This window comes from Silurus meridionalis, chromosome 5 (genome assembly GCF_014805685.1).
Source record: "Silurus meridionalis isolate SWU-2019-XX chromosome 5, ASM1480568v1, whole genome shotgun sequence".
Lineage (NCBI taxonomy): Eukaryota > Metazoa > Chordata > Actinopteri > Siluriformes > Siluridae > Silurus > Silurus meridionalis.
This window is the reverse complement of record NC_060888.1, coordinates 26,876,503-27,020,681: the sequence shown is the minus strand read 5'-3', so window position 1 is coordinate 27,020,681 and position 144,179 is coordinate 26,876,503. Positions and strand designations below refer to the sequence as shown.

The window sequence follows — 144,179 nt, the reverse complement described above, 5'->3', positions numbered from 1 at the left end:
TTGCCAAAATGCCTTAATGTGAAGGATTGTAACGGGGAAAATATGATGCTTTTATAACTTTTTTTATAGTGTATAAAAATGATCTCAGGAGAAGTCCTTTTCTATGGGGAGGTGGGAGCTCAGTGGTTAAGATATTCGACTCTTGATCAGAAGGTCACAAGTTTAAATAACAGCACCACCACCCTGTTCCTGCTGGGCCCTTGAGCAAGGCCCTTAACCCTCAACTGCTCAGTTGTAAGGCGCTCTATATAAGGGCATCTGCCAAATCCTGCAAATGTATAGTTTCAGTAAACACCTTCAAGTGTCAAGGTTTTCTTAGGAAACACTTGAGAAGATGTTCGGACATGTCTGATATCCTGCCCGGTCCCTCAGTGGAAAATTTATGTCAACAGCATGACAGCATCCCCCTGCAACCATTTTCCAGCATCAATCACACACAGCAGCTGTCTCTGAGTCATTCCGATTTCGGATTCGGATCTCCTCGTTCTAGAAAGATTCGGATTTGCCACCATGGAGCGTTTATTCAAAATTAAAAAAACAGAATGAGCCTTTTTGCTGATGTCACAATGATGCGATTCACCAGTTACGTCAAATGAACCACCAACCATTTGAGTGCCATGATATCCGGAGCTATTTGGAATGGCGAGACTCATGCAGACTATGTTTTTTTTTAAAGATCTACACCGATCAGCCATAACATTGTGACCACCTGCTGAATATTGTGTTGGTCCCCTTTTGATGCTAAAACAGCCGTGACCCATCGAGCATCAACAGCATGAACTTCTTCAGCAGTTTGAGCTACAGGAGCTCGTCTGTTGGACCGGACCACACAGACCAGCCTTCGCTCCTCACATACATCAATGATCCTCGTCCCCCACGACCCTGTCGCCGGTTCACCACTGTTCCTTCCTTAGAGCACTTTTGAGAGATTCTGACCACTGCAGACCAGGAACATCCCACAACAGCTAGACGTCTAGACGTCACAATTTGACCCACGTCAAATCCTTACGCTCGCCCCTTTTTCCTGCTTCTAACAACTTTGAGGACAAAATGTTCACCTGCTGCCTAATAAATAAATCCACCCACTAACAGGTGCCATGATGAAGAGATCATCAGTGCACACAATTGTATAGTATTAAATGTGGTAACATGAAATTCTCTCTTCACTTGAATTAGGAGACCAAAACCTGTTCTAGTTCCATTAAGATGTTCTTAGCATGGGTTGGAGTATAAGATCTTCTGCTATAAATATTTAACCCTATTAAACACCTTTGGGATGAATTAAATCTGCCTCCCAGGCCTCCTCACCTCACCTCTAACAATACCTGACTTTACTAACACACATCCTTGTGGCTGAATGAATTCCACACAAAATTCAGTGAAACACCTTCTCGAAAGAGTGGAGGTCATTATACAAGCAAATGGGTGCCAAATGTGGAATGGGATGTTCAAAAAGAAGGACATACAGAACAGACCAAAAGTTTGGACACACAATCTTTTGACCAGGTGTCTGAAAATACCTTTTTGCTGCGAATATATTTTTGCTGCGTAGATGAAAACTCCACTTAAAAATCAATCTTCTTCTTTATTCGACTGCTCCCATTAGGGGTCAGTAAAGAAGATCCTCTGTCTCCATACCCCCCTGTCCTCTACATCTGCCTCTTTCAAACCAACTACCTGCATGTCTTCCCTCACCACATCCATAAACCTCCTCATTGGCTTCCTCTTTTCCTCCTTCCTGGTGGCCTTCACCATTTTCTTCACGCTCTTTTTTCACTGTTGACCCCAGGTACCTGAACTCCTCCACCTTCTCCACCTCTTCTCCCTGCAACCGCACCCCTCCACTGCCCTCCCTCACATGCCCTCCGTCACACATATGCACTCTAACTTATTCCTACTGACTTCCCCTTCTCTCCAGCACGTATCTCCACCTCTCCAGGTTCTTCTCCACCTGCTCCCTACTCTCCCCACAAATCGGAATATCATCCACAAACATCATAGTCCACGGAGACTCCTGTCTGACCTCGTCCGTCAACCTGTCCATCACCACTGCAAACAGGAAAGAGTTCAGCGTCGATCCCTGATGCAGTCCAACCTCCACCTTGAACCAGTCTGTCGTTCCTACTGCACACTTCACTGCTGTCCTCACTGTCCTCATACATGTCCTGCACCACCTCCACATACTTCTCTGACACACCAGACTTCCTCATACAATATCACAACTCCTCTCTTGGCACCCTGTTGTACGCTTTCTCTAAATCCACAAACACACAATGCAACTCCTTCTGATCTTCTCTATACTTCTCCATCAACATTCTCAAAGCAAATAATGCATCTGTGGTGCTCTTCCTCGGCATGAAACCATACTGTTGCTCACAGATGGTCACCTGTTCTCTCAGCCTGGCTTCCACTACTCTTTCCAAGATTTTCATGGTGTGACTGATCAACTTAATTCCCCTGTAGTTACTGCAGGTCTGCACATCTCCCTTATGCTTAAAGATCGGTACCAGCAAACTCCTTCTCCATTCCTCAGGCATCTTCTCACCTTCCAACATAATGTCGAACAACATGGTTAAAAGCTCCACTGCATCTCTTCTAAACATCTCTGCTCAGAATGATATTTCACCTTTGTGTCAATGTTCTAACACAAAAGAATGGAAAAGCAGCAGGTGAAAAGAGATAATTATAGTTTTTTCTCAGAATGTAACAGCGAGCCAAATGGAGTAAAGAGGAATCCAGTGCTACAAGTAATGACAGCTTCGGTATGTACAACCTCACAGTTCTACTAACACAAACACAATCTCATGCCTTTTTCCCCCCATAAAAGTAGCAGTAGGCGAACTGACAGATTGATTGGCATGAAGATTGTTTTTTTCCACAGGAAATAGTATTTCTAATGTTTCCTGAAGTACAGCAAAATAAAAGATCATACAAAGAGCTGAGGATTACGTTATTAAAGAAAGCCCAGTGTCAAGGATGACGACATTGTTCTTATTAATAACATCCTGGGGAGAAAGAAAATCAATGCAATCTAAACCGTGTACAATGGATTGCATAAGTATTCACCCCCCTTCCAAGTTTCCATATTTTTTTATTATAAAACGTGGAAAAAACTTGGAACGTAATGATGAAATAACCTCGGATGAGGAGAACATTTTATGACTAATGTTAGCAAAATGATTTGCAATTAAATATGGTACAAAAAGTTCACTTCACTGATCATCAATTTACTTAAGCGCCTCAATTAACACGCCTTTGTAGTGCAAAACAAAATAAAACCAGATGTCTTTTCCTGTTCTGTCTGCAGGAAGTTACAGCTCTACCTCTGCCATGTTAATCTGACCTCTATGTGCTGAGAGAACGCGCTTGAGAAGCAGTTTAGCGACAAGAAATCGTTCTACATATCAAATATTGATCACAAAATTTTTCATTTTTTAAATAATAAAAGTAAAGAACATCTACTAATAATTATATATAAATATATAGTTTTTATAGGTGCAAATATGTAAAAAAAAAAGAAAAAAAAGACGCATCGTGATTCAAATTCCCTCTTTAACTTTCCGTTAACTTTTATGTGAATCGCTGAATCTTACAGATGAACTTGTAATGTGATGTCAATGTAAACACACACGTCAGGTTTAAGCCTAGAAACTCCATCCAACCCAACATCTATTGCACTTCCTTGTTTGTCACATGTCACTGATAATTCACACCTGTTCCTCATCACCTTGATTAGCATTTATTTAAATGCCTTCACCTTTCACAGTACTGACTGTGGGTCTTCCATGGTGGTTCCTCAGATTCTTGTGCTGGTTATTGGTTACAGTTCCTTCGTTCTTCGTATGCCTGATGTTTTACCAGTGACGGGTGGTCAGGGCCAGCAAAGCCTTCTCTGCTGGCCTAAACACTATCAGAAGCACTGCCCTACATTTACAACCTAAATTCTAATATTTGTTCCATAATATTGTATGAGTCTGCATCTCTGGTGAGTAGGTGGGATTTTATTTTACTTTTTATGGTTTTATCATGGTATTAGACAAATATTGATTCTGAACTGCTCCAGATGTTGTAGGTGCACAGTTGTGGTTGTAGTGTAGAGGTTTGGAGTCTTAACTGTTGTTATATTGCGTGTTTGTATTGTATTGATGGTTTCTATAATTGTGACGTGATATTGGTGGTATTTAGAGGTGGATTAAGTCGGGTACGTCCCCACTGAAGGCCCAGGTGCCAAATGCATGGCCCGCCATTGTGTTTCACACTTATGAAAATAAAGACATTGACCATTTTTTTGTTATCTCTGTGTACGTTATGTTTGCTCGTGTTTTTGTTTTAAAAATAAATAAGAAAAATTCATAAAAATAATAAAAAAAATTTTTGCTCAAAATGTAAATTTTTTATTTCAAATTCACCTCATTTATAGTTTCTCGTTATCTTATTGTTTGACTTTAAGTTATTTGGGTTTGTGGGTCTCTTGAACAAACCGGATTTAAAAGAACTGCCATCAGAGCAGAGTCCATCGACGTCTTCATCCAACATTCTGGTTTCACTTTGAGAAGTTCATAGCCATCAATATGTGCTTTTTTAATGCAAGAGAGGGAGAGGAAATGTACTCGGTTACTAAACTTAAGTAATTTTTGCCTACTTTCTAGTTTTACTGAGTATCTAAAGTATATAAAGATATAAGCAACTTCTACTCTCCACTCAACTACATTTATGGTTTAATAGATGTACTTTTACTCCACTGTATTTGAATAGATAATGATTACATGCTGCACCTGTTGAAGATGTCATTAACACTCCCCTACACACATGTGCTGCCTGTGAGTGACTTTTTTATTCCAGCTTGCCACATTTTCACTTCAAAAAGTCTCGAATAAATTCAGAAAACTTTGAGAACCAGTTTTTGTTGAAAAATATCGTCTCTGAGACTGAAGGCTGCACCTCTGAATATTTGGTTTTACTTTATCTACAATTATTTACTTTCACTTGTGTTGTACATTAAATACTAACGTTTTTTTTCCACTGTGTGACATCATACTGTCCTTTTCTTGGTTAATGCTATTTTGTCTTTTTTTGTTTTGTTTGTGTTGAAGATGCTGTTGTTTTACGAAGAGGTTGTTAATGGGGTTGTGGTGGAGAATTTGATTTGTATTCAAAGAAGTCAATCCTCATAAATCAGCTGTTTCAGGCTTTTTACTAACACGTGTCCTGGTGTTGAGGACTTGTGCATATTAGAGCCTACGTTCAATACGAATCAAATGCTGTGGTCAAATCAGATAATTGAAGACTTTTACTCATCATATTGGAATTGGTGACTTTTTTGGAGTTTTTGGAGAAGCAGTATACTATATAGCAGTAAACAAGTATGATTTTCAGGCTCCTTACAATGTTATGGTGAGCACATAGAATAGAAAAATGTATAAATAAAAGCCATTTTTTTGCCTTTTTTTACTTTCAATATTATATCAAACTGATAAATGTAGTGTACACTGACCTTTAAAAAAAAGACCTTTCCGTTATATATTATGGGGGTGAATATTTATTGACGACACTGTTATTATTCTATGTTAAAAAGAAAGAAAAAAAAGTGTCCCTGTTTCACCTTTCCCCTTCTGCTCTCTGTAATCGGTGTGAGATTAAGCAGAAGATGATAGAGTGGTTTCAACATTGCCGCAGAGAAAGCAATAGCACAGATAAGCCATGTGTGAGGAAAAGGCGACGTAACCCACAGTGACCCTGAGCCCGAGCCAAAGCAGCTGGAATGTCTGCTCTCTGTTCCGCTGGCTGAGTGAAATATTTACTAGGAGAAACTTTCACTCAGTGCCACGGCTGCCATGGTGCGGTCACTGGTGTGTGTGGACATCAGAGCTGAGGTTTATTTAAAGGTGCAGTAGCTGGTTTTCTTCTTCATCCTTAATTATACCTTACGCTCACCATCCGCTTGATGAGGAACAGCTGGACAACTGCTCATTTATAGATCATCATTTCTCCAATTGGCCGATTATACAGTATGGAATTAGCAAGATGCGTTTAAACATAAGAATACAGGTCTTCGGTTTAAATGGATGTGGGTGCTGGAAGGACCAGGATCAAAATGCTGACCTTCCACAGAGATTTTTACAGATGGTGCGAAAAACAAAAAACATCGTGCGAGAGACACCATGGCTGGAAACGCCTGATATGAAAGGTGAAAGAAAAACAGAATTTAATGAAGACTGAGTTGTACAGGATGTTTTTAGATGCTCTATGATAAAATATTGCATTCGCTTAAACTTGGAAACCCAAAATCTGTTCCAGCATGGACAAAATGAGCTCATTGAAGATCTGGTTTACATGCTTTGGAGAGGAAGATCTTGCTGCTATAGAGCTCTGATCTCATCCCTACTGAACACCTTCTTGATGAATGTGAACGCTGAACGCTGCACCCCAGGTCTCCTCACCTACATCAGTACCTGACTTTCATAACACCCTTGTGGCTGATGAGCACAAATATCCATAAACACACTCCAAAATCTAGTGGAACATCATCTCCAACCCCATGTACAATAGTGTTCCACCTCCACGTGGAAAGGATGAGACAGTTTGTGAACGCTGACTCGGATTCTGCCTCTTAAATCTTCATCTCATCGTAACTCCATAATAATTACTTCACCCTGCTGTCGATTTTCACGTTTTTGGGTCTCCAAATTTCATGCTGCAGCATCTGAAGACGTCTTATCCAACTGTTAACTGTTCCCAGTTTGGGAAAGTACCATATCTGGCTTGAATGTCAGGTGTCTTGATAGTTTTGTACTCAAACAAACCATCTCTCTGTGATTCCCTACTTGGCCTTGTCACATGGAATCCCACGCTAGCTAAATTTTGCCTTTAATTAAGCACAACCGCTCTCTCCTTCTCTCTCTCTCTCTCTCTCTCTCTCTCTCTCTCTCTCTCTCTCTCCTCCCTCTTTCCTTCCCTCCATTTCCCCTCCTTCTCTTTCTGCTCAAACCACTCTACCATCCACACACACAGCTCTTCTTTAACCCGGTCCTGTTCAGGATATTTTTAGACATCTCGCTCCCCTTCCACTTCTCCATTCATTTTCCTCCGCAAACATCGAATCTTCACGATTCCCGTCGTCCTTCTACTGAAGCTTTGGTGTGGGGCGTGAGCTCCTAATTCAGAAGGCTGTCTGGAGACTCCTTCGAAACCAGTGACGTGCTGTGAAACTATGTAGAGAACTATTATTAGGGAGCGCGCTCTGTTTAGCGTTCAGGTCTTTTTGACAGTCTTGTGCTTTCTTCATGCTGAGGCTGAAACTTCTCATTGATTCCAGGGACACTGTGGAGAATGAAACACTATAGGTTGTGCTTGGATTGCTGATCAGAAGGTTGTGAGTTCAACAACATCAAGCATTTACACTTGGGCCCTCGAGCAAGGCCCTTAAACCTCAACTGCTCAGCTGTGAGAATGAGATAATTGTAAGTGGCTCTGGATAAAAGCGTCTGCCAATGAAATGTAAACGTGCTGGTGGAGGACATCGACAGCAGGGTGAAGTAATTCCATGGAGAAACGATGAGATGAGGGATTTCCTACAACAGAACGTTTTCAATGCTAGTGGCATTTCACTGATTGTGAAACGACACTAACTACAGTTGTGTCCATTTTAAAGTGATTGAATGTTCCATTGAAACAAATCGGTTCTGGTTATCGTTTATCTTTACAAAAAAAAAAAAAAAACATAACCTCCTCTGTCCTGGAGACTTTAGATGGTGAAGATCTTAAAACTGACAATGGAGACTCCTTCCAAAAACGTCGCACGCACCAGTTGACAAAAGTGTTGTGAGACCTGACTTTTCCAGCCAGATGTGCTTCTTCAACATACTGTTACTATAAAGTTGGAGGCACACAATTGTGTAGAACATCTTTGGATGCATGACATTTTCCCATCACATGAACTAGGAGACCCAAACCTGTTCCTATGCACAAAGACAGCACCATAAACATCTGCTCTACAGGAGTTGGATGTGTGTGGAAGATCTCCTGACCCTATTAAACACCTTTGGGATGAATTTAAATGGAACCTCAGGCCTCCTCACCTCATCTACATCAGAACCTGACTTTACTTACACAACCTGTAGCTGAATGAGCACATATCTCCACAAAAACTAGAGGAAACATCTTCCCAGAAGAGTGGAGATTAAACTCGTGGTGGTACCGGCGGTTCTCATGGTCGTTTGTCCGCAAACGTATATAAATAGTGTATGAAGGGAAATTACATGCTCATGAATATTGTACATTCTTCTCAAAGTATCTCAACTCTGATCTTCTTGATTTCAAAACTTCAGAATACGTTCCTTTACGTTTAGCCTGTCCATATCTAATTTGCTCCGGATGACCACGTTTTTCCAAGCCGGAGCACTGAGACGTGTTTAGGCGAATTAGGAAAAGATCGGACCCACTTGATCAGAACACGCTGAAATTCCTGAAATGGGAGCGTTTCATACACAATACAGGAGACTCCTGTTTTCACTCCACGACTCCATTCAGAATGGTTAATATGTAATGTTTGGAGAGGGAAATTTCTGCTTTTTTGATGTAACAGGAATTTCTGGCATTTTCTTAGTAGATTTAAGGAGTGAAGTTACTCAAACTCTTACACACACTGACTTGTCCCTGATACACATTAGAATATTTATGGAATTTGTCAGATGCTCATATCCAGAGTGATTTAAACTTATCTTAATTATACAGCTAATGAAAGAAGTTGATCAGTTAATGCTCTGGGTTAAAGCATCAAACTTGCACTCTTGGGGCCCTTGAGAAAGGCCCTTAACCATCTGTACTGCAGGGCCAATGTATAATGTACTGTAGCTGCACTCTGACTCCAGCTTCCTAACATCACTGGGATATGCAAAGAAAGAATTTCACTGTAAATACACGTGACAAGTATAACTCTTTTCTTTTCTTTTCTTTTCTTTTCTTTTCTTTTCTTTTCTTTTTAAGGACGTTGCTGCAGTGGCAGTCTCGGTGGTGCTGGGATTTTAACTCATGACCTTCTGATCAGAAGTCCACACAGTAGTACAAATAATTTCTTTTTTTTAATTATTTCTTCATCTCCTTCTTCAATAAATTAAAAGAACAGTATCCATGTAAACACTACATTTAATCAGAAACATGAATTTCTATGTTAAATATGAGGATAAACACTGGTAAAACACGCAGCGAATCAGGGTCGAGCGCTCGTTTCGTTTTACACGTGTTTTGATCGGCGCTTGGTGTATCTACTGATTACCAACATACAGTTCAGCATCAGTTTGTTTGGGAAATTATTTGATCATTTGAACTAATTAATATCATTCTATTAATAGATCAGTGTGCTGAGAGTCACATTCGAGTCTTTTCATATAAACTGAGTTGAGTAACTTAAGTACATTTGAAGGCAAAAACTTTTGTACTTTTACTCGAGAAAATTTAAAAGGACTTTTTTACGTTTACTGGAGTCACATTTTACATGCTTTGTGTATCTCATCCACTATTGAGCTCCATATTAAAAGAAAGTTGCCACAGCTGATGTCTAAAACAAGACGTCCTGTAGCCAGACAGGAAGTGATGAACTCTGGGAAAATAAGGCCTGTTTGGAAAAATGTTTTTTGGAATATACATATTACAGTTTTGAAAAAAACCTGTATATAAATCTATCTAAAGCTCATGTTTGGTGAGTCATTTAGGGCGAGTCGGTAACTAAAAGCTCCCGCTGCTTTGTGTGTGCAGCATCACAGGGATGGTATTTGTAAATGCAGATGATTCTAGGGTGCGTTTTGCTTACACTTTTGTTCCGACACTGGAGAATCCTTCCATTACTGTTCAATAAACCGCTAGGAATAAACCACAAAAAAGATCATGCAGTAGATCTCCGACTTCAATCCTATTGAACATCTTTGGGATGAATGTGAACGTGACTGCACCCCAGGCCTCCTTACCTTCTCACCTACATCACCTGACTTCACTAATACTACCATGGGTAATTAAATTTCACACAAATCTGCACAACATCTGGCGGATCTTATGGTCAGGTGTCTACAAAGTGTAGCAAAAGTTTGTTCAAGGTGATTTGTTTTTTAATCTCAAACAAGATGGAGGTGACCATTTAAATAAAGCCCTTAAAGGCATGTTCACTCTCCTACATGCTCAGGATGGGAGTGTATAGTGTCTGTCTAGTGGTTTTAATTTTTTTTTTTTTTAGTACTCATAGAAAAATTCACTGCTGGACCACACATTTTCCTGCCTTTTTTATGAATTTGGCCTGGATAAATGAGTGTTTGTGTGAGTGTCTAAGAAGTTCCTCTAGTTAGAGTAGAATACTAGGAATCCCCACTAGCACCAATGGTTGATTGCAGATAATTATGTGAGAATCGATCAGTGTTGCTCCTTTCCACCTCCATCTCCACCTCTATTTCCATAAAAAACAAGAAGATCATGGAAAAGGACAAAGCAGGAGGTGTGTCTCTTTCAGGAAGCTAACGTTTCCAGCAGTGGCCCTGCAGGAATGTGGCCTTTGTAAGAAACAGGAGTCTTTTGTTTTCTGGAACACCTTCGAGCTTTAAGTGTAATATCTGTGCATAAAGACGGCTCTGTTGTTGATCGTTATGAAAGCTCAGGTTTAAGAGTAATTTAGGGCGATTTTCCAGAGACCGAAAACTCTCAGCGCTTCGGGTTTGTAGCCTCACAGGGCTGGTATTTGTAAATTACGAGGATTTCACAGTGCATTTTGCTTACAATTTGATTTTACCATGTGGTGTTTTATAGGTGCAGGCAGAGATTCAGGCACAAAGTTAAACGTTCTGGAAAAAAATACTTTACAAACGATGTATTTTTGTGCACACCAACTGTAAGATTTACATTCTCCTTGTACACCTCCATCTCCTTATTTTACAAAAATTACCCTATGCAAATATATACTGTGTGTGTGTGTGTGTGTGTGTGTGTGTGTGTGTGTGTGTGTATATATATATATATATAGCGCACCAGTCATAGCTCGCAAACTGTAAAAAACTTCACAACCTTAAATCTATTCATATACTGTTGACTGAAAATCTTTTTTTTTTTTTCCATTCCACAATAACTGACGGAGGAGAAATAATCGATTTGGTCGTAGAAACACTTACGAGGACATTTACAAGACAGACTTTTCAAGAAAAGTTTGACATCCTGAGGAAAGATTGTCCAAAACAGTTCAAAACAGTTGTTAATCTTTTTCATGAAGTGTTTATATTTTTGTGTTTTCTTTCCTGTAGAATTTTCAACCAAAAAAACCCAATTTGCCTTTATTTCCAGAGGTGAGCGGTCAGGACTAGTAAATCCTTCTCTTCTGGACTAAACACTATCAGAAGCACTGACCTACATTTACAACCTAAATTCTAATATTTGTTCTATAAAACTGTATTAATTTATTCCCAACAGTTTATTCTCTTCATTTTGTAGCGTTTTTCTTGGCTGCACTACTTCCAGTACGTGTATGTGGATGGTAGATTTTTTTGTCCAATCAGATTTCAGCTGAAGTGCTGCCATATCAATCTAATCTGCTCAGGGCCTTCAGAGTCAGTACTGCTGGCATTTTTACCATAGTCTTCTTAATAAATAGCTCTGTTTCTTCAACCAATCAGATTTCAGATTCGCCTTACAGGGCAGCTCGCTTGCCAAGAATAGTGTCAGCATTTTTCATTCCTCTGATTGGTTGGTCAGAGGGAAACTGTTCCAGCAAAGTTCGACTAGTAAAACACATGTAGCTCTGCAAACATTAATACATCTGAGTTTAGACATGGTGAGGAGGTCGGACAACCCTGAAGCTAGCTAGAGTGTCTCAGCCTGAGAAAGGGTTTGTTCTCCACTTCCAGACCAGTGAATACGAGCGGTACTACTGGATTACAGCCTCTGAGGGGCGCTGCACATTATGAGTCTGCGTCTCTGATGAGTAGGTTGGATTTTATTTAAATGTTTAATGTTTTTGTCATGTTATTAGACAAATATTGATTGTAAACTGCTCCAGATGTTGTAGGTGCACAGTTGTGGTTGTAGATTAGATGTTTGGAGTCTTAACTGGGTTTGTTGCTTTAGTAAAATGGTTTTCACCTCCATATGCGAAATGTCTCTCTGTAATGTCACGTGTTGTTATATTGTGTGTTTGAGTTGTATTGATGGTTTCTATAATTGTGACGTGATAGCGGTGGTATTAAGAGGTGGATTAAGTCGGGTACGTCCCCACTGAAGGCCCAGGTACCAAATGCACGGCCCGCCATTGTTTATTTCAAATCCCCAGAAAAACCGTAATGCACAAAAAAAATGTAGGAAAAAATCCACATTTTGTGAGGTGAATATCGATGCTGCTGCTGGAGATGATGTATGTGGAGGTGCAGTTGTGGCTCCAGTGAAAGGAGACGTGTTGAATTGTGTTCATTGGGTTTCTTGCTTTAGTGATCTGTATGAGATCCTGTGTGTGATGCAGCGCTCTGTTCTACTGCACATGGATTGATTCAGAAAGGACATCACTGAAGGTATGAAAGGCATGGAATGCCACTGCAATGATCCGATAGACGTGCACAGGAAGAAGACAAGCAAGCAAGTACACGTCCTTCTTTCCTATTAAAGCTAAAATTACACCGGAACGATTTCAGCAAAACGAAACGGGACGAGTACAATGGCATCCTGTGAGTAATCTCACCCTCGAATCTCTTATGCAGGCTTTCCTCATACATCCTAATCAAGACCGACAGCCGTTTTATTGGCGTGTTTACAACGAGCCTCTTTACCTCGGTTCAACTTTTTAAATGGGCTCTTCATGGAGCTCTACGTTTGACGAGTTACACATGGAGTCAAGTATTTAAACACAGGGGGACGAAATTGCTGTATTTTTAGCTTGGAAGTATTTTTGCATACACACACACACTCACACACACTCACAAACATACATGTACTCCTTTTCAATTAAGTCGAATGTTGAAGCCAGAGAGCAAGAAAAGAAGCTCCGTAGGGATTTCTCCGTGGAATTATAAACAGCCAGTCCAGAAGGTTTTTTTTTTTTTAGTTTAACTCTGATGCTCTCCGGGCCAGTTGTGTGGTTCTCCTAAAACCATGTAAGGAAATTTCAGGATCCTCGAGAGCCACAGGAACCTGGCAAAGCATCTGCAAGAAGAAGGACAAGAGCAAAAGTAAGCTCGGTGGATTTATCGAAAGAACAACATCTACGTGCGCTTCTTAGTCCAAGTCGAGCACAAACCTTTTGTGAAATATGTGAAATCTGCACAACTATAATGTGTTGTCTATTTTTCCAAACTCCTGAAAATTTTACCACCTGAAAAGTTTTTACGTTTGATTTTTTAATTAAATAATACATTTAAGATAAAAGAAAAATAGTAAACAAACATTTTTACAGGAAATTATAAATTAATAAATACAAATACAAAATAATTCAATGAAATAAATCAATTCCAATTTTATTGGTCACAATAAATGTAGTGAAATGCTTTTTACGACTGTCCAACGTGTGAATAGAAATAGAATATAGCAATAAATAAAATTAAATATAAAGTATAAAAAGTATAAACGTAGTAAAAGTATAAAAATTATATACTGTGTATATATATATATAAATCCTGCAAAATATTAAACAAGCAAACGTATTAAAAAACAATTATTACATTAAAAAAACAGCAAATAGCAGCTAATATATTTTGTAATTTATTGTTAATATATTTTAATAACTAAATTTTCTCGATGCTTAAACTAACAGGTTTTGAAATGTTTTATAAGTTTGTACCTAATGTCAGACTATAAAGTCTCAAATAATGCATGAGGCTGCAGTATAATTGTATTAAATAATAAATTAAATTCGATTAAAAAGTCTAAGAAACTCGAGGCCCATGATGTCATAGTCCTGTGTTTGATAAACCGTGCGTTGGCGAGGTTTCATCTGCGTGGTTGATGTGATTGGCTGACGTACAGATCCAGACGAACCACACGGGGCACAGAGAGGAGCAGGAGCACGGATGGTTTGTATGAAAGGTTGCTATGGAGACGTAACATACGGGTAAAACATGGCACAGCTCTGCGTGTATTGACCTCCGAGTGCTCGGGCGTGTAGGTTCGTCCATCGCTGAGGGAGACTCGGAGCTCGGGAGCATTGAGGGATCATTTCTCAGATGGAACCCATTTCTTAGCTGTAAACTGAAGTGAATTTTTTTTTTTCCAGAAACCTTCTGCCCTTCCTAGAAGACTAACACAATGCCATTATTTGTGTTTGGATCTGTTTTGTTCCTCGCTGTTTTTGTTTCATGATTAAAAGTGGAAGTGGGCGTGGCTTACGGCAGACATTTTCTCTGAGAACACTGAGGAAAAAGACACACATGGGAAGTGGTAGCTTAATGGCTAAAGTGTTGGACCATGAAGGTTGGGTTTTTAAGGCTCATAAGATTGTGAGTTTAAATCCTAGTAGCTCCAAACTGATGCATTTGGGCCCTTTAGCAAGGCCCTTAACTCTTAATCTCTCAATTGTGAAAAATAAAATAGTTGTAAGTCGATCAGGATGAGGACATCTGCCAAACCAAGTGAAAAACAGAAGTGAATGGAAATAAATAAATATCAGGAAGTATTGATTCATTGTCCATTGCAGCAGCAAATCACCAGTTCACTCGTTCTTAAATACCTTGTTGTTTCCACAGTATTTATTTGACATTTTTGAAGGAGTCTCCAGTTTCAGGGAAGTTGTAAATGTTGTTTTGTTCGACATATTCAGGACAGACGAGATTTACATGGATGAGAAGTTCTTTACAAAACAAAACAATGTAATCATTGTGCATGTTATGCAGATCGTTTTCGAATATGTAGATCATATTGGGACATCTGACTTTTCCATCCGTATGTGGTTCTTTCCCAAACTGTTACCACAACGTTGGAGACACACAATTGTATAGGATGATGCTGGATGTGGTAACAGGAAATTTTCCCTTTACTTCACCTAGGAGACCCGAATTCTGTTTCTGCATGACAATGCTTCATGAAGATTTGCTTTACTGGAAGATGATCTGCTATAGAGCTCCAACCCTTATTGAACACCTTTGGGATGAATGTGAATGCTGACTGAACTTCAGGCCTCCTCACCTTCTCACCTACCTCAGTATAAAACCCTTTGGCTGAATGAGCACAAATCTCCAAAATCTGGTAGAACATCTTCCCAGAAGAGTGGAGGTTATTATGACAGGATATGTTGAATGGGATGCGCAAAAAGAAGATAGATCAAATTTGTAGTTTGGATCTAGGAAGAGCCTTAAAGAATAAACAAATATGTGTATATATATATTCTGTATATATTCGCTGGCCATCACACTGCTGTCTGGTCCTATCTTTGAGTAATTGCTGCAACATAAAGGAGAAACAAAAGCGAAAAAAAAATTTGCGATATCTCTCATCACTCGAAGAGTAAGCCATGTTAAGTGCTCACTCAGGAAGTTATGCATGCTAGATAACAGAGTGAAACAGGGGTGGGGTTTGAGAGAACTCTTGAAGTCAAACCCAAGCAGGGTTAGTAATTAATAAAAGGCGGGAAATGGCCGGGATATCCCATCCGTGCATGAAATTAGGGCTTTATCTGCAGTCTCCAGACGCTCGGGCCCCTCGGGGACAAACTTACGGACACAAATATTAGAAAACAAAGAACCTGCACAACAGAGGCTCTGGCTAATCACCTTTCCATCCTTTACCCCATTGTACTGATGAACAATACGAGCGTGCCAGGACCCCAAGCGTCGACTGATCACAGGTGGATTGTAAGTCCCACATTTTTAAATCTTCCTTCCGTGCAAATCCTATTTTTGCTTTAAACTACACTTCCTGCATAGGTATCCACGTTCTGGCCTTGGGCTCGTCTGTCGCACACAAAAGATGTCGTCCCAAGTAACCGTGCGATTGAATAAAGTCCTGCGCCGAAGAACTCCCTCGGCTCTCTGCCCCTCAGTCTTCCCACAGCCCAGCTGCCAAGCCGACACACATTTTCCTGGCGGGCTTCCAGGAAAGTGCTGCTCCAAGCCGAAAGATGGAAACTTCGGGGCTGCGTTTGCCTGGATACAATAAAACACACACAAACACAGTGGCGAGTGATTCAGAGCGAATCGCACAGGGTCTCCTTTATCGCTCGGGGCTTACCTTCTGGGTACTTTTATTCATCATTCCTCGGTACTCAAAAAGCACCAGTTCTAGGTGATTAAATACACACACAGCCCGAAGTTTACGCTTCAAGGCTCCGGCATGTATAAACCCATAGCTAAAATTGCCCCCTGGCACACTAGGCCACTTTCATCCAGTTCTCCACAAGGAAACACGTCGACTCTGTTACTCGTTTTTTTTTCTTTCTTTGGGCTAAGTGAGTCATTCCTGCTGTGGAAAACAGAATTCCCTTCTCCACACACAGAAATGCTCTGAAGTTTTTTTTCGACTGTTTACTGGAGAGGAGAAGAGAATGTCAGGAACTTGCAAAGCCGAAGCAATCATAAACAGCTCATGCGGAAGCTTTATATACGAGCTATCGGATCCTAGAAGACCAGACGGAAAACGTCTCAACGTGTCAATAAATTCCCATGTCTGAAAGGAAGTGCGAGGATCCAACAAATCGAATGTGCCGTAGTTGGTGGAGATACAGGCCGGATCCATTAAACACAAAGTTTTTGACCCTGACCTCAGGAAGTCTTATTCTTATTTGCCATGTTGTTGTAGTTGAATTCTTTGATCATTTGGTTGAAATTCACCACAAGCAAATGAAGTCAGGGTTTTTTCAAGGTCATATTGCCTGTAGGATTCTGGCCTTCAATCGACCAGAAGTTTTTAGTTTATTTTCTATAGCAGGAAAGGAATCTGGAGCTTCAAGTTTTCAGAACCATGAAGTGTGAGGTTTGTAGTAAAGTGATAAGCTGTTCTATCGTAAGAGAGAAGTTGAATTGGCACGTTTCTATTCGGCACACAACTATTTACAGAACCGTATTGTATAACCTTTACAGTATATACACTGATCAGGCGTAACATTGTGACCACCTGCATAATATTGTGTCAGTCCCCCATTTGCTGCTAAAACAATCGTGACCTGTCGAGCATCAACAACATGAATTTCTTCAGCAGTTTGAGTTTGAGCTCGTCTGTTGGATCGGACCACATGGACCAGCCTTGGCTCCTCACGTGCATCAATGAGCCTCGCCTTGTGTGAGAGAGAAAGAAAGAGACTAAGAGTGAGACAGGCAGAGAAAAAGAGATGTGTCTGTGTTTGATTTGCGTCTACATCCAGGATCCTGAGCGATAAAGCACTTTTTTGTCAACACTACGACTGCCACCTCCAACTCTCTCCAAACACACACCGCTTTTGGCGGTACCACGTTGCCATGACAGCACTGGATCCAATACATCATGCTGCTTTGGCGGTCCGCTCTTTCCTGCTGAGGTTTTTCTGTGCTGTACTGTTTAGAGACACGGTAGAACACGGTGCACATGTGGAACCACAGTGTTTAGAGGTACTGAGGTACTAATACTCCACTTTTTCCACCAAGAGAAACCAAAAGAACTGGAACAAGCACTGATGACAGGAAGAAGGACCAGCCAGGGGCATAGCTGAGGTTAGATTGCTTAGACCAAATTGAGGAGGTAACACCTGGGTGCTATAATACAACCACATATCCCCATCTCTGTAGATATGAAGGAAGCTATTGATAAACTAATTATGAAATGATGAAATCCAATTTTACGTCAAATAATCACTAACCTGCTGAAAAAGTTAGCTTTGCTTGACCATCTTTCAATGATGCCTGATAATGCCACATTCTAGACAGGTTGTGATAAGAAACTGGCAGAACCTTCCAGGTCATGAGTCTGGGCTGGTGGCCATCTTGGTGCTCAAGCTTCTGTCAGATTATCTCCTCAGTTTTTCTCAGTATTCCCTGAGATATATCCTTCTGCCGTCCCTCTGAGTTCCTGTCTGCAGGTAAGCCACGATACAGCTCCCTTGGCGTAGAGAGTTAAGGGCCTTGCTCAAGGGCCCAAGAGTGACATTAGGGCCCAAGAGATACCGGGGCTTCCGGTATCCCCAAACCCCAACCTTCCAATCAGTAACTCAGCACCTTAACCGCTGAGCAAACACTCCCCTTTTTAAACTGCTTTCTGTTTCCTGCATCTTCATGTCCTGCATTTTACTCCAGTTAACATGTGGGTCCTACTGGCTACACCAAAGGGTGGAGAAAATAAACTATATTGCTAGAATTTTGCAGACACATGGTCCTAAGTATGGTATGTGCTTTTCCCACTTTGTTCCACAGTTTTGGGTCTCAGCATGTAGCAACAAAACACATTACTTGCTGTTTGTTTGTTAAGTCTGTTAACAAGATGCAGTAGATTTACCTCGCTTAACACTGACCGTGAACCAGAACATTTTGATGGAAAAGAGGTACAAATGTGTAAATTTGGGTGTGATGGTCTGGCTTTACCATTCAAGCTACCTCATACTCAGTGTTCTTCAGAGAGACTAATGGTCCATCTCAATCCTGACCAGGATAAAGTTCTTAATAAAGATGAAACAGAAAACCAATATTTCAACAAGAACAAAATGATCTGATTGTGCTCAGCAAAACATCAGTTTTTCTAAAAAAGGATCTGCCCTGAAATACCATCAACTACACTGCACTTGCACCTGCCGTTCTTTTCTGCAAATATCCTGACAGCTGCCAGCCTTTCTCATAAGTACCATTAGATCCTGTTGGTACTAAAGATGAACAGCTTGAACATTTGGTGGATAGTAGAAGGAGCAAAGTCCTAATATTGTCCAGTGGTGGACAGTAAGGAAGTAAATGTAATTCGTTAATATATTTAAGTATCTTTTTTACGTATCTGTACTTTACTGAAGTGTTTCCATTTGGGAAAACTTCACTACAATTCACAGTCAAATAACTTTTTACTCAAAATCAGTCTATCCTTTTTTATTAACGGGGATAAAAACGTAACTGGTGAAACACGCAGCGAGTCACCAATCAGGATCGAGCGCACGCTCTGTTTTACACGTGTTCTGATCTGCGCTTGGTGTATCTACTGATCACCAACATACAGTTCAGCATCAGTTCAACATCAAGCAGAACATTTAGAGAGGAATAAATGATGAAGAAACTCCAGACTCGAACTCACCACAACACACGTGACTTTATTTACGCAATTTTTTTAAGTAGTTAAAGTTGAAAAGAAGGTATTGGGTTAATGATAAATTTGAATAGATATCAATCAGTGTTTGGCTCATTAATATCATTTTATTAATACAATACATTAAAGAGTTTTTGCATAAACTGAGTTGATTAAACAAAGAATCTTGTGACAAAAATGATAATAGGAACATTATAGTTATAATAAATCAGATAATAAATACTTTGAATACTTAAGTCAATTTGAAGACAAAAACCTTTTTACTTTTACTCAAGTGAAAGTTTAAAGGGACACTTTTACGTTTACTGGAATCACATTTTACCTACTGTATCTCTACACGCTTTGTGTACTTCATCCACACCTCATTTTATGGTGTCAAAACTTTTAAAGCCCTTTAGAAATACAATAAGTTTTTATATACACATCTCATTGTGTTCAATTGTTGGCAAGATTGAAAACAGAGTGTCTTTGTTTAATAAATCTTGAGGATACACATCCGATCTGGTCACCATGTGTGACTTTCCAAATCTTTAATGAATACCTCAACACCACAGCTTTCTGAAGAACCGGAGAACTGCTGAGTCAAAAGTTATGTCTCATGAATCTACAGTAATTAGCTGGATACCAGCGTTTAAGCAGCATTAGCAGGAATTAGCCGTGCAACGGCAGCTTTGGCTCTTCAGGATTCCTCGCCCGTGTGTAAGCCTGCAGCTGTCTCCGTTCCCTCAGAAGCTGTATGTTTGATCTCAGATACTTGAGGCTTTTCTGTGATGTGTGTCTGCTGTAAACGAAAAGCAGAAACAGATGTTGTGTGGGAATATAAAATGATGTCACAGAGCTAAAATAAGCAGAGGACACCCCTGAGCTTCAGTGAGGAAATTACTCCTCCTGTACGTAGACGAGTGCTACACAATTGAAATGATGTGAGTAAATCGTTCCTCCAAGGTCCTGTTTGGGGCGCACCCACTTCCTCTGGCTCTCGGTGTCCTCGCAGACATGACAGCTGGCGTTTTTTTTGGATGAAGCGAAGTAGAAATTAGGTTGCAGCCTGACACCATGCTAACTCATAAACTCATCACCGTTCAGAGACTGAGATGGCAAAGAAACGCTTAAGGAATTCCAATGAGGCCTGGCGAACTTGCTGAAGGAACATTAATCTTCAGCAATGAGGCACAGAGATGTAGAAGTGCAAAGCAGAATAGGGCTAATGCAGTGGCCCAAGGTGTCAAAAGACCAAGAAATATGGCTGAGAGGAAAAGCCACATGACTGACAGGCATGTTTAGATCAATGTGGCAGAAGCTTAAGATAACTTTGATCACACAACAACACAAATAGTATTTAAGCATCACCACAATCTGCTTCATAGAATGAAACACACAACATCTAGCTAACTGCTGATTGTGCTAATGCTAGAATAGAATAGAATAGAATAGAATAGAATAGAATAGAATAGAATAGAATAGAATAGAATAGAATAGCCTTTATTTGTCACATATACATAACAGCATAGTGAAATTCTCCTCTTCGTATACCACAGCGCAGGTTCAGCCATGCTACAGCTGAGCTCAACCCCTAAAAATGGCAAAACCATTCAGCAACTCGTGCATGATGATCGTCGAAAAAAAAAAATCCACAAGATCTCACTTCCACACCCACCCTACTCGCCAGATTCTGCAGACTTTGCCCCTCTTCCCAAAGATAAAGATCCACCATTGTGGAGATCCAGAACGAATCTCAGACAATGTTTGACGCACTTCGAAGAGAAGACTTTCAGAACACGTTCCAGAAGTGGCAGGAACGCTGGGAGCACTGTACTGCTGTGCAAGGAGACTATTTCGAAGGTGATTGTGTGTACACATGGATAAATAAAGTACTTTCTTGTCAACAGAACTCGTCTCAATACCTTTTTATACCACCATGTCCATTTATTTTTAGCTGTTTTATGTAAGTTATAAAGTGTGTTAATATTTGGCCAAAGGTGTGTACCAGGAAGTGGGAATACTAGGATGCTAGTTAACATTAACTAGCAGGATTTTCTTTGAGGTGAAACAAAAATCAGGAAATGAAAATCGATTCCTGGTGTGATTTTCGAGTGAATGTCAAATCCGGCTAATATTAGACCCCTAGCTAGTTCTGTGACAACTGACAAAAGTGATGCGAGGGAAATACCCAGACAAAACTCGACCCTTGACTGTCAATGATATAAAAATGAGCAACTGCGATACCTTGAATTAAATTGATTGCATTTGAATTGAAGTTTTTGTTCCATGTGGAGCAACATGATGAGCTGAAAAGTTTATTAGTGACATGAACAACAGCTCCAATAAAAATGAGACCCATTTAATGAAAGAAACCTAAAATTCGAATTTCTAAAAATGTTTTAAAATCAAATCTGTAAAGGAATTTCTGGACGTAAGTTAAATAGCTGAAATACTTTTAAACAGTAAATCATGCAGAAGTAATTTGGGATTTGAAGTCGAACCCAAAAGTTATTCTTAGAGGTCATTTTAATTATATGTAGTATTTTAACGAAAAGAGAATTTCTACATTTGTTGATTGAGTCCAAATTGGACTTCTTGGAGTGAAACTTGGTTAAATACTAATATTTATACAAATATGATTGATGTCTGTGGTTATATATGTTACAGGAAAGATGGATAGATTGCTGAGGGAGGTAAGGGAGTATTGGTTTATGTTCAAGATCTTTTTTTACGGTTCTGTGATATAACTGGAGACTTTTGGGTAACTTGCAGTGTAGTGTATCAGAGAGAATGGATTCGATTTTCATGGTGTTATATAACCCCATTCTCATAATGCCTCGTTTTACGATGATTTTGTTTAAATTGTTTTATTGTCGCACTGAAACAATTTTATTCGGAGATTTTAATATAAATCAGTTGATAATAGTAAAATAAAAAAAAAAAAAAAAGACAACCAGGCAACTGGTCAGTGTTTCCCAGTGGCTGCAGAATATTTACTTTAAACTGTATCAGTGTGTTTATCATTTACGAACAAAATCAAAACTGACCCAAAGAAAATCAAACGAGTGAGTGAATTCAAATATATAGGTGTCATTACAAACTCTAAGCTTGAGTTTGATGCTCACATTAAGATAAAAGCTAACTGTTTATGATACAATATTATCTCATATGACCAATTGTGCAGTTTGGGTCAGGCTTTCCAATCATATCAAATCAATCAAATCAAATTTTATTTGTCACATACACATACATACAGAGACATAAAAAATAAACCAAGAGAAAAAAAAGAAGGTAAAAAAATTAACATTTTAAGTATAAACTATATAAAATATATAAATGGAACGTTAGCTAAGTCAATAAAAGTATAAAATAAACATAAAATTACAACGCGTAGCTGGAGCAGTCGCGACGGCAGCCGACCTCACCGGCGCCAACTTCGCAATCAGTTGTTAAACCTGTAATATCATCATACAAACTTTAATGGATAATAAACCGATTAAATGGCATCGTTTCCAAATTCTTCAAAAGTATACCATTAAGTTTTGGTCATCTTTTTAAGTTTTCTTTTATTAAGACAGTATTTAAGTGTGCTATAAATCTGTCAGTTGATACAAAGATTGAGTGATGATGAAGCAAAGACCAGAGCAGTAAACGTGAAGTTTAGAGTCCAAAGACGTGACACTACTGTGGGTCAATCATCCTTTTCAGTAAAAGAGTCGTATCTCCAGAACGCTACGCCTGTTAATCTAAAGTTGCAACAGTTTTCTCTGCAGTGTTGAAACAGTGGCTGAAATCTGAAAATGTGAAAATGAAGTATAATTGAATTATTCTGACTGGTTAAGTTTACATTTTTTTTTAAGTTGATTTGTATGTTTTGCGTGTGACTTTTCATAATGTTAAATATGTGCTTATGTATCTGTGCTATTGTTAATTAGACACAACATATACATATATTTATATTTGTTATATTTGTAATATATATTATTGTACATGTTTATATTGTATATGTTATATTTATTTATATATGCATATTTATATTTGTATATTATTTATTTATTTGTATACAATTATTTGTATTTGTATATTCGCTCGTTTTGAACTTATGTAAAAGCGTAACCAGGGACACGAACTAGCTTTATGCTATATGCCCCGTGTACACAGCATCGGTTGCCAGTGTGTGTAATGTTGAGCGCATTGTACCTTTTAAATAAACAAACAAATAAACAAACAAAATAATCAGTTTTATTTACTTCACCGCTCATAATGTTACAATGTCATAATGTTACACCTGATCGCCGAATGTCGAAAATGCAAACGCGAGTTCTTTATTTCCCGCGAAATTGATTTGGAGAGTGTGTGTGTGTGTGTGTGTGTGTGTGTGTGTGTGTGTGTGTGTGTGTCCATAAAAGCCTTTCTTTAGATACCTCGTTTGAATTCCGCTGCCGGTTTTAATGTTTTTAATAAAAAAGAACCCCATGAGGATCTGTTTATTCTGCCGTTTCATAAATCTGCGCCGATCCTTTCAAAACGTTTTTTTTTTCCGCTCTCTCCGTGATTGATGCTGTTTGTTTCTAAGACGGGTTGGTCTCCTGGAATCTGTGGAATGTCTGCAGCAAACATTAAAAACAATATCCTCAGCTTCAGGGGGGTGGAGTGATATGAATCAGACCTTGTTTTCAGAGCAAGCACCTGCATCGTTTTTTTTTTTTATTCCATCTGGAAGATGTTTCTATTCATAGGGTGTGGCGTTATTCCGTTTTCTTCATCTTTTTTTCTTCTCATCCCCGACTAGACGGAATGAGGACACAGATGTTCGAAGGCTGCGTCCGCGACAGTAGCACGGTTCCGAATGGAACGCAGAAGTGCAGAAAGCAATACCATACCTCCTGGAGCTCCCTGGAGTTCTTTGTGAGGTCCTGAAATTTATTGCGGAGTAGGACAGTTAGAGAGGCGCCGTAGGCCTCGATGTGTCTGTGGGAAAGACGAGAAAAAGAATCTTTTGAATGATGTTGGAGGACTGTATGTTCTGCCTGCACTGAAAGGGAGCTAGTAGCGTTATTTATTTATTCATCATCACCCTGTTTGTGCACAATAATACCATTCTCCCAGTGCTATTATGCTCCATCTACAGCATATAATGTCGGATTATAAAATCAGAAACGATGAGTGTGTGTGTGTGTGTGTGTGTGTGTGTGTGTGTGTGTGTGTGTGTGTGTGTGTGTGTGTTCGAACCAGCATCCCCTCCCTAGCACGGGTGTCGGGGAGAGGAATTTTCCAGCTGAGCCCTGAAAGAGGTCGAGTGTGAACCTGACTGATTTCACCAGTGCAGCAGCAGCAGCAGCATGGGTGAAAAAAACAGAGCAAAGGGAGCAAGGGAGCGGCCAGACCTTCCTTCTGTCGAGTTAAGCTTATTGTGTAACAGAAGACTTGCTCAATAAAGAGTTCCATCAACGCAACTCGTAGCCAGAGGGCAGCAATTAGGGCAGGGTTCGGTCTCTGTGCCGGATGAGGCTGCGAGAAAACTGCAAGACAAGATATCATTTAACGCTAATCACATTCATTTCAGTGCATTAAGTGCACGGACTAGCATCGATGTTCAACACGCATTTTGTCATTTTTACAACCTTAAATCGTAGGCGTGGTGGGGTGAATACTTTGCACCGAAAATACCCCGGCTTGATTTTGAGTGTGTTTACAGACAGATCGTTCAGACGGAAGACGGTTGCCATGGTAATGAAGCTGTGGTGCTACAGGTGATGTCCTGTTCACGTCACACACACTCTCCGATCAGTGCTCCGATTAGATTAGGAGGAGATAGAAATCATTTATAAGGTTTATAAGGTGTGGTCCTGAATATAATAGTATAAACACTGTATATAATTTCTGCACAATTTTACATAATGTACATATTGTACTTTTTATACTCCTCATTCTCTACACATAACACATGCCTAATATTTTATATCTATGTATATTTTGTTTAGTGGATTTGTTTATTCAGCTTGCACATTTTTTTTCAATGCCAAAAACTTATCTTCTACTTATTCCTTTACAACAATTTCTGCACATTTATTCAATGCCACAGACTTATAACTATTTACTTGTACTTCTCAACAATGTCCACACGTCTCTGCACTGCTGTTGCCTTTATATTTATTTACTGTACATATGTTTACATACATATATAAATTACATGCTGTACATATACTTACATATTTATCTGCACTTGTCTATTTGCACTTCTGGTAGACGCCAAACTGCATTTCCTCCGTTTCTATTATTAATACCGTTGATCGTACTACTACTACTACTATTACTGGTGCTGTTGCTGGTCTCCTACTACATTACTGTTCCCGAGTTTGATCTTACGATGGCGCTCTGCCCTCCACTCGTGAACCGACACTAGTCCACGCGTCCGCCACATACATATATACTGTATAGTTTATACGGTATGTTACTGTAAATTGCTCTGTTTTGCTCAATTATGTGCTGTAATTTGTGTAATTATTGATAGTATCCCACAGCATACTGATTATCATGCTTTTAGACTGCTGGGGTTGGCCATGTCTCCACTTTCCATATTTTCAAGTTACGATAGGCTCATCGGAACACGTCTGCATCGTAAGTCAGGGTATTTTTATTGCTATTTCATTGACCGTTTTTATTCTTTATAATACTATACAACTTATTGTTCCGATCCGATCCGATAATAAAATTGTTGGGTTGCAGTCGCTCACGGTAAAATTAAAGTAAAATTAATAATGGTAGATATTAAGTAAAATGAATTGTGTAGCAGCAGTGAAACAGATGGCTACAATGATAGTTATACTACTGCATATACTATTCATTTATTAGTATTTAAAAAGGTAAAACTACTATTAACTGTGGATAGATAGCTTGGGACCATCCATGAAGGAGCACGAGATAAACGAAAATCAAAATGGCGGCAATATATTAACGTGCTTGAAATTTCTTTATGTACATGATGTGCGTTAATAAATGAGAATGTGCATGCACGTGTTTTTGGAGGGTTTTTACACAACAGCGTTGGCATGATTTGTTTGATGAAGGCATGCTATAAAAATACATACAGTACATGTTTGTTAACTGTCAGGAATCCACCTGCCATGCCCCCTTCGGCGCCCCCTTTGGCGTGGCAGGTGCTTTCTCTGCCGCTTTCTCTGAAGCTCCCGGCTTCAATCGCGCACATATGGTGCTCGTTTATCATCATCACCAGCTCCTATTTAAACTTCCACACTCTCACTGTCCGTTATTGTTGGTATATGTTGGTTCACGGGGGTCGTTGTTATCGCTCATGCGTATTCCGGTACGTGTCTTCCCACCGGCACTCTCTCACTCTCGCGGATTCCCCCCGATCCTGCCGGTGTTCATTCTATGCTTTTGCTGCTCATCCCACGTTCTCCCGTGTCCTGTTCATTGCCGCGCTTCTACTTTCGCCTCCCGTTCATCGCATAACATTTAACAACAAAAGGCATATGTGCACTAACTAACAGCAGAGATTCACCAGTATACAATACAACACCTGTAGCAGCTGTAAGACTTGAGTTTTCCGCCACTTCCGCGAGTTCTTCTGAGGCTGCACCAAGATAACTGACTTTAAATGGCAAATTTTTCCCCCCTTGTGCTCGAGATATCAGGGTTCGGCAACATAAAAAAGTCGACATAACCGATAAAAAAATGCTGAGACAAAGCGAGAATTTGGCGGTTCCACTTCAAAACACGTCAACTTAATAGGGTTGTCGAGTTAACCGAGGGCGAGATAAGTGGGTTCCACTGTATTAGTACTCTGAATACATCTACTATTATTATAACTTCTACAGCAGCTACAAGAGTTACTACAGGTGCTGCTACTGAAACTACTGAAAGTGATACTAGAACTTAAATTCTATAGTAATACACATTACTGCTACTCTCACTCTTATCACAATCTCACTACTATCACTACTAAAAACAACAAAAATGTTTCACTACTACTACTACTAATACTAATACTAATAAGTAAGAAAGAAAGAAAGAAAGAAAGAAAGAAAGAAAGAAAGAAAGAAAGAAAGAACCATGATATTGTATATTCTTTCGTGTATAAAGTGGAAAGGTTCTGTTGGAGTTGGAGTTTCATGGAGGGTACAGTGGGACAAAGGTGTATTGTTATGAGGACACTCAGACAGACAGTGACTGCAAAAACAGTGTTCTCAAATCCTATTGGTTAAAACAAGACTAGGCAGCTGCAGCAGAACCACATCGCAGTCCACAGGTAGGACGTCACCACAGCACCCTGAGCAAAACACTGGAACTCAAGAAACATCTCAGAAACATTAGCATTTATCTCACCTGTATCTGACACAATGTTTTAATAAGATATTTCCCCAGATTTAAGCACAGATTCATTACAATACACAACAAAAACATCTGCAGTAAGGCGACTCATGGATAAGGAAATGGTACAGTCTGTTGTAGGGGTGTTTGATGTTACACAGTAGTTTTCTGGTTTTCCAGGACCGACCGCAGAACCATTTTATGGTTTATTATTTAGATCATTAAGCCAAATGCTTTTCTAACTGGGTTTCTTTGGACGAGGAAGACTGATTTGTTAATGACCTTATTTTTTATGTAAAACACATGTTATGGTTATGGACCTCTGTATCTAAGATTTCAATTCTGAAAATGGTTTGCAGGATTGAAACATCTGTTGAAATTTAACCTGAAATATTAGCAGGAACATTAGCATATAAATTAGCATTATTTCAGTACCTTTTTAACCTAAAATTAGCATGGATTTCAATATTTTTCCACGGCTATTTCTGTACACTGTTATTTTTTCTGTTAAAAAAACGTAACAAATAGCAAGAAAATAAAACAAACTGCTTAGAAACAGTAAATGGAACAGAAATGTGATTGGCTGGTCAGAATACCCCGATCAAACCCCGCTTTTTGATGTTTAGCGATGAAAAAAGTGCCACTCGGGTAAAAGCAGCCCTGAAGTGCCACAGCCAAGAATCTGATACTCGAACAAATTGGAAAATCGTTATCTTTTATTGTTTAATCTGACATCAGTGATTAATCAGAGACGGAGATGTTTACACAGCGCGCTTGCGTTAGGTCATAAATTCAGAATGACAGAAATGTAAGAAGTGGCGTGTGATGAGCGCTCACTGACAGATGAAGATCGACAGGTTTTTCTCAATCGAACGAATGTCACCGTGCATCAGCTGAACCTCGTGAAAACGAACGCGATGGAAAAAAGGGCATGAAATGTAGAAATGTAGTGACATGTAGACGCACTGTAATCAGGTCTAGAACATTCCACAGATGTTTAGGGGACTTTTGTAAAAAGGAGAAGCGCCATAAAGGTTACATGAAGCTGCAAAGATCAGAGAGCATAACTAGCAGCTATTACTGCCTTCAAAATAAAATAAAACAATTTAAAATAAAATAAAAATAAAATAAAGTTAAATTAAATTAAATTGAATTTAATTAAATAGTTTTGAGGCTGGAGGTGAGACTTCAGCGTATTCACAAAGTATTCATACTTCTTCATTCTTTTACAAAATTAATCTACACTTCATGCTTAATAATGGCAAAGCATCTCAGGCATACAACTGAGCAGCTATGGGGTTAAGGGCCTTGCTCAGGGGCCCCAGGAGTGGCAGCTTGGTGTGGCTTAAATTTGAACTTATGGCCTCTAAATCCAAAGTCTAACACCTTAACCACTAAAAGACCCCTAACTATGTTCTGAATTCATATTTAATATAACGGTTTATTTCTGTTAAATTTCTGCTTCATTAAATGTTCTTAAGAGCACAATGAGTCCTCACTTCTTCAAGAATTTTGATAATTTTGATGAGAGCTGTTAATCATGTTGAAGGGCCTTAATAGAAAAAACTGACCAAGAACCTGATTCTCACTCTGTTGGAGCTCCAGAGATCAAGTGAAGACATATTTAAAAATACAGCGGTCCCCCGGAACTCACGGGGGTTACGTTCTAAGACCCCCCACGGGTGGCGAAAATCCACGAATTTTGGACGCAGCCCCTATGGTACCTTAGTGAATTCATCTAGACATTAATACAATAATGTGTTTTTAATAAATCTTATAAAATTCGTTAGTGAAAACTGTTTAAAATGTTATTCCTAATGATCCTGAACATTTGGTCCCGCTGCGGATTCCCGCGAATTTGAAGATAATTCGCAACTAGTCATGTTCCAAATGAGAACCCGCGAAAATTCTGATTAAACGGAGATTAATCTCACAGTTGTGAGTTGTGAGTATGTGTGACTTTTTATTTAAAGTAAAATAGAACTGTGAGAAACAACCAAAGATCAATGTCTCGTCTAAGATTCAACTAACTGTTACCATGTTCCAAATATCAGTAACAAATAAGAATTTGATTAGGGCTGAAAATGTATCTGGACATCTGACTTTTCCAGCCTCTCCAAACTAATAGCACAAAGTTGGAGGCAAACAATTTGTATTGGCCATCTTTGAATTTAGTAGCATGAAATGTATCGTTCATTTGAACTAAGAGACCCAAACCATGCTGATGCCCCTTTGCACAAAACCAGCTCCATGAAGATCTCCTGCTATAGAGCTCAAACCCTTTTAACACCTCTGGTGAACGATATGAATGTGAACGGTGTATGAAGTCTGTCATTAAATTTGTTAATGAGTAATTGACAATTATTTTGCTTATCGTGGTCAGGGTGGTTTGGGATCCAGTTCTGGAAAGACATCCTATCCATCACATGTTAAAATTTAAATAGAAATCCAGGATTTGAAGGAAACCAGAGAACCCCGAGGAAACCCATGTGGACACGGAAAGAGACAAAACGGCGACATGTTTAAAAAGCAGAACCTAAACCCTAATCGATCCCCTGTCGCTCATTTGAACCGTACGCAAAACATCAATATTCCAGATTTTTCGCTTTACTCTAAGGTGGCTGAGCCAAGCAGCATCCATCAAGCACACGCAGGACTTAAACATCAGTCCTCATCTTTATAATAAACACTTAAGTGCTTGAAGGCATAAAGAGGACAGAAAAAAAACCTAACAGTAGAAAACCTTACACACCTGCTTGAAAGAAGTGCAGAGGATCTGATTGTTCTCCAGACGTGGCTGGAAGGTGGAGAGAGACGAATTCCTCCAGCAAGCATGAACAGAGAGTGAAGTTGAGCTCTGCCAGGCCCAATCCTGCTCTCAGACTCATGCTTAAGAAATACAACCTGGATGCAAGTCAGATAAGTGCATCCATTAGAATGCATGATTAAAGGATCTGGCCTGGGTCTTGGTCTTGAAGTCCAGGATAAAAAGCACAGATGTCTTGGCATGTCCAATGCCTTCAGGTGTTTGGATTTAAAATTTATTTTCAGTCGTGCTATTCGAAGCATGTGAAGTTCCATGGAATTGGTAGCTTTGCCTCCTCACACAGCATCTTAGTATTATGTAGATGAATATAAAAAAATAGCTTTCAGGATATTCTAGTTTAGATTTTATACTTCCAGGAAGTATCATTTCTGTACTAGTTTTGGGTTCATCCAAGTGCATCCTCTCTAGAATGTACAGTATATATACAACATATGGACAAATGTGTGTGGTCTCCTGACTATAATATGGTACGTGCTTCTTTTCGAACATCCCATTCCACATTTAGTCTCTGTTAGCTCTTAAAAAAACCTCCACTCTTTTGGGAAGGTGTTTCACTAGATGTTGTGAGATTTGGTCTCATTCAGCTCAAAACAGGGGTGTTAGTAACCAGGTAAGTGAGGTGAGGAGGCCTGAGGTGTCATTTTTATTCATCCCAAAGTTGGTGGGTTTAATAGGGTTCAGAGCTCTATAGCAGGAGATCTCCTCACCATGGTACCTGTTAGTGGGTTGATTTATTTATTAAGCAGCAGGTGAACATTTTGTCCTCAAAGTTGATGTTCGAGCATAAGATTTGGAACAAGTTTGAGAAATTGTGCCGTGTAGATGTCTGGGGCAGAGTTTCTCCAAAACTGCAGCTGTTGTGGGATGTTCCTGGTCTGTAGTGGTTATAATCTATCAAAAGTGCTCCAAGGAAGGAACAGTGGTGAACCGGCGACATGGTCACGGGCGGCCGAGACTCATTGATGCACGTGAGGAGCGATGGCTGGTCCGTGTGGTCCGATCCAACAGACGAGCTCCTGTAACTCAAACTGCTGAAGACGTTCATGCTGTTAATTTTTAACGGGTCACGACTGTTTTAGCAGCAAAAGGGGACCAACACATTATTTTCAGGTGGTCATAATGTTATGCCTGATGGGTGTATCTTCATGGAGCTGGCTTTGTGCACAGGAGCAGTGTCATCCTGAAAATGTTTGGGTCTCTTAGTTCAAGTAAAGGGAAAATTTTATGCTACATTCAAAGACGTCCTGTACAATTGTGTGCCTCCAACTTTGTGGTAACAGTTTGGAGAAGAACCACATAAGGCTTGTTACCAGTGAATATGGGTTCTGTGTGTTTTTGGATGTTTGGAATTTTAATTCGGAAACGATTGAAGTTTAAAGTGAGTTCCATCAGTAAGATTAAATCATTTTATCTACAATGCAGATGTGGCAGATGTCAGTTCTCCATTGCAATTGGTAATTCCAGGACTTTGGCTCAAACATGTACAGGGTATAATTTACAATACCGTCCGGGTCAAAATAGTTGATGGAGACGGTGAGAAACTTCTCACAGTTCTTAAAAGAGTGTCTTTTTAGCTCTTGTTTATATTTAGCTCATTTGCTACGCGACCGTCCGGTTTGTTTGGATTCTCAGTTTCAGAATCGATAAACCGAATCAGTTCGCGCCTCTTTAAGCGTTTCATGGTTTCTTTTAATGGACTTCACTTTTAAACAGTGTCCTCGAGGTCTGATCCTGTTTCTGCGTTCTTAAAGTAAACAGTGAACGAGCAAGCGGATGATTTCAGCTCGATACACTCCGCTAGGTAGTCAGACAGTCTGTTAAAGGGAGCTGCTGATAAACCTCCTCCCTGGCATTCCTCTTTACAGTGTGGGAGGAATTGAGTTGTGCATTAGCGTTTCTCTGGAATGCAAAGTGTAAAAAACATGGATTCCACCGCGGATGCTCCTTTCTCCTGATGGTACTTCCTCGTTCTGTGGCCGTGCGTTATCACTTCTTTGTGAAGAAGCAAGTCCGTGAAGGTCAGGAGTTGCCTGAGTATAGTCCTGGCTCCGTTGTGGACGCTACACTTTCCCAGTCGTTTCTCACCTCGGTGTCCTTTTTTCCGCTCTTACTTCTTCAGAAGAGAAAATGAGTGTAATGTGTGAGTGTGAAACTGACAAACGTTCACATGCCGGATCTATGTCGCAGTTGGACTTGTGATGACCCTGCAGCCTTCATTAAACCCTCAATCAGGAGCGAAAATTAGATTTGCTTCTGTTACATATTCAACATCTACAACTGACACTGTCATGGTGCATTATGGGTCATAATCCAGTGAGCTCTGGAAGGAAGGAAGATCTGAATTCACACAAGTAGCTGAGATCCAAAATAGTCCACGACGTCGTAAAGAGTTGTGTGTGTTTTCTTTCTCAGATTCAACCTCTCCCAGGTGGGGGAATGCATGAGATCTCATTTAACTTCTCATTCAAGGACCTAAACGAGGAGAAAATCAGGACCGTAAAAGGAAGACACAAGCCAGTGTTCAGGACATTCATTTGCTTGTAAAAAGACACCATTATACCTCTAAATGTCTTGACTCAGAACCACATTATGTTATCTAGCACACTGTTTTAAGTTCTACCAGGGTCAGAGTGAATGGTGGATTGTGATTGGCTGGGAGGTCAGGTGTGGGTTTTAGAGCATTGAACATACATCGGATTGATCAGTTTTCTAAATGAATATGCTGCTTAAATAAATATATAAAACATGTAAATATAAATGACATAAATAATGGTAAAGATAGATTTTCTAATGTCCTTCCTGAGCTCCATCAATAAAATAATAACGGGAAAAAATGGCATAAGGAGTTAAAACCAACAGCTTCATCATTAGTGCTGAAAGAAATCCTGCTCTTCTTATTGATTCATCTTATCGGATTCAATTTTATTTGTCACGTGCACGTTAAAACAGAGTACGACGTAGCGAAATACTTTTACGACTGTCCAACATGTAAATAGAATATAAAACTAATAAATATATAAAGAATATAAAGTAGAACTATGAAGTATGAAATATAAAGATTGGATGGACATTGACAGAGATATTGACAGTAGTCCAGGTTGAAAGTGTCCAAGATAATCGACACTGGAAGGACAAAAGTATTAGAAGACACCTGACTTTTCCATCCTTATGTGATTCTTTCCCAAAACGTGTAGCACCAAAGTTGGAGTCACGCAAATGTATCTGACGTCTATCCTTCACTTGAACTAGCAGATCCAAACCTGTTCCAGCATGACAACCAGCTCCATGATGATATGAGTTGGAGTGGAACATTTCCTGCTATAGAGCTCAAACCCGATTGGAATCCTTTGGTATGGACTGGAACGTCACCCTGGGCCTACATCAGTAGCTAACGGGCTTGTAGCCGAACAAAAAGTGTTTCCACAAAATCTATCATCTTCCCAGAAGAGTGGAGCTTATTATAACAGCAAATGAGAAAATAATGTGGAATGGGATGTTCAAGAAGACGTACAGTGATTGACTCGAACAGACAAGGGAATTTTTCACGCTTAGTGAATTCAGATGTCGTAGTTGAAGAACATCAGAGCAAAAGAAACTACATAACGTCCTGCTCATTAGATACACGAATGAATGAGATGTGAAGGCTTTTCCTAATTAAGTGTATGAGATGAATAAAGCCACATGCTGCCTTCATATTTTCCTTTCAGTACTGTTTTACATCTGCTTCCAGTGGAAAAAACCTGGTCCTGGTAGTGCTCCACACACACACACACACACACACACACACCAGTACATATTATCCAGTATTGTATGTGTTACAGATTGCAGGATAACAGTTTCTCGATGACTGATGAGTGTGTTTCTTTCCACGTTGGAGAATTTTTCAAAGGTCCTGGACGTGGACGTGCCCCGAACCTTCCATGCAGGGGGAGATGGGAAACAGGAGCGTGTACAATGGCAGGAAGAGGAAACTGTTACACGGCCTTGTTTAACAGAGCAGGCAGAGCAGTGAAGCTGTAAGGAGTTCAAGTTCATGAAAATGAACTCATTAATTACATCTAGAGCTCATCATTTTTATATCATTATCATGTGGAACCAGCAGGTAGGAAGGACATCAGCAAAAACACATTTCTTCTTTTGAGATTGAATTAAAGGGATAGCAGCTCAGTTGTATAAATGTAAGTCACTTTAAATAAGGGCATCTGCCAAATGCTGTGAATGGAGCTGGAACTGTAATGAATTTGAAAGTCTGGTTCCTCTAGAGGTTCCTTCCCCATGCCATCTCACCACTGGCTCATTCATTATGGAGAAAGTTCGTTGAAAGCTTGAACACAAACCAAGTTAATGCTGTGTATTGTACTTGTGACTCCTCTCACAGCATTAAAGCTCCTGCAGAAGCTCCTCGTAGCTTCAGGGCCTCATTAACCAGCACTCAGCCTGACTCGTGTCCTTTTTAACATTCTTTCATGACTGTTATGAGAAGAAAACTCCTTTCTTCAAAATGAGATGTCAGTTTTGGTGTTTCAGTGCATTTTAAAGTCACTCCCAAACCCTGAGATGGTTCGAGGGATGTGGGAGTGGTGGCTCAGGGTTGAGACAATGACGAATCAGAAGGTCGTGAGCTCAAATCCCAGCGGTTTTAACCCTCAGTGGTGTAAATGAGATAAATATAAGTCACTCTGTAAAAAAGGAGTGTGTGCCAAATGCTGTAAATATAAAAAACAAGAGTTGCTTTTTCTGATTTGTATTGTTTGGTGGAGGATCTCTGTAGGATCTCTGTAGGATCTCTGTAGGATCATTTCATAGGTTTATTATGGGTTTAAGGCTCGTTTGCTCGTTTTCATTTGTGCTCTCTTTCTCTCTATAGATAGATAGATGTGATAATGTAAAGAAGGAGTGTAACAAATGAGTGTAATAATGGAAGTGTAGAAGAGGAGTTTAAAAGATGATTGTAAAGGGGTATGAGATGAGTGTGGAAGATGAGTGTGGAAGAGGAGTGTGGAAGAGGAGTGTAGGAGATGAGTGTAGGAGATGAGTGTGGAAGAGGAGTGTGGAAGAGGTGTGGAAGAGGAGTGTGGAAGAGGAGTGTGGAAGAGGAGTGTGGAAGAGGTGTGGAAGAGGTGTGGAAGAGGTGTGGAAGAGGAGTGTGGAGATGAGTGTGGAAGAGGAGTGTAGGAGATGAGTGTGTGTACAGGATGAGTGACTCATAAGAAAGAATGTGTAGTGATTATGCATGACTGTAGGAAATGACTGGAGAAGATGAGTGTAGAAGATTAATGAGGAAGTAGGAGCAGTAGATGAGTGTAGAATATGAAGAAAGAACTTTTAGTAGGAGTGTAGTAGAGAAGTGTGGATGATAGAATGTAGAAGATGAGTGTAGAAAAAGGAGCATGGAAGATGGAGTGTAGTGAAATTGAGGAGTGTCAGGAGTGTGGAATCAGAGTGTAGGAGATTCATTTAGATGAAGGAGTAGAAAAGATACATGTAGTATTGAAGGAGTATAGAAAATAAATGTAATGATTTATGGGGAAGATGAGTGTAGGAAATACATGTAGAAGATTCATGATAAAGATGAGTGTAGGAGATACATGTAGAAGATTAATGAAGAAAATGAGTGTAGGAGATACATGTGGAAGATTAATGAGGAAGATGTGTGTAGGAGATACATGTAGAAGATTCATGATAAAGATGAGTGTAGGAGATACATGTAGAAGATGGAGTATAGAGGATAAGTGTGTGGACTGGATGAGACTCAGAATAAAGAAGTTGTAGTGATTATGTAAGGAAGGTTGAGTCAGTGCCAGCTCTCCCCCAGGCCTCGGCTCTGATCTCGGCTCAGCAGTGAACATGCCCAGGCCATTAAACACAACCTCAGAGTGAGTCATTCCCTAAAAGCCTCCTATAAACCCTGAGCTTCTGATCGAGAGAAACACACGCAGCACACGGCACGTGTACAGACCCAACATAATATTCCAGTTACCTGCTTAATAAGAGGTGTGCATGAACCTAGACTTGATGAAGCCCCACAGACTTGTTTTTACTAATCGCACAAGAGACCACAGATATTCGCTCAGCCTCAGGGAGGTTTCCAGAAGATGAAATGTGAATGAAAAAGAATGCACAAGCATTCCTGAACTTTCAGTGTTTACCACACGTTCTTTCAAGGTCACACAGAGAAAACACAGAGCATGTTCCTAAACAAGTAGATAAAAAAGCAAGCAGGAACATGGAGGCGTGGAGACTCGGGTTCCTCTGATGTTTATTTCTCAGCCCACGTCACGCCATTTCCTCACCTGGTGCTCTCCATGGCGCTCTGCAGACGTTCCACTGTCTGTCCCGCACTATCTGGGCATGTCTTGAATGAAACAGCTGCTCCATCCAAAAACACTTCATCACTTCCTAACAAATGTTTAATCTTTGAGCTGATTTTAAAAAGAAAAGGAAAGTTCAGCTAGTTTAGCAGTATGGAAGGGCGCCCCCTGCTGGTAAAGTGTTCTCTGAAGGACCAAAAGAGTTCCTCATGGGTTCTTTCAACAGTTAAGGGTTCTTATTATCTTATATCTTATTATTAGATTAAACGTTGAGAATTATAATATGTACAAGGAAGATGTGGAGCTTCAGCAACTTGGTGAACAGGGTTCCTCAAGAATTCACCTGATGGTTAATGATTCTAGAGATTTAGAAAGAGTTTCACCTGCTCCTAAGAGGAAATCCACTTTTGTATGGATGATCATAAAACATTTTAGAGTTCTCCTAGAGGACAGGGGTTTTACAAGTACAATGTATTTTGGATACAATTCCAACAAGTTCAAAAGAAGGGTTCTCAGAATTTCTACAAATGGCTATATAGTGTAGCTTCATTAAGAGCTTCTGAATGGAGTGCTGGAGAGAATACTTCCAGACAGACCAACTTTAGGCTTTTAGATGTAACATTTTTAAGGGTTTGCTTGGGGCAAAAGAGACGAGTAAAGCAGGTGTTGAGAGGTTCTCCTGGGAACGCTGTTTAAAGTGAAGAACCTTAGAGAAAATACCTGTAAAACAGATGTCAATGAGATGCCCACCAGGAGGTTCTTTCTGGAACCTGGAACATCTGCCTGCCTGTCTGTCTGTAAAAAAGCACATATAATTAGTTTACTTTTTTGAACATCCAATACCACATTCAATCTCTGTTTCCTGTTATAATACCCTCAACTCTTCTGAGTAGATGTTCCACTAGATTTTGGAGTGTGTTTGTGGAGATGTGTGTGAGATTCATTCAGCCACAAGATTGTTAGTAAAGTCAGGTACTGATGAAGGTGAGGTGAGGAAGGCCTGGGGTGTCGTTCCAATTCACCCCCAAAGGTTTTCAGTAGGGTTGGAGCTCTATAGCAGGAGATCTTCCACACCAACCCAAAGAAAGCAGATCTTCATGGAGTTTGCTTTGTGCACAGGGGCATTGTCATGCAGGAACAGGTTTTGGATCTCCTGGTTCAAGTGAAGGGAACATTTCAATTGTGTGTCTTCAGCTTTGTGAGGGGAAGAACCACATGTAGGGGAACTTAGCAGAGGCTCTTTATTTGTTTGCAAACAGATTTCAGGTCAAGTTGAAGTTTCAGCAGATGGTGATTTGGTGTAAACCAAGCTAAGAGTATTTTTTTGAAAACACACACACACACACACACACACACACACACACACACACACACACACACACACACACACACACACACACACACTTGTGCTGGTGAATAATAAGGGAAAGTATGTGCTGGTAACAGAAGAGGGTGACGTTCTACCTTCCCGTCTTTGTTTCTGTACACCACTTATATGTGCATGCAGGAATCAGTTACACTGCTGGGGCAGATAGCGATCAGGGGTCAGAAGGTAAAGCCTGTTCCCTGTTCACATTATCCACAATATGTAGTAAACATTACAAGTCCCAAACTTTTCCTTGTACCAAGAAGATATCATGTACTTTTTATCCAAATATAGTTGCATGCCTGAGAATCTTTCCAGAATAGTTGTTGTGTGCAAAGTAACAACAGAGCATGAATTCCTCTCTCCTGAGTATGTCTCAAATCCTCTTACCCTGAAGAATCCTTTCGTAGAAACAATGCGAGAATGAGCGTAAACAAAATGTAAATCTGGACTGCAACAAGCTACCGCTCGAGAAAATGTAGCAACTCCATCTGACCAATCAGGATTCATTTCTGCAGCCACTTTATGCTAAGTGTCTTGAAACCAATCTATGTTTCGGATTATTATATTACAACCAGGTTTTTGGAACAGCGAGCAAATTTCTTCCCCATCATTTAGCTAAAAGTGTGTATTTGTGTTTGGGCCTTGACTAGCATTGCTACAGCGCTAGCACGGCGCTAAACGGCAGAAAGCTTTTGCACCTGGTTCTCGTCGCCCGAGAAGACCACAGGCAAATCAGCACATCATCTAATCTGAGAGCAAAGCAGCTGAAGCGGGAAGGTAAGTGAGTTCTGCTCTCTGTGTGTGTGTGTGTGTGTGTGTGTGTGTTATTGCGCCTGGCATGGAAAACACCATGCAAATCAGTGGGCGGATGACATCGAAGGAAAGAATTCCCTCCTGGAAAACTCCGCCCTGGAGTATATGGGGTGATCTGAGGGGACTGGGGCTGAAGGGCAAGCCTCGTAGTGTTCTCCACACACACACACACACACACACACACACACACACACACAGAGGTAAGGTGACAGGAAATGGCGTCACACTCCTCAGCCGGCTGCCCCTAAAAAACAATAGCAGCTTATAAGAAGCGGGCTTCCTAGAATTGTGCGGGTTTCCACATTCGTGGCCAAACACAAACATACCGTGCTTGCCTTTTATTTTTCCACGAGCGCCTGATGATGGGGTGAAAGCATCTCTGGAGTGTGTGACTCCAGTGTCAAGGGTTCTGCTAGAATTTACAATGCAGCACTGTACAACCATTTACCACCAATGTATCACCACTACAAGGACAGTTCTTACACTGAGGAAGACCATATATATATATATATATATATATAGTATATATTATTGTAATTATATTTTCTCATGAAATCAAGTTACCTTCTTAGAAACATCGGGAGAAACTTTTGGAGAGACCATGTAAGTTCTGAACATTACTTGAAGATGGAAGGCCTGTGGAAAGTTATGCTGCACTTGGTGTGTAAGCAAAAAAATTCCAGAGATTTATATGGAGAAATGTGCCATCTAGTGCCATCTAAAGGTACTGTAGTTAGTCTGATATTTGTAGATCCTCAGTGTGCCTGAAAGTTCTCTAAGTTGCAAGATGGAGATCTCTAAGGATCAGACTTGCTTGTTCAGCATGCCCCACAGACTCCTGATCAGACTGATATTTGGAGAATTTGGAGGTCCTTTTAACCCCTTGAACATTGTCATGTTCCACACACTCGACTATTCATATGATGGTCAAGAAAACATGATTCATTAAACCTTCTTCCACTGTAGAAACTTGAGGTGGAGTATAGGGTCCCAACATGTGCTCTCAAACGGCTCTGCAACCTCACAGCTCCATATGCAGAAAGCTGTGACATACTGTGTTGTGACTGCTGTCTATCAAAGCCTTTACCTTTTCCAGCTAGATCTTTGATGGGATCTCACCAGACAGGCTAGACTTCTGAATCAATGATCCAGGAGCACCCATCATCATCTGTTCTTCAGGTCTCCTTTTCAAGGAGCACTTTTTGTAGTGGGTACTAACCACTTCATACCAGTCTTACAATATCCATACACAACTCTCTGATCTCCCCCTCTGCCACTGCTCGCAACCTTGGGGTAACCATGGACAATCAACTGTCCTTTTCCTCACACGTGACAGGTTTTTGTCGGTTTCTTTTCTATAACATCAGAAGGATTTGGACATTTTTAGCCACACAGGTTGCTCAGGTACTTGTTCAGTCTCTTGTCATTTCAAGACCTAACTGCTGCACCCCACTGATTAGAGATCTACCTCTGAACCAGTCCTCAAATTGAGGGGGGCTGAGGGATCCAGGACCCACCATAAAGCATTATTTTAGTGAAAGATATATGAATTACACAACACCAACAACTGGGGACCCCCAATAAGACTTGACTCAATTCAAGCACTGCTCTGAACCCCATTTGTTTGGTTTTCCCACACCACCCCGGTGCTGCGCTCCCTCCACTGGCTTCTAGATCAAATTCAAACCTCAAAGCTTGCCTACAAAGCCATACATGGTCCAGCACCTTCTTCCGTCACTTTGAAGAGCGTTTTCAAAAAACTATGTTCTTCACTAAAACATCATCTCAGTGTGGACGCAGGGCAAAAAAAAACTAAAAACAAAATATATACAGTATATGCGTTTTCAAACGTATTAGTGTGGACATGGCTTCAGGGCAGGATGTAGGTATACATCAACACTCTTTTATCTTCTGGTACCAAGGTGGTGGAATGAACTTGTGTCCGAACAACTGAGTCACTGCTTTTCTTCAAACAATGAGTAAAAACCCACTTCTTCTTAAAACACTTGAACTAATTTTCCCTTTTTATTTTATTGTCTGTAACTCAATTCATTCCTGTCTCGGGGGTCTACGGACAATTCCTTGGACTTCATGGCTTGGTTTGTGCTCTGACATGCACTGTTAGCTGTGGGACCTTCTGTAGACAGGTGTGTGGCTTTTCACATTATGTCTAATCATCTGAAATTACCACAGGTGTTCTCCAATCAAGCTGTAGAAACATCCAAGGATGATCAGTGGAAACAGGATGCACATGAGCTAAATTTTGATTGTCATGGCGAAGGCTGTGAAAACGTATGTACATGTAATTTTTTTATTTGTAATAAATTTGCAACAACCTTAAACAAACTTTTTTCATCATTATGGGTTGTTGTTTTGCCCAACAGGATTACAGGCTGATGGTATCCTAATCATATCGTCATAATGATATTGTAAGTGAACTGGTGTCCATTTACTCATCGATAGAGACTTCAAAACAAGACTCTGCACAAGGTCGTCTGCTAAATACTGTAAATCTAAATGTTAGCCGTCTAAACACCAAAACTTGGCCATTGTCAGTCGCTCAGCTTCTTATACTCACCCATTTTTCCTGCTTCCAACACAAACTTTCTGAACTGATTATGAAATTTTTGTTCATGTTACCTGGCAGTGGGTTTAATGTTATGGCTGATTGATGTACACACTATTTGTGTACTAATATACAGTTCTGTTTCGCACCCAAGGAACCTGACAGCGTTTAAAATGATACAGTTCTTATTGTTTGCATTGTTTATCCCTGTTAGCAAACGAACGCTAGATTAGCAACATGCCAAATGAATAAAAAAAACGATTTCAATGCCAAAATAACAATAGGAATAATGGTATTTCCGGGACTTTCGATGCTACGTGATTAATTGGGTCGTTTCGCAGGAGCAGCCCAGATTCCCGACTTCCAAAGATCACTGATCTTTATTCCTACGCATGATCATGCTAAACTCACAGAGCACGCTAGGCTAGTTAGTTAAGCGTTTTAAACAGGAACATAAAAAAGGAAAGAAGGACCAACAAATTCTCTTGCATATTATTTATTTTGTTACAAAGCCAGAATTAGAAAAGAAATCGAAATAAAGTGCGATTTTGAGTGAAATAAAGACAAACATGTGGAAGGGTTGGACTTGGTGTAATACTGAGGAATTCTGTTCCCGATTGCGATCCGTCTCTTCTTCGCTGATTTACATTTACTGTCTCGCTGCCTACCTGCAGGCTCCTGTATGCAAAGCCACGGCTTTGAAGAATGCGTGAGAACGTTAACGTTCTTCAGCTACAGCAGAATGGAAATGAAAAATAATGAAGTGCTCGTTGTAAAGTATGAGGAAGACAGTGGTTTTAAAGTGGTTATGAAAGCAGAACTTCGTGGTTGTGGAGCTCTGGAGATGTTCTCTAAGACACCATGACCTTCTTCTTGCATTCGACGGAGCAGAGGAGTTTCCCCTGCAGGGCCATGAAGCGCTGACCCACGAGGCACTTGGAGCAGCCCGAGCACTGAAAACATTGAGGCCCGGCGTGCCAGTGGTGCTCGCCGTAGGACACGCGCTGAGCCTCGGGCTCGATCGGCTGCTTACACGACACGCAGTGCTGCAAATACACACACACACACACACACACACACACACACACACACACACACACACACACACACTTTACAACATGCCACTATTGAATCCTGCGTGATTCATAGGTTTACATGAACGCAATATGGTTTCTATGGCAACGGTTAATTCACAGGGACTTGTACCAGTGATGTATCAGAAAGATTAGATCTACGCTAAACCCTGATCAGAGCCACACTAAACCCAGATCAGATCTACACTAAACCCAGATCAGATCTACACTAAACCTGATCACATCCCAGGATAAAACGTTTCCTCATAAAAAACCAAATCAAATTCAGAAAGCACAAAGAGACGAATGATTTGCAAGTTAAATGTTTCACCACAATATGATTGTCAGTCAAATATCCGTACGCACACACACACACACACACACACACACACACAGGTAGGAGATGCAAATCAATAGAATTGTTAGACAAAAAAAAGGAAGAAAAATCTAAACTAAGTGCATGTATATGTGTGTGTGTGTGTGTGTGTGTAAAAGATAGAATAAGTGTGTGTATAAATGAGAATGTGTAAGAGTGTATGCATGTGTAAAAATAAAGGTGTGTGTGTGTGAGAAAGAAAGTATGTGTGGGTAAATGCGTGAAAGAGAGTAAGTGACCATGTGTGTGTGTGAAAGAGAGTAAGGGACCATGTGTGTGTGTGTGTATGTTTGTACATGTGTGTGTGAGTGTGTGTATATGCATTAGTGTGTAAATGAGCACAAGTGTCTAAGTGTGTGTATGAGGGTAAGTGTGTAAATGAGAGAAAGAGTGTGTGTGTTTGTGCATGTGTTCTTTACCACAGCATGGTTCTTCATGTAGCAGGGTTGGCACACCGGCTTGTCGTTCTCCATGACGTAGGTTTCTCCAGCCAGAACACAATCACAGTCAAAACAGCAGAAATGCTTCAGATGCCAGTTTTGTCCCTCAGCCTGAGTGTACTCATTACTGAAGATGAGCTGAAACACACACACACACACACACACACACACACACACACACACACACACACACACACACACACACACACACACACACACACACACACACACAAAAACTGTTACCATAAAGCTGGAGATATAGTTTTTGGGATGTCTTTGGATGTTAAGACCCAAATCCTGTTCCAGCATGACATCTCCATGAAGATCTGCTTTACATGGGTTGGAGTGGAAGATCCCCTGCTCTGAAACCAACTCTATCAAGGTGAATGAACCTCACCTACATTAGAACCAGACTTTAATAACACCCTTATGGTTGAATGAGCACGGATCTCCAAAGAATCTAGTGGAACATCTTCCCAGAAGAGTCGAACTTATTAGAAGGGCAAATGGGGACTAAATGTGGAATGGGATGTTCAGAAAGAAAATACAAATCTTATGCTTGGGTGTCCACAAACTTTTGGCCATATATTGTAGCTTGGCATAGAAAGGCACTGCAGCCAATAGTGTGTCCTAATACTTTTGCCCATATATATATATATATATATATATATATATATATATATATATATATATATATATATATATATATATATATACATACATACATCATTCATGCAAAATGATCCGAAGTTAGGATCAGCTCCTGGGTTTCCACACTGCCCCATATTTTACACTTCCTCCTCCTCATCATCATTCCTTTTTATCACTCTCTCTCTCACCTCGTCACAGCCGCCACATCGCGGTTTCTCGCTGTCTCCGTAATGTCGGCCGCAGTACAGATTGCCCTTCTTCAAGAAGTAGATCATGTCCACCAGCAGCTCGTTGCAGGTGCAGCACACGAAGCATCCCGGGTGCCAGAGCTTGTCGAACCCGGCGCGTTCTGCATAAACCGCCGGGTCTCCACGCTTCATCGCACCCTGGCAGTGATGACACGCCTGCGGGAACAACAGAGAGAAGTTTGGGGTGAGGGAACCGGATCTACCCCAGGTCTCAGAGCAACAGCAGGACAGAGCATCCTGCCCTTACACTGACGTTTGCTCCATCAGCTCCACAATGTGTGGAAAAGAAAAGCCCTGCACATGGTGGTGATAATCATCTAACACATCACTGTCCTGCCATCGAGCAGCTTCACCACAGTAGATGTCTGCATGTCTGTCTGCATCTCTGTCTGTCTGCACGTCTGTCTGTCTGCACATGTCTGTCTGTCTGCACATGTCTGTCTGTGTCATATGCAGAACCCTGAGTTAACTTCCCACGAGCAGAGAGAAAACAAGTGTTATCAGAAAATGCTCCATCCCATGGCTCCATCTGGTGGTTGAATTGAGGAAGCACCATTTGCTATACTTGACATCCATTAAAAACTATGAGAATGAAAAGACACGAGAAGAAAATAAACGTATGGCCACTTAAGCAACGAGAGCAACCATCTGGTGTTTTTTTTCTTTAAATTCACTTTCACCAATCCAAAGACTGCATTCGATACTAATAATACTTATAATTTAAACCTCTCCACCACCATTAGTGAGACCAAAGAGCTGTCAAAGGATGTCAGGGACGTGATTGTAGACCTGTCCAAACTCACAGGAGGTTCTGCAAGGAGCTCTCAAATGCTACAATCTATCTTACATGATATGTACCAAAATAACCGAATCCAGCTCCCGTATCACCTTTTTCCTCATGCCATACGTTACAAAAAAAGAAAAAAAAAAAAAACCCTTACGTAGTTGCCAGCAGGCCCAGTCCCGCTTACAGCCCCCGCTGCCCCCGGGATCCCAACCTTCCCCACAGCGGCTGTTCCCTGGTCCCCGGGTCCTCCAGGCTTGTTTGCGATTCCAGGGCTCTGAGGGGTTCCTGCAAGAGAACCTAACTCCTCCGGGAGGGTCAGGTCTCCGATGCCCAGAGCCTCGTCCTTGTACTTGCGCACATACTGCTGCATTTGTTTGACTTCAGCAGGCGTGAGCTCGTGGCAGAGTGCTGGATCCTGGTCGTGCTCGGGGAGCTGTTTGGCCATCTGCTTCTTGCGATAATCGGCACCCTGAGTGCCTGCTATAGGCCGCCGCTCCGGTGGCAGCAGCTCCATGTAAAGCAGAGCCTGGAACGGGAATAAGATCTTTAAGGCCAGGAAACATTTTCGAAGTGGAATCGATATATAATGCTATCAATGCTGCGGTTGCTCTTTTTTTTTTTTTTTTTTTTTTAATGTTTCAAAACATATAACAACCATATTGTTTCATAGATACACTTGAATACTGTGATTCACAAATTTGCTGAACAACAGATCTGGATAATTTATTCATGTCAGACTTCTGCAGAACTCTTTTCTGGCCTAGTTCTAATTGATCTAAATAAAAGCATGTCATTTGTACAGTAGTACTGGAATTCTTACCAATTTCTGGTCAACACCTGGAGGAGCCCACTCGTAGGTGACAGCCCTGACCACATCCTTTTTGGCTGCCACGGCAGCAGGATTGACAGCAGCTGCAATGGAAATAGCAGGGGTACCGTGGCCTGCAGCAGAGGGAGCAACCTGGCCAGGGACAAAGGGAGCCACGTGACCTGTAGCAGAGGGAGCTCCATGACTGGAGACTGATGGAGCTCCATGGCCGGGGACAGAGGGAGCCCTGTGACCTGCAGCAGAGGGAGCCCCGTGGCCTGCAGCAGAGGGAGCCCCATGGCCCGAAGCAGAGGGAGCCCCGTGGCCCGAAGCAGTCGGAGCCCCATGGCCCGAAGCAGAGGGAGCCCCATGGCCCAAGCAGAGGGAGCCCCGTGGCCGGGGACACCTTGGGAATAGGCAGGACTCACTATTCCTGCAGTACCGGCCAATGGAACTGGTACTGCTGTACCCACAGCAGGAGTGCTGATTGTTATGGTGAGCGCACTGCCTTGATACGAGGGCACTCCATCTTTCTTCAGCTTGGCAATGAGCCTCGTGTACTTGGTGTCCTCGAAAAGCCGCCCCACTTTCTGGTTCTCTTCCGACTGCAGTTGCACATCGTGATCCTCTATACCACACTTGCAGTTACGACAGATCTTTCTGTTAAAATGACAAAGAAGAATAATTTTCTTTAGTACTGTCAAAAGGTTGGATTTTTACATTGGAAACCAATGGAAACTGGACTTCATACAAAAAAAATTACAAGCTGCAAAACTTCAAATGAGATTTTGCAATATGATTACAGCATTGGTTTGGTGTCCTGGGTGTCTATTAACACATAAAAGGCAACCAGCAGTCAACGAAGGAAATTCAGTTTCACAACTTAAAGACATCAAGTGCATATAAAACATTTATCAAAAAACCAGTGCAGTGTTGAGTGTCTCATTACATTTATGGCAGATTGCTTTATACAGAAAGACTTACACAAGTGCTTTGTGAACAGACTTTTAGAAATCGTATACAAACCTCCAGAAGTGAAGCTCAAAGCCCTCGCACTTGTCTTTGCATTTCACGCATGCTGCTCCAGCTCCAATCTCATGGCCCAGGGTTACCTACCAACACAGTCGCTAAGTGTTAGACACTCTTCTTAATAAACAACTGTATTTGGGTTTGGGGAAATTACTGTGGAATTCGAGCCAATGAAAGAAAAAAAGACAAAAATGATCTATAACAAGTATAAAAGTTACATGTAATATTTTACAGCACAGTGAAATTCTTTCTTGCATATACCAGCAACATTAGGAAGCTCAGATCAGAGCCCATGGTCAGCCACAATACAGGGCCCCTGGAGCACCAAGGATAAGGGCCTTGCTCTGGGGCAGCTTAGCAATAACTGGGCTTGAACCCCAAACCTTTCGATCAGTAACCCGGAGCCTTTACTAATTTCCCATTGATAAGAAAGTGTAAAGTTTATTTGAAGTCATTCCTACTACACTGCTGTTGAATTTTTACAAATTACAAATCACATGTGTTCGTCCCTTTTCTACGGTAATAGCTGTTACAATGGGCACTCCAACCTACAAAAATCAGGCGGTGATGTTTTGTGTAATGTAGAGCTGAAACAACCAATCAAAAATATTTTATAAAATTTGCTGTCAACAAATGCCATTATCGATTAGTTGGGCTGCTCAAGTTACGGATTGGCGTGACTGTAAGATAACACGACCGCTTGCAAAATGGCAGATAATACAGGTTCAACCGGCAGCAGGAACAAGTGTGCGTCTCAAGTCATCCAAAGCAACGGGAGGATTTTATATTAAAAGCAACAAAGAAGACTGTAACCTATAAGTTATGCAAAGCGAAGTGTGTGTAGGATGGAAGTACTACAGTGATGCACAAGCACATGAAAGTTGAAGGTGAAACATCAGCATGGTGAGCAAAAACTGTAAAATCTTCATCATGTGAAAATGGTGGAGTTTAATGAAGTGCTATTGTGTAAATTGTTTGTAACTTCAGGAAAGTCGCACTGGATCTGTTTTGTCGTGACTCGCGAGCATCAGGTCAAGCAATCAGCTCGTTCGTGACATCGTGATGATTCAATTAAAAAGGTGCGAACAAACACAATCTAAAAGCAGCAAATAATACCATCAGTTTAAGCATTTTTAAGTACACTTTTATACATTGTGATGACGGGCCTCCACCTCAGGTGCCTAAAGGGGCAAGCGCTCCAAACATAACCATCAGCAGCGTGCGGAAGGAGCATGCTGAGGCGGCGCAGCGCAGCCCAGTGCATCAAACGAGGAGGCGTGGCGTCCTTACGAGACACGGCTGGAGCTCAATCAGAGTGGCGGATCATCACTGTCTTCAAAGCCGTCGAGGTGTATAAAAGGCAGCCGGAAGGACAGTGAGGCGGAGATGTCAGAAATGACTTTTTTCTTTTTATCTGTATTCGTTTGCATGTCAGCTTACGACCAAACAAAATGTTTGTATATGATACAGTTTATATACATTTCCCCAAATTTCTAATGAATTCCTATAAATTCCTGGAAAATTTCCAACTTGAAACATTTCCAAAAAAGTTTTCGCCCCTCTGTAACTCTAATCCACGACCAAATTCAAACTTTTCCAGATTTCCTACTTCTGCCCCAAACAACTCTTTGTTCTATCTCCATCTCTACACGCCGTCTCTTCATTTACATACTTATGTCCTGATGTCATCTTCTGCTCCCATGTTTTAATATTTCAGTCATTCTTACATGTACGTCTGCCAACAACCTACACACACACACACACACACACACACACACACACACACACACACACACACACACACACACGTTTCTTTTTCGTTCTTAACACAGATCATTCACAGCCTGCTCACCGAGCCGCCCCGACACGGCTATGCCTATATAAGGCCAAGTATTTAAAGATGTGCAGAAAGCCTGGAGGGCTCGAACACATTCTCGATATTCTCAGAGCAGATGACTTTGCTTGGAAAACATGAAGGAACCCAAAATCCTGGAGGAATTAGCAGAACATCTGGTTTTAACACCAGGTTCTATCTTTATGCTCTAAACCTTGTTAATAACTCTGAACCTTATTTTTCACACAAGCAATGTTATGCATACACTATATGTACAAGGTAGATAGTTTACCCGGGCTAAAGTGGAAGATCTCGCGCTATATGAATATGAACTTGATGAATGTGAACGCTGACTGCACCCCAGGCCTCCTCACCTGACCTGCATACGTACCTGACTTTACTAACATCCTTGTGGCTGAATGAATCTGCACAAATCTACAAAAATCTTCCCAGAAGTCTGGAGGTCATTATGACCGTACATGGAGACTAACTGCGGAATGAAATTTCCACAAACTTTAGGTCGTAGACTATGCTGCCAATTTGAAATCCTGTAAACTTTTCTATAAATAACGTGAAATAAAGACAAGCCTTTCAACTGGATCAAAAATAATGGCACCCTAAAAACTACAGTTAGACTAATTCTTTGGTTTTGCAGATTAATCTGCACCAAAAGTTGATTGCTGGAACCATTGGCAAAAAAACGATAGTTTTTCCGGGTTGTGTCTGTCACTGGAGCGGCCAAGAATCTGAAAGACCTCACATTAGTCATATTAGTTTTAAAGTTATTATTCGTTACTGAATTATTTTTTTCAAAGGTTTTCCATTTGCTACAAACAGCCAGCTTCAAAAAGGTGACTTTTAATATTTATACTCCAGCTCCATGATTATAAACCCGGATTAGAGTGATGTCAGCAGTAAAGAGGTTTAAGGCAACAACAAGGTGAATAAAAGAAATCAGAAATTATAACTCTGTCCTTTGCTATTAATCATTATATAATGGGATTATTTAATTAGCAATTTGAGTTTTTGGAAAACGCTAGGCTAGTCTGAGGCCAAGTTACAACAGATTTTTTTTGGGGACTAATATTCTAAATTCTAAAACGCTTAATATGGGGAAAAAAAATGCTTAGTGAAGCTCAATGCAACAAAACAGCGTTTCTAAAAGACCAAATTCAGTAAACACATTAATAATAAAGAATACTATGTGCAGGCAAACAGATAAGTACAGAATTTGAACAATACGTGTTTAATTAAACGTTACGTGTTTTTTCTCCCATAGAAAACAGTTATAGAAAAAGCTTAATGTGATAAGAACACAATTCTTTTACAAGACCAACCTCAGCCAGTCTGCCAGTCCAAGCACAGTATACTTTATTATTAATGTGTTTAATGGCGTATTATCGCGTTAAGCCACGTTAAGTGTTTTTCATGTTTTAAATTGTCGCTTTTATATTAAAATTAAGGCTTTGAAATTCCACAAATAGGCTTTGGGTAGAGTTTTCTTCTTCAGGTCACACCCCCAAAACAGGCTTCCACTTGTTTCCTAAACTCATGAATCCTCAGAAGCAAGATTATACCCCAGGGATTCTGATTGGTCAGAAGGATGTTGATTAAATGTTTATATGAGCACAGTTTTGTATTAATGTTGGTATTGAGCTACGACGCTTCATATACGCAGATTAAACTTTTAACCACTACATAACAAAGATTTTCAATAGCGTCTTCAGTGAGTTTTCAATGTTGTTTTTAACACGAGCTGTACGTTTATAGCTGCTATAACGTAAGAGGAAACAGGAAGTAACTGGTTTTGACGGCTTTCTTAATTAATAAATGTAAAATTGTTCCGTATTTTATTTCATTTTTTAAGAGTGTATGGTTCGGCGACTGTCAAGAAACACACAAGTAGGTGAATGGAATATTGTAAATTGCTTCTATGTGACTTTGAGGTGTGAATACACGTGAATGTGTGAGTGTATATTGTCCAGGCATTAATTCAACCAATGTATTGAACAATTGTCTATCTATCTATCGATCTATCTATAAAATAAATACAATCAAAATTATAAATAATATTTTAAAATAATAATAGAGAAAGAAAGCAATCTTTATGTATATTTTATCTTGTTTTACTAATGATTTTCTTAAAAGTTAAAGAATTTATTTACTTTTTAAAGTGTCCTATTTAACAAAAGGGAGCATACAGAGAATCGATATCTTTTAAAATAAGTAAATAATGAACTTTTATGAATGTATCCCGGTTCATACTAAACTCAATGTTAATAAACTAGTCATATTTAAACTTTTTATGCATGAATTAAAGACTAATTGTTTAATAATAAAGGATTATTAGTGCTCAGATCAGAGGTTCTCTACAGGGCGTGGCCACATGACTCGGGTCGCTTCCCAAACCACCAAAAACTGCGTTAAACACTTATTAATCATCATATTAAACTTTATAAACTAACTATAACTCAGATTTTAGTGCTGTACTGTGATCTTTTGTACAGAAGATTAATACAGAGGTCATTTATAAGATCAGGGAAATAAACTCACCTTTTTCATTTCCTTCTCGATTTCCATGGTCTAGTAAAGTCAGGTGGGGCTGATTAATAAAATCGACAGAACAGAAAAATTAAAATAAAATAATAATAATACTATAGTCCAGGTGGAGGAGATGAGTTTGGTGTAGGATTTAGGGCAGATCTTTCACTTTCCTGCACTTCTGCTCATCTCATTGTTAAAGCGAGGACACTTCCGCTATTTCGCAATGTACAACTCTCAGCCAATAGGAGCTCAGCATCGCATTTTAACCACCAATCACAAGCGACAATGAGGGGAGGGGGTGGAGCGTGGAGGGGGAGGAGGAGGAGGAGGGGCGGGTCCTCCAGTGTGGACCTATTGTTCAGTGTAGTGGAGACTTTCAGCTGCAGACCTCAGGACCTTTCATTAATAATAAAATATACACACACAAAGTGTCTAACATCATGTCTGTCTGTCTGTCTGTCTATCTATCTATCTGTCTGTCTGTCTGTCTATCTATCTATCTGTCTGTCTGTCTGTCTGTCTGTCTGTCTGTCTGTTGGTTGTCCAGTTGTTTACCTATGTTTACTGATACTTTTCTTTCTTTCTTTTTTCTTTCTTTCTTGCTTTCTTTTTCTCCCCTTCTTTCTATCTTTCTTCCCTTATTTTTATTCTTCTTTCTTTCTTTCTTTCTTTCTTTCTTTCTTTCTTTTCTTTCTTTCTTTCTTTCTTTCTTTCTTTTTTTTTATTATTTATGTTTTTCCTGTTACTATCTTCCTTCAATTATGTCTTTTATTTCAATATTAAATTTTTATTTGGTTTTCTTTCTTATTTTTCCTTTTTCTTCCTTTCTATCTTTATTCATTTCTATCCTTCCTTCCTTGTTTCATCTTCCATTATAATTGTATGTTTTTGTCTGTTCTTTCTTTCTTCCTTTCTTTCTTTCTTTCTTTCTTTCTTTCTTTCTTTCTTTCTTTCTTTCTTTCTTTCTTTCTTTCTTTCTGCACAGAGCCCTGATCTCCTCAACCACAATGAACATCTTTCTGAGGAACTGAATCCTCGTCACCTCCTCCAGCAGCAGTGTCTGATCTCACTGAATGAACACAAACTAATCCACAACCACGGCCTAAAATCAAGTCAAAACTCTTCCCAGAAGAGTGGAGCTCATTATAACAGTTTACATTATGAATTCAACATACAGTCAATTCACCAGCTGTCTATTTGTGCACTTCTCATTTGAAAGGAAACTGTGGTTTAGTCAGTGGGGTGTGGAGAGAGTGATATTGTACAACATCTGCACTACACTGTGTGTGTGTGTGTGTGTGTGTGTGTGTGTGTGTGTGTGTGTGTGTGTGTGTGTAGAGAAAAACAGATGTACTGCATATATTTATCATCAACATTATCGTCATCATCGTCAAAACAATGAACTAACATGACTTTGTGGGCAAAATATACTTCAGGTACAAAAAATGTATCTGAGTTGAACGAACGTAAATACGCCATGAGCTCGATATCTGTGTGTGAACTTTGTACGCTGTATAAGCCTGAGTCATCTGATGTCAAACAGAAGTGTATGAACCATTGGGTGTGTTTCCCAGACTTATCTAAGTGTGTCCTGTTCCCTCGCTCCGCTCTCTCAATCAATAACACACTCACACTCTCTCTGTTTAGCCATGACTTCCCTGGTTCACATCAGGTCAACCAATAATCAACCAGTTCTCTAAAATAGGTCAAAGGTGAATCTCGTAAATTGGCGACAGAACAATATCGAAAAACAATTTCTGAAAATGGAGGAACAACCAGGAGACAAACAAACACTTGTACAGTACAGTAAACGTGTGAATCCTGTCTGGTCTTTTGCAATCGATATCTCACATACAGTAATGTGTAAACATGTGTACAGTTAAAATTCATCTTTGTGCATTTTTAATCATTGTGATCCAAACGCTAGTTTACATCAGGAAACATTGAAACCGTGAGCCATCATACTGACAACACGACTAAACATTTCGACCATCTTGTTTGTGAACAATGACAAAATGAATTGTTATTTAATGGCACTAAGATGTTCATTGACACAAAGACTTACTTTTAAGAGATGAATGAAGGATTTTGGAAAAAAAGTACAGGCTGGTTTGCTGAGACAAACTAAAAACCACAGTGCTACTGTTGTAACTCTGCTTGTGTTTGGGCGCTACGCAGGAACAATGTGGGAAATTATGCAGAAGGAATGTTTGGCAGGTCAGTCCCAAGGTCATGTGGCCAGAGCTGAAATATAAATGAGCAGCGCAGATGAAGAAGTGAGAGGCAACATGAGAGGACTTTGGTTTTTGGCTGCTCTGGTTGTGGCTGTTTTCAGCAAGGAGACATTCGAGGGGTGCGTTTACTTATACCACTTATTACACTTATCCTTATGTAGATCGCAGAATCGAATGCATTGCATATGTGGAGAGAGAGAGAGAGAGAGAGAGAGAGAGAGAGAGTAACAAATACAGACAAACAATTAGGACAAACGAAATGATGGACAGATCGGTAAACAGAAACAGATTAGATAATTTAGCAGACACAGACAGATTAAGAATTTCTATTATATGGAACAAGTGATGTCTGTCTGATGTCATTGCCTGTCTGTCTGTCTGTCTGTCTGTCTGTCTGTCTGTCTGTTTATGATCCCAGATCACATGATCACTCTAAAAGCTAGAATTAGAAATAATGATGGCGGTATTGTTTTTTTTTTTACATGAGCACATATAAAGTACATTTTATAAATGTATTAATGCTGATTTCTCATCTAATGAAGATAATAAATAATTCATGGACCTTTAACAGACACCAGGTTTTTCGGATCACTGCAAAGGATGAGGTGGAGATCAGGCTCCTGAAGGATCTGTCTGAGCAGAAAGATCTTGGGGTGAGTTTGATTGTCATTGCTTCATATTTACGTAGTTTTCATCCTGATCTATGGCCAATGTTTAACTAACTGTTCCGTGTGTGTGTGTGTGTGTGTGTGTGTGTGTGTGTGTGTGTGTGTGTTTGAGTAGCTGGATTTCTGGAGGGAACCTGTTGGGGTGTCACTCCCGGTGGATGTCCGTGTTCCCTTTCCCAGCCTGCAGGCCCTCAGGGCGTTCCTGGGCTACCATGAGATCCATTATGAGATCATGATCCAGGATCTTCAGGTGGAGTTTCACACATGACTTTAACCTGACATAGAATCTCATGAACATTTTTCGATACATTTTCACCTCTATTAACTCTCAGGACGTCCTGGATGAGGAGCAGCGAGATGACGAGAGCTCGTGTTTTCCAGCCCAGAAGCACTGATGAGTACGACTATGAGCACTACCACACACTTAGCGAGGTTAGATACAGACAAACAGCCACCATTTATTCAAAATCTATTCATATTTTTAATAACAATTCAATTTCATTATTCCCATTGCAAATCCTTTTCAGATCAACACCTTCATGGACATGTTGGTGCAGGAGAACCCGAAGTTGGTCAGCAAGATCGTGATCGGACAGAGTTACGAGGGACGTCCATTAAACGTTTTAAAGGTTGGTCATGTTCACTATAGGACAGAAGAGATTATAGGAAAGTACAAATGTGAAATACGAAATTACATTTCTCAAAACTACTTGTTCCTTCACATCATTGAATCATTTAATGGATTGTGTACGAGTGTCTGCTGTTTCCTACAGTATCAGATGTTTATCTTCATGTTGATCAAAATATATTCTACTGGTTTCACCTGAATAGTTGTAACCCCCAAAACATCTCAGCATCAGTTCACTGTTTACGTCAACCTGTGACTTGCAGCTTTTGCAGAAAACTAATCAACACATTTGGACCAATCAGAATCCAGAATTCAACATCTTGATCCCAAACTAATATGTAGATCGATGCAGGTGCTCTTTATCCATCTTTCTTTTTCCATTCAAGCACTTTTTTTATTTATTAGTTAGTTTTATTCCCTTTTTGTTTTTTACCTGTTAATGACTTCATACTAAACCTGTATAAACCTGTGATTTGTAGCTGTAAAGCCGTCTCGTTTCTCCTCGTAGTTCAGCACCGGAGGTACAAAGCGCCCCGGGATCTGGATCGACACCGGGATCCACGCCAGAGAGTGGATCACGCCGGCAAGTGGAACCTGGTTTGCCAAGAAGGTATAAATCGTTCATTTTCTCCACCAAACAAAGCGTAGGGTTTTGGTTCTGCTTGTAATCCGTGTCTCTTTGCGCAGATTGTGACGGATTACGGACGTGACCCCGCTCTTACTGCCATCCTTGACAAGATGGACATTTTCCTGGAGCTTGTCACCAACCCTGACGGATACGAATACACCCACACCAGTGTGAGTCTTCAAGAAAACATCATGTTCTTATACTCAGGAGATGAGGAGATATAAGTATAAATACACTATATGGACAAAGTTTGTGAACACCTGAGCATAAGATTGTTATGTGACGTCTCATGTGACATGTGTAACGTCTCATTCTACATTTATTCTTAAAATGACCTCCTCTAGATCTTGTGAAAAATCATTTTTGAAGATGAATTCAGCCACAAAGGTGTTAGTAAAGTGTAGGTGAGGTGAGGAGGCCTGGGGTGCAGTCAGCATATGGTTCACTTTCCTCTCTAACCCATGTGAACCATAACTTCATGGAGCTGACTTGGTGCACAGTAACATTGTCATACTACCCCATCCAAAGGCATCCGAGAAAAATTGTGTGCCTCCATCTTTCTTCTAACAGTTCAGTCATGTGTCCTGATACTTCTAAAATCCTTTGCTGCTTAAATGCGAATTCAAGTACTGCCAGTGACTCTGAAGATCAGACATCTGGTGGAAGTTCATTTCACCACCTTCGTGCCAGAATAAAGAAGAGTCTTGAAGCAGGCCTTCGTTGTAGATCAAAGGAGGAGCATGTTGCAGAACACAGTCTCTTTAGTGTTGTGATAAAGAACTGAGTTTTGACTGAGGTGGAACTGTTGCTGGTTTTTTCATATGTCTGTATTTTACTGAAGTGTTTCCATTTAAGGAGATTTTTACTGTAACTTCACTACATTTCAAAGTCAAATATTTGACTTTTTACTCGACTACATTTTGTGAAATCAGTCGTTCCTTTTTATTAATGAGGATAAAAAACGTAACTGGTGAAACACGCAGCGAGTCACCAATCAGGGTCGAGCGCACGCTCTGTTTTACACGTGTTCTGATCGGCGCTCGGTGCATCTACTGATCACCAACATACAGTTCAGCATCAGTTCAACATCAAGCAGAACATTTAGAGAGGAATAAATGATGAAGAAACTCCAGACTCGAACTCACCACAACACACGTGACCTCATTTACATAATTATTTTTTAAGTAGTTATAAAGAAGGTTTTGGGTTCATGATCATTGTGATAGAAATCAATCAGTGTTTGAGTCATTAATATCATTCTATTAATAGATCAGTGTGCTGAGAGTCACATTCGAGTCTTTTCACATAAACTGAGTTGAGTTAAGAGTCTTGTGATAAAAATGATAATAGGAACATTATACTTATAATAAATCAGTACTTTGGATACTTAAGTACATTTGAAAGCAAAATCATTTGTACTTGTACTACTTTTGCTTCTGTAACTTTTAGTGAAAGTTTAAAGGGACACTTTTACTGAGTGGAGCTCAACTTTAACTCAACTACATGCTTTGTGTAATTCGTCCATCATTGATTCCATGTTATCCAATCTGATTAGCTGAATCATGATGCATTCTGGTTAAAATACCGCTCAACTCTCTGATCACTAGAAATGAGTTCTACATAAAGATTGTGGTATTTTTGATTTTAGAATCGCATGTGGCGCAAAACCAGGAGGATAAACTCTGGTTCTTCGTGTTTCGGGGTCGACCCTAACAGGAACTGGGGAACAGGATATGGAGGTACATAAAACATATACAATTCACATCATTGACATCATACAGAAGACCATCATGGCTGAGATGATCGCTTTGGCCCATTAGGTGCTGGTTCCAGCAGTAACCCGTGCTCTGAGACGTACCGTGGACCAAGTGTTTACTCTGAGTCTGAGGTCAAGTCTATTGTGGATTTCACTAAGTCTCACGGCAATCTCAAGGCTTTCTTGACCATCCACAGTTACTCTCAGATGCTGCTCTACCCCTACGGTGACACCAGCACTCCTTGCGTAGATGAAGCAGAGCTGGTGAGATTTCTGTAGAACAAAAAAAAATTGCAAAATGTAGTGGTTAGATGTTAAGAGGTAAATTGGTTTTACTTTTGATTCGCAGGATGAACTTGCATTGAAAGCCACCAGCAATCTGGAGAGTCTGTATGGCACTAAGTACACGTATGGGAGCACTTTCGACACCATCTGTAAGTAAATCAAATCAAATCAAGCCAAGCCAAGCTTGTCCTGCTCTACAATTCCACATCATTCACCCAGTTCATGTGTCTCCGTACAAACCAGTGATGTCTTAGTGAGGAATAAAATACTGTTATATTCTTTTTGAACATCCCATTCCACATTTAGTCTTCACTTGCTGTTTTAGTAACCTTCACTCTTCTGGGAAGATGTTCTATTAGATTTTGTGGAGATTTGTGGAGATTCATTCGGCCTCAAGAGTCTCAGGTACTGATATATTTGAGGAAGCCATCATGTTCATCATGTTAAAGGAGATCTTCCACTCCAACCCATGTAAAGCAGGTCTTCATTCAGCTGGCTTTGTGTACATTGTCATGCTGAAACAGGTTTTGGGTCTCCTAGTTCAAGTGAAGGGAAAATTTCATGATACAGCATCTAAAGATGTCCTACACAATCTAATACATAGTGTAGAAGGTCAGTACTCCACATACAATCTGTGACTCGTTTAATTTCAGATCAAGCGAGTGGAGTCACCACAGACTGGGCCTACGATCAGGGCGTCAAGTACTCCTACACCTTCGAGCTGAGAGACAACGGACGATACGGATTTGTCCTTCCTGCAGATCAGATCATCCCGACTGCTCAGGAGACCTGGCTGGCTCTCATGGCCATCATGGAGCACGCCATGAACAACCCGTACTAAATCAGCACCTGGGCTCAGCTCAGAGACACTAATACAGGACCTAATGTGTGACTGCTGTGATTCCCACCTGCACATGCAATACTGAAAACAATAAAAACAACTGTACAACATGATTCTATTTGATTTATTATTTGAATATAAATGTTCAGTTTCTCCTCCTCGGGCATCATTTTAGAAATAAAAACCAGACCAACGTTGTGTTTCGCTCAAGTTTTGTCTCTTATAAAAGCAAAGCCAGGCAGATTTGTACAATGAACGGCGTTTCAAAGCAGCTTTACAGAGACAAAGTGATTAGAAAGTTGAATAAAAGAATGTACAAGTTTGTAATGATCATTTCATCCCTGATGAGTGAACCAGTGGCGATGTAGTGAAGGAAAACCTCCCTGAGGTGGCATGAGGAAGAAACCTTGAGAGAAACCAGATTTAAAAGTGAGCCCGTCCTCATCCTCAACACCAAATGCCCATTCATTATAGTTCCATCATTGTTAAGGTGCTGTTTAGTGATGGATGCTTAAATGCAGAACCGTTTCAAAAATCCATCCTCAAATTTCTTGAGTTGCTCAGTAACTTCATGGATCTTTACACTGTTCATGTGGAACCATCACCTAGTCCAATCCCCATCTACTGTTCCTTAAGCAAGTTCCATCATCAACACTGTAGAAGGTCACCATTGCTCTTCTGTCGGCAGAATTATTCATTAACCTGCTCCAACACTGGAATTAGAACTGTGTGTGGGCATATTTAGAATATTGAAGATGCCTTCAAATCATTGAAAACAGATCTCGGTTCATGTCATCTCTCTCAGTCCTTCTTCTCAAATCATAATAAATAAAATTGTTGATTTGTTTCAAGTTTATTTCTGTCGTGCTTTTCACGATGAACGTTGTTTTAAAGCACTTTTGAATGTTTAATTTCATTAATTTGATCCCGTTCAGAACAAACAGAACAGCGAAGGAGTTTGTGAGGATCCTGAACATCTAGTCCTGAAGCTTAATAACGTGCTGTTTTTGTCTGCATGGGCAGGAACGGAGGAAATGTGGGGCAGTTCGAAATAGAATTCTTTATTCAAAATGATGGTGAAATGGTGAAATTCTGTCCTGTGCACCTTCAAAAGAAATGGTTCTTGATTCGACCCTTTTTAAAGGTTAGAGCTGGTCAGAATTCTGGCAGATTTCCAGGTTCTCCACAGATGTTCAAGAGAAATCTCCAAATGAGACAAATGAAAGAATTGTAAAGAGGTTTTAATTTTGACTTTTCTGCAGGGTTTTGGTTTGTTAAATTTCATTGGTGGTCGTTTTGAGAAAGAAATGTCCGCATTGGAGACCTAGAGCCGTGGAGCTCGTAGACGATTTTGTAGAGCATGGTGTTAGATGGGGCAGGGTGGGGACAAGGTTGGTTGTTCTCCAGGGAGTGTTTGACGACGTAGTGCTCGGCAGAACACTGGACTTGCGTGTGACTCCCATTTCCCTCTCTTGATGATCCATATGAACCGCTAAAGAGAAAAGCCAAAATGTTGGATGAAGCCACTGATGGTTGATCGGTACTTTTATGAAGGTTCCAGGTTTTTCAAGAACCACAAACCCAAATAAGTCAATAAATGGAGAAGAGATTGAAGGTTTTTGTTCATAAAAACAAATATCATATATTTTTTTTTTTTCTCATTTCTGTTCTTTTTTCCCACATTGCTCATTTTTCCACCGTGGTTCTCGTTCCCAGTCCTTTTATCTCACACTCTTTCCTTAAATATCTTCTCTCACACCTGTTCTTTGACCTCCGTATCATAACATTTTCCGTTCCCTGTGTGTACTCAGCTCAGCTATACTTGGCTGACTGACCTCCTGTATTTATCAGCGGTTTTACTAAAGGACCGTCGCATTTATAAGTGCAGTTTGACTAGAGATATGATGAACCAAGCACACACACACACACACACACACACACACACACACATTAAGAAACATTTGAGTGTTGAAAAATATACTATATGGCCAAAAGACCTGACTTTTCCAGCTGTATGTGGTTCTTCCCCAAAATGTTCCCCGAAACTTGAAGGCACACAATCGTAGCTTGAGAACTAGGAGAACCAAACCTGTTCAAGCATGATAAGCACAAATCCAGCTCCATGAAAATCTTCTGTATATCAGCTGGAGAGGAAGATCTGCTGTATGGAGCTCCAACCCTATTGAACACCTTTGGCATGAATTCTTCAGTCTGACTGAACCCCAGGCCTCCTCACCTCACCTACATCAGTACCCGGTGATATCTGATGGGTTTTTCTGGGCCGTTACAGACTGGACACAGAGACCAAAAGTTAATGTCAATCAATAATACATCTCAAGTTTCTTCAAAGTCAGTGAGAAGAATCCTTTGATTGGGAAGATTAATTCCAGATTAATTCCCTTTAAACCACAAAGCAATGGAAAAAGAAAAACGTGTAAAAAGGTGGCGTGAGGTGGAGACTTGGATTCGGTTGTACATAAAAGCATCTGCCGTTTTCTCACTGAACATTTTTTTTCCAGCAATAAACAAACACACACAAATACAAAGCACTGATCGAGAAGCAGTTTTTCTCTTTTACTCCACAAAACACTGAAATGGAACCTGATCCTACATCAGTCGTTCTCATTCCTTTTCGGTGTCCGAACCTGTCCGAAGGTCTTCCTGAAGGCTCACGTATAAAAGGACACCTGCTGCTTGGAGGGAGCACTTCAGGAAGGAAAATGAGAGGACTTTGGGCTTTTCTGGCTCTGTTTGTTGCCGTTTTTGGCAATGAAACCTTCGAGGGGTAACTTTTTCATTTTAAAAAAGGGGAATTTGAAGTGTCCTACACAGGATAGACTGTGAAATCCATCTGTACTCATTTCTAGTTTGTTTTAATGGCAGATAAAAAAAACATTTTGCTCTATTTAAGAGATTTTTCTGGAAATAAGGAAAAAATTCCAAAATAAGGTTCATTTATTGAAATCCTATCAGAAATACTGCATACATTTGACTATTTTCCACACAGATTTTCCACATCTATTGCAGTGAGATCTGGTTAAAGCTGACATCCAGAACAGTTTCTCCATCTGGATCATTTCTAGACATGAAAACACAGAATGGAAATGCCATTAATAGCCTGATGACTGATCACACTTGTGTTCTGATAGACACCAGGTCCTTCGGATCACTCCTGTAGATGAGGCTCATCTCAGTCTCCTGAAGGAACTCTCGGAGAACGAGCAGCTCAGGGTAAAATTCCTGAAGGACCTTCAGAATTCCATAACTATTCGACAGTTTTGGTCAAAATATTTAGAAGAACTAGAATTTCTTAGATTCTTATTTCTTCTATTGTGTGTGTGTGTGTGTGTGTGTGTGTGTGTGTGTGTGTGTGTGTGTGTGTGTGTGTAGCTGGATTTCTGGAGGGAACCTGTTGACGTGTCACTCCCTGTTGACGTCCGTGTTCCCTTCCCCAGCCTGCAGGCCGTCAGAGCGTTCCTGGGATACCATGAGATCCATTATGAGATCATGATCCAGGATCTTCAGGTAGAGTTTAACTGAGTTTCACTTTTACACTTATTTCTTCACCGATTGTAAAACCATCCTCTCGCCTCCAGGATCTTCTCAACGAAGAGCAGGGTGAGATGTTGAGATTTAGGGGTCTCCAGCCAAGAAGCACCGATGATTTTACCTACGCCAGCTACCACACGCCAGACGAGGTCAGTGAGATCAGACTTCCACACACACAATGAACACATTGTGGTTTCTATTAACTTGTGGTTTATTCAGTGTTTATGGAAGGAGTCTCCAGTTTTAGGGTTTCTGTAAGAAGAAAGATTTTCCTTTTTTAGTGATGGGAAACACAAGGAAAGACGGACACAAAAAGGATGAAAAGAGAGAGAAAATTAAAATAAAATAAGAGACTGAAACGGGCAAATAGAGAGACAAAGAGATCACGCAAAAAAGAGAGGGATAGGATTGTTATTAAACTGAGAGACAGACAGAAAAAGACTGAACCGGGCAAAAATGGAAAAAAAAAACAGAGGGATCAAGAGAGAGAGAGAGAATATATGAACTAAGAAACAGAGGGAGAGAAAGAAAGAAAGAAAGAAAGAAAGAAAGAAAGAAAGAAAGAAAGAAAGAAAGAAAGAAATACAAAGTCAGACAGAAACAAGAGAAATAAAGGAGAAAGAGACTCAGGAAAGAGAGTGAAGGGAGAGAGAGAGAGAGAGAGAGAGAGAGAGAGAGAGAGAGAGAGAGAGAGAGAGAGAGAGAGAGAGAGAGAGAGAGAGAGAGAATTATTGATATAAGAAACAGGGGAGAGACAGAATAGAGAGAGACAGACAAAGAAAAGAAAGAAAGAAAGAAGAAAGAAAGAAAGAAAGAAAGAAAGAAAGAAAGAAAGAAAGAAAGAAAGAAAGAAAGAAACTCAGATACACAGGGAAAAAGAAAAGAGAGAGAAAGAGAAAATTAAAAGACAAAGAACTGATTAGTTGTTGAAGAAGAAAGAAAGAAAGAAAGAAAGAAAGAAAGAAAGAAAGAAAGAAAGAAAGAAAGAAAGAAAGAAAGAAAGAAAGAAAGAAAGAAAGAAATACTAACAGACAGACAGGCATACATATAGACAGACAGACAGACAGATAGACAGGAATTGTATGAAAGGAGTCTTCACTGCCAGTCAGCCTTCTGTGAGGAATAAATATTTACTGTTTATTACCTTCAAGAGAGAGAAATAAAGTTACAACCTTCAATGTAACAATAAATGGATAACAATCGTATTGTATTGTAAGAAAACTGGAAAGTGTTTGCAAATTGCTGCTGTTAAAAAAACGAGGAGTAAAAGAGCAACAGCAGCAGTGCTGGATTCCATCCATGCAGAATTTAAAGCCATGCCCAGTTTCAGAAACAAACTCATCAGAGACTCTAAACCTCCACCTGTTTTCCAGATCAACAGCTTCATGGACATGTTGGTGCAGGAGAACCCTGGATTCGTTAGCAAGATCGTGATCGGACAGAGTTACGAGGGACGTCCACTCAATGTTCTGAAAGTGAGTCACATAACAACACAGCAGAGGTGTGAAGTAACGGAGTACAAATACTTCCTTACTGTACTTCAGTAGATTTTTCTGGTATCAGTTTTTTACTCCACTATTTATTTTTCAGACAACTTTTTACTTTTACTCTTTACATTTTTACACAAATATCTGTACTTTTTACTTCTTACATTTTTAAAACCAACTCGTTACTTTAGTTTTAATCCACTGATTTGGTGAAATTTATATTTTTTATTTTCACTGCGCACCGATTTCAGCCGAACAACTGATTTCCTGTTACTGCGCGTCTTTTTCAATCCGCTGGTGTATAAAGTCCTGACTCTCACTCTTTACGAAGATAAGAATCAGCAGTCAGAAGGCAGTAAGAAGTTTGGGGTTCATGTGGATGAGACAGAGGGAGTCAGTGATGAGAACATGACTGAGAACAGACACATTCCTGATCATCATCATCTTTTCTCTGCTTGTGTTCTATATGTGAATGTTCAGACTGAATACATTCATTAGGTAACAACATTTTTAATTCGTTTTGTATTAATATATATATATATATATATATATATATATATATATATATATATATATATATATTTGGCTGTCAAATTTATTGTAAACGGCACTAGATGTTATTAACGCGCTATCAATTTAGCGCGCATTTCTGTTTCTACCATTTTTATAAAAAGTATAAATACATAAATAAATAACTAAATATAAAAGAGGCGAAATTAAAACCTCCAGCAAAACATACACTTATTCACGATGTCCCTTCTTTACTTAGATATACAATAAATAAATAAACTCCACCGAAAAATAATTTTAATCAGTAAACTTTTGTTTCAAATTAATCCGCCATGTTTTACACAATTAATCCTCTAGGTGGCGTTTTGTGGGTTTTTTCCTCATAATGGCGACATGAACATAAATTACTGTCTTTATTGATCGTACAGATAAAAACAAAACATCATTCAAATCTGTAAAATGTCTATGATTATATATAAAAGCTTCTTGACTTGAAGAGGTGCACTTTCTCCGGTATCACCTCATTAACTGTCCGTGTGGAAACATAGCAAAGGCTCTTAATGATGTCCACACGTCTCTGCACTGTTATAGCCTTTATATTTAATCACTGTACATATGCTTACATACATATCACATGCTGTACATATGATACATGTTTATCTGCACTATTTGAATGATTGCTACTTTTTGCACTTCTGGTAGATGCTAAACTGCATTTTGTTGCTGTGTACCTGTACTATGCAATGACAATGTTCTATCTATCTGTCTATCTGTCTGTCTGTCTGTCTGTCAAATATTAATATGATGTGAGGTCCAGTTAACAGCTAAAACATGTAGAAGTAATAACTACTTTTTACTTAAGTACATGTCAGAGCCAAGACTTCTTTACTTTCACTTAAGTAAAAAGGTATAATCAGTACTTCAACTTTTACCCGAGTATTTTAAAACATGAGTATCTGTACTTCTACTTAAGTAATGGATGTGTGTACTTTTGCCACCTCTGCAACACTGACACGTGGAAGCGTTTGAGCTGATGATATCGGATTAACTGCACACCGCATTAGTGCACAGGGTTTATTGATAATTACCCCCTGGGAAGGTTAAATGCCTGATTCTGATTGGCTGGAAGATCAGCCAATCAGATTTAAAAAAGTCTCTAATTCCTATTTATTGTGCAATGCAAATAATTGTAATCTTCTGGCACTACTTTATCTCTGGGTGTGATTTGGAACAGCAGAATTCTAGATGAAATGAGATGTATATAAAATGCATAATTTAGATTTATTCAGTCAGTTTTGCGCTGCAAACATCGGTGACATCATTTAATTGTCAAAGTTAGGATGTGACCATGGTATAAGGTGATAATCCATGGCTAGTAAATTATTGTCATGGTCCCTGCTTTACCTTCAACATGATGGAACACCTCACCTAGCCCTGGTTTCTCACTTACATCATGTTGAAACGTCTAATTACCACCAATTCATCTGGGTGGCAATGAAGGACTCTTGTATCTTGTACAACCCCAATTCCCAAAAAGCTGGAACGCTGTGTAATTTGTAAATAAAACACAAATGCAATCTCATAAATCTATATTTTATTCACAAACAAACCAACAAACATATGAAATGTTTAACCTGAGAATAAAAATTCCCATTTTAAGGAAAAGAATTTAAATTTATTGGCTGCAACACGTCTCAAAAAAGCTGGGACAGGACTGACCATCCTTATAGGAACATGTTTACCACTGTGTAACATCGTCTTCTGTCTGTACACATCTGGTAACTGAGGAGAGCAGTTGCTGAAGTTTTGGGAGAGGAATGTAGTCCTATATGTGTATTATACAGGATTGTAGCTGCTCAGCAGTTCTGGGTGTTCTTTGTTGTATTTTTTGTTTCACGATGCACCAAATGTAAATAAATAGTGAAAGGTCTAGACTGCAGGCAACATGCACGTGCGACGCTTTGCAGCCAACAAATTCAAAATGAATTCATTTTTTCTTTAAAATGGTACATTTCTTCGAGATATGGGTTTATAAGAATTTTTTCAAATGATCGCATTGTTTTTATTTACATTGAACAGAGTTTCCAAACTTTTTAGGAATTGGAGTATTGATGTGTATTTTTTTTTTTTCATATAGTTCAGCACTGGTGCTAACCGACCTGGCCTCTGGATCGACACTGGTATTCACTCCAGAGAATGGGTGACTCAAGCTAGTGGAACCTGGTTTGCCAAAAAGGTTCGCCTCAACTGTTTCCTGCTTCATCCTCCATATATTCAAGTGACATTTGGAAGCATGCGTGTGTTTAGAATTTAGCTTTATGGTCACTTCACATACTTGTGTAGATTGTGACAGATTACGGACGTGACGCGGAACTGACTGACATCCTTGACAAGTATGACATCTTCCTGGAGATCATCACCAATCCTGATGGATTCCAGTTTACCCACAGCAGCGTAAGTGGAAACAAAATTTACACACATATATATACACACACACACACACACACACACACACACACACACACACACACACACACAGACCTTGGTGTTTTTTGCAGTTGAATTATTTAATCAAGGATCGGCTCTGAGCCCTTTCCTGTTTGCAGTGGTGATGGACAGGTTGAAGAACGAGGTCAGACAGGAGTCTCCATGGACTATGATGTTTGGGGATGATATTGTGATTTGTGGTGAAAGTAGGGATCAGGTTAAGAAGAGCCTGGAGAGGTGGAGGTACGTGCTGGAGAGAAGGAGAATGAAAGTCAGTAGGAGTAAGACAGAGTACATGTGTGTGAATGAGAGGGAGGGCAGTGGAGGGGTGCGGTTATAGGGAGAAGAGGTGGAGAAGGTGGAGGAGTTCTGGTACCTGGGGTTAACAGTGCAAAGTAATGGAGAGTGTGTTAGAGAAGTGAAGAAAAGAATGCAGGCAGGGTGGAGTGGGTGGAGAAGAGTGATAGCAGGAGTGATTTGTGATAGAAGAGTATCTGTGAGAGTGAAAGGGAAAGTTTATAGGACTGTGGTGAGACCTGAGATGTTGTATGGTTTAGAGACAGTGGCATTGAGTAAAAGACAGGAGCTGGAGCTGGAGGTAGCAGAGCTGAAGATGTTGAGGATTTCATTGGGAGTGACGACGATGGACAGGATTAGAAATGAGTTTATTAGAGGGACAGCACATGTATGGAGACGGCTGATCCGCTGTGGCGACCCCAAATGGGAGAAGCCGAAATAAGAAGAATTATTTAAACATGTATTCAAGTTAGCTTTAGTATCTCCCCAGTTTTTGATCTGATCCATTGCTGGTTACAACAGTTGAGGTTGCCTTTGATATTTCTAGCAGCGGAAGATGGTAGCTTAATGGTTTGAAGGTCATGATTTCAAATCCGAGCCACACCAAGCTGCCGCCCCTGAGCAAGGGGAAGGAGATAAACATACGTCGCTCTGTGAAAGGGCGTCTACCAAGTGCCATAAATGTAAACTTTCTTCACAGAACCGCATGTGGCGTAAGACGAGGAAGCCCAACCCTGGATCAAGCTGCGTTGGAGTCGATCCCAACAGGAACTGGGATGCTGGATTTGGAGGTATATTTTATATACAGTGAGGAAAATAAGTATTTGAACACCCTGCTATTTTGCAAGTTCTCCCACTTAGAAATCATGGAGGGGTGTGAAATTGTCATTGTAGGTGCATGTCCACTGTGAGAGACATAATCTAAAAAAAAAGATCCAGAAATCACAATATACGATTTTTAAACTATTTATTTGTATGATACAGCTGCAAATAAGTATTTGAACACCTGAGAAAGTCAATGTTAATATTTGGTACAGTAGCCTTTGTTTGCAATTACAGAGGTCAAACGTTTCCTGTAGTTTTTCACCAGGTTTGCACACACTGCAGGAGGGATTTTGGCCCACTCCTCCACACAGATCTTCTCTAGATCAGTCAGGGTGTCTGGCCTTTTGCTGAGAAACACTGAGTTTGAGCTCCCTCCAAAGATTCTCTATTGGGTTTAGGTCTGGAGACTGGCTAGGCCACGCCAAAACCTTGATATGCTTCTTACAGAGCCACTCCTTGGTTATCTTGGCTGTGTGCTTCGGGTCATTGTCATGTTGGAAGACCCAGCCTCGACCCATCTTCAATGCTCTAACTGAGGGAAGGAGGTTGTTCCCCAAAATCTCGCAATACATGGCCCCGGTCATCCTCTCCTTAATACAGTGCAGTCGCCCTGTCCCATGTGCAGAAAAACACCCCCAAAGCATGATGCTACCACCCCCATGCTTCACAGTAGGGATGTGTTCTTGGGATGGTACTCATCATTCTTCTTCCTCCAAACATGTTTAGTGGAATTATAACCCAAAAGTTCTATTTTGGTCTCATCTGACCACATGACTTTCTCCCATGACTCCTCTGGATCATCCAAATGGTCATTGGCAAACTTAAGACGTGCCTGGACATGTGCTGGTTTAAGCAGGGGAACCTTCCGTGCCATGCATGATTTCAAACCATGACGTCTTAGTGTATTACCAACAGTAACTTTGGAAACAGTGGTCCCAGCTCTTTTCAGGTGATTGACCAGCTCCTCCCGTGTAGTTCTGGGCTGATTTCTCACCTTCCTTAGGATCATTGAGACATTGAGACCACGAGGTGAGATCTTGCATGGAGCCCCAGTCCGAGGGAGATTGACAGTCATGTTTAGCTTCTTCCATTTTCTAATGATTGCTCCAACAGTGGACCTTTTTTCACCAAGCTGCTTGGCAATTTCCCCGTAGCACTTTCCAGCCTTGTGGAGGTGTACAATTTTGTCTCTAGTGTCTTTGGACAGCTCTTTGGTCTTGGCCATGTTAGTAGTTGGATTCTTACTGATTGTATGGGGTGGACAGGTGTCTTTATGCAGCTAACGACCTCAAACAGGTGCATCTAATTTAGGATAATAAATGTAGTGGAGGTGGACATTTTAAAGGCAGACTAACAGGTCTTTGAGGGTCAGAATTCTAGCTGATAGACAGGTGTTCAAATACTTATTTGCAGCTGTATCATACAAATAAATAGTTTAAAAATCATATATTGTGATTTCTGGATTTTTTTTAGATTATGTCTCTCACAGTGGACATGCACCTACGATAACAATTTCAGACCCCTCCATGATTTCTAAGTGGGAGAACTTGCAAAATAGCAGGATGTTCAAATACTTATTTTCCTCAATGTATATACACATACATTTGACTAAAAGACAGGAGGTGGAGCTGGAGGTGGCAGAGTTAAAGATGCTGTAATTTTCATTAGGAGTAACGAGGATGGAAAGGATTAAAAAACTAGTTTATTTGAGGGACTGTGCATGTAGGACGTTAAGGAGACAAGTTGAGGGAGGTGAGATTGAGATGGTTTGGACATGTGCAGAGGAGGGACATGGGGTATATCAGTAGGAGAATGCTGAGGATAGAGACACCAGGAAGGAGGAAAAGAGGAAGACCAAGAAGGAGGTTTATGGATGTGGTGAGGAAAGACATGCAGGTAGTTGATTTGAAAGATTCAGATGTAGAGGACAGGGGGGTGGAGACGGATGATCCGCTGTGGAGACCCCTTATGGGAGCAGCAAAAAGAAGAAGACGAGGTACACTACATATACTATCTAGACAAGAGTATTAGGACACCTGAATTTTTTAGCCATATGCTATTTTTTCACTTAAACTAGGAGACCCAAACCTGTTCCAGCATTAAAATTTCCCTGTGCACTTATCCATCTCCATGAAGATCTGCTTTACATGGCGCTATAGAGCTCCAATCCTTTTAAACACCTTTGGGATGAATTGGAACGGCATCCCAGGCCTCTTCACCTCACCTACATCAGTACCCATGTTTTCTAACACCCTTTTAGCTGAATGAATCTCAACAAAATCTAATGGAACATCTGCTCTGAAAAGTAAAAGTTCTTAAAAGAGAGACTAAATGGAATGAGATGTTTGAAAAGAACTACAAGTGTGCACACAGTTTAGACTCATGTATGTTTATATTTCAATGTGAGTCTAAATACTGGATTGTGATTGGCTGGAAATTAAAATAAAAAATATAAAATAAAAAACGCTGAAATGAAAGGAATTTATCTTCAGGCGCCGGTGCTAGCAGTAGCCCCTGCACTGAGACGTACCGTGGACCGAAAGCTCACTCGGAACCCGAGGTCAAGTCCATCGTTGACTTTGTTACATCTCACGGCCAGATTAAAGCCTTCGTGTCCATCCACAGCTACTCTCAGATGCTCCTCTACCCCTACGGCTACACGAAAACTCCCTGCAAGGACCAGGCAGAGCTGGTGAGATGTCCAGACATTAACAACATGATTTGTATATAAATAAATATCGCTTTGTCTGATAAAGTGGTAACTCTTTTTTTCTCGCAGCATGAACTTGCGAAGAAAGCCGTCAGTGACCTGAGCAGCCTGTATAACACTCAATACAGATACGGCAGCATCATCACCACCATCTGTACGTACACAGCTACAATCAAGATGTTCTCAGGAAATACATACATATAAAAATATATATCCTGACTGTTTCGTTTTTTAAATCTTGATAAGATCAGGCAGTAAAACAGGAAGTGAGTGCTTTTTGTATAACTATGAATGTTTTAGCTAGTTTTCCACACGTTTAGCTAATAACCCAAACCTGTCCATGTTGGGTTTCTCCAGGTTGCTCAGTTTTCCAAACCTAGTTATGTTTAGAGGGAAATTAATACGTCAATGTAATTTTTCCATTCAGATCAAGCGAGCGGAGGCACCATTGACTGGACCTACAACCAGGGCATCAAGTACTCCTACACCTTTGAGCTGAGAGACACCGGACGATACGGATTCATCCTGCCAGCCAATCAGATCATTCCGACTGCTCAGGAGACCTGGCTGGCCCTCATGGCCATCATGAAGCACACCAAGAACAACCCGTACTGAACCAGCAGCATCGTTAATCAATAATAATAACAAAGTTGCGACTTTGATACGGGATGATATTCTGATTTCTGTCATTTCCAGCAATAAACATAATAATGTGCAATAAAAACAGTTTCTTAAAGAAAATCACAAACACTTTCAGAACTGAGAAGACAGGGGTTCAAATCTAATGCTTCAGGTAAATAGCAGAACGAGGCATCTGATCTAATTCAACATTCTTCAAATCCAAAATGGGAATCCAGAACCCTAATATTGTGTTGGTCCCTTTTTGCTGCTAAAACTGTCGTGACCTGTCGAGCATGAGCAGCATGAACTTCTTCAGCAGTTTGAGCTACAGGAGCTCGTCTTTTGGATCGGACCACACGGACCAGCCTTCGCTCGTCACGTGCATCAATGAGCCTCGTCCCCCACGACCCTGTCGCCGGTTCACCACTGTTCCTTCCTTGGAGCACTTTTAATAGATACTGACCATTGCAGACCAGGAACATCTCACAAGAGCTGCAGTTTTAGAGATGCTCTGACCCAGACGTCTAGACGTCACAATTTGTCAAACTCGCTCAAATCCTTACACATTTTTCCTGCCTTTAACATCAACTTCGAGGACAAAATGTTCACTTGCTGCCTAAAAAAATAAATCCACCCACTAACAGGTGCCACGATGAAGAGATCATCAGTGTTCTTCACCTTACCGCTCATAATGTCAGAACGTTATACCTGATCAGTGTATAACAGCTTTGAACTAGCATTAGTTGTATCCTTAATCCTATCTGTAATCCTTTTTAGGAATGACCTCCAAGCAAGAGAACAAGCTCAAGAGAGTACACCAAGGTTCTTAATATCTGGTTATTAAAAAAAATATGATATAAAATATATGAGCTGTGGACTAAAAGAACCATTTACACTAGAAATAGAGCTCCAAAGGGGGTAAACTGGCCACCATAGAGCGCATGTGGTTTAAAAGCTATTGAGAAGAGCTATGTTATAATGAGCCATGTGTTCATTAGACATGGGCCTACTGGGCCCTTCACTTGTGCAGACAATTCCTGTTTATGTCTGGGAATGATGCAAGCTGTCCATGAAAGAATGTAACCAGGCCAAACTCTTAATTTTCACCACTTTTCCATCTCCTGGTAGATCTCCATAAGGTGATTAGGGGGTGTCCTTATGAAGTGCCCAGTCAGAGATCCTAATACTATTATAGAGTAATAAAATTACCCTTATTTCTGTACAGCTATTGATTTAACAGCTGTTAGGATGGAGATCATAAAGTAAACTGAGAACTTTAATCCAAACCACTGAGCTCCTGCTTCACTACAAGAACCTGTTACTGGGGCACCATCACCGCAGACCCGACCTGTTCGCTGATCTTTTGAATCTTTATGCATCCCTGAAAAATTCATTTACTGTGCAAAATTCATTCTTTATTCTACATTAAATATACAAAAACAAAAATCACATCAGGTAGTTTGCGTTTGTAACATCAGCGAAAACGTGAAAATGATGAGTGTCAGTGCAACTGAGATCCACCGTGGAAGAAACACACAAACACACTTCCACACACAAACACACACTTCCACACCAAGGCTTTGTAGTGCACTTTCACTTTCACAGATACAGTAAATTCCTTCATTTCGTTCTTGTTCTTCACAAGCTGCACAGGAACGGAAACCTACTGTAATACTAAATGACAACTGGCCGACGAAGTCGTCTAAAGAACTTTGTGACGTTCCGCACCATGTAAGGATGTTCTCTGTTTTACATCCGACGCTCCGTTTAAGTCATTCTTCTCTATAAATTCATGAGTTGAGGTACAAATTAGTAAAGATCTCACTGAATTATGAAAATAAGCTGATTACGATTACTCATATACCATATGGACAGAGTATTGGGACACTTGACTTTTCCAGCCGTATCGGGTCTTTTCAAAGACGTCTCTGGATGCTGTAGCATGAAATCTTCCCTTTACTTGAACTAGGAGACCCAAAACCTGTTCCAGCGTGACAATTGAGCACAAAGCCAGCTCCATGATCTGCATTACATGGGTTGGAGTGGAAGATCTGCTGACTCCAAACCTACTGAACACTTTCAGGATGGCACCCCAGGCCTCACCTACCTTGTAGCTCACAAAAATCTCAGCAGAATCTAGTGGAACATCTTCTCAGAAAAAAGGAGGTTATTATTACCTCAAATGGCGACTAAAAGTGGAAGATGTTCAAAAAGAAGCACTTGTGTGTCCACAAACGTTTGTCCAATGTGTTCATAGTGTCCATACAGGACTTAAATGTATCCAGTTCATCCTAAATATTTTATTAAAGTGTAACAGCTGTTTATTATCAACATATCAATGGGGGAGTGGCAGCTCAGAGGTTCAGGCTCTGGGTTACTGATCGGAAGTTTGGGGTTCAAACCTGGGCATCACCAAGCTGTCACTCTTGGGCCCTTGGAAAGGCCCTTAACCCTTTGTGCTCCAGGGGTCTGTATCATGGCTGACCATGCGCTCTGACCCCAGCTTCTGAGCCAGTTGGGATATGCGATAAAAAGAATTTCACTGTGCTGTAACGTATGTGAAATGAAGGCTCTTCTTCTACGTTCACAAACTGAGTGGAAACACTGCAGTGTCTCTTTAAAACACTTAAGGGGAAGATCTGTTTAAATCAAACGCACCAGAACCGAGATATTTACACTATTTACACTATTTACACTTAACTAAACGGTTACACTATAACTGTTTAGTTAAGGCCAGCGGTGTGCAGGTCATCACGAGGTCTCCTGATGTAAAGTGGTGATGATAAAGGTCAGAGGTTATTTCCAGGGTCGAGTGCTCTGTGACCGTGCAGAATCGGAGCCGAGCCGACTGCTCCGAGCGCTGGATATTTTAGAGCTAGCGCTGCTGGTGGACATCCTCGTGCTCAAACGACCTGGAAAGAGACAAAGAGACAGAATACACAATAGAGAGAGAGAAAGAGAGACACATCAAGGAGCTGATCGACTTGAAGGGAAAACACGTTTCTTCAGAGGTCACGACTAGAGTTTGACTGATTCATTGTTTTTTCCTGATTAATCAGCACTGATAGTTTTTCCGGGTTGCGTCTTTTGCTGGATCGGCTGAAAAGGTCCGCTGTTGTTATACGAGGTGGTATCAAAAAGATTTGAGACTAGTTTTGTAACACGCCAACAGATGGCAGCACGAGGCTGCATGCACAGTCACAGGGAACACCGACCTTTATAAGTCTGTGTGCCATAAGGGGAGTGTCTTCCTGAGGGAAGACATTCAGCGAAAGTGACAGAGCTAGAACAGAGCTAGTCTCAAAATTTTTTGATACCACCTTGTACAGTACGAGAGCGGCCTCTAGAGGCAAATCGCTGACGGCACGTGCCGTTTGAGGGCATGCTTTACGAGGAGCCGACTCACTGGGCCCCGTGCACATCAGCTCTGTTTTCCCATTATAATTTTAAGCTTCTTAACTTTGAATATTAAAATAGAACAAGAACTAGAAATGGACCATGTAAAATTTGCATCGATTGCGGTTCTTTAACAAGATTAGTTACGTTTCTACTGTTTCAAAAGTAGAAATATTTGTGTCTTTTTTTTATTATTTATTTTTAAAAAAAATTAATTTTTTTTTATTTAGCACATTTTCATGACTTTGCGACTAAAGACTATCGGAAATTTTGTAACGGGAAAACTGTCCTTTTTGAACTCTTAGAAAATTGATAACGGTTTTTGATAACAATTTTTCAATGGATGTCTCCGGGAACTGTGACCGATTTGAACTTTGTGGAAAAGGCGCATTTTTGAAAATTCTGTGGCCAGTTAATGGCCTTTTTCCAGGCCTTGAATCCACGTGTCTGAGAGTGAAGTACTATTTTTAAAAAGCGAGGAAACCCTGTAAATGTGAGATAACAGTAGTGATGTTGTCACCAGGTGGTTCTGGATATTAAGGTTTGGATGAGAACTGGATCACTCACTGCTGCTAGCGCTGGGTACGAGCGCCTCGTCCAGGAACAGCTGGATGTTGTTGAGGTCATCGGAGGTGAAACGCCACTTGTTTTCCGCTGGCTTCTGCGTCTGACGGGGCGTTGAGCGCTTCCGGGCCGAGGACCCGTTCGGAGACGAAAGACAGGTTTGGGGAAAAGAACCGGTGGTCAATCCTTCTGGAAACTTCTGGGCGATCACCTTCAAGCCTTGGAGAGGAGAAGAAAATAAAAGGAAAGGTTTATTATGATGGAGGTTTTGGATTTTCTCTGACGCGTTACAAGGACGGGTCGAGATCTTGCCTCCGGAGAGCATGAAGAGATTCTCGAAGCCTCTCTCGCACATGATGGTGGCCGCCTGGCCGGCTATCCGCTCGTCCTCATCATACAGGATGATGATCTTCCCCTGAGCGTTTCTCTGTTCAACCAGGTCAAGGACTTGGGATTGGGATTATGTAAGATTGGTCTGGGTTTTTTTTTTAATGTCTATCTCATTCCACATTTAGATTTTATTTCCATGTTATAAGAAGCTCCACTCTTCTGGGAAGATGTTCCACTTGATTTTGTAGAGATTTGTGCTCTTCTGGGATCGCCTAATTGACTCTGGATGAGCAGAAATCTCCACAAAATTAAGTGGAACATCTTCCTAAAAGAGTGGAGCTTCTTATAACATAGTCAACTTTCTTTCGGCTTCTCCCATTAGGGGTCGCCACAGCGGACCATCCGCATGTTTGATTTTATATTTGATTTTCATTAAATCCTCTCGAATCCTCCGCAAACTTTTGTAGCGTAGGTACGCTTTGTTCTGTAAAATACATTAAAACTACACTTTGACCCCATAATGATTTTTCAAGACCCCACAGAGGGAGAAGGATACATAATCGAGAACTTCCTTGGTGTAAGGATTCATCGTCCTCGAGAGAGTCGCAATGGGATAACTGTGTGCTGGAGAGAGAGAGAGAGAGAGAGAGAGAGAGAGAGAGAGAGAGAGAGAGACAGGGCAGGTTTGCAAATCTGAATATATACATCTGATGATCTATAGAACATAGAAAACCTAAAAAATGGAAAAAAGATAGAACAAGGAAAGACAAATAAACAGGAGGTGCAAAAATAACTAAATAGAAGAGAAAAAGAAAACAAAAGAGTAGAAAGACAAGAAAAAGGTGAAATGTTCCTCCTGGTCGTACCGCTGATGATGTGGCACTGGTCGTACAGGTCTCTGTCCCGGACGTCCAGCAGCAGGTAGGGACACTCTGGGTATGGACGCACTGCAGCACACAGAGCAGGAGCAGGAGCAGGAGCACTCGGGCGGGTGAAGTTCTCACTCCTCCACTCGTCCCTCTCCATATCCAGCTCTCCTACACCACTGATCACACTGACAACACAAGAGGGGGGCAGGGGTGAGAGGGGGGGGGGTATCTAATGGATATCTGATTACACTGTGGTCAGGTGTAACGCAACCCAGGGTCCAGAGAACTCGGCTCTATCTGACCTGGGCTCTTTGTGCATGTGTAATGGGGGGAGTGAGGGGGAGGATCTGATCAGGTATCTTTCATTACAACAAAAAAAAAAGAAAAAAATAGTGGGAGGAAGAAAAAGTAGGAAATGCAAGAAAATACATCATTAAAAGACAAAGAAAGAAAGAAATTCACAGTGGATAATTATGGTGTTCATCACGTTGTGTGTGTGTGTAGACCTCAGTAATGTTGTGTAGATAGAAAGGGTTTTACCTCTGAAGTGTGGATCTGGGCGAGAACGTCGCGTCGCCGGAATCGTCCGTGTCGGGAAGTTGGACGGGTCGAGGGCCGGAGCGGGAAGAACCGTCGGTCCGATCCGAAACGCCGTCTCCTCCTGCCGACTCTGACGCAACATCTGTCGTAAAACAATATCGAGAAGATCCAAATCAGGAGTTGAGTCTTTCACTGTTCTCACAGCAAAACTATTGGGACACCTGACTTTTCCAGCCATATGAGTTTCTTTACCAAACTGTTAACTCAAAGTTGGAGGCACAAAATTGTATAAACCCTATTAAATACCTGCACCCCAGGCCTCCTCACCTCACCTACATCAGCACCTGACTTCCTTTACACCCTTTGTGGCTTGAATGGGCACAAAATCTCCACAAAATCTAGTAGAACATCTTCCCAGAAGACTGAAGATCAGCAAATGGAGACTAAATGTGGAATGTGATGTTCAAAAAGAAGCTCATACCAATTTTATATTCAGGTGTCCACAAACATTTGGCCATGCAGTGTATCTGCTGTTACTATAGAAAAGAAGAAAAAAAAGTGGACCTTCTAGTGTAGGTTCTTCATCCATCATGCTCTCGTTCAGATCCGACACTGAGGCCACTTGGAGCAGCTGAGGGGGAAAAAATAGAAAAACTTTCAGTGAGTGACTTTACTGAGGAGGAATAACTAATCATGGAGAAAATAAACACACACACACACACACACACACACACACACACACACACACACACACACACACACACAAAACTTACCAGCTGAGCAAACGTAGTCACTTTGAGCCTCTTAAAAAGCTCGTCTTTTTTATATCTGTAATCTGAAACACAATCAAATTGTTAAATCGTCATAATCTCAATTTAATAAATAATAAATATGGTGTTTTTCGCTCCGTCTGCGTCGCGTTTGTTCTCTTTATATTTGTGGCTGCATGATGGCAAGAGTGAGGGTGAGGATCTGATCAGATTTACCACATTACAATAAACAACTAAAGAAGAACTAAAGAAAAGAAGGGAGAAAAAAGACAGAATTGAGAAAAAAATGCAGGAAAAAAGTCTAAATAAAAGACAAAGAAAGAAAGAAAGAAAGAAAGAAAGAAAGAAAGAAAGAAAGAAAGAAACTAAAGAGGCAAATAAAACAAATAAACACATAAGTGACAAAAATGCAGGAAAGACAAATTAAGAAAAGAAAGAATAAAAGACAATAAAGAAGGAGGGAGGAGGAAAGGATGAGAGAAAGGAAGGCAGGAGGAGGACAGAACAAACTAAAGAGACAGATAAATAAATAAATAAGTGATGGAGGGAAAGAAGGAAGGCAAGAAAGAAAGAAAGAAAGAAAGAAAGAAAGAAAGAAAGAAAGAAAGAAAGAAAGAAAGAAAGAAAGAAAGAAAGAAAGAAAGAAAGAAAAGCAGAAAAAAGGGACAGCAGGAAAAAGAAACTAAAAAAAAATACAAACAAACAAACAAACTAATAAATAAATTAGGGACAGAGGAAATTGCAGGAAAGACAAATTAAGAAAAGAAAGAAAGAAGAAAGAAAAAAAGATGATAAAAAGGAGGAAAGAGGAAAGAAGGAAGGAAGGTGGGCGGGAAGGTAACATGACCAACTAAAGAGATGGATAAATAAATGAATAAATAAATGAATAAATAAATAAATAAATAAATAAATAAATAAATAAATAAATAAATAAGCAACAGAAGAAAATAAAGAGACCACAGAAAGAAAGAAAGAAAGAAAGAAAGAAAGAAAGATAGAAAGTGTGTTGCGTTTGTTGTATTTTTATTTGAAAATAAAACAAATGATTTATGAAATCAATGTGATAATTATGTTTAAAATCAATTTGGTAAAATATAAAAGTCGCGTCATTTCTAGTTTCCTTTGATCTTATTATTTGAGTTTGTGTTTCTCCTGAAGATCCCGGATACAAGAAAACTGGTGAAAACTGCGCTGTAGGGCATCGATCATATTTTATATTGTGAGATTTTATCGATTTATACGAGAAAACAAAAAGATTTAATTATAAAAAATTAAATAAAAGAAAAGCAATGAATCAGTTGTTTTCTCTTGTTAGTTATCAGTTTTCCTGCGTTCAGTGATGGTGTGTGTGTGGTGTGTGTATTGTTGGTGTGTGATGGTGTGTGTGTGGTGTGTGTATTGTTGGTGTGTGATGGTGTGTGTGGTGTGTGTATTGTTGGTGTGTGATGGTGTGTGTGTGGTGTGTGTGTGGTGTGTGTATTGTTGGTGAGTGATGGTGTGTGTGTGGTGATTGTGTGTGTGGTGATGTGTGTGTGGTGTGTATTGTTGGTGTGTGATGGTGTGTGGTGATGTGTGTGTGTGGTGTGTGTATTGTTGGTGTGTGATGGTGTGTGTGGTGATGGTGTGTGTGTGGTGTGTATTGTTGGTGTGATGGTGTGTGTGTGTGGTGATGGTGTGTGTGTGTATTGTTGGTGTGTGATGGTGTGTGTGGTGATGGTGTGTGTGGTGTGTGTATTGTTGGTGTGTGATGGTGTGTGTGTGGTGATGGTGTGTGTGTGTGTGTATTGTTGGTGTGTGATGTGTGTGTGTGTGGTGATGGTGTGTGTGTGGTGTGTGTATTGTTGGTGTGTGATGGTGTGTGTGTGGTGATGGTGTGTGTGGTGTGTGTATTGTTGGTGAGTGATGGTGTGTGTGGTGATGGTGTGTGGTGTGTGTATTGTTGGTGTGTGATGGTGTGTGTGTGGTGATGGTGTGTGTGTGGTGTGTGTATTGTTGGTGAGTGATGGTGTGTGTGTGGTGATGGTGTGTGAGGGTGTGTGTGTGTGTGTATTGTTGGTGTGTGATGTGTGTGTGTGTCCTGTACAGAAAGTGTAGTGAGTCACACTCACTTCTCTTCAGGTCCTCCAGTCTCTCCATGTACTTTGTCAGGCTCGACCCTGTAAAACACACACCCTAGTTTGCACATAATACCACACTGACACCAACACTAACCCCAACACTGACCCCAGTCCCAAACTCAACACCAACACTAACCCCAACACTGACCCCAGTCCCAAACTCAACACCAACACTAACCCCAACACTGACCACAGTCCCAACACCAACACTAACCCCAACACTGACCCCAGTCCCAAACTCAACACCAACACTAACCCCAACACTGACCACAGTCCCAACACCAACACTAACCCCAACACTGACCCCAGTCCCAAACTCAACACCAACACCAACCCCAACACTGACCACAGTCTCAACACCAACACTAACCCCAACACTGACCCCAGTCCCAAACTCAACACCAACACCAACCCCAACACTGACCACAGTCTCAACACCAACACTAACCCCAACACTGACCCCAGTCCCAAACTCAACACCAACCCCAACACTGACCACAGTCCCAACACCAACACTATCCCCAACACTAACCCCAGTCCCAACACCAACACTAACCCCAACACTGACCACAGTCCCAACACCAACACTAACACCAACACTGACCCCAGCCCCAACCTCAACACTAACACTAACCCCAACACTGACCACAGTCCCAACACCAACACTAATCCCAACACTGACCCCAGTCAACACCAACACTAACCCCAACACTGACCACAGTCCCAACACTAACCCCAACACTGACCCCAGTCCCAACACCAACACTAACCCCAACACTGACCCCAGTCCCAAACTCAACACTAACCCCAACACTGACCCCAGCCCCAAACTTAACACTAACACTAACCCCAACACTGACCCCAGTCCCAACCTCAACACTGACCCCAGTCCCAAACCCAACACTAACACTAACCCCCAACACTTACCCCTACCCTAACAAACAAACAAACAAACCAAACTCACCTGTATCAAGTTTTGACCTGACATGCTGATATTTGGGGTTCTGGGGGATTCGTTTCTTCAAGTACTGCAACAAAATACAATCATTTAATTAATCAGAAAGCAGTGAATGATGTTTATGATTTAACGCGAACATCTGTTTGATCTACACGATCAGGCGTAACATCATGACCACCTGCATAATATTAAGTAAGTCCCCTTTTACTGCTAAAACAGTCGTGACCCATCGATCATCAACAGCATGACCTTCTTCATCAGAGCTACAGGAGCTCGTCTGTTAGATCGGACCACACGGACCAGCCTTCACTCCTCACACGCATCAATTATTCTCATCCCCCATGACCCTGTCGCCGGTTCACCACTGTTCCTTCCTTGGAGCACTTTTGATAAATTCTGACCACTGCAGACCAGGAACATCCACAAGAGCTGCAGTTTTGGAGACCCAGACGTCTAGACGTCACAACTTGTCAAACTCGCTCACCCATTTTTCCTGCTTCTAACATCAGCTTTGAGGACAAAATGTTCACCTGCTGCCTAATAAATAAATCCACATACTAACAGGTTAAATGATGAAGATTATCAGTGTTATAATGTTATAATGTCATGCCTGATGCTCTCTCACGTGACTGAGCAGCAACTTCAATACAGTGCACCATTTAGGGAACAGGGCAGTAGTGACTTTGGGGCAGTAGTGAATTTGGGACATGGCCAGATTCTGACAGCTAAAAGGGTTGTGTCCAAATTTTCTGCAACAGTGCATTATGGGTGTATGGTTTCGGGATGTTCCTGCTGCATGCATGTGCGTTTATATTTCACTCTTTTAGCTAGAAATCTGAATATTCATGAATATAAACTTTAGACTGAAGTCAACAAAACACCGTTAACCTGCAGCTAGCAATCAGCTAACGTTCAATAAATCTCGTTTCTTTCACGCAATCCGAATTAAATAGTAATAATATAATATAATACACTATGACATAATAATCATTCCAACCTTTGGGTCGCCAATATTTCTCTTCGACGACATCTTTAAAGCAGAAAGAGAGAAAGAGAGAGTGAGTGAGACTGCGCGCTCGCTTAGCCTAAGATTAAACTCATACATCAGTCGCCCCTCCCTTCCCGTGGTCTCGCCTGAGCAACGCTCTTGCTCATTAGTCCGCGCTCACAGTAATGACCAATCAAAGACGCCGACGTTGGGACGCGCGCAGGATTGACTTCCAACCGCCTGCAAATGTTTTCAAGCAACAGTTGCTAAGCAACCACGGCGTGCACCGCTACGAGAGCGTGCAACAAGATCTCCACCCCCTGAAGCTGGCGGCAATCATGTGTTGCCAGATCCTCATTTTAAAATACCCGTAAATTATTGTTTGTGGTTCGCAAGAAAATAATATTTAAAGTTAAGTCGATATAAAACAAATAAAATCCGATCTTAGATACGATAATTTACGCATTCTCAAATTCTATACTAATAAATCCTGAGCACACATTTATCTTGTTGTGCACGAGTTTATACAATATATTAACGAAACGGTATATTTATTTAGATGTCGATTTATATTATAATACATTTTTACAAGCCGTACATGGACTTTTAAATAAAATATACTTTTTATTTTTTATACAAAAATGTATCATAGTGTTAAAGATTCAATTTGGGTACTTTGTTTAGTTTTGTGGATTTTGTGATCCTTATTTGGCAACCCTGCATTATCCCTCATAAGAAGTGCTCTTGCTCGTTTGCGGTGTATTTATCTGAACTTTGAATTAACTATCACCCATTTTTAAACACGAGCTATATCAGAATAAACACGAATAAATAAACACTACTGCAATAAAGTAATTTAAATCGCTTCTGGTCTTACCATAAATCTAGTTTGATTGAGCATGCCTGATGAGACGGGACAGAGCGGAAACCTGAGCACGAGCTCTCTCGACCGCGTGAGTAATCTATATTATTATTCATACAACATTAAGGTGATTTATTTGTATTAGTAAACGAGGTCAATAAAATGCGTAAATTGCTGTTATTAATTTTATTTATTTACAAAAAAAACATCCGAATCGATTTTTCTGTGTATGATTGCTTGTGGCTGTTTTGGGATTAAAACGGCGGCTTGTTTGACGGATGTGGCGGAAGTGAAGTTTTCAAATAAAACAAATGGCTTTCCTTTTGTTTTTAAACGTTTCAGACACATGATAGAAGTTTTAATTTATTAGTTTTTAGATAGATAGATTGGACAAATGGCGTCTGTTATGGTAAGTAAGCACAATATCCGTTTCTATCTGTTTATTTTGTATATATATTATTGCTAACAATTATCCAATGGCATTGGTGTAAACTCGGATTGCTGCTGGAACATGGGATCTTTTACAAAAACATGGCTTGAGTACGTTAATGTATATCAACAGGCAATACAACTAAATGCTCTGCTGCACAAACTAAAACAGCGATGTGTCGTTTGGGACTGAGTCGACTCTTTGAGCGAACGTTGGGAGTCGACTCACTTTCACGAGTCATTTTATTATACAGGCGTTGATGGTACTCTTGTGGTTTTCTGTTACCATGGAAACGTCCGCACAGTCCATATATGTTAATTGAAAGCCTTTTTTCTTTCTTTCAACACCAGAGTTGGTTTGAATGTGTCCAAATAAGAGTCGACTCCTATCGATTCCCTAAATGGAGTAATTCTACTAACTTATTTCTAATTCTAACACCGCTTCTATTTTAGGTTGTTATTTTCCATAGATATCATTAGAGTTAATGTGCAAATGAATAGGAAGTATGATTTCGTTACTTGTTAGTAGAAAGGAGGCTCGGGTATAAAAATGCGACCCAGCCTGCTCTGGATGTTTTCTTTAGTCCAGCTCACGGATATCTTGTCTGTCAGGAGGATCCGACCCTGGCGAGGCATTTTAAAGGCCACAAAGATGCAGTGACATGTTCAGATTTCAGTCCCACCAACAAGCAGCTGGGTATGTAGAGGGTATGATTATATCTTCTGTGTATTGTAATCAATCTATCATCTTTCCTGACCACAAACATACTACTATTAAATTTTATTTTGTAAATTAAACTGTGCAATAAGCTTTTTTTCTGTTCTCCAGCTACTGGCTCAGCCGACAAGACCCTCATGATATGGAATCTCAGCCCCAAATCCAGAGCGTTCCGGTTTGTCGGACATCAGGACGTCGTAACCAGCGTGCACTTCTCACCGTCTGGGGAACTGGTGGCGTCTGGATCAAGGGACAGGACTGTGCGATTATGGACGCCCAATATGTAAGCGACGCACCCGATTCCTGTCTGCTCTCGTTCACTAATCCACGTATATCCCAGACCTGATCTGTGTCCCGTTTCAGAAAAGGAGAGTCCACGCTGTTTAAGGCTCACACGGCCACCGTACGCAGCGTCTGCTTCTCCGCAGACGGGCAGAGACTGCTCACGGCTTCAGACGACAAGTCCGTGAAAGTGTGGAGTGTCCATCGGCAAAAATTCATCTTCTCTCTTAACCAACACACCAACTGGGTGCGCTGTGCCAGGTACGCTGTGTCCCCGGGTTCACCTACAGCACCACAGGTACAGGTGTTGGGACCGCTCTAATTTCCAGACGACATCCTGCTAAGCCCCGCCTCCTCCCTCTTATTTTATTTAATTATTATATATTTTTTTCTTCACTGTTGGTAGATTGATTGTTTTTCTCTAACAGCACAGCACTGAGTGGTTCTCTCCTTACTGAAGGGAAGGGATAGAAAATGAATGAATAGAAAAGGAGGGGATTGGAAAAGCTGCCCCTCTTGGGCCCCTGAGCAAGGCCCTTAACCCTGTGTGCTCCAGTGGTGCTGTATCATGACTGACACCAAATTCTGAACAAACTGGGATATGCGAAAAAAAGAATTTCACTTTGCTGTAAAGTATCTGACAAAAAAGGCTTTTCTATTCTAGAAAAAGAAGGGATAGAATTGAAATGGAATGTATGAAAAAGGAAGGAAAGAATGGGGTATAAAAGGATAGATAGAAAGGGAAGGGATGAAAAATGAAGGGATAGGGGGGGGGAAAAGGAATGGGGTAGAAAAAGATAAAGGGAAAGTGTCATACCAAAAGTATTGGGACACCCGACTTTTCCAGCCATATGTGCTTCTTCCCCAAACTCTTACCACAAATCTGGAGTGGAAGATCTCCTGCTGTAGCTCCAACCCTATCGAACATTATAAATGTGAACACTGACTGCACTCCAGACCTCCTGACCTCCATCAATACCTGACTTTACTAACAGCCTTGAAGCTAAATGAGTACCAAATCTCCATCACATCTAGTGGAACATCTTCTCAGAAGAGTGGAGCTTATTACAAGAGCAAATGTAGACTGTGTGTGTGTGTGTGTGTGTGTGTGTGTGTGTGTGTGTGTGTGTTGGACAGGTTTTCTCCAGACGGCCGGTTGGTGGCATCATGCGGAGACGACAGGACGGTGCGTCTCTGGGACACGTCCACTCGTCTGTGCATCAACACTTTCACCGACTATGGCGGGTGAGTTTCCGCCCCTCCGCTTTTTTTTCTTTCTTTTCTTATCTTTTTTCTTTCCTTCATTCATTCATTCATTGAGCCCCAGCATTTTTTTTGGTCTGTTTTTATCTTCTAGACCAGCAACGTTTGTGGATTTTAACAGCAGCGGCACGTGCATCGCGTCCTCCGGAGCAGACAACACTCTGAAGATCTGGGACATCCGGACCAACAAACTCCTTCAGCACTACCAAGGTACGATGTTCACTGTAGCTTTTGAAGGTAGAACATCAACAGACTTTGAGCTCTGAAACAGTTCCCATGTCCCGAATCTTCTCGTGTTCCACCACTTTGTTTCCCAACTTGCCTTCTGATTGTTTGAGACCTGAAACAAGTGCATGATGGACATTTCTGGAAAAATGCTCTGCTGTGATGCAAAGAAATCTCTCTGATCCTTCTGAGGAAAATCCAGAACAGTTGCTGCTTCTTCACTGTAATGATCTACTCGTGGCCTCTAGGTGACCTTGAGCTTGTGGTGTCTCATGTATTTAATGTGCTTGTGTCTCAGTCCACAGTGCAGCAATCAACAGCTTCTCCTTCCACCCGTCTGGGAATTTCTTAATCAGCGGCTCCAGTGACGGCACCGTGAAGATCGTGGACCTGCTGGAGGGACGACTTATCTACACGCTTCATGGCCACAAGGTAGGAAACAACACACAGATGGAGATGGATGGATGGATGTGTCTCTTTTTTGTCTCTGCACTTACTTTTTCTTCTTCCTTACTTCCCCTCTCTCTCTCTCTCTCGCTCTCTCTCTCTCTCTCTCTGTCTCTGTCTGTCTGTGTCTGTGTGTGTTTCAGGGTCCGGTCCTGGCTGTGGCGTTCTCGCGGGAAGGAGATCACTTCGCATCTGGTGGAAGTGATGCTCAGGTATGGAGTGATGATGATTGTGTGATGGAGGAAGGGATGATGATGATGGAGTGATATTTGAGTCATGATAAAGCTGTAATTATGGAGTGGTGGTGATGCAGAGGTAGTGATGGTATGATGATGGGAGGGATGGTGGAGGAGTGGTGGAGTGATGGAGGAGTAATGATGGTATAATGATGGCAGGATGGTGGAGAAGTGATGGAGTGATGATGTGGTAGTGATGGTGTGATGATGGAAGGATGGTGAAGGAGTGATGGTATGATGATGGAAGGATGGTGAAGGAGTGATGTGGTAGTGATAGAGGGGTAGTGATGGAGTGATGATGGAAGGATGGTGGGTGGTGATGGTATCGTGGTATGACGGTGTGTCTGATCCTGATGATTTTTAGGTCCTTATGTGGAAGACCAACTTCGATGCTCTGGACTACAGGGAGATGTTGAGCAGACACAGGAAGCGAGTAACTCCAGATCCTCCTCCTCACCTGACTGACATCCATCCCCGCTCTCCACATCTCCACCTCCCCCACAGCGCCAGCGTAGAGGTGAAACCCCGCGTCTGTCTGTCTGTCTCTCATTTGTCTTTCTCTCTCTTTCTTACTTTATCTCTGAATTTTTTTTCTCTCTCTTCCTGACCTCTGCTTTTTTTTTATTTCTTGTCTCTGATTTGACCCTAGATTATTATTATTATTGTTTTTATTACTATAATTTTCATTCTCATCTTCAGTCCCAGAGATTAAACCCCACTGTTTGTTCCTCCTGCGTGTTCCTCAGATTAACCCCGCGGTCACTGATGTCCACTCGGTTTCTCCTCATGTGGTGGATGTAGGAGAGGATCTTTTCTCCTCCGTGGTGAGTTTACATCTCTCCTGCTGACTCCCTCACACTCCTTCTCAGCAGCGCGCCCCTCCGCATCACCACCAGGGGGCGATGCAGGCTTTATAACGCGTCCTGTGTTGCCCCTGCTGTGCTCAGTGCTGCCATCCGGTGGTCATTCGGGGTCCTGATCCTTATTCCTACAGCAGTGCCCTTTTTATTGTAGATAGACAGATAGATGCAGAGACTGATGGTCAGACGGATAGATGGAGAGACGGATGAACATCAGCATAGATGGACTGACCGATAGATGAAGAGACAGATGGACAGACGAATGGATGGATAGACAAATAGAATTTGCCAATTCAAGATTTCTGAGTAGGATGAGAAAATAAAAAAATGGAGGTGGGGGGGGAATAAATGATAAATGTTTCTCTCTTCAGTCTCTCTTTCTTTATCTCTCTCTCTCTTTTTCATTCTCTTTCTCTCTGAGTCTTTTTCTCTTATTCCCTTTTCTCTCTTTGTCTTATTCAGTCTCTGTCTATTTCTGTTTTTTTTTTTTTTTCTTTCTCATTTTCGTGTGTGTGTGTGTGTGTGTGTGTGTGTGTGTGTGTGTGTGTGTGTGTGTGACACGCTTTGGCCTCCTTCCTGTGTCTCCTCTTGGTGCATTTGCAGTATTAATAGGTCACAGTGCTTCTGAATGAGTGACACGCACACACACACACACACACGCTTACTTTCTCATTGACAAAAATGGAGATCTACCATGTGATCTGATTGAATAAACTCCCAGAGCGAGATGGAGAACATCTTCAGTGTGGTCCATATAGATAAAACAGGCTTTTTCTTGTATTCATGCATGATGTTGCCAAAAGTTTGTGCACCCCTGACCATCACACCCATAAAAGAACACAGCGTTTCACAATGCTGTGATTCGAAACTCCCATTCTTCCAGGAACGTGTTCCAGCAGGTTTTGGGGGTGTGGCTGTGGGGATTAGGGTTCGTTCAGCTACACGGAAATTGGCGAGTTGATGCTGGAGGATCTGAAGACGCTTCAACTCCGAAGGCACTGAGGTCGTTGAGTAGGTCAGGGTTTTGTGCAGAACACCTACGATACCACCTCGAATCTCTGTTCTGGTATACGAGGTCGCGTCAAAAATGAGACACTATTTTGACACTCGTCGTTTAAAACCAGCCACGGCGTCTATTTCCTTAACGCCACGTTAAAGCTGATCCTCCTGAGAAGTGTGTGTGAGATCGAGGGGTATCACGTCGCCCGTGGTTGCGTGAGCGAGCGACAGTAGAGGAAGCGAGCGATCAGGCTCTTCCTGTGGCGTAAAGCGGCGAGGGATCGGGTGGCCGCGAGGCATAGGTGCCAGCTCTGAGCTCCAGTGACGAGACAGGACATGATGGACGGACGGAAGCTGCTAAAGATAGAGGGGGGGCGCAGAGAGAGATAACCTTACAGGGTGAGGAGAGACATGAGCCCCAGACACGAACAGGAAGTTATCGATTCACGAAGGAAGCGCCAGAGAAACCGAATACAGAACGTTTCCATGCGGTGGTGCACAGGTTCAGAATCGAGACTTATAAAAACGGTGTCTTGGATTTCGTTACAGGGTTTACGACACTTCTGAAACACGTGAAAATTGCAGAGCGTTAAGGATGAAACACAAGTCTGTTTGTTCCTTATAAGTTTAGCTCTCATGAGAGAGCCATGAGAGGAACCAGACTCAAAAGTGATCCTCATCCTCATCACTGAATATCCATTCATTACAGTTCCTTCAGTGTTGAGGTGCTGTTCAATGATAGGTGCTGAAATACAGAACTGTTCATACAAACTGTGGTTCTGAGCCCAGACTGTTGATGTTAATTCCAGTGCAAATCCATCCTCAAAGTTTTTGAGTTGCTGAGAATCTAGGGTTAGAGTTGCGAGAGTTGTTGATCTTCAGGCTGTTGAGGGTGGAACCATCCCCAGCTGCACAAAATGGTTTCCAATTGATTCGGACTATAACTGGTCATCCGATCTTATCAGAAACAGCCGGTCCTTCACATGGTAGTTGTTGTAGTGATTAAAAGGTCATGGGTTTAAGCTCCAGTCCTATCAAGTAAGGGCTCCTTAAGCCTCTGTGGTCCAGGGGTGCTGTTTTATGGTTGAGCCTAATTATTCACAAATGTGCCATCAATCTTTAGAGCACGTTTAGTGTGCAATTAATACCAAAAGTTTGTGGACACCAAGTGCTAGTGTGGTCTCAATGTGCTGTTATAATAAGCTCCACTCTTTTGGGAAGATGTTCCATTAGATTTTGTGGAGGTGTTGTGCTCTTTCAAGATATAAGAATGTTCAGTAAAGTCAGGTATTGACGTAGGTAAGGAGGCCTGGGGTGCAGTCAGCGTTCAGATTTTCAACTCCAATCCATGTAAAGCAGATCTTCTTGGATCTGGCTTTGTGCGTTGTCATGCTGGAACTGATTTGGGTCCCCTAGTTCAAGATTTCTACTGTCATGTATGAGCGATCCAAAATCTAGTCTCCTCACACCCAAAGCCTAAAGAGGTTTCTATCCTAAAAAGAAGAAAACGTAAGGTTTCAGTTAACAGCAGAGTTTCCTTCCAACCAGGACGGAAATGTTCTCGACGTCTCGACGACAAAGTCCTTGTCTATGTCGTTGCTATGAAAACAAAAAAAATTCAAACGAAAGCATCAATTACAACCCACAAACGCTGTTATCCGGGTTTGTTAAAGTTTGCGAGTCTGACTACAGTTTTACAGAATCTATTAAGTCACTAGACTGACGATAAACGGAGGGAGCCAAAACTTTTGCTTTGCACAGCACTATACCAGACATTTCGGGTGGAAACTCTGAAGCACGGAGCAGTTCAGCAGTCAGAGAAACACTAATAATGGCTCGGCGGGTTGTTTTTGTTTATGCTGTGCGTTGTACAGCATGTGTGTGTTCCTGTGTGATTTCTAGGAAGCCGTAGGTGTTTTAGTGTGGAGAATGTGTTGGTTATGTAACGCTAGTTCACAGCTCTGCTTCCGCCGTGTTATTGCAGCCTGGATGGTGCTGAGTGCTTTTGTGTTCTGGCCGTGGGTGGAAACTGGACCAGTGATCTCATGACCTGTGCTGCAGTTTCTCTCTCTCTCTCTCTCTCTCTCTCTTTTTTTTTTCTTTTGTGTGGTTTCCTGTAAATGCAGACTGAATAAAATAGCCCTTATTCATCCGTATCCAGTCTATATTCATCCCTAAACAGCCTATATTAATCCCTAACAAACTTTTATTCATTTTATCCAGTCTATATTCACCCCTAACAAACCTATCTTCATCTTAACCAGTCTATATTCATCCTTAAACAGCCTATATTCACCCCTAACAAACCTTTATTCATCTTATCCAGTCTATATCCACCCCTAACCAGTCTATATCCACCCCTAACCAGTCTATATCCACCCGTAACCAGTCTACGACCCACATGTTCTCTGCATCTTTTAACTGGACGTAACTGAATGTCCCAGTCTGCACAACTGTAACGTCCATAATTTATACGCCGCACTCACATCTTTGTGTCATGTCACAAAGCACCATTAGACCCCTAATTAATCCAGAACCTTCACGGAGCGTTCCCATCTCTGAGCTCCTCCACAGAGTTAATCGAGCATTTAAATGTCGTCCCCCTCTAAAAAACACCCCCAAAAAAACCCATGTAATTCTAGTTCTCCGAACGCTGAGCACCGAGTATGGATGGTTACACACCTCCTACACACACTGTGGGAACGTTTCAGCCTCTGGTGTCAGCACTGAAGGCGAATCTGCTTTCAGACAGCAGTGCCACAAAATGCCATTTTATTTATTTATTTTTACCCATGAGGAGACCTGCTGCAACTCCATGCCACCATTCTGTAAAACCAAAACCATCTTAAATGAACACGCTGGTTCATTAGAAGCCCCAGACCATGTAATTATGGGAATTTAGTCGCTCAACGTGACCAAAGAGCTAGCTAGCTAATGTCAATATCATCATTAACTGCAGGATTGAGAAATAAAACGCAACATGTAAAATCCAGAGCTACGTGAAGGTGAAGCAGGGAGCGTGAACATGGTGTCACGCGCAGTCACACGCAGTCACGTGCCATTGATCATTTTTAATACAGCACATGGCGGAGAAACATTTTCGCTCAGCATGTGTTTAGTTTTTTACACAATAACACAAAGCAGTCAGCTTTATACTTGTGCTCTACTCGACAAAAATAGACCAGAGACTCGATGCGAGTTCTGAACCTTGGTGTGTTTGTGTAAATAATGTGTCATGGCTTGCTTTGGTTCTTTTAAAGGTTATAGAATCTCAGTAGAAAAGTGTTTTTTATTTATTTATTTATTCTTTTTTTTTTTTTTTTTTTTTTTTTATGAGAGAGCAAGAGAGAGTCTTCTCCATACACACAATGGCTGAAAATACACTGACAGTCCATTGAGTCTAAAAATAGAATCGTGGTCATACTGCAGGTAACAGGGCCAACTCCGAGGCGAATAATGAGCTCTCGGTTCGACCTCCGGCTTTCCTGCCTCCACACTCTTCTGCTTTCTCCTTGTGCAAAATAAAAGAGAGAATTCTAGTCAGCCGTACCGCTGCAGTGAGGACGATAAAGACGCTGTGAGCTTTTCTCACGTTCGATTTTTAGTTTCATCTTCAACATGACTTTTATTTAAAAGAAACAATAAAAAGAACTATAAATAGCCCAGGAACGATGCAAAGCTGCACCTGAGACAATGCAAGACGCTCATTGATGCCAAGGCTAGGGTTAGGCGTCGGTGGCCCGACCTACCGAGTGACATCCTGAATATTCAGAAGAAGAGATAATTGAGTTGAGCGAAGAAAAGATGCTATTGTGTGGCGGAGAACAAAAGGAGCAAGAGTGGATTTGTGACTGTTATAAAAGATCAAGGTGACAGAAGAGAGTGAAAATGAACTTTTAACATCTTAGCAGGTTGAAATGGTTGATTGTGGGGGGGAAAAGACATACAGTAGAGCCTTCAGAACTTCTAGCAAGTCTTCATAATAGCTTTTGAAGCTTTTTATATTAATGCACTTTTACGTTCCGAGCTCAATTCTGCTTGGTCTGAAGGTGTTGGTTCGTCTTTTTGTCATGACTTTGTATCCCTTTTTGATTCGCAGGTTTTTGTTAAAAACCCTATGTCTTGGATTTGTTTAAAGAAGTAAAAGTGTTATCAGAGGCCCCTGTACACAAAGCCAGCTCCATGAAGATCTGCTTTGAACATCTCAGAAAAATGGGAGAAATTGGGGGAAAAATATGGAATGGGATGTTCAGTGTTCAGTGTATCTTCAGATCAGAATTTAGAGAAGGTTCTGACCATGCCGTTTTTCCAGACTTGGAAGACTGATATTTCGCTTTTTACTTTTTGAAACACAATTATTTGTTGTTTTTTACAATTTAACAAAAAAAATCAAATAATTTTTTCTGCCATTTAAATGCTATTGGGCAGGGGTGGGGGTGCAAACTTTTGCACTGAACTCTATCTAATTAGGGTTTATGTCTAGCATTAACACAAAATAAAGTTGGTCGTAACAAACATAGTAATTAAATAGATAATTAAAGCTTGAAGCGGCTCGTGTGTGTGTGTGTGTGTGTGTGTGTGTGTGTGTGTGTGTGTGTGTGTGTACGTGCCCTCTGGAACAGGTAATGTGTCACTTCAGAATGCCAGCCTCTGTGAATAACACAGGGTCAGCCCTATGACCTTGCCGCTGAGACGGAACGTACCACTTTGTGATTTAGTGCTTCCCCCCCCTCCCCACACAAACCACCACTCTTTAATCCTCTCACCTGTGGGATCTAATTTTAGTTTAGCATGAATGAACTTTTCTCTTGATCTCTTCCCACGCAGCACTCGAAATGCTCACAAACTGATGATGTTTTCCAAACACATCATAATTGACATTTTTGTCTTTTATGGAGAGACGAAGCCATGAACGGTTTTGAGGAATGCGGTCAGTATGTAGGACTCATTTACTCATTTTTTGTTTTTCCCCTCTAGTGAGGAAAGTATGGAGGATTAACAAGGAAACCGGTAATTAAAAAGTCTATGTGGCGGGGTTTCGGCTAGGGGGTGAGAGTAAATATGGGGGGCTCGAAGCTTAGGGGTAAGAGGGTGTATGTAGGGGGCACAGGCTTGAGGGTGAGAGGGTGTATGTGGTGGGGCTCGGGCTAGGTGGGGGTTAGAGGGCGAACATGGTGGCTCAGGCTATGCGAGAGTTTATGTGGTGGGCTTGGGCTAATCTGGTAAGAGGGTGAATGTGGAGGGCTCAGGCTAGGATGGTAAAAGGGGTGTATGTGTGTGGGGGGGCTCCGGTGATGGCTAAGAAACCCAATCCTGACTGGGGTCAGGAGGTAAACTGTATCCTTTGCCCACCTGTTAGGAAGTCATTCATTTCTATTCCTATCTTGTTCCCCACCAACCCCCTCCTCTCTCTTTATACTCCAAACTTCACTATTTATTTTCCATGAGATTCACATTTCTGGTTCTCCAGACTGATCCGTTTTCAGTGATGTGTCCCGGAACTCTAACTACTGGGCTTTTTCGGAATTCCTGTCCTTTCCCATTCTTGGTACGTTTTGTGTCTTCACCTTCTAAATCCCAGTAGCATGTCCGGCTCATAGAGAATCATTTCAGGAATGCCCATGACCCTTTGAACCTCCATACCTCCCACGTCCCTCAGCAACACTTCCCCTCCCCTACAACAAACACACGCCGCGCCCCATCCCATTCCTGTTCCCCCACCTCCCGTCATATGCGACATCCATGTGGCGCCTCCGTGCCGAGTAGTCTAGGCCCCACAGGCTTAACCCTGGCATTCTTCCCCACCATCGGGACGTGTATTAACCTTACCTTGTCCCCCCTCCTTGAAGATAAGGTTAAGATTTTAAGTCTAAGGTCATGCGGAAGAGGTGAGCTCCAGGGGGAAATGAAGCTCCGTTAAAGGGCACTTAACTGCCGGGTTTGACATTCCTCACACTCTTGTCTGCCTCACCTTGCTATGCCTCTTTTACCTGGCCATCCAGCCTTGACTGAGTGAAAGAATCCTCACACCCCCATTGGAAGGTCACGGCATTGCATCAAGTTAATATTTAACCTCGCAGTCATGCTGATTTTAGTGAATGAAAAGCTCAAGTCGTCCCCCTACAGGCCCAAGTCGTCCCCCTAAAGGCACAAGCCGTTGCCGCTTCCAGCAGATGGGAATACTGCCGAGGTTTGCTGGGAACCACAGGCCTTGAGTGGCGTTTGGTATTACCATCAACATTCCTATTATCTGACTGTCAAACAATTAGTGTTTAGCCCGGTCGCACACTCCAAGTTCCGTTCCCACAGCTACTTTACGTTCGATTCTGCATTATCTTGAGTTCAAAAGCAGATTATTTTGTATTTATGAGTCGACAGAGTTTAGCTTGAGTTAAATCCTATACACACTGACCCTCTTGTTTCCTTCTGCTGGTGAATTCACCATTGTTCAGCGCTTTCACAAGCCCGTTCTGTGAATTGAGCCCGTTTCATTGTTGTCTAGGTTCAAAGTTAAGCTTGGATTTCTAAAGAATGTGGGTGGATGAGATTAAGCCCATGTGCATCTGAATTAGTAGTAAGAGTAGTAGTATATCCAAGATTTAATCTCAAAGAAAGCTCTTTCACTCTTCCTTGATTTCAAATTTTTTAACGGAGGTTCTTCATTGACGTAGGCTAGAGGGAAGTGATATCTCAGTAGATAAGGTGTTGGATTGGATGGTCATGGGGAAGACCGTGCATTTAAATCTCAAAAATGTAAAATATGGAAAAACACTACATTTTCTTTAAACAAAAAAATAAAAAAAAACACTTTTTTTTATTTGTTTATTTTTTATATATATTTTTTATCATCATAGTTGCATTGTGGAGTTAGTTCTTTGTTTTACTTGTTTTAGGGGTAGGGGTAGTTCCTGGTTTCATTTATAGGGAAGGAGTAGCTAAGTGGATAAGATGTAGGACTTCAGATCAGAAGGTTGTGAGTTTAAGTCCCCCCCGCCACCACTTCTGCACCCTAAATCATAAATTGCCTGGGATTCGGACGTCTGCCAAATTTTGTAAATGTAAATTCTAGCTGTAAGCAGCAGTTACTTCGCCCAGGGTTCCTACACATTTTGGAAAAGAATGAAAATGTATGGAATTTAATTTGACAGTTTTCCAGGTCTGGTTTCGTATGGGGGGAAAAGGACACTAAGTATTTAAAAATCTTTGTTTCCATACTATTGCCCTATTCAGTTTTCAAAACTATATGAACAAATTCGAAAAACTGTTTTTGTTTAAAAATGCTCCACGTCCACACTTTTTTTTTTTTCTTTCTTGCTTTCTTTCTTTAATCGTTTCCCAAAATTTGCTCATCCACCCAAAAACCTCTGAAAACGTCCCAGTGCATGCTCAAAACGTAAGACCCGCGTCATTTTCACCTGCTGTTTTATTTACTTTTCTGGCTCTTTGAAACCTTGCGGCAATGACAAAAAATGCGTCATCGTCTTCAAAACCCTCGGTTTTCACAGTACACACTGCGACGTGAAAACGGCATCTCGGTGTGGACGGAAGACCAAAATGAAGAGAAAAACAAGCCTTTTCTAACGAAAACGTTTTAGCGTGAACGTGACCAAAAGATGTATTTGTTAATGGACTTTAGTTCTGTTTTGTAGTTTTTTGGTGAACTGCACATGAACAATCCTTCTGTTGCTGTAGAATTGAAAAATGTAATACATAAATAAACGTTGCACTGTTTTAGAATTGCAGTTTTATTAAAACGCTGTGCATCGAACGTGGTTTGGTTCCCTTTTGACTGTTCCAAAGCGCTGACACTGGAGACTCCTTTAAACATGTGTAAAAGATTTTACACTGCATTTGCTCCATAAGTATAATTATTCCATGTCTTTTTAAACTAAGAGATTCAGTGTGGCGCTCAGAGTCTTGTGACTACATGGGAAGGGTGTCAGTGGCGAGTGTACAGTACGTGCTGTTTGTCCTCTAGCGAGCGAGAGATTCTAAACCTCTGTCCTGTTAGGACGGAAGCCTGTCCGTGATTAGCACAGAGCCGAGAGAAACCTCTGGAGCCTGTGAACTGAACTCTGGTCAGTCGTCCTCGATCGGGACTCCAAGACCTCGCTGTCTCTGGGCCAGGGAGCAGAAAGCGTCTCATTAACACACCCGTGCTACCGGTGAAGCATTGAACCCAACCGCAGACAGATGGCTTTCAGGCTTGCTTTCTATCACGGCGGTGAAGATTTCTCCAGTGTGAGGAATCGGGTGTACGTGCGAGTGAGGGTTTACGAGGTCGGAATCTCACCTTTAGCCAATTAACTTCAGAACAGCACTTTGGATCATATAATAAACCACGTTCACAGTTCCTAAAGTGCTCCTGGAGTCTGTTTAAACACAGATGTTTATTTGAAATCTGAGGTAAATGTTAATTCGAGTTCCATTTCTTCCTAAACATCCTTACATTCAACCCCCTATTATGTCCCTGCCCCTGTTGTGCCCTCAAGTGTTCCATCTCAACACACATTCCATTGCCATTCAAGAGTTATTTTGTAATGCAATTTTGACTTTTGATGGCCATTTTCTCTACCTAAAGACAACAGCAGCAGAGCTCCATCTACTTAAACGAATCAGCTTCCAAATATCCTACATTTGCATACTTTCATCAAGTGAATCATCTCGTAGTTGATTAAAACTCATCTGCGTCATATAGCCGCACTGAACCCTGGTACTTTTGAATCCAGCTTTTGCGTCAACACCTCCCTGGAAAACCATAAGTGAGAAAGAATGCGCTTGTGGTTTTTTTTTTTTTAATTGTACATGAAAGCGACCACACTTGGAATACCTAGCACGCTAGTTCCCGGTCATATCAAAGCCACGAACAACCACTAACTGCTTGTGAAAATGGCAAAAACGAAAGCATTAACACAACAAAAGACTGATATTACTGATGACTACTCACTAAGCAGTTTCCATTCCACAGGCCTTCACCCCATCACTCTTCCTGCTCTTTCATTCTGCTCTTTCCAGCCTTTTCAGGCTTCTCGGACTGTTGTTCTGGCTTCTGCCTTTTGTCTCGTGTTCAAGGTTATGGAGTTGTTGAGTGACTCGAGGTTAGAAGGTAGCAGAGGCGTGATGTTTCTGAACAGTTCGAGGAAATGTCCTAATTGGATGTAGCATGAGTAACACATTCTTTATTACACATGCAAATAAACTCGGACAACCGCACAACGCGACAACGAACAACGCGACAACGAATGAAAATTAAATTTCATTCGTTCATGTAGAGTTATAGAGCAAAATGCAAATTTGCTGAAATTTATGTTTTGCTGTCATCCAATCACATGCACTGTAGTGATCACATGTCCCACCTATGAGGGTGTGGCTTGCTTTATTTCCCAGTAAACTGTAAAAATTCAGCTATCACATGTTCGTGATGCTAGGAAGCTGGGGTCACTGAGGCTTGAATCCCTGACATTCCAATCAGTAAGCCCGAGCCTTAACTGCCGAGTTGCAACTTCTTATAAACCAGTAAGACCGGTAATATTTTATCCACCCTTGAGCAACCTCTAATCCCGACCTCGTTCCCAAACACCGTTAACAACGTTAAAAAGACATACCGCAGTCAGGTTTGATCAGTTCAGCAGCAGTGGGCTGTAATGTATCTACTAACACTACTGGCTGTCCAAGTGACGTCAACATTGCATTGCTGGAACAAGTCCAGTCATGGCTTTTGAGACCGGAGACACAGTGGCCATGTTCACTCTAATACATTTTTGCATATTTTTCTCCTGTTTTGGTTTCCATCCACAGAGACAGTTTTTTTTTTTCCCCAGTCAACAAAAACTCTTTGAAAATGCTCTCAAATGAATACATTAGAAAAATGTTAAATCGCAGTGTGGGAAAAAAATGCAGCTTTATGGAAAAGATTATGCATTTTTAGTCGTTGCCGCAGCGTTTCAAATAGGTGGGAAAGTAAATAAACGTCAGGCGGCAATGACTCGGGCTGTTTCGCTCATGCGCAGTACAGCAGTATAAGTGTCTGTAAACTTTTGGGAAACGGTTGAGAACGAAAGCGTGGACACGGAGCGTTTTGTAAAAAAACCGTTGCCAAATTTTCAATAGAATCCGGATTAGCGTAGACGCAACTCAACGTCAAGGAGGTTTATGGCACCCAAATCATTCCCACGTGCAAACAGGCCTCACGTGGGCGAGCGGGATGGCGCAGTAACGAAACAGAATCTCGTTATTGATCTCGCTCCTGCTTTTGTTCTGTTTTTAGGAGCTCTTTTGTCTTTCATCTTTAATAGGTACTTTGTACTTCAAAGCTCCGCCACTGAAAGCAAACGTTGACTTGCTTTTTTAGCCGTACTCCTCCGTCTGCTCTCTCTCTCTCTCTCTCTCTCTCTCGCACCGTGTTATTTATAGACCGTCTCATGTGAGGGTGATCATTCAGGAAACACACTCACCCAACTCTCCAGTAATGTCTGATATTTTTATTTTTTTTTACACACAAATTAGCCAGAATCAGAGTGCACACTGTTTTTCAGGAACCACACTGACTCTTTGTTGCTATTTTAGAGCTCAATCGGTTCTTTTCATCTTCCAAGATGGACGATTTCTCGTTCCTTAAAATTGCAGGCGTGTAAAACGGATCTCACATGAATTAACACGTTAATGAAGCAGAAGAGCGAGGGTTCCCCCTTTGTGAGCGATAATGTGGGGTCAGGTGGCAGTTGTTTGTGGGGATGTGAGGGTTTAAGTGCAGGGGAAGCTCGCTTTCTGCTCAATTGCCATTTCAAATGTGTAACCGAGGGCTAAATCGTGGCGCTGCACATACAGAACGGCACAAGGAATCTGTGTGATGTAGCGGAAGTTCGTCGAGATAGCATCTGCACCAGCACTGTTCAATTAGATGGCTGCAGATCTGGAAGGCAGAACAGATTTTGATGGTAATTATTGGCGAAATTGAGCGAAAGTATCGGAACGGCTGACTTCTCGTTGTTCTTCCCCAAAACTGTTAGCACAAAGTCTTTGCATGAAATTTCCCCTTCACTTGAACTAGGTGACCCAAAACTCGTTCCAAACCCCACGGAGATCTGCTTTACTTGTTCATCTTGATAAAATCTTGATTTTATTATCCTGATATTGTCTAAAAAAAAAAATCTCCCATTTGACGGTTCCTGGAGTTTCTGATCCACCCCTGTTCTCCATGTCGAGATCCTCAGTGTATAAAATGAAATCCTGCAGCGGGACCTCTTGCTGACCCTGCGCATGGCCTAACAGGTGTCGTACATGAAGGATAGCTAGGGTTACACCAGGGTCATCAGCGCCTGGGTCGTTCTGGAGCTCCTCCACCCCCAGAGCCACCTGTGGTTCGGATATTAAGAGAAGGAAAGTACGACACTGAATTTGGAACATTTTCTTCACGATGCTGCTCACTCTGGACAGGGGGAAAGGTCTTCATTGTTCGCATTGTTCTAGTGATCTTGTGTCTTCTCTTAAAAAGAACCATTGTTTCAATCCTTTAGTTGATGATCATTAAAGTTTCTGTTTTACCCTCCCACCGGTTTGTAATGATCCCCTCATCAACACAGGAAAGCATTAAAGAATTGATGCTAGGGTTGGTCCATCTGATCAGAGATCATGACGAAAATATATACTTATTTGTTGTAAAATACAACAAAACGTATTGGGACCCCCACCTTTTCCCAGCCACATGCGTCGTTTTCCCAAACTGATACTTCACTTCGACTATAAGAGCCAAAAATCCAGCATGATGTCCCTATGCACAAAGCCAACTTCATGAAGATCTGCTTCACATGGATTGAAAGTGTGTGGAAGATCTCTGACTGCACCCCAGGCCTCCTCACCTCACCTACATCAGTACCTGACTTTACTAACACCCTTGCGGCTGAATGAATCTCCACAAATAAATTTTTAACGGCAAATGGAGACTAAATGTAGAATGCAATGTTCAAAAAAAGGCACATAGAAATCATATGGTCAGGAGTCCACAATCTCTTGCGCATGTAGTGTATTTAACGTTTAACAAGAAAAGAAAGAAAAATACAAAATGGCTATTGAATTGTAGCATTTTATATATTTGTAAAAAATTTCTGAATTTATTTTGATATAATTACAATCTGACAGCTGTGAAAAATTTGTGCAAAAAAATTGCTTTTTTTTTTTTTTTTTAAATTTTCTGTATTAAATATTTATATATTATTTTAAACAAAAAGATTTGACATTTTAACATTTGTTCGGTTTAGGCATTGCTTTAAGTCATGATATTTCTAATTATTAATATTTTTGTTTCATGATCGTTATTTGTGTTGCTCATGTACACAATTACTGCGAGTAACGGTTTTATACTTTTATATAGCTGGCGGAAAGACAACGTCTACGGTACTCGATATCAAAATGCGCAACGACGTAGAGATGTCGTAATAGAGATGTCCCCAATATCATCTCATGCTTCACCTTAAATCTCCTCACACAGCTGGATATTATTACAATGACCATTTACACGCATTGTAAATGATCTTCTGCCTTTATCTCTGAGAGGAAATGTGATTGATGTAGCCTCGAACCCACACAGTCATGGAATTTCATTTAGGGTGAAGAACAACCCAATTATCTTTTTTTTTTTTTTATTTTATTATTATTTTTTCTCTCCCACAAATGCTTTTACTTGTTTGTTCTCTTTCTTTTCTTTTTCGAACCTCCCCCGTCCATCTTAAAAAACATCCGCCGCTTTGGTTTGAGGGCTTGACTTGTTGATCACCTCGCCCACTCTTTTGCCCTGACCTCCACCGACCTCTCCTTCCCCTTCCGTGCTGAAAGAATGCATCGGGTTCGGAGCTCGAGTTTTAGGGCGTTCTTCGAATGCCACACCGTTCTCTCTTCCTGTCGTACCTCAGCTCCCCTGCTCTCCCCTCCCTGGACACCTCGCCTCAGTGAGCCGGTCTATCTGCTTATTTATGAGCCTGCTAGTGGAAGGAGATCCCAGCACCTCTCTCGCAAAGAGCTAAAATTAGGAGCCCGTGTTTATCCGACACGCCGGAGGTGCTGCGAGAGCCGGTGCCGGTTTCAGTCCTGTCTGGCACAGGAAGCACTGTCTGTCCAAACCCAGCTGTGGGAAAGTCAAACTGCTGCCGTCGGAGGCGTTTAGTTTCCTACTTAGCACATGATCAAGACTTTCCTCTGGCACGGGTAAAATGGGATTCTCCTTCTCTCTGATGACATCTTTACTCGCTCATCATGGTTTATACACTCCTATTTAGAGACTCGCGATGTGTAATACACACACGAGGGTTTTTTTAACCTGGACGAATTTGGGGTCCTTTGTGGAAGAAAGTGGGCAAATTGGTAAAGTTAAAAGTGTCCAATGAAATTGCTAAAGTGAATCCAGCCCAGAAAAATGCCTCGAATGACCAATTTGATTTTTCTTTACCCTAGCGAGCAACAACTGGTAGTAGGAGCTGGCTGCTTATTGGTAAAGACATTGGACTTTGAATCCAAAAGTCATGCTTTCAAATCCAGAACACAACAGGCTACCTTTAATGAGCCCCTAAACAAGGCCCCTAACCCCATAGCTGCTGATAAATATCAGTCGCTCTGGATAAGGGCATCTGCCAAATGCTGTAAATGTAGCAATATAGACAAGTCACCTGTCATTTGTAGGCATCTTGACCATTTTTAGAAATTCTGGAAAAAAATGTTTTAACCAATTTAATACCGTTAAAAATATCAACTTCAAATAACGAAATAATAAACCAATGAAGAAATCTTCCGGTGGAGAAATGAGGAGTACATCAGCTTTATATATATATATTTTTTTTTTGCAGTCAGGATAAATTGTGAGTGGGGACCTAAACATGAAAAAAACATCAGCCCACACACTTCCGATGTCTCGTTCGAGACGGTTTGCCGCTTTTCCATGTTACATTTCATTTGCATGCACAGGTAGTCCCCGAGTTACGATGGCTCGACTTGAGACTTTTCGATCTTACGATGACGACAGGGATTATTTCTTTTTTTAGATTTACACGGGCATTTTAATTAACGTCTGATACGATGGGACGAACTGCCAGGATGTACACGTGTTCCACTTTGTGAGATACTTTACACTCCCAGGTCCACAGAGTTCAAGGGTCTCAGTGTTGGCGTGCGTAGTGTTTTTGGTGTTTTAGAGCCCAATTTTAGCACTTTTTGCTCTCCTTTTATCTGCGTAGCCGAACATTGAAATGAAGAGCGTCCGGCTCCGACCTCCACTTGCCAACCGGTGCTGCCATAGAAATATCTACTGTAAAGGTTCTGTATTATGGTACTGTAAATTGCTCTGTTTTGCTGAATTTTATATACTGTAATTTGTTAAATTATGAACTGATTTCAGTATAGTACCTCCATACTGATCACCATTCTTTAAGACTCCTGCGTAGGCTAGGCCATATCTCAACTTACCATATTTTCAAGTTATGATCGAGATGTGTTCCCATGACCCCATAGTAAGTCGGGGACTACTTTCGGGAAATCTCAGACTTTGTTGGTTGTCAGTGAAATCGCTGCTCCCTAAAGACGTATGTAGAAACAGAACAGTCACTTTGTCACTAGAAATGACGCTGTCAAATCCAGCTTTCCATCTAGGTTCCACCTGCAGAGGTGGAAACCATTTTATTGTGGTAAAAAAACACGGCCTTTAGATAAGGCTGAACCATTTGGGGAATGTTTGTAAATTCATTCCTCGGCTCACACAGAGCGGTCTAAAGGCATCAACGGGGCAAGGCTAATGGGATGCAGAGGTTTCTGAGGACCACGGGGCTTTAAGGGATTCCTCAGGAGTCTCAAATCTGTTTGGTTTGGTTGGTGGGAAAAAGTGCCTAGAGAAAGGCACTAGTCCAAGCCTCTTTGCTTGTATTCACCTTAATCGGCTTCGACCAGATTGGGAAGCTAAAGACTTAGATTGCTACACCACTCGGAAAATACGGCATGTCGGATTCTAGAGGATGTGGAAATGAGGTTCCTGTGGGAAATGGGCACTTAAAGTGAAATCGGACGTCCATGCTTACATGCTAAAAGCTTGCCTGAAACATCATGAAAACACAGATGCAGATGAATTTACACTTTTCACCATAAACGTTGTGGTGAAAATCCAAACTGTGCCCAATTCAGGACCTTTCCGTAACCCTGCCCCCCTCCTGCCCTCCCTTGGTTGCTCCTGTGGCTCTAATCCAGGTCATAGGAAGTACCAACGAGCCGTGATCTTCTGCTTTATGAGCTTGGCTTGAAGACATCCGTGCCCGTTCACACAGGCGCTATTCTAGGACTATCTGCTGCACGTATCTGGCAGTAAGTCTAGCAAGCCCAGCCAACGAGGATTTATTATCGTACCCAAGACGTAGCCTCTATCGACGATATCACGTCTGAGACTCTTGAGTAATGTGTGGCGCTCCAAACCACAACCTTACTCGGCGAAGTTTTGTGAGTGAGAAGAGGAAGCGATACCGAGCGCTATGGTGAGAAAAGCAACAAAAAAGAGGAAGAACTTCACCACATCAGATAATCATCACTGACTCACTCAAGACGAGTTCGGTTTTCTTTTGAATCACCCAGGTTTAGAGTTCCGCAGTAAATCATGAACTCCTGAACTGATTAAATGCAGTCATGTAGAGGATCGAAGGAAGTGAAATGATTGGCTTTTTCACACGCACATAATTTCACAGTTCTTCTTTCTGATTGATCAAACGCTGCGGTGGTTTCGCGCATATGAGTGTATTAATATTTTAATATTTTATATTTAATAATATTTGAATGCATTGAATGAAAGATCCTGTTTTCTCTCATTGATGGTCATTTTTCATCGACCCACTATGAAGTGCTGTGACTTTGTCTTAGAAGTTGCTTAATTGCTGTATTTCCGAAAAGTAAACACATGTAGTCCCTGACTAACGGTGGAGATGCATTCTGATGACTCCATCGTAACTTGAAAAGAAGTACGTCTAGACATGGCCTAGCTTACCCAGGCATCTTAAAGAATGGTGAGCAGTATGGGGTCGAACCATTGTAACTCCGGGACCATCTGTAGTGTTCCTCATGAGTTTCTTCTCCAAGAGAAGTGACACTAACCAGCGTACTACCAGTTACCAAGTTTCACAGGAAAAACACCGATCAGCCATAACATGTCAGGTGACATGAATGGCATTAAATATCTCCTTACAATGGCACCAATCACACAGGTGGGATTTATTATATACTCTGCACTTAAATTTATACACTGCATGGACAAAAGTATTGGGTCACCTGACTGCAACGTGTGTTTACCTGTCCTGAGCGCTCCAGAGTTCAGCTGGTGGTGCGTCAGTAATAATGGTCCGTGGGGAAACGCAGTGCTCCCTGTTTAGTTAAGTGGTCTTAACGAAGCATTAAATTAATTTACCTCGAAGAATTTTTGTAATTGATGTGATGAGGGAAGACATGCAGGTGGCTGCTTTGAAAGAGGCAGATGTAGAGGACAGGGGGGTTTGCAGACGGATGAGGTGACCTCTAACGGGAGCAGCCGAAAGAAGTTGTCTAATAGCGAACAGTTGATAACTTCACCAGTGATGGACATTCAGTATTGAGGTGTTCTCTTTTGAGTCTGGTTCCTCTCAATGTTTTATCCCTAATACTCACTCATTCGGTATACAGTGTGAGAGGTAGAAGACTGGAGGGCGGGGGTGGGGGAGCTATACATACCTATCTGGCTATCATTTCCATTGTACTACTGGTACTCATCATAACCTGACCTTACATTACATTTACTATTTGCATCATCAATCGGATGCTAACTTTCTTTTTATATTAAACAAAGGAAAAAAACAAGCGTCTAGACGGTGGTTTTAAATCACACAAGCAACTTGCGACTCCTTGCATGTCAAGTCAGTCTGTATTTCATTGAGAAGGTCCTGCATGTGGCTCTGGTGCTAATGGCAGCCTTGAAAGAGCTCCCGCTGCCCCTGAGACTGGCTCACTGTGCACGAGTCTTTCCGGCAAAGCTTTCTGAAGGGCACAGGCTCAGCTGGGCCCCGAACCACCCACGGCTACGGCTGTCAATCAAAGGCACGAACCTTTACCTACTCCGGCATAGCAGCACAGGCTCATTAGCACGCTAAACACCCAGCGCGTGTAGACGCAACGCAAATATTTACGGAAATGTATGTAAATCCACGCGAGTTTGGAAACGTTTATAAATTCGGTTTCGGGTTACAGGATGACGCACTTCTCAGCATTTGCATTTTGATGGACGGAAAGCATCGCGCTAGCTATCGGTTCATGCGTTAATCGCGAGCTTGCCTGCGAGCACACATTCTAGGAAATGACAGCTCTCGATGCGTAAACCTTCCGCTCTGTGCGTCATGTGGAAGAGATTGAGGAATCGATTTAAACAAAAATAAATCATATGAAGTCGATCAGTTACATAAAAATTTAACACCAGCCGGGAGGGGAGTTTTGAAAGAACAAGTAACATCAAGAAGAATTAATTACACCTTTTCTTTTTTCCTACATCGTCCTCTGGATCAGAGTAATTTTTCATCACCAGAGGTTTTTTAATGACATACATCAGGTTCAACAATCTTCTCTAGAGTGGTTGTGAGAGACAGACGATGTGTGTTTAATAAAAAATAAAAACGCTGGAGAGAAAGAAGACAAGGGACGGGTGGAGGGTGGAAACCCAAGTGCTGACTTGACAGCACAATAAGTGGAAGAGTCACGCTGGAAAATGAGGAACAGAAAGTTCAAAAACAACCAAACAAAGACTGCAGCATGAAGCTAAGAACCGGATGTGTTGCACTAAAGAAAAGAGAAGAAAGGGACAGGAAACTAAAAGGACAGCAGATTATCATGAGAATGGCAAGAGTGAGCAGGTAGAGGACACGACAGGGGAAAGAAAAACAAAACAAAAACAAGTGACGAGTTTAAATAATGAACGGAAACTATGCTAACACGAATTCTGTAGCGAAATTTTCAGCTTCCCTCAAACACGGCGCTCAGACGTTCCCTTTAGAATGCTAAACAATGCCATGCACGTTTTATCTTTTTATACCCAATTCACCACTTATCTATTGTATAGAATCGTAAAGCCAAAAAAAAGTACTCGGCTTGAAAGATCCTTGTGTGTTGTGTTTAGGTGTTAAATGTTGGGAAATCCCTGACCATTTTAAATGCTTGTATTTTTTTAATCTTTAAGGCCCTCAAAACCTGACCATGGATGGATGGAATGTGGAGTAGATAATTTAATGGAAAAACTGACAGACGAATGGATAGACTGGTTGAGGGCGTGATGGATAGTTGGATGGACAGTGAGCTGGATGAGTGGGTGGATGGCTGTATGGATGTTTAATAGATAAAATGGGTGGATAAATGAATGGCATGATTGATAATTGTCTGGGTGGATGGATGATAGATTGAAGAATGAATGGACGGACAGATGAAATTGGGTGATAAATGGGTAAATGGATGGATGGGTGGCTCGATGGATGGATTAGTGGATGGATTAATTGATGGATGGAAAATTAATGGCATTATAGATAATTGGATGGATGGATGAATGGCATGATGGATGGATGGATAAAAATACTGCTACTAATACTACATCTAGTATATATACTACTGCAACTACCACTACTACAAATACTGCTACTAATACTACTCCTACATATTACTACTGATACTACAACTACCTCTAGTTCTAATGCTATTTCTGGTACTATTTATAATAAAAATAAGAAAAAGGAGAAGAAAATTTTATGCAATTCCCCTGTAATTTTGGAGTATTTTTTTAGCTCTTCTAGAACGTTCTCTTACTAATGAAAGTGCAGTATATTTCATTTCTTCAGCTGTGGTTTTATAAGGTAATGATTTCCCCCTCAGGTTTAATATTCTCATAAATCCAGTGCTAGTCATTTAGTTTATCTCCCGTCCATTATCGCTTCAGTAAAAAAAAAAAAAAAACCCATAAGGGACACGGCTAGGACGGCATGTACGTCGCCGAGAACACCGGACGTGCGAGACTGTTCAAACACTGCCGAGCGAGGTGTCAGTGAGCTGTATTATATGTGCAGCAGATAACAGAGCTGCCTGACTCACAGCGGGATGTTGACCCCAGTGTTAATGATTGGATCAGCGGGTTAAACAGTAAACCCACAGCAGCGTTCTGTCAGCGCCTGGACATTTCCACCTAATCAGTCTATACTTCATGGGGTGTGTGTAATTTCCTGAATCTATAACTGATTATTATAGTTATACCGTATTTATTATATAGTTATAGTATTCTGTAGTCAGCAAAGAGTTTGTTTGGTCTGAAGTTCTTGTTTTGTTTTTTTGTAATGGTCAAAGTCCAAAACCAGGTCTCCAGCTGGAATATATGAGGTGGTATCAAGAAGTTTCGAGAGTTTTTTTGTTGTTTTTTAACGCACCAACAGATGGCAGCACAAGGCTGCATGCACAGTCGCAGGGAGCACCAACCTTTATAAGTCATTATGCCTAAATACATCGTCCTGTGTACATCGGGAACTGTGCAACCGGTGCTGTTCTGACCACGTGTGCACCCTGTCGCCGCGCTCTTCTCACACGTGAGTTTCTCGCCCTTGCGGAGATCCAGCGCGAATCGCAGAAGGGGATTGTTACACTTCGAAAAGAAGACTTCCGAAACGCATTCCGGAAGTGGTAGGAATGCTGCGCAAGGGATTATTTTGAAGGTAGTAGTGCGTAAATAAAGTGCTTTCTTGTAAACAGAGCGAGTCTGGAAAACTTTTTGATGCCACCTCGTGGTGCACTCTACTCTCTACATGAGCAGCCCATTCTTTTTTTTTTATCTCCTCTGCAGGTTTCATATCTCTCTTGCTTTCCCTTTCTTCTATTCTCCTCGTCTCTGACCCCTACTCAGTCCACCTTAGGCTCTTAACAGAAGGCAGTAATGATCCATTACCCACAGGCAGAACGGTGACATCAGTTTCTCGAAGACAGGCGGATTTAATTTCCTGGCCCGTGTCCGCTGCGTAATGCCGCGCTAATGGCTTCCTGTTCTGAAGCGCCACAGCGAGCTCTAATTTGTATCTGCCATGCAAGTTCACCTGGTCTGCCTTCTTTCTCTCTCGGCCATAAAAACACATTTTTAAAAAGCATTTGCTCGCTCATGCAAAGTCGCGAGCCGTTTTTTTATTAAGCATTTTAATTTTCACGCACATTTGTTCCCCCACGACGTTCTTCCTTCAGGAAAATATCGGAATCCCAGGTCACTGTATTACCCCGTTGATACGGCGCAGGCGAGAGGCTTAACCCCCACCACAATATGACTCGTCTGCGCTTCCGTGCTAATGCCTTTATACAAGGAGCTACATATAATTTTAGACACGAGACGTCATCTAGCCTCGCCCGAGTTTCTGACCAGGAACCCAAGGTTTTCTTACAGGACCTGAGTGATGACCAGCTCACAGCCCCGGACCCGAACGCTTTCAGGCGTTTAGGTTATCGAGCTCTGCATTTTCCCATCACAACTTCACCCGCACAATATGAATCACTCAGCAAAGATTAGATGTGAACCGTTTTGCAGGTTGGTCTGTCTGCGTTTCTACAGCGCAAGATGGAATAAGACGCGAGATAAAACGCAATCAGAGATCTCGAGCGGAACATGAGTCTGTAGAGTTATCGCCTTGTGATTGAGATAATCACAGCCAGCCCAAACAGCTTAATATCTGGAGCTGTGTGTGTGTGTGTGTGTGTGTGTGTGTGTGTGTGTGTGTGTGTGTGTGGTGCTCGCTCTTGCCCCGATGACTCATCTTCTCAGTGGGATCTCAGTGACAGGCTGTTCTTCACACAAGAATTTTGTCAAAATGAAACCTGACTTTTGTTCCCTCACTTCCCGGTTTCTGTACAGGAATCTCCCCCCGTCCTTTCAGCGCTAATCACCAGGCTAATATTGGTGCGTTATCTGCCCCCCTAAACCGCCGCCCCCGTGCTGCTCTGTTTATTTTTTCCTTTTTTTTTCCCTTTCCTGTCCTTTATCATGTGTTTCCTGACAGATCTGCTGTTGTAGTCTCTCCGATAATCAGTTTGCAGTTTCGGTTGCATAAGAGCGTTACATCCTGTGGCCTGGCCTCTCGGTGCAGGAAACTGATAATGATGCAGCTTGATAAATTGGCTGAAGAGAGAAAGAAGACGTTAAAGTCGGGAAAACCAACAGCACACTGTCCTCGTTGTACACGTTTTTTATTTCTAGAACTGTCCGATTTAGCATTTTTGTGCTTTTTAGGTGAAGTCTGACATCATGTGGAAAGTCACAAAGCTGATTATAAACCAGTGCAGTTTAATGGCATCTGCGAACGTCGGTTTATCAGAGAGAGAGAGAGAGAGAGAGATGCTCAATTTTTAAGACTGGACATTTTCCATGGGTATAAACTGGACATTTAAAAAATTGCAGGTGAGCCTATAAGAGGGAACTTAAATGTAGTTGTGAAAATAAAAGCATCTGTTAAAACAACCAGATTTAATGCAGTTTTAGGTGAATTTGTAAATGCACGTTCATCACACACACACAGCACACACACACACAGCACACTTACTGCAGGGTTACCGAGGCCACGCCCCCTGCATGCACTGTGCGTTCTTCCATAACATAACACACTTCATTGCTACAATCCTGCACACAAAACAATATCGAAAAATGGAAAAACGGAAATGACATCCAGATGACCTACATTTTGTGTTTAAAACTTTGTGCCGTGTATAAGCGATTGTGCAACAAAATTATTCTAACAATTAAATCAAAGTCAGAAATGTCTTTTTATATGAATATATATATATATATAATTTATCTGTATTAGTTTGCATCCATGTCAGCTTCTGATTAAACAGAAATGTTTGTTTGCATATGATACAGTAAAAATTTCCCCAAATTTCTAATGAATTCCTATAAATTCCTGGAACCTCCCCAACCCTAGACAAAGATAAAGCCATTTTGACGAGAACTGAAACTTCCTCGCGCCAAACTGGGAGTTTTCTCTTCACCATGGTCGCCACCGTCTCGCTTATACCGATAAACTTTCAGTCGCTAACAACTTATTCTTTTCTAACCGCTTTATCGGTGTAAAGAAAACAAGCAAGCATGTACATTATAACGTGACTCAAAACAAGGAGACAGAACTTCCACACTCTTGAAATAACCCCAACACCTCATCGAGTCATGGCCTTCGTTTTTTTTTTCTCTGTCCCTGGAAGCCTCAGATGGCTGTGCCTCACTTCCCCTATCAGGAAGTGGCCTACATTCAATGTGACAAGTGTTGGTTTCACATTTCTGCTGTACCCGCCAGCATCGGCAGTCATCTCCGCTTGCTTCACACCGCAAAGGCAGCAGCAGCTCACCCGAAAATATCCACGATAGAATAGGATGCGGATCTCTGGCGTGCCGCTGTTACATCAAGTTGAATCTTATATTAGCGCTAAACAGTATACAGCACATGAGGCATTCGTTTGCGTAAGTGCCGAATGGCAGCGTATGCCAATGAAATGTAATGTAATGTAACAAGATCCTTTAGTAGAGCCAGAGAGAAGCTTTAACTCCATTAGGCGCCCCCGAGCAGGTAGTCCACACGGGCGGAAATCGGACTTTGATCTGCACCGAAGCAGATAAAGAGAGTGGCTGAGGGCTGAAATGAACTTGGCGGTGGATGAGGGAGTGGGCGACGGGTCAAAAGCTAATGCTGCCTTTGATTTCAATAAGGCTTTCCTTGTCCTGGGAGTGCTCACTTTAATGCCATTACAGGGCATCCTGTGACAAGGCAAATGTTCTCGTCTCCATCACAAGACGGGGGGAAACGTTACGCTCCTAATCGCTTAATGCATTTGAGTGAATGGAGTCGAAGAGGAAAGTGGTTCCTGTGTTTGTTTTGATCCGGTGTTCCTGTGCGCTGTCTATACAGCCGTCCCGCATGAACCTGGTGACCTATTTGTTTACCAGAATTAAACGTTACTTTGATTTATGATCGAAAACACACATTGGCCTTTTTTTTTTTTTTTTTTTTTTTTTATTAAAGTTGAGATAAAAAGCAATGAGGATAAACATTCGGAAAAGATTTCTTATAACACACTGCAGAAAGGATTCACACTTCACGGGTCGGCAAATCAAATTAAATCTGCAAAATTGCACGTAACTTCGATGGACCAAAAAAGAAATTAAATTCGAACACAATCCTTTACAGACTTGGCCAGACATTGTTAAATATTTAAATCCCTGCCGCCGAGATGCTCCTTTGTCTTCAGTCTGTCACGGGGGGATTGTTTTATTTATGCACATTTAAAAATATTTATTAAAAGCTTCTTTTTCACTTTTTTTTTTATCTACAGAATCTACAGCTTTCTTTTTTTTTTATCTACAGAATAATCATAATAATAATCATCACCCCCATGGCACCAAAATGGCACAACCCTCATTTCATAACACCCTGCTGAGGGTTGGACTGTAAGATTGGTAGTCGAATCAGACTCCTCCTATTGAAGCATTGAATCTTCGACTATTCAGGGGGTCACCCCTAGAAGGTAGCTTACCTATTGGCACAAAAGCTGGACAACATTTCTCCAAAGGTGTTCACTTAACCCCCAACTTAATGAAGACTTAAGGGTGGATCTATCTGCAGAATCAGATTCAGGGCAGGAATCACGATCAGGATCACATTGTACGCCCAGTAAAATCTTTGTCACCACACCGAGTTTGTGATTTCTACTTTCCCACACTGCAGGTTTTCCTGCGATTAGCTGCTAATCTGATTGGCCCGGGTTACTCACTGGCCGAGAGCTGGTTTAGGTAGCAGCAGTTTGCACATAGTTAATGGAGGCCTGCATTTTCTTTTCCTCTCTCGAAGATAATAGAACAAAGTAGCACAGCTTGCAAAGAAATGGAAAGTATCATCTGCTTTAACTTCCAGTTTAGCCTCTGACTGACGCTGAAACAATCCTGGTCTGTTTGGTATCACGAAATATACGTCTATTGGCTAATTAAGATTTAGTTTTCACTCGCAGGCATCAACTTGGCTACACTTTCACAGTAACATGAAATGGATACTGCGGTGAAGAGCATGTGAACGGGTTCTCTCGTAACGGCCCATTTCTGGGCCAAGGCACAAGGAGCTGCGTGATATTTCAAAGACTCGTCTGGGCTTTTCTGCGGAGCTCAAGGAGCTCATAAATATTCCCATTGGCTCAGTGCAGACCCAAGTACCTGTTTAGCAGCCGGCGAGCCTGTTGACATAAATTATAGCCTAGCCAACATAATGGTCCTGGGTTTCAGAAACTGAATGATTATTTTCAAGAGGTAATGACCCACCTGTGCCCACTTCAGTCTTTCTGAACACAGTGTCAGGATCGTACCATCAATTTATTTTTGTGGTGCTCGGGGTTTTTTTGTTGTTGTTTGTTATATAACTACAGTCTCTTGGTCACAGTGCTGCATGAATGAGTGTGGGGTTGAAGGCCTTGCTCAAGAAGCTTGGTGTTGCTGGGATTTAAACTTGTGGCCTTCCGATCCACAGTCAAATACCTGCTGAGCTACCACCTCCCCGCTAGAAAACCGCTAGGAATCATTCTCTGATTAAGGCTTAACATACCTTTCGTATAGTCATTTTACCTAATCCAGCCACTCTTTTACATGGGCAAAAGTTCAGGAGAGCAAAACAGACTTTCCAAAGGAATACCAGTTCTTTCCACCATCTGATCTAAGTGATATTAGACAAGCTTGGCAGTCGCCGGTTAACATGGTCAAGCGTTTTCAGCTGTGCATGCATGAGCAGCAGTTAGAATAGACATGAGGGTAGATTTGCACACGTTTCAGTGGAAGCATGTGTTCCTCATCACCCTCCTTGTTGAGGGTAAACAAGTCTTGACCTGACCACCGCCCGACCATTGGAGCCTTGTGTTTTTCGGTTGTCCGCCGCATTTCCAGGTTGATTCTACACAGTCCTAGATTTCACATCTCAAAGACAAGAGGCCTCCGTCAGAGCTTCCTGCTTGATGGACATTTGATTGGCAGCCATGCAATCCCCTTTATCTTCAACCCCCCCTCTTCATTTCTGCTTCACTGCACTTGAGCTTCCTGTGTTGATGAGGTCGAGAGAAAGAAATGACAACGAAACAAAAAAAAAACCCTCAAGAGACAGCTAGGTCTGGAAAGCGAGGAGCTCACAAACGAAGAGAACAGATGTTTCCCAGATGTGGCCTGCGGCTGCAGGAGGGACCCTCAAGCTGGCTGGGCTACACACTGGCTGCTTTGTTCGCCTCCTCCTCCCCAACAGCCCTCTTCCTCTCCCAGGCCATGCTTCTGTCTTTCCACCGCCGGCCTTTGAAGTCAGGACACGACTCAGGAAGCAAGGAGCTGCAATCGATTTTCTTCCTGCATTAGAACAGGAATGTGTGGACAACACTCCCCCCCTCCCCCCTTTCCTTTCTCTTCCCTTTTCTTCCCATCCCTGTCGGAGTCCTCCATGAGCCGTGTCTTGGTGCTGTTTGGTCCACATGGTCAGAGGCCCCATTTGCCTTCACAGCCAGCATCATTTTGGGAGAACCACCCACAAACTAGGCCTGTGCATCGGCAAGAATCAGGCGGTACGATACGTATCACACTACAGGGGTTGCGATGCGATATTTTGCGATACTGTAAGCAAAGCGATATATTGGCATCTTCCTAATTTAGGAATAGGATATAATTATAGAAAAGCTGTCATTAAGAACACACCACCATATGCAAACCTTCACTAGAACACTGTGGGATCTGCATTTGCATTAATTACATCTAAAACGACAGTTTTGGAGACAAGGTGAGACAAGATGAGAGAGGCGAGATTGAGAGAGTTTGGACATGTGCAGAGGAGGGACATGGGGTATCTCAGTGGAAAAATGCTGAGGATGGAGACACCAGGAAAGAGGAGAAGAGGAAGACCAAGGAGGAGGTTTATGGATGTGGTGAAGCAAGACATGCAGGTGGTTGGTTTGAAAGAGGCAGATGTTGAGGACAGGTGGGTATGGAGACGGATGGTCTGCTGTGCCTACCCTAACCCCTTAAACCTACCCATACCATAAAACCTGTACCAGCCCATATATGATACAATACATGAACACAAGTATCATTGTTACTTAACCATGGCAAATTTTAAAAACATTTTAAAAACATCTGCACACTTTTAATATAAAGTGGGATTGAGGATTATTGTATAATATTATTAGCATTAGGCTAGTAGTGGAAGCATGATCTGAGCACTAACTAGTGTTTTGCATCTAAAAGCTACAATTGAGAGGCAAGAAAAAAAAAAAAAAGAGTAAAAAAGACTTTTTACTCTATGAAGGTAGAGAATGCAGTCAAAAGAGGAAAGAAAAGCATGTCTAACTTGAGATTTTTGTAAATAGCACTGTTCTTCTGCAAATTCTTCTGTTCTACTGCAAATTCTTCTTCTGGTTAATAGGGCAACATGAACATGTAGTTTCTGAGCTTTTTTTAACACCATTCAACTTTTTCCTGCCTGAAAAATAAACCGCACATAAACAAAACATAATGCTGCCAATATGTCTGGCGGAAGTTATATCCCTAATCGTTTTTACCGGTGGACACACCCTTATACTAGTACTGTACATGTTCAGAGATGAGACGACTGCTGTATATCTAGCAGTCAGGAAATAAATTCTAAACGAAACAACCGGCATGAATCTTATGAATTAATTTACCAATATTGCATTTTTGAGAGTATCGCCAAACAGAATATCGCAATACTTAGGCGTATCGATATTTTCCTACACCCTACCCATGCCAACAGTTGTTCGGATTTTTTTGCTTGTTTAAATTACCATCAATATGTCTCAGGATTTATGTTTACAATTTGAGAAGTCAGGCTTTTGATTATCGCAAAAGAAAAGTCTTCTCTCCATTTTAGGAAGGTCATGAATCTGAATATCAAGGCAAAAAGTCCCAGAAGAACAGTTAGCCAAGGGTGGGAGTTACAAAGGTAGTAAAAAGAGACTGGCTGGTGTGGGAAATAGGAGCCGTCAAATACAGCTTACAGCTCTACAGCTTCCATCGACGGTCTTCCATCTTCTGATCATCGTTGTATTTCTCTTTATTTTGCTGTGGTTTAGGGTGCAGGTCGGCACGCGAGTGGGATCACAGACTCTAGAGAACGTTTCAGGACCAGTACTGGTTCAGCCTCCTCATTTACTCGCACACAACACCAAGAGGAACCCAGGGAGGAGGAAAATCTGAGGCCAGGGGTCTCGGGCTTGCAGGAGGAACGCACTGGAACACCACCGGCATTGAGAAGTACATTGGAGCACATTGTTCAACAGCTGGACATTCTGACCCAGGTAAGCAGGTCAACCTTCAGCTCGTGTTGCTTTTAAGTAAACATTGTTAGGCTGTTTGTGGTTTTGGAGATGTGCTTTTAACTCGCGTACTGATTTTCTCATGAAGGTTCTCTATTATGAAACATCTGTCGAGTTTCAGGTTCTTCTCACATTCCTCTTGTTCTTGCTTTACATAAAGCAGACATCAATGCAGAAGCCTCAATCAAGGAAAGAAAGTTTGAGTTAAGGCTCAAGCGACATGACGACAGGGAAATGGACACTTGAGTGTAGTTCAGGATTCAGATCTTGTGACTAAGTTGGACGATAAGGGGCCACAAAGGGCCCCTTATACGTGTGTGTGTGTGTGTGTGTGTGTGTGTGTGTGTGTGTGTGTATATACATACTCTATATCGATAAAAGTTTCGATAAAAGTATGTGCTTCTTTTTGAATGTCACATTTATCTTTTTTCTCCATTTTTTGTTGTAATAAGCTCCACTCTTCTGGGAAGATGTTCCACTAGAATTTGTGGATATTTGTGCTCACCCAGAGACAAGGGTGTGTAAAGTCAGGTGCTGATGTAGGTGAGGTGAGGAGGCCTGGGGTACAGTATGCAATTTCATCCCAAATATCTTTCAGTCCAACCCATGTAAAGCAGATCTACATGGAGCTGGTTTTGGGGTGGGAAAACTTTGTTACCACATCCAGAGACATCTGAAACAATTGTGTACCTCCAATTTTGTGGTAACAGTTCAGGATATTGCTGGGAAAATGTCCCATTACTGTTGGCCATGTATGCAATGTTTTGTTGCCAAAAATCTAAATAAATGAATAAAATCCATGGTCCTGACCAGCTGACCTCAATCTTAGGGCAAATAACGCTGCTGAACCGAGACCTGACCAACTGCAGCAACCCCAGATCACCGCACTGCCCCCACAGGCTTGTAGGCACTAGGCATGATGGGTGCATCAGTTCATCTGCCTCTCTTCTTACCCTGAAGCCCCATCACTCTGGAACAGGGTCAATCTGGACTCATCAGACCACATGACCTTCTTTCATTGCTCCAGAGTCCAATCTTTATGCTCCCTAGCAAATTGAAGCCTTTTTTCCGATTAGCCTCAGTGATGAGTGGTTTTCTTGAAGCTACACATCTGTTTCGTCCCAATATCTTAAGTTCCCTTCACATTGTGCTCTCACTTTCACTCTTAAACACAGATGTGTGTTCTACTGTTGTTTTTTTACAATCTGATTTCACCAAACGTTTACGCGATCGACGATCACCATCATTCGCGATTTTTTTTTTTTCCGACCACATTTTTTCTCGAAGATGATTGGTTCCCCCAGTGTTCCTCCAGTTTTTAATAATGCGTTCGACATTTCCTAACCCAATTTTAGTAGTTACAGCGATCTCCTTAGATGTTTTCTTCGCTTGATGCACGCCAATTATTTGACCCTTCTGAAACAGATTAACATCATTTCCACGGCCACAGGATGTGTGTTCCGACATGGTTGTTTAAGAAATGAGCTACTCACTGCATCAGTTTGGGTTTAACTTGGTGCCAGGTGAAACAAAATCATCCATGCAGTAATTATCCAATGGGAGGCTCTTACCTATTTGCTTAGTTAAATCCAGGGTTTTTTTTTTTTGGACGGGCAGTGTGTGTGTGTGTGTGTGTGTGTGTGTGTGTGTGTGTGTGTGTGTGTATGCATGTGTATATATATGTATATAATCTAAAAATATAACAGAGACGAAACAACCTGGGAAAAACCTTTAATGATTTCCCATGTTGATGAAAAAACCATTACAAGCCAGTGGGAGAGTAAAACTAAAGAATTGAAACAATCTGGACGAACCACATCTGGGTGCATGGGTCTTTGGCGGTACTGCAAGGGGTCCGCTATTTAATGTTAAATCACAAAAAAAAAATATATATAAAAAAAATATATAGATAAATAAATAAATAATGGGTAAAAACATCAGAGATTTTTTTTAATTAATACATTAACAGCTTTAATAAAACACTTGCATCCATGTGCAGTCACGTGGATGTGCGTGATTGGTCAACGTATATGAGCGCGCTATATGGATTAAACGTTACGTTCTGTTAAACTTAAAGTTGGTGTAAATGTGTAATAGTCACCTTACAGTAAAGTCAAAATGTAAACTACAAATCTATAAAATAAAAGACAACTGTGAACAACTCAAATAATTTAGATTTTATTTGCAAAGTATGTTTGTTATGATGCAAAAATATATGAAAATATACATACAATGATTCATGTACAACAACAAAGATCTGATTGTCAACATAATAAAATTAGCATAATTTGATTGGTTTCTATTAATTGCAGTGGCTGTGCTTGACACGTTTTGTATCGGGGTCCCTGCACCATGTCTCTATCGCTGAAGGACCTGAAAACCGTTGCAGACCCCTGATATAGTGTATATATTGACGTCTACTGTCTGATATGAGCGAGTAGCATCTAGTCTACTCACACAAACGCTAGAGTGTTAAAAACGATTGGCGAACCCACAATCGCTAGAGTTCCATGCACATCTTCTGCAGCTGTATCAAATTAGACCCGATGTCACTGATGTATGACACTAATTAGCATGAACCGCTTGTGCTTCAGACCGTGGCTGTACTGGAAGAGCGTCTTACCCTGACAGAGGACAAGCTGAGAGAATGTCTAGACAACCAGGCTGTTATTCTGGAGCAGATGCAGCAGCAGGATGAGTCACACGGAGACTAGCGGCTCGGCCGAGGGTCCAGCGGTTTGTCGCATCTTCAGCTCGCGGGGGTCGCCGGCAATGGTCCGGAGTACAAGAGACTCCTTCTTAAGACTGGAAAAATTCTTCAGCTTCAAAACACGGAAAGAAAAGGAACGGAAGGAAGAGCAGGATGGAGGTCGGAGGGCAGAGGGGGGGGGGGTATTTGAAGGGTCCTGTAGCAGTCTCTCCCAGAAATTCATTAAGTCCCTGTGGATGAGACAGCTGCAGCTAGGAAAACATCCCGGCCTTGTTTTGACAGCAGTGAGAGGCGGCATTCTTCATGACAGCCGCTCCGACGACACGCTGAGAGAGAGATAGAACTCTCTCTCTCTCTCTCTCTCTCTCTGTCTTTCTTTCTCCTTGTTTGTCATCAGCTTTGTGTATTTAACTCCTTTGTACGTTTATATTTTCGAGAAATAAATGACTTTTGTAAACGAGAGCAGCGTGCTCACTGCGAAAGGCTGCACTCGTTATCCAGTTTAAACTCCCTTGTGTACATTGTATTGTTGACCTTTTGACCTTACCAACACCCAAACGTTTATATTAATAATAAATACAATTTTAAAAGTCTATGCTACACGAGTGGAAAGATCAACCAATCAAACAAACTCCTCTGAAGCATCGAGATGAACGTGCAACACCGACCAAACCAACTCCGTTCCTGTTCCCAGGTATGTTAAACGGAAACATCACGTTTAAGAGAAAACGCGCATCTCAGACGTGAACCTTCAGCCCGAGATTGTATGTTTGACCACCAGTGATTCTGGGAGTCCAAATTACCCTCTGCATGGGCGGGGCATAATTAAGGAATCTCAGTGGTTAAGATGTTACACTTCTATCAGAATCATAATGTCATGAGTTCTAATCCCAGCACCACCAAGCTTTGAACAAGGTAAGTTGCCCTAGATACGGGGCAAAGGTCACCAAATGCCATAACTAATCTCCATATAGAACATCCATGAAGTGTTCACAGCGCTTCACTTTTTTACACCAGTTACGTTTTTATCCTCCTAAATAAAAAGGAATGAATGATTTCACAAAATGTAGTTGAGTAATAAGTACGAGATTAAACTTGAAGTTGCAGTAAAAGTCTCCAAATGGAAACACTTCAGTGAACTTAAGTACAGGAACAGATTACATTTACTTTCTTACTGTCCACCACTGGAAACGGTGATTCTTATAGCTTTAATCCAATGATTAAAGAAGCAGTTTGAATTTGAGAACCCCCTGAACCCCAGAGATAATAAAATCCCAACCCAGTTCCTCTCTTTAGTGCTTTGTCGTGTTTTTTTTGTTTTGTTTTTGGTCAAACTGTTTCATTTCGGTTCCTTTTTTTCTTCTACTGTTAAACACGAAAAAAAAATGGAATGACGCAACTATCACAAAATGAGGCGTCCAGTCGGACTGAATGTTTTTTCTGTTTCAAAAACAAAACCAAAGTGAGAGAAAACCAGAGCGATTAGTTGTGAGAGGCTGAGTGTCTCTGGGCCGTGTGCTGTGTTTACTCCCTGCTGCCGTGTGGTTTTCTCCGGTGTGGAGGTCGAGCGGATGTGGCGAGAGCAGAAGCACAAAAGGTTTTTGCGCCTCGTGTTTGCTTTGGGTACCACATCCTTCCTCTGTTCTAGCTTTTCGCTCCTCACGCTCTCTTCAACTCTCACATCCGCAAACCTGAAAACAGACAAGTGTGCGAGCTGAGTCGTAGCGAGCATGGCGCCGGCGTGGGGGGGGGGACACGGCCTGGAATCACATACACGAGACGTTCGCTAGAACATTAGAACGGTTTGTATTTGTGAGTTCAGCACATGACCTTTTCATCTTTTCTTTGGAATGAAAGCACTTTAACAGTTCTGCTCTGCAGGTTTAACATAAGAACAAACACACACACACACCACCAACTACCGAAATGCTTTCACAAACACTCGGAGCAGGTGTGCCCCATGACCTCCTTGCTCCTTGTGGTGTGCTGATGGAGAAACCAAACGTTGCTACCAAGCAAATTGTAGCTCTGTAAGCACCAGGTTCACGAAACATCAGGGGATGGTGCAGGTGAAGATCAGCAGACTGGCACAACTATTAACGTCAATTTCTGTTTTATTGTTTGAAGTTGAAGAGAAAATGACTTGCATTGTTTGTTTTTGTCAAAACCGTCGTCACGTCTTGAACAGGAACTTGCATCAAATAGATCCGTTTTGTAAGACTTTTGCTTGATCCTGACCAAAAGGTCGGCCCCCTCCCGAGAACACAGCATGGATGCCCGAGAGGGGTGTGGGCCAGGATGTGGGCCCTAACACGTTTTCCTCCAGGACTCACGGCAGGGGACTAACGACCCGCAACCCCCTTTCGAGAACCAGAACATTTCCTGGAATACAGTAGGCTCCCCGGAGAGCTACCCTTGGTCTTGACCACCACATCTCCATACAAATGGTGGATCTGCAGACAAGTGTCTGACCCCTCTTCCCCTCCTTTTCCTGTTACATCCTCAACACAGAACATTCTACAGCACACCGGATGATTATGTGTAAGAAAGGTCATATCACATGTAAATAACGACAGAAAATGTTCATGTTTCATTTCTTTACAAAGGTTTATCGCGACTGGTACACAGGTCCCATTCCCACAGCAATAGAACAAATAATAAAAAAAGGTTTTAATAAAGTTAAAGAAAACATAACTCTATACAAGGCGTGCCCACTACAGATGTATACAGGCGAGGTGCCTCCCACAGGTCTGTAAGAACCAATCAATGCAAACTTCCATGACTAAATAATGTTTACATAATGCTTACTCTATCTGGGTATTTAAGGAGAACTGACCAACAATTCAGGGAATCTGTAAACAGATATCCCACGATTACTGTGTGTAGTCTCGTACCAGGTATGAAAGGTTTTATATTTCCTGTTTAAATGTAAATACTATTGGTTTGTATTTATGTTTTATTTTAATTGAACTATAAATTGGCTTTGAATTGTGATTTTCTTACCTGGTTAATAAATTGTTATGTTTAATTTTATTCTGTGTTGCTCGGTAAATGTTGACACTGCAAGTAATAACGTTGCATCCGCAGTTACCGTAAGGACTGGAAATCAGGCTAGGATCGGCCTAAATCCCAGTTAGATAGTGAATAACACATCAACTGAGGATTTTAGAGATACGACTAGCACTTGGCGTTAGTTTAAGTGTACTTAGAAGCGTGGAGGCTAACAATATGTATTTCCGTTTAGAGTAACATTTCTAATCACTCTAAATAGGGTCAGCCTCAACCTCTGATTATTTCAATATTATTCTATTCATTATCTGTGGTTAGAAATAATTATTGTAATAATTAAGTGTCACCTCTAAGGGGACTAAATAAAGTATGTTTAAAGTTGAGCACGCAGAGAGCGGCCGCAAGCATATAGTCCAACCTCTGGCAGCGACCAATACTGATTCGCTTATGACCGTTGACCAGTATGTTAATTATAGGGCCCATACTAGGATCTTGTGCGACTGTGTGAACCGAATGAACGAGTGTAATGCCAGAGCTTAATCAGAATAACTAGACAAACATCCATCAAAATTATACTATTAGTAAAATAACAACCTATGCAAATATTTATTGTTTTATCTAAATGGAGTCAGATAAAGGTCAATAACAAAATGAAATAATACATTAATCCAAATCTTATTATCTAATGTGAAAGGAAAGATTAGAACGCGAGAATCCTTCGCCACGCCTCTGGAAACCGTCGTTGGACCAGTGGGTGGTTCCCGCCTTACAAAGTTGGTGACCCGACGTGATCTCTCTACCTGCACAGGCGAGTGACATCTTTCCGACGCGACTACTCAGTTTGGATTCCCACAGAAGATATGAGGTTTGATCTTCTCCTTCTCTGCCTACAGCTGCTATGGTAAGTTCGTTCCTTTTTGCCTATTAGAAGTGTTGAGGGAAAGTTTTGCACACCCAATATAGACACATAAATTAGAACGGGCCGGTATGCCCATTGTTAGACCGGAGACCGTAGAAATCCGGTGGGGCATAAGAATTTAGAGGAAACATGGATTCTCAGGGACATTATAGAAGCAGTATAGAGGAGGAACTCATAGAAACAGCCACGTTAAAGCTAAAAAACACCCTTGTTCTGTTAAAAGAATAGGGACTAAATCTCACATAGAGCAATAATTAAAACGTATCCTGGTATTTTGCCACGGGCCATAAACTGGAAACAAAATCAAAATATAAACTCAGAGATGGGAAATACATCATTCCAGAGGCCCTCCAGAAACCAGTGATTAAATTATACCATGATTATGCGCATGTATCAGCTCCCAAAACACAACAGCTGATACAGAAAAACTTCTGGTGGCCAAAATGGCATCAGACATTGAGAGATGGTGCAACACATGTCTCATATGTGCCACCATCAACCAGGGTAGAACTGGACGTACAAACTTGTGTCGCCCAGAACCACCCAAAGGACCATGGGAATTCTTACAGCTAGATTTTATTGGTCCATTACCCACTGCCAAGGGGGGATATCGCTATTGTCTCGTCATAATTGATAAATTCTCTAAATGGGTAGAAGCAATTCCAACTCGCGACAACAGCGCACGCACCGTGGCACGAGTAATGGCAAATCAAATCCTGCCAATCTGGGGAACACCAACTCAGATCGAGTCTGACCAAGGAACACACTTCACAGGTCAGATAATGAAACACATATGTGAAATGCTACATATCAAACAAAGATTTCACGTTCCATACAGGCCGCAAAGCTCAGGTATGGTGGAACGGGCAAATCGTTCGATAAAAGAAAGCATCTCCAAACAAATAATGCAACATCAAAACAGGTGGACTGATGCACTGCCAACAGTTCTGACAGTCTTGCGAGCAACCCCATCCAAAGCCACAGGCATCAGCCCATTTGAACTCATGACAGGCAGAGTCATGAAACTACCCATAGACCCAGAAATCACCCCAGCAGATCTGGGACCCCTTGTGCTTGCAAAACAACAGACTGTACTAACACAATTACAACAAAGACTGGCAGTGTTACAAACACAAACCACCTTAAAACAGCAACAGTCTGACCTAATGAATGATGCACAATTTAACCCAACTTCTGAGATCAAATTTACCGAGGGTGACATGATCATGATTCGGGTGTTTATAAAACAGGGTCCATTCACACCCAGATGGCATGGACCACATGAGATAAAAGCTTTATGCAATAGCTGTGTGGCCATAAGTGTCAAGGGGAAGTTGAAATGGTACCACATGTCCCAGTGCAAAATCTTCAAAGGTTCTGCTAATCAATAATTATTAAAGTTTCTCTCTGTTTCATCTCCTAGGTTGACTGCAGCAATTCCATGGAGACCGGACGAGAGGAAAGTTTCTGGACCCACTTGCATCAAGCTGGGTCAAAGGGTTTCACTCACACACACACTGGAATGTGGGAGATGGGTATGGAAATACACTAAGAGGTCATCCACATTTTTCAGTACACTTTCAACCAGAGAACTAGTCACGTGGCCTCCCGGAGTAGTACCGGAACCAAATTGCGCAACTAAAATTTGCTGTAAAGTAGGCTCCGACCATCTCCCTATAGTAAACATTTCAGGTGACACACCGGCACGCACATCTTTTCACAACATAACGGCCTGGTATCAACTTAAAGCAGAACCAGGAGCAAAAATTGGGAGTATGCGCACTCTCTATGAAAAAATCAACAATGGATTAGATCCTAAAATCTGTTATTTAACCAAAAATTTAGAACCCGCAATATATAGGTGTACACACACTGAAACAATCAACACTACGCATATGAGTTATACGAATATAAATTTGATATAACTTCATATGTACCTCATAACAATCAACCTGAAGCCTTTGTCTGGACTAGCCGGAGAGAAGGCATGTATTGCGTGGGAAAATGTGTCAATGACCCAGATAATTACACCGGGCCACAGAATTGCTCATGGATAATGAAACATTGTTTTAATTTAACCACTTGTGGATATAGCAAACCAAAGGAATGTCCAAAACTATATCCTATTCCTCCTGGTGGACTGATTAAAGGGAATATTAACAAGACATTATTTCATGATGTGAATCTAGTGATGACACATGTATCATACAATATTTCCAACATCCTATCTGCTTATATCAATCACTGTGATTACAATGATAAGACCTATGCATGGCTACAGTCACGAATCGATGATTTAATTTATGACTACAAAAACAGACTTGCCGTGCAAATCTCACCTGCACGCTCAAAACGAGACCTGCTCGGAAACATAGCAGGTCTCTTCGGCTCAGTTAATTCCATTGCTAACAACTACAAAATTACCAAACAATCACAATTCTCAACATGGTTTGCGAACCAGGTGGCCACTGGTTTTCAACATATCACAAATAGCAATGAAAATATCATAAAAGCGGTTCGATCCAAGCGCAGGCGCTTCTGCGATCAGCCACACATTATTCAATCAAACCCGTACCATTGAACGTGACTTAGCCTGTAGGACATATGCACAAGATCTATTCACTGCTGCTAGACAAGAAATCCTAGATCTTCGCCTGTACAAAACGCCTAGACATGTTTTGAATGACCTCATAGACATCTTAGATCTACATAGGTGGTATGAATCAGGAAAATGAAAATGTAAGATATTCTGAGTTACTATCCACCATAATGATGTTTACAGGAAATGAATGTAATGGATGTATTGGATTTTTCGTCAGTTTTCCTTTGATACACCCAGATCAGGTTTTCCAAATTCCACTACCATACGCTCGATTGGCGTGGTAGTGAAGGATCAGGTAATTAAATGGGATCACCTCACTGGATACATGACACAAAAGGGTACTGAGACCTTGTTTACCAGTCGCACATGTTGCCATGAAACACACAATTATGTTATCTGTACATGTAACACTTTGCAACCTTTCTCTCCCAACAACACCAAACTTATTAATGTTCAGTCACTGCATGGTTATTCTGATGTTGTCCAGGTGTCTCACACACAGTGGTGCGTTGTCAGTGAAATGAATTCCTTTACCTACGGAGGACTGACCTGCTCTGCTAATCACTCGTTCTGTTTGGAAGTGACAGAGGACTTTCAATGGGCCAAGTCAACATTTTAGGAAGAATGCCACTGGACACAGAGACCTCACCATGGTGGGATGACACTTTCTATGAGCAAGGCACCCAAGCTGTGGTTGACGCGATGGACCTGACACAAAGACTGATCCTGCAAACTGAATACCACCTAAACCAAGCACAGGTTGAAACCAACCTGGCACGAAGACGGCACAACTTTTATCCAGTTCATCCACTCGGTCAGCACAGTACACCTACACCTGGTGGGACTGGATGTTCCGGGGATGTGCCATTGGCAGTGCCCTGATCTTCACCTTCACCATGCTCCAGTGCTGTTACTTCAGACACCTCATACGATCTACACAAGAATCCACACACGCCGCCCTTGCCCTCAGCCCACTGCAGATACCCGTGTTCCAAAGACTCTAAAAAATAAATAAATAAATAAATAAATTGCTTTGTCTGACCCGCAGGTACCCTATTCAAATTCGCCCACGGGGCCAAGTGGGGAAACCTGTAAGACTTTTGCTTGATCCTGACCAAAAGGTCGGCCCCCCGAGAACACAGCATGGATGCCCGAGAGGTGTGGGCCAGGATGTGGGCCCTAACACGTTTTCCTCCAGGACTCACGGCAGGGGACTAACGACCCGCAACCCCCTTTCGAGAACCAGAACATTTCCTGGAATACAGTAGGCTCCCGGAGAGCTACCCTTGGTCTTGACCACCACATCTCCATACAAATGGTGGATCTGCAGACAAGTGTCTGACCCCTCTTCCCCTCCTTTTCCTGTTACATCCTCAACACAGAACATTCTACAGCACACCGGATGATTATGTGTAAGAAAGGTCATATCACATGTAAATAACGACAGAAAATGTTCATGTTTCATTTCTTTACAAAGGTTTATCGCGACTGGTACACAGGTCCCATTCCCACAGCAATAGAACAAATAATAAAAAGGTTTTAATAAAGTTAAAGAAAACATAACTCTATACAAGGCGTGCCCACTACAGATGTATACAGGCGAGGTGCCTCCCACAGGTCTGTAAGAACCAATCAATGCAAACTTCCATGACTAAATAATGTTTACATAATGCTTACTCTATCTGGGTATTTAAGGAGAACTGACCAACAATTCAGGGAATCTGTAAACAGATATCCCACGATTACTGTGTGTAGTCTCGTACCAGGTATGAAAGGTTTTATATTTCCTGTTTAAATGTAAATACTATTGGTTTGTATTTATGTTTTATTTTAATTGAACTATAAATTGGCTTTGAATTGTGATTTTCTTACCTGGTTAATAAATTGTTATGTTTGATTTTATTCTGTGTTGCTCGGTAAATGTTGACACTGCAAGTAATAACGTTGCATCCGCAGTTACCGTAAGGACTGGAAATCAGGCTAGGATCGGCCTAAATCCCAGTTAGATAGTGAATAACACATCAACTGAGGATTTTAGAGATACGACTAGCACTTGGCGTTAGTTTAAGTGTACTTAGAAGCGTGGAGGCTAACAATATGTATTTCCGTTTAGAGTAACATTTCTAATCACTCTAAATAGGGTCAGCCTCAACCTCTGATTATTTCAATATTATTCTATTCATTATCTGTGGTTAGAAATAATTATTGTAATAATTAAGTGTCACCTCTAAGGGGACTAAATAAAGTATGTTTAAAGTTGAGCACGCAGAGAGCGGCCGCAAGCATATAGTCCAACCTCTGGCAGCGACCAATACTGATTCGCTTATGACCGTTGACCAGTATGTTAATTATAGGGCCCATACTAGGATCTTGTGCGACTGTGTGAACCGAATGAACGAGTGTAATGCCAGAGCTTAATCAGAATAACTAGACAAACATCCATCAAAATTATACTATTAGTAAAATAACAACCTATGCAAATATTTATTGTTTTATCTAAATGGAGTCAGATAAAAGGTCAATAACAAAAATGAAATAATACATTAATCCAAATCTTATTATCTAATGTGAAAGGAAAGATTAGAACGCGCGAGAATCCTTCGCCACGCCTCTGGAAACCGTCGTTGGACCAGTGGGTGGTTCCCCGCCTTACAGTTTCCTGTTGTTTTATTTTGCGTGTATCTACGTTGGTTGTAAAACCGTAACTTTTTTTACGTAATCGTTATTAGTAAAACAATGTTTTGTCCACAAATTCAAGCTTAAAAACATTCAAGGTTTTCTTTGCGTGAGGAAAGAACTTTTTTACTTTGTAAAGTGTAAAGAACGTACGCCATTTTCTCCTCGACCTCAAGCGATAAAACAGAAATTTCAACGAAAATTATTCAAGACTACTCTGGTTTCATCCTGAAGATAATAATAACTGCTTCAGCCTGCTCATTTTTACCTTCATTATCTTCTGATGTTTCATGAACCTGGTGCTCACAGAGCTACAGTTTGATTTGTTTTCTCCATCAGCACACCACATTTCACTATAAAAGGCATCAAGTGCAGCAGAGGCAACAAGTGTAACGAACAAAGTTGCTCAGTAAACGTTACCTCATTGCAGTAGCAAAATGCTAGCACTTCATCCCTTTGTGTTTAATCTCATTCTTCAGGTGAACGCAGCTCACAGATGCTAGCTACACAGCTATAACCCTTTACCTACACTTTTTTTTTTACACTTGGAGCAGGAGAACCCTTAAACCTCAACTGCTCTGTCGTCACTCTGGATATGGACGTCTGTCAAAATGCTATAAATGTGTAATAGGATGTTCAAAAAGCACAATATTTTATGGTCTAAACTTTTTTCCATGTAGTGTAGACTCCAAATATAAACGATCTTTTGGAAAGACTGAAGCCGCTTTGATGTGAGGAATTAGCGATAGGAATGAGGGGACGCTATGTGCCATCTTCATGCTGTTACACCTGCCCCCCTGCTCAGGTGTTCCCCAGCGTTAAGAAGAAAGCGTGACACAAAAATAGGGCTGAGTGGTTGGGGGACGTTTGAAGCAATGTATCCAGGTGTAAAGGGATGTGGGTCATGTTTGTGTCTCTGAGACCACCCCTCATTCAACCGCTCCTTCGTGTTAAATTTAGATTCGGAGGTGTTTTCCCTCTGAAATCTAAAATTAACGTGATCGAGCCGTTGAACTTGCACTACTTCTCATTTTCCCTTTGCCGCGTGGACGCCGTCTTCGGCTTTGGGTGTGTGTGTGTTTGTGTGTGTGTGTTTGTGTAACGCTTCTTGTTCAGTCATCTGCCTCTCTTATCTTCGGCTCAGTTTTCCCCTGGCTTTGAAGTCGAGTGAATTCTTTGACCCCGAGGATCCTTCGCTCTCCTTTGATTGCTTTGACGCTAAGAACCTGTTTGGCTTCCTGAAACGAGAGACGGTTCCGGTACAAAAGATGTTTCGCTAGGATAACAAAAAGGACAGGTTTTTATGTTCGTGTGTAGGTGTGTGTGTTACTGATAATCAGGATGTGATCTTCCATAGCAAGCATGTACTGAGAGTTTTTGGTGTTTCTTCAACTCGAGTGGTGCAAGAGGAATAAACCATTTACATTTACAGCATTTGGCAGACGCACATATCCAGAGCGACTTACAATTATCTTATTCATACAACTGAGCAGCTATGGGGTTAAGGGCCTTGCTCGGGGGCCCCAGGTATGTTAGCTTGGTGCTTGGATTTGAACTCACAACCTTCGTCCAATGCCTTAACCAATTCCCAAAATCACTCTCCTACTTGAAGATTGATAGTGTTCTTGGAGTGGTGTGATGAAGTGAAGCTCCTGTTAGCACCAAGACACATTTATTTTTTATAATGACCGCTTTTAAACGTTGCCAGCACAATATCTTGCATTAATACAAAATGCTTTGAGTCTTCGCATTTCCCTACAAGTCTGCTTTATATGACAAGCTCTCATGGCCTATTCCAGTCTTCACAGGTCACAGATACCTTCCCTTTTCTCTTTCTCGTTCATTTCCCTTCCGCTGAAAGAGGAAGTGTGAGAGCAGACTGCTGATAAGGCCTGTCTCCACATGGGAATCTGCTTCAAGCGGGAAAAATTACTCACAGCCAGGCGTCGCTTCGGCGTCCTTCCTGTCTCACTGCAACCTGTTTCCCTAAAACCTGACCTGTCTGTTATTAGTGGAAATAACCAGGACATGACCCTGGTGGACAGTCTGACAGAAAGGACCCATTTACTGAGGGGGTTTCTGCAAAATTTCACAATCATCTTAGCAGAATTGAGCAGGATTTATAGCTAAACACTATGGAATGCTCCCCCTGACTTCACCTACATCCGTACCTGACTGTCCTAACACGTTTATGGCTGAATGAGCACATATTTATATTTACGGCATTTGACAGACGCCCTTAGCCAGGGTGACTAACGACACTTTGGGGATTAAGGGCTTTGCTTAAGGACCCAGCAATGGCAGTTTGGTGGTGCTGGGATTCAAACCTATGAACTTCCGATCCAAAAATTCAATGCCTTAACCACTGCTACCATCTATAAACGTTTACGGTACTATGCAGACGCATTTATCCAGGGCAAATTACAAATGAGCGAGTGAGGATCAAGGGCCCAGCAGTGGCAGCTTCATAGTGCTGGAAACCAGTAACCAGTGGTTCCTGTAGCTGCATATCAGAGAGGAAGTGAACTCTGAACGAATTTAGATCAAGTGATATGAAAAATATTTGTACTATTTATGGTTGAGTTTACGGGATGCTAAAGAGCGTGGACGTGGATTCTAAGACCAACCCACTCTGCTGTACGATGTGTGCATCCTGTCAGGGAGAATTTGTTAGTTGCAGCAATAGAACTGCATTTAAGAATCTGTCAATCAACAATTATTTCTTGAGCAATTTGTGGCCTGTGTGGGTGTGAAAACCCAAACACAGATTGCTAGGTACTGATCTCTTAAGCCCAGTATCCTTTGTCTTTGGTTCCTCTTTAGGATGTGCACTCGTATATCTGCATCTGTAAATGCAAGTCTGCGCTTGTACTCGACTGCGCAAAAGGGCCTCAGGAATCTGTAGAGTTTTCCTGAGGGGGCTGGCGGGGGGAAACGGCTTCAGGAAAGTGCCATCTGGCTGGTGGGTGTCTGCGCTTGCTGGCACACAGTTCCCCTTCCTCACGCAGAAAATAATTTAGGCCATGCTGATGAAATGCCGCCAGTCAACGTTCGCATGCTGCTTTTCTGCTGCTGTCCGCTGCAGTTTGGAGAAACGGTGGAGTGATACGTAACAGGATGACAAGAGCTCGTCAACATCCCCATGTGAACTCTACCGTATAGTGCAGCAGAGGCAACAACATGTACAAAGTTGCTCCGTGACTTGTGCTTTCTAAATGTTACCTCGTAGCAGTAGCAAAACTTTAGCATTTTATCCCAATGTGCTAAATATTGCTACTGGCAGCTTTCTGGACCAGATGGTAGCTAAATCACTATAAAGTTACCTCAGAAAAAAAGCAATTTTCACCTTTATTGTATTTTACTTGCTCTCTGGTTTTATTAGTGAACTTTAGATGCAATGTTAGGGGTCAATTTTCTTGACATCAAATTTAAAACCGATTCATCTGATCGTTTATGAAAAACAAAACACTGCCAGGGTTTTTTTAAGGTCCAGCTGTACATTAGTGTTTTGGCGTTGGCGCTGAGTAACCCACCACTTGACGTCAGACCATTTCCTGAGAAGAACGTGATTCTTTTTTTTTATCTCCTCAGACGTTCCGTCATGGAGGTAATAATATAGTTTCTGGATTGCATCCGTCCCGCCACTTCTCGTCTTATGCCAAGAGCTCGGCGAGCTCAGGCTTTTGGTCACTCACACTGAGGAGGATAATAGGTACTTAGTGCACTTATGTCACATCCTGTTCCTGTGTGTAAGCGAATTGGTCAGTAGCCCACACGCACTGGTGCACAGGTGTGTTGTGGGACGCCGCCGCTAATCCAGAGAAGCGCCAACAAAGCAGTGGCCTAGAGAACTGAGAGCTTTGTGTGTGTGTGTGTGTGTGTGTGTGTGTGTGTGTGTGTGTGTGTGTGTGTGTATGTGTGATTTTGTGTTTGTGTCCTGTCTCTAATCCTTACCAGGTGCTTCCTAATGAAATTCTCCATCCCTTTAATCGGCCCACTGGAGGTGAGTAGTTAGCGCTCTCCCTCCCGAACACCAGTGCTTTTTTGCAGATTAGCCACTTTGCTAGCTCAGTCCCATGTCCATCTGTTAGCTCAACAGTGGGAAAACAGAGGGACAGAGTATCAAGAGGAGCCTGAGGTCAAAAGGAGACGAGGATAAGCTTGGAGAAGCGCCAATATACTGCATCTCACAGCCTCGAGCCTACGCTCACCATCTTGTCACATATTGTCCCTCAATGTGTCTTTGTATTGATCTGGGATCTGTCTTGTGATTGGTGTATATTCTGGATTGTCCATCTCAATGACGTTCAATGTTCAGACAAAAATAAGCTTTTAAAATTTTGCTTGCTAGAATTTAACTTGGAACAAACATGGAAGCATTCGTGTGGTATTTTTTTTCCCGCCCACCGAGTTCCATCTTCCTGCCTTCCCACTTCAGAGGTTCTAATCAAATGCAGCATAAAATCCTCCTGTGTCTGTGTCTTCGTGTAATCTTTCCACGCATTTGTATTAGAAAAGCTTTAAGCTGTGTTCTCTCCTTCTCTTCTTCCCCATCGTTTCTGGTGTACTTCCTGTTTTTGTTTTTGTTTGTTTTTTTGGCGGGGGGTTATGCAGATCGTTTTCTTCTTTCTGCCAGCTGTGTTCTGTTCCCTGCGTGGAATAATGATGCTGACGATCAGTTCACCCTAACAAACAACAGCTGCTTCTCACAGAACATTACGGATCTCAATAAGAACTTCTAACAGCTAGAGAGTCTGTTTGCGTCCGGCATGTTTTGTGCACAGAATGTCAGGTGAGTTTCTCAAAAAGATCTATGGGCGAAACCAAGCCAAGGTGATGATCAGGAGCAGCTGATATCAGTCTGTGTGCTGAATGGTTCCCTTGACACTTAAGCTTCAGTGTATTTTACAATCTACGTAATTCTTCATATTTGTATTAATATTACATCACCACTACATACTGCCCTACTACACCGTTGATATTATCAAAACTACATCCCCATAACTACATGCGTATATCTACACACTACCACCACTACAACACCACCACACTGCCACTACAATACAACACCACACCAACACTACATCATCACTACAACACCACTATATCAGCACTACTACATCACTACACTGTCCTACTACACTCTTAATATTACAACCCTACATCACCACTACCACACTGCTACATCTCCAACACATTAACCACTACATCACCACTATACCACTACAACACCACTACATCACCACTATATCATCACTATATCATCATCACCAATACATCAACACTACAACACTGCTACATCTTCAACACATAACCACTACATCACCACTATACCACTACAACACCACTATATCATCATCACCACATCACTAATACATCACCACTACAACACCACTATATCATTTCTACCACATCACCACTACAATGCCACATCACCACTAAAACACCACTATATCCTCACCACTGCATTTCCACTTTACAATCTTCTCTAGATCACCGCTACAACACCACAACACCATATTATCACCAATACAATACCACTATTTCATCACCACTACATTATTATTACAATAAAACATCACCGCTACATCATCACCACTATCACACAAGTTTCTCTTGACAATACGCCAGAGATTCTCTGTGGGGTTCAGGTCTGGGAGTTTGCTGGCCAGTCAAGCACACCAACACCATGGTCATTCAACCAACTTTTGATGCTTTTGGTAAAACATCACTACAACACCACTATATTATCACCGCATCGCCACTTTATTACTACTACAACACCACTATATCATCACCAAATCGCACACTACATCACTACTATATCATCACCACAACACCAATACATCACCACTGCAACACTACTTCATCTCCACCAGTATAGCCCTACCAAACCCCTAATATTACACCACTAATACACCCCCACTACACCCCTAATATTATACCACAACTACAACACCATTACCTCATCACTACTACAGCCTTGCTAAACCGCTCCTTCACCCCTACCGAACCCCAGTATTACACCCACTACATCGCCACAGCCTTAGTGCACCACCTCTACACCCATACTACACCCCCACAAGTCCAGCTCAAATTTCAGTCTTATTTTTCTAGCTGGTTTTGGTATGGAGGATTTTGAGATATAAACCTGGCAACCCTGTAACTTGTACTACTGGTGTGAATGTTGACAGAGCAGCGATCGTTGATTCCTTTGTTTTTATTAGATTTTTTTTCCCTATAATTTATCCTCTTCGATTTTTATGAAGCTCAGTGTTTTTTGTTTCCTGTTTTTTTTTTTCTCGACACAAGAAAACAAAGTTGGTGTTATTAGGCCTCATAATCTGACGCCAGGAAGAGAGGTTCTGTTCACAAAAAAACAAAAGCTAATTTATGTTAGCCTTTCACATAGCTTCATCCTGTTTTGGCTCCAGCTAAAAACAAACTATTGCCAGGAATCGGTGCACACACACACACACACACACACACACACACAGTATTTTAAGACATAATTTGATCACTCTAGTTTTGTGTTTGTCCATTTTTTTTGCTGCTCATTAATAAGTAACTGGAGAGCATAAAATTATCAACAAGTTATACGCTAATGCTAATATCATTAGCACATCAATGACTCCCTAATGATTATTTACACTATATGGACAAAAGTATAGGGACGCCTGACCTGTCCTGCCATATGTGGTTCTTCTCCAAACTGTTACCACAAAGTTTGAAGCACAGAATTGGACAGAACGTCTTTGGATGCGGTATAATAAAATGTTGTGTTCGCTTGAACTTTTAGAAACAAACCTCTTTCAGCATGGCAATGCTCCTGTACACAAAGCCAGCTCCATTAAGATCTGGTTTACATGCTTTGGAGAGGAAGATCTTGCTGCTATAGAGCTCTGATTTCATCCCTACTGAACACCTTTGGGATGATTTTGAACGCTGACTGCACCCCAGGTCTCCTCACCTACATCAGCACCTCCTTCACTAACACACTTTTAGCTGATGAGCACAAATGTTCACAAGCACACTCCAAAATCTGGTGGAACATCTTTCCAGAAGAATGGAGGAAATTATAAGAGCGAATCGGGAAGTAGTATATAGTATAAAGGAAAAAGTGTTTAAAACGTGACGTAAGGATGACATAAACAAACGCCAGACTAGGAATGGGATTTGAGGTCATCACTTTCGGTAAGTGGCATTAGGGAAGTTTTATAATCTTTTAAGATGCCGGCACATGTGTACGTCACTAAAAGCCGTGATCCTGTAATGGCGTTTAGCGTCGGCTCACCGTCCCTTCTGTCGTATCAGTCTGTTCCGACGTATCGAAATGCACGGCTGAAGCGAACATGTTGACAGGAGTGTTGGTGTCAAGGGTTTGCCAGTCACACTTGGTGTTCGCGTGTGTGTGAATGTTTGAGATGGTGAATTACCTGAGTCGTGACAGTCATACGGCAAAAAAGAAATTCTTACAAACAAACAAAAAAAAAAAAACAGTCACCAAGTTTTCTGTTTTGGGTCCCATCTGGTCCGTTCCTCTTGTTAAACCAGACCTCTGCCTGACCTTGATAGCTCCAAAATGCTCTCTCGTACACTTGCCTGTGAATCTGTGGACATTTTCCAGTTAGAGGTTTTGTAATTAACATGGTCTACCATAACACACACACACACACACACACACACAATTCACAAGTCAAAAAGGTGTTACACTGAACCCAAACACAAACCAGTTCTGCAGCTCCGATTGTGACCTTTTCCTTCTGTTCCTAAGTAAACATTTTATGAACCAGTAAGGTGTGTGTGTGTGTGTGTGTGTGTGTGTGTGTGTGTGTGTTACCTCTGGCAAAATTAGCACCTCCTTCCTGACTTATTGTTAGATCTGGCTAAGTCAAATATTTGATTATTCCTTTACAGAGCAGAAGTTGGTCCTGTAATCCTATGTAGCCTTTGGGAATTTACTACTTTAACTGGTAACACTGGAAATAAAAGACAGGATGTAAATGTCTATACAGGACCTGAAACACACACACACACATATTCAGATGGTTTGTTTGAGAAAAGTGATGTAAATGTTCAGTCAGTGGCACGACATGCCAGGACACACTCGACCTACCTGGCTAAAAATGGGCATATTGTGTGTGTGTGTGTGTGTGTGTGTGTGTGTGTGTGTGTGTGTGTGTGTGTGTGTGTGTGTGTGTGTGTGAGGCCCACTCCAGGTGGGTGGTCTGGCACAATGAGATTGTATGTCTGCGTTACGCCTGGCTGGATTTGACTTCTCATCATGCAGTCGGTTTCTACACAAATATCAGGGAATCTGTTTTAGGTTTTTAGACATAACGATGATATTTTGTCACGTTTTGCTACAGCACTGTGGGAGCAACCTGAGAACCTACTAATTATTTCTAAGAACTTATACCATTTGTGTGACATCGAGTACATGTTTGAAGGAAATCATAAATCTGTAGATATTTCAAACAAATTCCTTTCATTTCCTTTTTTCTCCAGAAAGATCCTGCAAAAAAAGCTTCAGGATCCCTGATTTCATCCTAAGCTCAGGTTCTTCTCATTTCTCAGTTTTTTTTAGCTGCTCCGGTTTCGTCATTCCTCCTAAACAGAGACTTTGCTCCCAGCATTCCTCGATGAACTCTAGATCCCCTGCCTGGGTAAAAATAAAAAAAAAAATGGAAAGAATAGAATAGAAAAAGTCGTAATGCATTATTGTTTTGCTCCAATCTTGGCTCTTACAATGAATGATCTCAAGTTCTCTAGAGAGTTGGGAACTGAGCCAGGGAGCCATGTAACATTGCTGCAGGATTGCACTGGGAGAACCTTCATCTCCTCCTTCTTGAGCTCAGAACCTCAAGCGTTTTGTGAGGCGCCGGGGATCCACCGGATGCTCTGATTACATGGCATCAGTGCCGCAGTCCCACAGCCAACACATAATAACCTTCATCCTGTCCTCCTTTCATTACAACCACACACTCCGAAAGACGGAGAGAGAGCATGCTATTACCCAGGATACCCCCGAGGGCCCCGGCCCCCTGTTTACACATTCCTGTCATTCTTCAGGATCTGCGGGACTTCTGTTTCGGAGCAGAGGAAAACAGCTGTGTGAGGAGCGACAGCTTCCAGAAAAGGGTTGTTCTCAGCAGCGAGTTCACTCCGAATCATTCGTCAGGAATGTGTTGAAACCGTACACAGACGTAGAGGAGGCACGAGGCCAGCGAGCCACTAGATTGAGCTGTGTTATGTCTCGAGCTGAATGAATGGGGAGCTCAGCAAGTCAGGATGGAGGGAGTTGGGGGGGTGAATTCTGCTGGTTGTTATGGAAACAACTGAGGACAAGGTGTCCTGAAATGCCACTGCATTGAGCTTTTTGTGTTTCGAGGCTAGACAAACCCCATGAAACGATTACACTGACCTATACTCGGACTGATTGGGTACAGTTATGCAAATGGACGCATGTACACCAGCACAAGCTGCGTGAATGCACTTAGTTTTTAAAGTGGCATGTTCTCACATGTTCTCAAATGTTCTCACAGGACAAAATGTGTCAGATTGACCACATTTCCTTTCTGCTCATAGTGATAAAATCCAATCGTCCCTAAAAAAGTGTGCTTCTTTTCATTATATCTTTTCCACACAGAGACTAAAGTCCAAGACCCTGCAACACATAAAACACGGTTTAAAGGGCGCCGTTACCGCCGTCCTAATCACTGAATCACTCCTTTAATTGCTGTTCATTTATGGATTTGTTTCGGAGGTCAAATCTTTCATATGAAAAGACCCAAAGCCGTTTACAGGACGTTCACTGAATTGGCGTGTAATTCGAATAAATGATTCAAAACGCAAGACCGTGATCCGGATAAAAAAATCGTAACAACTCATCGACTATTATATTATCTTAAGCTGATACATTTAGGATCATGTGACTGAGTGGGAGGGGTCAGCACAGTGGACAAGATTTGGATTGATCTGACTGATCAGACGGGTGTAAGTTCATACCCCAATACCAAGAAGCTGCCATTGTTGGGTACTTTAGCCAGACCTCAACTGCTCAAGTGGTAGTTCAGGGGTGCAGACTTGGACTTTGATCAGAGAGTCAAGGGTTCAAACCCCTGCACCACCAAGCTGCTATTGCTGGGAATTTCAGCAAGGCATCAACTGTTAAGTTGAATAAATTTCATAATTATAAGTTGCTCTGGATAAAAATGTCTGCCAAATGGCAAAAAATATCATTGAGACTTCTTACATGTAAATTTAGGAAGAACATTTTGGATTTGTCACGTAAAAGTAAATCGTTTTTACCGATATCAATGCATCTTACAACATATGATGCATTGCACTTTATGTGGTGAGGACACTAGTCCTTAGTCCTGTGTTTTCTGTTGTTGTTGTTGCATGTAGCACCAGGGTTCAGGTGGAACGTTGTTTCATTTCACAGTGTACTGCGTCAGATACATGGTTAAAATGACAATGAAAGCTTCTTGACTTGAATGCAAATAGCACTGATGCAAATCACCTTTCAGTACCATACAGACCCATCCCTAATACAATATAATATAATCACTTCATTCTTGAGAGCATGTTCCTCTGATTTGTTGACAGTAAATTCTTTTGTAAACGCTCTCAGCGTATCCTGTTTGTGAACGTGGTAGCAAAGGGAGGTTCCTCCTCCTCCTGCCCGTCTGCGGGGAGGCCCAGAGGGCTCCGCATCCTGTTTTTGGTATATATCAGCGAGTCTGCAACCCCGAGTCCATCCCTGTCCCGGCCCTGAAAGCTCTGTTAGACTGGCTCAAGAACACCTTCGCCCTCCTTCTCTTTAGCCCCAGGGTACACTGCTTTTCAAACAATCATGCAAAACAGGAGCAACAACAACTCACAGGTATTCAGCTACAGGAAGGCGTTCACTGGATCTTCTGGTATGAAGTGACAAAACGGCAGAGAAACAAACATGTTTACATTCAGATGATATGAGATTTTATAGATCATGCAGATCTCGTTCGGTTTTCTGCAGCGGTGCAGGTCCTCAAACATCAACTCGAAAATGTACAATGTCCAACCTGAAAAAGAATCCTAAAATCAGTATTTATCAGCAAAACTACTTCAGGATCAGAATGCGTTATTGATCCTACAGGGAAATTATTACAGATGTGCAACTGTAGCAACTGTTTCAGTGTTTCAGTGTTAGAAAGTTCCAAGTTCCAATAATCAGATTTATATCATAATAATCAGATTATTTGAAAATATATTATTGCCATTATAAGTTTTGTTGTGCATATAATAAACATGTAGATGACATTATCATAATAATAAAAAAAATAATAATAATAATAAATGAATAAATCATTTCCTCAGAGGAAGCAGACAGGAAGAAAGAGAAAGAAGTTTTCTGAAAGGCCGGCACTCCCCGGGTGACCTTTCACCCTGTTGGCTTCGAGGGCCACCTGTCCCTGCGGTGGAGAAAAGAGAACAACAGGGCAGATGACATGCTGCAGAGATGGAGCCAGGCGATAAAAGCGTTTTTAAGCAGAACTGCTATTATTCCGGGATCTCGAGGGGGCTGGTGAGTGAGCAGGCATTTGCAAAACATCAACTCCACCCAGGAACCCGCAGGGAAGTAGGCTGTCAGGGTGTGTGTGTGTGTGTGTGTGTGTGTGTGTGTGTGTTTAGAGGGGGAGGTGAGGGTGCACAGCAGGCAGAACCTACTGAGGAAGTGTGTAAGTAGTGCCCCATGACTTCTTTGCCCCCCCTCCCCCTTCCAATTCATACACATACCCACACACACACACAAACACACACACTTGTCAAACTCTTCTTATGAGGACCTTCCAGGAGTTTTGTCCTCATAAAAACAAGCTTTCATCTTGATGACCATGTGCAAGATGAAACCCGTCTGACATTCCTGGCCTTATTGTGGGGACATGTTCCAGCCCTCAGCAGAATATAAAAACATGTCACACACACACACACACACACACACACACAGTTCCTCTCTTCTGCCAGAGTTTCTCATGGAACACTCATTTGCCTGCATTTGGATGTAGGGAAACGCATGGCATTTCGGTGTGTGATTCTCGACACACGCTTTGCACGATGCCGAATCAACAGTTACGCTCATTTGACTGTTTGAACAAAACACGGGGCAGATCTACACCGAGTTCACCCATTGCACCGCAGTCGCGCTGGTGTTGAGAACAACAGGAAGCGACAAGTTTATCAGATCGCAGCTTGGTCACGCGGGTGCTGCAGCGTACCTGTTTCTCTCTTTCTGAGCTGAACTTTAAGCGCAGCGTCGCTTTGTGCGACAAGGCAAAGGCGGAGTCACGGAACAGACGCCTGGAAGACGACATTAGAAGCCCGGCAGTGGATGAAATGGATTCCGAGAGATAATACACCAGCATAGTCGGCTAGGCGTTGAGTAACCCTGAGCTGCTGCGTCTAATGAGAGATGACACATCTGAAGGCCCTCTTCTCTATCAACCGCATCTGTAGCGCATGCCTGATTTGCATGCGATTTTGACAAAAACGTATTTACGCTAAACCCAACAAACATGCAATTCCGGTCACTTCCACTTTTTCAGCATTGTTTGTTTGGCATGATTATAAGTCGATTCTCAGATAATGTTGCTAAAATTATTGTCGCTATAGTAACAACTCAATTGTTGATACAGTGAAGCTTTCTGTAAAAAGACTTTTTTTTTTTCCGTCTATTTAATTATTTTTCGTTTAGGGAAGAAGTCTATGTCAGCGCTTTCTAACATGGAGTTCATGTGTAAAAAAAATGTCATCTTAAACAAGTTGGAAAGGAAGAAATAATGAGCTGAGGGAATGAGGGTTTTAGCTGCTATAATGTCATGAAAAAGAGGAACGAACTTCTTTTGTGAACATTCAGCAGAATGAAATGTAGCTAAAAATGGATACTTTGGAACTTGGATATATTTTAGAGCAGTCAATGTGCAGCGTGTATAGCAGTACAGATTTACTGTGCTTTCTTAACATGTAGCCATTATTGTCTAAAGAGATGACAACATCATACTGACCACTGAATGTTCAACATGATACCTCATGGTAAAGAGTCTCTGACGATGTGAGATTTAGAATTGTTGCTCTCCACAAAGATGCTGAGGCTGTAAGAAGATCAGTATCACCCTGAAACTGAGTTACAGCACAGTGGTCAGGGTCATACAGAGGTTTTTCAAGAAGGTCCGCTCGCCAGTGCTCAGACCGCAGCAACAAGTCGGTTTGCAGGCCGTCGTCCCAGAAGGAGCTTCTTTTGAAGCTGGCCGCAAACATTTTGCTGAAGACGACCTGTCCAAGAGCATGAATTATTAGAACCATGTCCTGTGGTCTGATGAGACTAAGATAAACTTGTTTGGCTCAGATGGTGTCCAGCATGTGTGGTGACACCCTGGTGAGAAGCACAAAGAAAATTCTGCCTTGCCTACAGTCAAACTTGGTGGTGGTAACATCATGGTCTGGGGCTGCTGGTACTGTGGAACTGCGGGTCATTGAGGAAAACATGGATTCCATGGTTTAGTGACATGAACTTTCCTTCACTTGAACTATTAGACCCAAGAAGATCTGCTTTTCATGGGTTTGGAGTGGAAGATCTCCTGCTATAGAGCGCCACAATCCCTATTGAACATGAATGTGAACACTGTCTGCACCCCAGGCCTCCACACCTCCTCCCCTTCCATCACTTCCTGACTTTACTAACAAAAAACATTATTTACTTCACTGAATCTTCACAAATCTTCACAAAATCTAGTGGAACATCTTCACAGAAGAGTGGAGCTTATTCTAACAGTAACTGAGGACTAACTGTGAAATGGGATGCTCAAAAACATACCAATCTTATGTGTGTCCACAAACTTTTTTCCATATAATTTGTGCGTATCGACGTATTAAACTGCACAGAATTGCGAATATTTGCATTTAATAGACCAACATTTGGTTCCTGAGTAGCTGTAATGTGTAATGACAAAGTTGTACCTGTATAAAAATATAAATTCTGTTTAATATTTACAGTAAAACGATTGTTTATATTTTATCTCTTGATCTAATAGCAACATCTAAAACATCTACATCCTCGACCATCATCTTTGATGGAAAAATAAAACCGCCTCAGATGTACCTCAAGGTTTTTTTTTCTCTCAAAAAGACTCGGACCAACACCCGGATCCTGTCGAGGCTCAAGGAAGTGTTTGTAAAGGAAGCCGGGTGTTAAGCGAAGCTCCCTGCCGTGCCTCGTATGCTAAAAGCTCTGAAACTCGGCGCTCACCTTTGTGCTCGCCTGGTCACTCCGCATGTGAATGGCGGCTCTAAATGGACTATTAAAGGCAGTTGACCTCGGCTCGCCTGCTGGAGACGCCGTGTCTGAGAACGCGCCGGAGTTCTCCCTTCCATTTTTCATCAAAATGACAAAAGTTTTTTTTTACTTTACAAAGACCAGATCACCACAGACTGACGGGTGGATTCAAAGGAAGGGAGAAGCTTCTGGGGCTTTTAATCTTGCTGTCGTTCACTAATGGGATTGTAGCGATAGAAGGTTCTGTTCTTTATCAAAGACTGGAAAAAAAAAGATAAAGAAAGTAGTGGACAGTTTATTAAACATTTATCCTGATATCATAATTACTCTGCTTGTTTGTTTATACTCATCACTATTGATAGATTTGGACACCTGACCATAAGATTTGGTCTCCATATGCTGTTATCTCCTCATCTGGAAGATGTTCCACGTTGGACAAGATTAAAAATGAGTTTATTAGAGGGACAGTGCATGTAGGCCATTTTGGAGACAATGTGAGATTGAGATGGTTTGGACATGTGCAGAGGAGGGACATGGGGTATATCAGTAGGAGAATGCTGAGGATGGAGACACCAGGAAGGAGGAAAAGAGGAAGACCAAGGAGGAGGTTTATGGATGTGATGAGGGAAGACATGCAGGTAGTTGGTGTGAAAGAGGCAGATGTAGAGGACAGGGGTGTATGGAGACGGATGATCCGCTGTGGTGACCCCTAATGGGAGAAGCTGAAAGAAGAAGACTTGGAAGATGTTCCATTACATTTTGTGCTCATTCAACTACAAGGGGTATGTGAGAAGGTGAGGAGGCTCCTGGGGTGCAGTCAGAGCTCATAATCATCCCAAAAGTGTTCAATAGGGTTGGAGCTCTATAGCTGGAGATCTTCCACTCCAACCTATTGAAAGTCACAGAGCTGGCTTTGTACACAGGGGCATTGTCATGCTGGAACAGGTTTGCATCTCCTAGTTCAGGGGAAGGAAAATGTTAAATTTTACCACACAAAGACTTTCTATACAATTGTATGCCTTCAACTTGTGTGTGTGAGAGTTTGTAAAGGTAATGCATATGCCTGGAAAAGTCTGGGGTGCCAATACTTTTGTCCATATAGTGTATGTTTACAAATATGGTGTAGTCAGTAGGTAACAGTGGTCAACTCCTGATGTTTACATAAATCACTAATATTCTTCATATTTATTTACTATTGTAACGTCATGTCCCGTTTTAATAATTCACGTGTTCTGACTTGTTTATGAGACACAGGAAATGTAAATCTGAAGGTTTTGTTTTAAAGCTTATCACACCATCCGTCGACCCGCAAACGATTTATAAAAAGGATGGAAAAACGAGACGATCCACTCGGGAAGTGTTAAACTGCACTGATAGATTCACTAATGTGTTTATTGTTCCACCATTTCACACCTCAGTGCAGCATCACGTCCTCCTGAGAGGCCCTGAGGAAAGAGCCATCACATGGCACGCAAAGTCACATCACAAACACCAGAAAGAAAGAAAGAAAGAAAGAAAGAAAGAAAGAAAGAAAGAAAGAAAGACATTTCCAATTCTCCACAAAATCTAGTGGAACATCTTCCCGAAAGAGTGAAGGTTATTATCACAGGAAATGGAAACTACATGTGGAATTGGATGTTAAAATAAAATAAAAAAACTTTTGGACACGTGTTTATTTAAACATCATATTTACATCATGTTCCTGATTACTAAATATGTTTCCAAAAACAAAGTTTCCAATATGACGTATAAAATTCATTATTTTTTTTCAGATTTCTCACGTGTGAAGTCGTGTAAAATTCTCTCAATGTTATATAATAATAGCAATTTATGCAAATGTGTGACCACTATGTGAAATATAAATATATAAAAAAAAATTAGAAATAAAATAAAAAAAAAATTTTTTTTTCAAAAATGTACATTATATATGGAGAATATTTTTATGTTTATATTTTCCCCACAGTAGTTAAATGTCTTAGTTTTACCTGAATTTCATTTATTTATTTATTTACTTACCTAATCAACAATTTTATTTGACAGCAATGGTGCAAACATTATAAATATATTTATATATTTATTTCTATAAACGCAATAATAGTTAACATTTATTTATTTATTTATTCATTCATTTGACAGCAAATTCTCTCTCTCTCACACACACACACACACACACACACACACACACACACACACACAGATAACGTATATTTTTTAACATACTAATAATTTATATTATAATATAATAATTTATTAATTTATTAATAATTTATTATGTTCCTACAGGGTTTAAACTTTGAGAGCTGAGAGGGAGGTGTGTGTGTGTGAGTGCGTGTGTGTGTGTGAGCGAGTGCGTGTGTGTGTGTGTGTGTGTGTGTGTGTGTGTAACCCGAGCTCCAGTGAACTCCTGAGCGCTTTAATTCTCTTCCCCCCTCTAAACACTGGCGCTCCTTCCTGCGCTGTTTGTTTGCGGTCAGTTGATCCGGAGCGGAAATTCCTTTCCGTTTTTCTCTCTCTCTCTCTCTCTTTTTTTTTTTTTTTTGTGAATGACAAACTTATTAACAATTCATCGGCTGCAGGCCTCCGGGTTCCATCCGGCCTCGTTACCAAGGAAACGACCGCCCCGAGCCTTCCGATTGGTCGGAGCGCAATAATGTAGGCATTGAAACGCCGCGCCCTCGCCTTCATTCACCAGCACACTGAGACTGAGACACAGAGACACTGAGACTGAGACACGCAGAGACACGCACGCGGAGACACGCGCACAGGCAGCGCTGCGTTACAGGGACCACACGGACTGATCCGGACCGGACGCACACGCACTCGTGTTCTTGGATGTTCGGTTCGGTTAAAATTAAAAAAAGAAAAAGCAAGAAATAAACCCAACGTGGACGCTGTTATATAACCGGAAGAGGAACGTCAGTGGGACTGGGGCTTATTCACGGGCGCGCGTGAGTCATTGATAAACGCGCAGTCGCATGAATGGACGGATTCGGAGCGCGT

General features: G+C 41.4%; 6 protein-coding genes, 1 long non-coding RNA gene and 1 pseudogene across 12 annotated transcripts in view; 5 read left to right on the top strand and 3 right to left on the bottom strand.

The window, feature by feature from the left end:
• Positions 1–41,879: 41,879 nt before the first annotated feature.
• On the bottom strand, positions 41,880–51,413 carry tes (testis derived transcript (3 LIM domains)). The gene is made up of 8 exons (XM_046849799.1): positions 51,199–51,413; positions 46,809–46,894; positions 46,087–46,442; positions 45,795–45,925; positions 45,129–45,500; positions 44,128–44,343; positions 43,268–43,426; positions 41,880–42,445 (listed from the first exon to the last, which is right to left on the bottom strand). The coding sequence occupies exons 1-8, from the start codon at positions 51,223–51,225 to the stop codon at positions 42,251–42,253; spliced, it is 1,542 nt and encodes a 513-aa protein (XP_046705755.1). The 5' UTR covers positions 51,226–51,413; the 3' UTR covers positions 41,880–42,250.
• A 1,974-nt stretch (positions 51,414–53,387) lies between these two features.
• Positions 53,388–58,342, top strand: LOC124386147 (carboxypeptidase A1-like). The gene is given in 12 exon segments (XM_046849798.1): positions 53,388–53,542; positions 53,995–54,076; positions 54,207–54,341; positions 54,424–54,444; positions 54,446–54,523; positions 54,619–54,720; positions 55,228–55,329; positions 55,407–55,517; positions 56,996–57,086; positions 57,168–57,367; positions 57,453–57,537; positions 58,042–58,342. Coding segments are annotated over 12 exon segments (1,293 nt in total). The 5' UTR covers positions 53,388–53,444; the 3' UTR covers positions 58,230–58,342.
• A 2,466-nt stretch (positions 58,343–60,808) lies between these two features.
• On the top strand, positions 60,809–70,818 carry LOC124385618 (carboxypeptidase A1-like). The gene is made up of 11 exons (XM_046848792.1): positions 60,809–61,014; positions 61,379–61,460; positions 61,620–61,754; positions 61,826–61,927; positions 63,152–63,253; positions 65,913–66,011; positions 66,119–66,229; positions 67,260–67,350; positions 69,877–70,076; positions 70,164–70,248; positions 70,522–70,818. Exons 1-11 carry the CDS (start codon positions 60,824–60,826, stop codon positions 70,707–70,709), a joined length of 1,386 nt encoding a protein of 461 aa, XP_046704748.1. The 5' UTR covers positions 60,809–60,823; the 3' UTR covers positions 70,710–70,818.
• A 1,290-nt stretch (positions 70,819–72,108) lies between these two features.
• On the bottom strand, positions 72,109–81,573 carry cep41 (centrosomal protein 41). 2 transcript variants are annotated; one of them, XM_046849912.1, is made up of 12 exons: positions 81,257–81,573; positions 80,266–80,329; positions 79,293–79,340; positions 77,188–77,249; positions 76,979–77,045; positions 76,415–76,556; positions 76,177–76,233; positions 75,872–76,059; positions 75,562–75,629; positions 74,988–75,102; positions 74,679–74,894; positions 72,109–73,627 (listed from the first exon to the last, which is right to left on the bottom strand). In XM_046849912.1, the coding sequence occupies exons 1-12, from the start codon at positions 81,362–81,364 to the stop codon at positions 73,512–73,514; spliced, it is 1,251 nt and encodes a 416-aa protein (XP_046705868.1). In that variant the 5' UTR covers positions 81,365–81,573; the 3' UTR covers positions 72,109–73,511. The 2 variants fall into 2 exon arrangements, with proteins under 2 accessions (XP_046705868.1, XP_046705870.1); XM_046849914.1 differs by lacking the exon at positions 76,177–76,233 and having other exon boundaries at positions 81,257–81,567.
• A 61-nt stretch (positions 81,574–81,634) lies between these two features.
• On the top strand, positions 81,635–118,119 carry poc1b (POC1 centriolar protein B). Of its 4 annotated transcripts, XM_046849909.1 has the most exons (13): positions 81,635–81,658; positions 82,136–82,200; positions 83,151–83,235; positions 83,368–83,539; positions 83,620–83,799; positions 84,676–84,783; positions 84,896–85,011; positions 85,325–85,458; positions 85,617–85,685; positions 86,074–86,226; positions 86,456–86,533; positions 114,707–114,931; positions 117,544–118,119. In XM_046849909.1, the coding sequence occupies exons 2-13, from the start codon at positions 82,147–82,149 to the stop codon at positions 117,661–117,663; spliced, it is 1,494 nt and encodes a 497-aa protein (XP_046705865.1). In that variant the 5' UTR covers positions 81,635–81,658; positions 82,136–82,146; the 3' UTR covers positions 117,664–118,119. The 4 variants fall into 4 exon arrangements, with proteins under 4 accessions (XP_046705865.1, XP_046705864.1, XP_046705867.1 ...); XM_046849908.1 differs by lacking the exon at positions 81,635–81,658 and having other exon boundaries at positions 81,968–82,200; XM_046849911.1 differs by lacking the exons at positions 81,635–81,658; positions 82,136–82,200 and adding an exon at positions 82,353–82,518 and having other exon boundaries at positions 83,154–83,235.
• Positions 88,000–118,123, bottom strand: LOC124386220. 2 transcript variants are annotated; one of them, XR_006925872.1, is made up of 3 exons: positions 118,004–118,118; positions 100,374–100,378; positions 88,000–89,656 (listed from the first exon to the last, which is right to left on the bottom strand). It is a non-coding gene; the product is annotated as an uncharacterized LOC124386220 (long non-coding RNA). The 2 variants fall into 2 exon arrangements; XR_006925873.1 differs by lacking the exon at positions 88,000–89,656 and adding an exon at positions 97,937–97,960 and having other exon boundaries at positions 118,004–118,123.
• A 5,375-nt stretch (positions 118,124–123,498) lies between these two features.
• LOC124385646 lies at positions 123,499–125,226 on the top strand (annotated as a pseudogene).
• An 18,626-nt stretch (positions 125,227–143,852) lies between these two features.
• The window catches only part of dusp6 (dual specificity phosphatase 6), a 4,823-nt gene continuing 4,496 nt past the window's right edge, over positions 143,853–144,179 (top strand). Inside the window, exon 1 of the mRNA XM_046850197.1 lies at positions 143,853–144,179. This exon is cut by the window's right edge and continues 610 nt beyond it. The gene's annotated coding sequence lies outside the window, so the exon portion shown is untranslated.

Bases quoted from the DNA above. Each gene is read 5' to 3' on its own strand.
- tes (XM_046849799.1), bottom strand. From the start codon at position 51,225: ATGGAAATCGAGAAGGAAATGAAAAAG. The intron at 46,895-51,198 runs GTGAGTTTATTT...CTGTGTTGGTAG, and splicing joins TCGAGAAGGAAATGAAAAAG to GTAACCCTGGGCCATGAGAT. The intron at 45,501-45,794 runs GTAAGAATTCCA...TTCCCGTTCCAG, and splicing joins CAGGTGTTGACCAGAAATTG to GCTCTGCTTTACATGGAGCT.
- LOC124385618 (XM_046848792.1), top strand. From the start codon at position 60,824: ATGGAACCTGATCCTACATCAGTCGTTCTCATTCCTTTTCGGTGTCCG. The intron at 63,254-65,912 runs GTGAGTCACATA...TTTTTCATATAG, and splicing joins GTCCACTCAATGTTCTGAAA to TTCAGCACTGGTGCTAACCG. The intron at 66,230-67,259 runs GTAAGTGGAAAC...CTTTCTTCACAG, and splicing joins TCCAGTTTACCCACAGCAGC to AACCGCATGTGGCGTAAGAC.
- cep41 (XM_046849912.1), bottom strand. From the start codon at position 81,364: ATGTATGAGTTTAATCTTAGGCTAAGCGAGCGCGCAGTCTCACTCACT. The intron at 76,557-76,978 runs GTCCACTTTTTT...GTTTTACGACAG, and splicing joins TGAAGAACCTACACTAGAAG to ATGTTGCGTCAGAGTCGGCA. The intron at 74,895-74,987 runs GCAAGATCTCGA...CTCCTCTCCAAG, and splicing joins TCTCTTCATGCTCTCCGGAG to GCTTGAAGGTGATCGCCCAG.
- poc1b (XM_046849909.1), top strand. From the start codon at position 82,147: ATGCCTGATGAGACGGGACAGAGCGGAAACCTGAGCACGAGCTCTCTC. The intron at 83,540-83,619 runs GTAAGCGACGCA...GTCCCGTTTCAG, and splicing joins CGATTATGGACGCCCAATAT to AAAAGGAGAGTCCACGCTGT. The intron at 85,686-86,073 runs GTATGGAGTGAT...GATGATTTTTAG, and splicing joins CTGGTGGAAGTGATGCTCAG to GTCCTTATGTGGAAGACCAA.